Source organism: Lissotriton helveticus, chromosome 1_1 (genome assembly GCF_964261635.1).
Source record: "Lissotriton helveticus chromosome 1_1, aLisHel1.1, whole genome shotgun sequence".
In the NCBI taxonomy this organism is placed as follows: Eukaryota; Metazoa; Chordata; class Amphibia; order Caudata; family Salamandridae; genus Lissotriton; species Lissotriton helveticus.
Genome location: NC_136057.1, coordinates 1,748,196,713 through 1,748,340,891, shown reverse-complemented (window position 1 = coordinate 1,748,340,891; position 144,179 = coordinate 1,748,196,713). Strand labels below are relative to the sequence as shown.

Genomic DNA, 144,179 nt, shown 5'->3' with positions numbered 1-144,179 from the left:
GTGGCGCTTGGCTGGACGGTGTGCGTGGAGTGGTACTTGGCTGTCTGTGCACGGAGTGGTGCTTGGCTGGTGTTGTGTTTGTGGAGTGGCGCTTGGCTGGTGGTGTGCGTGGAGTGATGCTTGGCTGGTGGTGTGTGTGGAGTGGTACTTGGCTGTCGGTGTGCGCTGAGTGGTGTTTGGCTGGCGGTGTGCATGGTCTGGTGCTTGGATGGTGGTGTGGGTGGACTGGCGCTCGGCAGGCGGTGTGTGAGTAGTTACTTTTTGTTGGTCACTACACACACTGCTAGTTGAGTGACACTCCACACAGTCCATCATTTTGTGTAGTTGCAGTGTCAGAAATGTGGGCGTGTGAAAGTGATGGGCCCTTGTATGGCGCTATTTGCTGGTGTGAGTGTTGAAATGTGATGGGTCCGCGGCTGGCGGTGTGAATGTTTTGTATGTGTCACGCGTACGAAAGGTGTATGAATGGCTTGTAAAGAGGTTGGTGCCTTGACGTGGCTTTACAGCTCACGAGCTGTGAGTCAGTGGTTCAGTTTATCATACTTTCAATTATACACAGTGTATTTCATTTTTGTGAAATTACTTGCGTATACAATTGTATGTACTGAATCATCACTCACCCTCGTGCCAAATCCAACCAGTATGTGTGTGTGCTTGCGGATTAGATGGGTGTGCAGTAATAATTGTTTTTTTTCTCTTTCTGCAGTAGGGTTTACCTTGTCCCTTATTGTGATTGTTGTTATGTGTTGCTTTTCCATTCGGATGGTGTCAATGGTCTGGTTTGTATCAGGTATGAAAGGTGCGTGAATGGCCTGTAAAACGGTTGGTGCCTTGTTGTGGCTTTACAGCTCACGAGTTGCGAGTCACTGGTTCAGGTTTTATGCATTTATTTATTGACAGAGCATTTCATTTTTTTGAAATATCTTGTTAATAAAATTTTATGTACTGAACCATCACTCGCCCTCGTGCCAAATCCAACCTGTATGTGTGTGTCTTTGAGGAATAGATAGCCGTGCTTAAATGTTTTACTCGGGAGAACAAGGGGAACGCTGGGTGGTAGGACATTTTTGCCGGCACGGCGATCCCACGCCAAAAAGTTTTGAAAAGTGCAATTTTTACCTAATTTTAAGGTTTGCAAAGAGTTCTGGGTAGGAACATTGGGGGACCCACGCATGCCATACCTCCCTGGACTCTCCCGGGTGTCTAGTTTTCAGAACTGTTTGGGTTTGCTACTTTGCAAAGAATACCACCGAGCCCCGGGCCACAAACTCAGGTGCCCCCCCCCAAAAATCAAAGTTATATTGCTTCAGGGTATTTTGAATTCACCACCGTACGATTTGGACCTTTTCCTGTTGCAGCCACTATGGCTACCCACGCAAGTGAGGTACCGTTTTTATCGGGAGACCTGGGGGCACGCTGGGTGGGAGGTAATTTGTGTGAGCCCAGTGATGCCACGCTTTCCCACACTAAAACGTGTGAAAAAATTGATTTTTGCCAGCTAAAAACGAGGTTTGCAAGGGATTCTGGGTAAAGGAACCTTGGAGGATCCACGCAAGCCATACCTCCTTGGAAGCCCCGGGTGTCTACTTTTCAGAAATGTGTGGGTTTGGTAGGTTTCCATAGATGGCTGTCTCGCACGGGGCCAGAAACCCAGATAACCCCTCTTGCAAAATCTGGTGAATTTGACAATGGTGACAATGTCAAGTCCACTAGCTTTTGCAAGAGGGGTTACCTAGGGGAACGCTGGGTGGGTGGAATTTTGTGGATCTACGCAGATTCCAGAACTTTCCACCACAGAAATGTGACGGAAATGTGTTTTTTTGGTCAAATTTTTCGGTTTGTAAGGGATTCTGGGTAACAGAACCTGGTGGGAGGCAGTCGAGTCACCCCATCCTGAATTCCCCTGGGCGTCTAGTTTTCAAAAATGTATCGGTTTGCTAGGTTTCCTTAGGTGCTGGCAGAGCTACGGCGCAAAAACAAAAGGTAGTCTTTTTGGCCAAAACGTGCTAGATTTCACTGGGAAATTGAGGTGCAGCCATGTTGCGTATTGCGCTATTTCATGTCGCAGCCACTATGCCTACCCATGCAAGTGAGGTACCATTTTTTTCGGGAGACCTGGGGGAACGCTGGGTGGGTGAAAATTTGTTGATCCACGCAGATTCCAGAACTTTCCACCACAGAAATGTGAAGAAAATGTGTTTTTTTTGTCAAATTTTTAGGTTTGCAAGGGATTCTGGGTAACAAAACCTGGGGGTAGGCAGGCCAGTCACCCCATCCTGAATTTCCCTGGGTGTCTAGTTTTCAAAAATGTATAGGTTTGCTAGGTTTCCCTAGGTGCTGGCAGAGCTACGGCGCAAAAACAAAAGGTAGTCTTTTTGTCCAAAACGTGCTAAATTTCACTGGGAAATTGAGGTGCGACCATGCTGCGTTTTGCGCTGTTTCATGTCTCAGCCACTATGCCTACCCACGCAAGTGAGGTACCATTTTTTTGGGAGACCTGGGGGCACGCTGGGTGGGTGGAAATTTGTTGATCCACGCAGATTCCAGAACTTTCCACCACAGAAATGTGAGGAAAATGTGTTTTTTTGGTCAAATTTTTATGTTTGCAAGGGATTCTGAGTAACAAAACCTGGGGCTAGGCAGACGAGTTACCCCATCCTGAATTCCCCTGGGTGTCTAGTTTTCAAAAATGTATAGGTTTGCTAGGTTTCCCTAGGTGCTGGCAGAGCTACGGCGCAAAAACAAAAGGTCATCTTTTTGTCCAAAACGTGCTAAATTTCACTGGGAAATTGAGGTGCGACTATGCTGCGTTTTGCGCTATTTCATGCGCAGCCACTATGCCTACCCACGCAAGTGAGGTACCATTTTTTTCGGGAGACCTGGGGGCACGCTGGGTGGGTGGAAATTTGTTGATCCACGCAGATTCCAGAACTTTCCACCACAGAAATGTGAGGAAAATGTGTTTTTTTTGTCAAATTTTTATGTTTGCAAGGGATTCTGGGTAACAAAACCTGGGGGTAGGCAGACGAGTCACCCCATCCTGAATTCCCCTGGGTGTCTAGTTTTCAAAAATGTATAGGGTTGCTAGGTTTCCCTAGGTGCTGGCAGAGCTACGGCGCAAAAACAAAAGGTAGTCTTTTTGTCCAAAACGTGCTAAATTTCACTGGGAAATTGAGGTGCGACCATGCTGCGTTTTGCGCTGTTTCATGTCGCAGCCACTATGCCTACCCACGCAAGTGAGGTACCATTTTTTTCGGGAGACCTGGGGGCACGCTGGGTGGGTGGAAATTTGTTGATCCACGCAGATTCCAGAACTTTCCACCACAGAAATGTGAGGAAAATGTGTTTTTTTGGTCAAATTTTTATGTTTGCAAGGGATTCTGGGTAACAAAACCTGGGGGTAGGCAGACGAGTCACCCCATCCTGAATTCCCCTGGGTGTCTAATTTTCAAACATTTATAGGTTTGCTAGGCTTCCCTAGGTGCTGGCAGAGCTACGGCGCAAAAACAAAAGGTAGTCTTTTTGTCCAAAACGTGCTAAATTTCACTGGGAAATTGAGGTGCGACCATGCTGCGTTTTGCGCTGTTTCATATCGCAGCCACTATGCCTACCCACGCAAGTGAGGTACCATTTTTTTCGGGAGACCTGGGGGCATGCTGGGTGGGTAGAAATTTGTTGATCCACGCAGATTCCAGAACTTTCCACCACAGAAATGTGATGAAAATGTGTTTTTTTTGTCAAATCTTTAGGTTTGCAAGGGATTCTGGGTAACAAAACCTGGGGGTAGGTAGACGAGTCACCCCATCCTGAATTCCCCTGGGTGTCTAGTTTTTAAACATGTATAGGTTTGCTAGGTTTCCCTAGGTGCTGACAGAGCTACGGCGCAAAAACAAAAGGTAGTCTTTTTGTCCAAAACGTGCTAAATTTCACTGGGAAATTGAGGTGCGACCATGTTGCGTTTTGCGCTGTTTCGTGTCGCAGCCACTATGCCTACCCACGCAAGTGAGGTACCGTTTTTATTGGGAGACCTGGGGGAACGATGGGTGGGTGGAAATTTGTTGATCCACGCAGATTCAAGAACTTTCCACCACAGAAATGTGAGGAAAATGTGTTTTTTTTGTCAAATTCTTAGCTTTGCAAGGGATTCTGGGTAACAAAACCTGGTGAAAGGCAGTCGAGTCACCCCATCCTGAATTCCCCTGGGTGTCTACTTTTCAAAAATATATAGGTTTGCTAGGTTTCCCTAGGTGCCGGCTGAGCTAGGGCTCAAAAACAAAAGGTAGTCTCTTTGTCCAAAGAGCGCAAGATTTCACTGGGAAATTGAGGTGCGACCACGTTGCATTTTGTGCCGTTTCCTGTCGTAGGCACAAGGCCGACCCACACAAGTGAGGTACCGTTTTTATTGGGAGACCTGGGGGAACGCTGGGTATGTGGAAATTTGTTGATCCACGCAGATTCCAGAACTTTCCACCACAGAAATGTGAGGAAAATGTGTTTTTTTTGTCAAAATCTTAGCTTTGCAAGGAATTCTGGGTAACAAAACCTGGTGGTAGGCAGTCGAGTCTCCCCTGGGTGTCTACTTTTCAAAAATGTATAGGTTTGCTAGGTTTCCCTAGGTGCCGGCAGAGCAAGGGTGCAAAAACTACAGGTAGGCACTTTGCCAAAAAAGGGTCAATTTGTAACTGCAAAATGTAGGTGTGACCACGTTGCATTTTGCGCCGTTTCCTGTCGCAGGCACAAGGCCGACCCACACAAGTGAGGTACCGTTTTTATCGGGACACTTGGGGTAATTCAGATTTGTAAATCAACTGTTATTACCAATTGAGCTTTCATGCATTTCTCCCTTTCAATAAAAAACATTGTGTAAAAAAAAATCTTTTTGAAAAATGACCAATAATTCTCATGCTAGTATGAGTATTCCCAATTTTGAAAATGTGCAATTATATACTGTTTCTGAACTCTATAATTTGTACCCAATTCAGAAATACATAGGTGTCTTTCATACAGATTATTGCATGTATACATTTTCCAAGACAAAGTGCTCTATACCCAGTAAATGAAAAAATACCATTGCAAGTTGCTGCTCAGTTTTTGGATCTGGGTTTGTCGGGTTCTTGGTGAAACTACAAGTCCTATATATCCCCACAACCAGGAAAGTCTAACTGATGTAACGGTATATTGCTTTCCAAGAGCTGTCAAAATTAGAAAAAGTTATAGGTGAAAACGTTGAGACAAAAGGCTGTTTTTTTCAACAAATTTTCAATTATTCCAATATCTAACTGTTAGTTTCTATAACGAAACCTTCATGGATTTAGACAAATGACCCCTTTCTGAATTCAGAATTGTGTCTACTTTTCGGAAATGTACAGCTTTCCAGGATCCATTATTGCTTTCAAACTCATTTCTACCATTAACTGGAAGGAGGTGGAAAGCTCTAAAAATAGCAAAAATAGGCTATGTCCCAGAAAAATGCCAAAACTGAGTGAAAAATGTCGGTTCTCTGACAAAAGACTGTCATTCCCTAAAAGCTGAGAAAATGGAGATTTCAGCCCCACAAACCCTTTTTTGATACCATTTTCAGGGAAAAACCCAGAGGCTTTCATTTGCAGCCCGTTTTTCCCATTTTTCTGAAAAAAACAAAAAAATCACTATATTTTGGTTAATTTCTGGGACCCCTCCAAGGGAATTCACAAACCCTGGGCGCCTTTAGAATCCACATGATGTTGGAAGAAAAGGACGCAAATTTGACATGGATACCTTATGTGGTCAAAAAGTTACAAGGGCCTAAGCGCGCACTACTCCAAAACGCAAGAAAAAGCCTTAGCACAGGAGGGGAAAAGGCCTAGCAGCGAAGGGGTTAAACCTGATTTCAAAACAATTAATTGGACTCAAAAACACACAGAAATTTTACGTTCAGTGCAAACAGACATGTTAGCAACAACACATTTACAAACACGCGTAAACGAACGCAATCTAGTGATCCGAATCATTCCAGGAAGATACAGATTCACGTACTTAACCTTTAATGAGGGACAAAAGTACCTATTGGTTATAAATCACACTAGTACACACAAGCAGAAATAAAATTCAACTTCTACAGAAAAAAATTCTGACAGTCGTTCAAACTGTAGTAGCAAAATAGAGAGCCCTCGCACAGGGTAAGCGCATAATGGTCGTTACTCCTGTACCTGCATTAGAGGTGGTGACAAAAGCAAGCATCCCAAATGCAAAGGCTCTACATCCGAGATGGATACAATGGGTTAATTATCTTGCTGCAACAGACGTGTAATACGTTTTTGACCCCTATTTGAAAACACAAGAATTTCTACAATATGAACTAGAATGTCCTCTGCCTACTGAGATTCTGCCTCTAAACAGTACGGATGTATAATATATACAGCTGGATCAGCACAACCCGCTATTGGGGGTAAACAAGCTTATAGTGCTGCGTGCGCGATCGTTAAAGGTCGCTGCAGAGATGACAAATTCCGACCAATGGTCACTAAAACTCAATCTCTAGGAGATTGTACAGCTCAGCGAGCTGAACTGCAAGCATTCAAGAAAATACTGATCGCAAATTCCCCACACTTATAGTGTGGGATTCCTATTATTGCGTTCAGTCTTACAATGAATACTTGCAGAACTAGATTCAAAACGGTTTCAAAGATGCAAAAGATGGCACAATCAAGCATAAATTGCTTTGGGAACAAGTAGTTCAGGTACGACAAGAACTACAAAAAGCTCACGTGATCCATACACTGAGTCATCAACGTTATGGCGTTCACGTTGCAGGGAATTCATTGGCTGATGAAGCCGCGAAGCCAGTTGTGCAAACGGCTTCCGTAGCTGCAATCACTCATTCAAAAACAAAAATAGAAGGCGAAATAATGCAAGCTGTCAATGCATCAAGAAAAGACAGTGGTAAAACATTACCAAAAGGCTATCCAATCAAATACTCATACATAACTGATGCAAATAATGTTCCTTTTGCTCGAATCCCTGGAGTTGGGGATAGAGTAATTCCAAACATGGAACATAGATTAGGACTAATTTTAGCAGCACATGAAGGGCTCGCCTCTGCACACGCAGGTGTTTCCGCTACAGTATCGTTATTAAAACAGAGATACTGGTGGCCGCACTGGTAGCTTGTGTTTACCTGGACCACTGCGGTCCCTTACAGAGGGATGGTAACTATAAATATATCATGGTCGCAGTGGATTCATGCTCAAGATTCATTTGGATGTGGCCTCAGCGCTCGGCTGACGCTCGAACTGTTATAAAAGATTTGCAAGTCTTTATCGGCACATACGCAGTCAGCACGCTACATTCTGACCAGGGTCCTGCGTTTAGCTCAAAAGCTTACAAGGAGGCTATAGCCAATCAGGGCGTTGCATTGCGGTATTCTAGTCCATTCCATCCTGAGGGAAATTCGGTTGTGGAGAGAAAAAAACGGGACATAAAGCAATCTATAACAGCTAAGGTATTAGGCTTGGGTGACGCGTGGGTCAAACATCTAATAAATGTCCAACGTAGTCTTAACAATCTGCCAAGAAGTTCTCTAGGGGGAATCAATCCATATGAAATCCTTTTTGGAACTAGAATGATTGTCCAGGACCTTGATCGTCACACTTCAGTGGTAGAACAAAAACCTTTTGATATCAAAGACCGTTTAGCTGTTTTGCAGGATTTAAATGAAATAAGAAAAAGTCAAAGCAACGTATTCTTGAAGCCAACGACCACTGAAGGGGACCACCTGTCCCAGCAAGGCCTGCCTGGGTTCCAAAGATTGGGGATCTAGTCAGAGAAAAGATCGCGGACAAGAAGGAATTTGGGCCTTCTTACAGACAACCAGTACCTGTGCTAGCAATTCACGGATCTAGAACAGTGTTACTACCGCCCCTTGCTGGAGTAAAGGAGAACAGGTTTGTATCCATCGACCTGGTCAAACCACATCATGTGGCCAATCATAAGTAGTAGGCCAAGTGGACTTCAAAGATGTAGCAGACGCCCTAATCTGGCTACAAACCAAGAGGTTCAAACTGAGAGACTCATCACCTTTGAAGAATCTGCAGTGCGAAAAGGAGGACTATGCAACAAAGACATGGAACTTGTGCCTCTTGAGACCCAAATAACAGTTCGACAAGAAACGGCTGTCTACAATGAAATAACATCTGACTATACTAATATGACAAGTGATCAAGTGGTTCCAGCGATTTCATCGAATCCTGAAGCAATCCCTACAATTGACAGAACTGCCTCTGGCTATTTCATTAACTGTGATACGTTTGCCGAGGATCCTAGGGAACCTGAAATGATGCCAGATAAAAGAACTTTTAAAGAACAAGTAACAGAAATTTTTCATCAACTGGTAAAGACATATCTGGTTTCACCGAGGATTGAACTTTGGATTTTGTTGGGTGTACTTTTTCTTCTACTTTGGTTGACTCTGGTATTTACCTTGGGAATGCTGATCAATGGAAGATATAGTAACAAGCATTTGCAATGCAATAGGTCTCGCATTTACGTACGTTTGAGCTATTGGTATTGCAAATGAAAATTCCTTTTATTTTTGTTTTCGTTTTTAAAATATAGACAAAAGGCATTGTCATTTACAATGCCAATAGTTTAAACTTGCGTAAATGAGAGACCTATTGCATTGCAAATGCTTGTTTTTACTGTTTTGCTGACTTGGACTAGAACTGGAGGGGTAAAGTACCCTTCAGGTGGCAAACCTACAAACAGCCCGCTGCATATTGCCCAATTGTAACCCATGTTTTGCTGACAATCATTTTTAACAAATCTGTGAAAAAAATAGTATAGTCTTTTTTCCATATTCACATAATTTCTATCACGGATTTTGGTGTTTTAAAAAGGAGATGGGGGTCAAAATATGTATGTGCCCATTCCAGAACAAGGGCATACAAATGTATACCACAGATCTTGAGGGCAGCACACTCACAAAAACATGGCTTCTGCCTTAGCACGTGGCATCAAAGTATGCTGCAGCCGGCTCCCGTTGACGAGCATTAGCTCAGATTTTTTAGCTCTTGTACCACTCACCCCACTGGACACGTACGAGAATTTAAATAATCTACAATTTGAGTTTAAAAGTTCTAAAATATATTTTGGAGAATGCGGGCATAGATCCCACTACCTCTCGCATGCTAAGCGAGCGCTCTACCATCTGAGCTAATTCCCCGCCTAAATTCACTAGACACTAAGCCCCCTCTACTCACGTTCAACACAGGCATTCATTCCATATGTAATGGAGTTGGTGTTTTATTTAATCCTTTCGGTCTGCCCATTGAGATAACCAGCTCATCAGCAAACATGTTTTCTTACCTCAGTAGCCCAACAGAAAACTATGCTGACATTTATTCCAGTATAAAAATAAAATGTTAAAAACTGATCGGCATGAATTCTGACCCCTGTTATATGACAAAGAAGCATGCTGCCCCTCGATAGCTTGTTATAATGTAACAATGGATCTAATTGTATCTCACAAACTAACAAGTTCAATTCAACTCATCAAAACCTTAATCAGCGTCCTGCTGCTCGAAAGAAAGCGCCTACAGCGGATGCGCCTTAAGCAGACCACGTTTCATGGCTTCAGCCTCGTCAGTGAAGAGAAGTTTGCACTTTAACTTAGTTTCCCTGGTCTTTATCACCACCGTACGTTGTCGAATGAATGCTAGGAGAAGTAATAACTTCTGTTCCCAGATGAGGCATGTGTAAGTTAGCAATGGGGCGAGGGTGTGGCGTAACGGCCAGCGCTACCCCACTAGATGCTGGGTTCGAGTCTTGGCGTGAGCTCAACATGCTGGGATTCTGGGCAAATCACTCAATCTTCCGTGCCTACCAAAAATGAATGTGTCCTTGTGTAAGGTAACTGATGCTCATGTAAAGCGCTCCAATACCTTCGAGTCGCGCTATATCAAACTGCAAAAAACACAAGCAATGGTTGGGGTAAGGAAGAGAGGAGACTGGGTGGACACAGGAGAAGGTATTAATAGGGACAGGGGTGTAATACCTCACGACGGTAGGGGAAATAGAGATGGGTTCAATGGAGCACACTCTTGTGATAAGCCCGGTATTCACACTTTCCACTACAATGAGATTCGGCTCACGGGCCAAGGTCTCCAGCTCTTGCTGCAGCGGTGAAGGGGTGGTGGGTGGCGGCTGGGACCGCGGGGCTCCTTTACATTTTTGTGGTGTAAATGGAGTATGGCTGTAGTCTAATCTTCTGCTTACTGCACTCCCTGTTCTCTTGTCTGCCGATGCTGCTTCTGTGTGTCTAGCATGACAGAGTTGGTATTTTCACTGTAGTGATGGGATCGATGTGTTAATGAGTGTCAGTGCAGGTGCTTGCTTCTGCGTGATGGCTTTAGTGGGTGCTTGTGAGTGTGCGCACAGAAGTCGTTGTTTGAGCCTGTGTGATAGTGCCCATGTGTGAGCTGGCTACCTGGTGCTTGCTGTGCGTGCACTTTAGTGCTAATGTGCGAGTACATAGGAGCGATGTGTGAACTAAATACACAACGGCGACGGTGTGAGCGCGTCCACTGGAGCGATGGGGGGAGTGAAGTATGGGTGCGCGTGCGATTAGGAGAGGTGTGAGTGTATGCTTGGTACGTAGAGTGGTGGAGGGCGTAGCAGATCATTAAGATGATGGAAACGCTTACGGGGGGTTCACTGAACAGCTGATATAAGTGCTGTATATCGTTAGCGCGTGCTTGTGTCTAGTGATGAGGCAAATGCCGGCTGTTCTAGCGCCAACTCTGTATAGTGGAAAGAGATGGGCTGAGTGCTAGTGAGGTTAAGAGTGCAACCTGGCCATTACAGTAAGTAACCTATGTGCCCCAGGGGCTTGCGGTCTACTCAGCAGCTACGAGCGGGGGGAGGATCTTGCACCCCCTAAACAGAGATAGGAAGGGGTTAAGGGAGAACCTGTCCTGCATGTGTGAGCTGGCTTCCTGGTGCTTGCTGTGCGTGCACTTTAGTTCTAATGTGTGAGTACATAGGAGCGATGAGTGAACTAAATACACAACGGCGACGGTGTGAGCTCATCCACTGGAGCGAATGGGGGCAGTGAAGTACGGGTGCGTGTGTGATTAGGAGAGGTGTGAGTAAATGCTTGCTGTGTAGAGTGGTAGAGTGCGTAGCAGATCATTAAGATGATGGAAACGCTTACGGTGTGTTCACTGAACAGCTGATTTAAGTACTGTATATTGTTAGCGCATGCTTGTGCCTAGTGTCGTAGAAAGGTTGTGTTTGCGGGGAGAGAGAGGGGAGGTGCTGGTGTGGGAGGGGGGAGGTGCTGGTGTAAGAGAGGGGAGGTGCTGGTGTGGGAGGGGGGAGGTGCTGGTGTAGGAGGAGGAGTGCTGCTAGGGCAAGGCTGTGTTTGCGGGGAGGTGTGGGTGTGGGAGGGGGGAGGTGCTGGTGTGGGAGGGGGGAGGTGTTGGTGTGGGAGGAGTGCTGCTAGGGCAAGGCTGTGTTTGCGGGGAGAGAGAGGGGAGGTGCTGGTGTGGGAGGAGTGCTGCTACGGCCTGGGGGAAGCTGGCTGGGGAGGGGGAGGAGAAATGCTAGTTTATGGCCCAAAAGCGCGTGCCTGTGGCCACGTGAACTTCATGAAAACGCCAGCAAAAGCTGGTGGTTTCATGAGGATTTTGAGCACTTGAATTCTCGTTCCTCAATGCGCTTGCGCGCATTTAAGGTCACGAGACCTAAAAAGGACACAGCAAGTAAGAACATCAACTTACTCCTCAAGCCACACAAATCATCTCATCGTGAACAAAGAGACTTGTCATCAGTGAACATCAGGCCCTTCCTATACCTGGTGGTATATCTTGGGACAGAACTGATTATGACATCTTTGGTCCTGCAGAGCTGTTGAAGATTCTACACCAATTCAAGGTTTCCTTGAGTGACTTTTTTCATCCAGCACCTTTTCTGTTGATTGGGACTTTGAGACTATTAATAATATGATGTCAGACTTAGAAATGTCTGCAAAATGTACAAATCATGAATACTTAGAAGGTTCATCAGATTATGAACAAATGTACTGTTATAAATCACTATGGTCATCATTTCTTGCATAAATCTGCAAACCCTAGAAATGTACTGAAATGTAACCAATGGGAACATTGTCCTATGCCACCGAAGGGTAGCTCAAAAACATTTTATTACAAATGTCCATACTGTTCAAGTTTTTTTTTTTTTTTTGAAATGTCAAAGTTTTAAAGAGACAAGCAGTTAAAAACCGAGTTAACAGTGGAAGCAATGCAGGTAATTAACAAGCATTTGCAATGCAATAGGTCGCGCATTTACGCGAGTTTGATCTATTGACATTGCAAATTACAATGCCTTTTATTTATTTATATTTCTTTTTATTGAAGAAACAAAAAGGAAAAACAATAACAGGTGGCTTACATCGTGGAATGAAGGATCAACAATATACATACAGGGGATATAGACGGTGAATCGTCAATAAACTCTGCTCACGCGTTACATCTCGTATGTGGCCGCACTACAATCAGGATAGTCAAACAAACGCCCACCGCCAACCCCACCGCCCCAGGAAAACAGGTTAAACATTGAGTAACAGCCTAAAGTAGTAGGGAGGGGGAGGGGTGCAGCAATAAGAAGGTTACGATGGTACAGCCACATACCGAACACAGTGATAAATTACGCAACAGTTGGCTAATTCACGCAAGTGATATCTCTACCAGAACCCGTCTACCTCATAACACAAATCCGCTACTCAATAAGACCACCTATATCAGGATTTTGAAGGATTTCAAACATAAAAACTACAAATACTAACTAAACAAACACCCCTCCCCCCACCCTGCACCCCAGCATATGGCTTGCGCCCTATCCCCAACTAGCTGCGTGCCTGTCGCCGTGTCTACCTAGGTACTAAATATAGTAAAACTTGGAGGAGGACATCTCAATACGGGCCCCCGGTCCCTCCCCCCCCACCAGAACGAAGAATCCCCATAATAAACACACAACTCCATTGAGAAGCTAATTTCAAACAAAACAGGGGAAACAGCATCCACCACTCTACCTCCCGTAAATACAAAAGTAACGAATCCCACTTCAGAAAACCCATGGTGCCAAACCCCAACAATCAGTCTCATCCTTGACCCTTCCGATCAGTCGTACGAGCCCCTTCCAGACAGGCTTTCGCCTCCGCAGGAAAGTCAGAATGTGTAAACAGTTCAATAAAGTTCCGTATGAGGCGAGGCAAAGTTGTAAAGTCCCTGGGAACCCTATCGGCATCAACGATGACCCTGATCGACATGAGCTCACAACGTCGTTGTCTCTGTGATGCTAGTGAAAGCGACGAAGAGGCAATAAACACAGAATCGTTCCATAGATAGTTCCCATCAAGAGTGTCCGGAAGGGGAGCAACAATTAAACCACACTCAGTAGACGATGATGGTGGGCTTGACAATCCGTAGAGCACGTAGAGTACACGGTTGTCGGCCATCACATTGCCATGAAGCTCCGACACCTCTCGTGGCACAGGGCCCACTGCCATTACAGGGACCGCCGTGGGTCGTATAGGCTGGTCAGGATTTTGAAACGGCGCAGGGTCCGTTCCCACTTGTCCAAGTCCGTGTGCAACCACAATCATTTTCCGGACAATGGACTCCACATGGGAATGTAGTGCCCTGATAGCTGCCATTACAGATCGTATCGACGGTTCAGACTCAGTCCGTCCCACCAAATCTTGTTCCGAGACACCCATGTTGGCGTCCCCCCAAGGCCCGGCCTACCCCGGGGGAATCGGCAGATTTTGGGACGGACTGTGACGGAGGGAGACCGAGGACTGACCAAGGTCGCGATTCAGGCTCCGGTACCACAAGCGTAGATCCCAACCCGGCGAACACCGGCGGAGGCAAACCGGGTCTCCAGGCCAGGGACCCACACCCACAGCGCACTGTCGTGCCTCGTCAACCCTCCATCGATTGTAGGCTAGAGCAACAACCGCCGTCAAAATCGGGCTTAAAAAGTTTTTCACGTCCAAGGACCGGACCCTGATAATCACCCACAGCCGATGTTATTCAACTGGAACCCGGCTGGGCCAGTACTCGAGTCCCCGGCTCACAAGCTGGTGCAGGCCCCAAACTAAAACTCGACGTAACTTCGTCCACAAAGCTGGGAAAAATCCCGGGATCGCACCAAAATACAACGTAGCAGTTCACACACCCCGAGGCAGGGTGGGAATTCAGGATCTGTAACAGGATTATCCGGCGGGGGACAGAGGTCGGCGGAACTGGGAGCCTAAGCGGCCATCTTGGTTGCGAGCTTAGCTCCTCTACTTTTCAGGTTTTAATGTTTCAAATCCAGAAACATTTTACTTTAAAAATGTAAATAAGACAGGTATGACAAGTATGCTGACTAATACTAAGCAAATTTATTCTGCGGCCTTTTATGCTCAGCTGTCTACTTTAAGTTTTGACTTTTGGAAGGACAACATTGAGACAAAAACTGTCCGCGGCACCAAAGACTGGCAGGTGCAGGGATTAGAAGCTTTATTTAGAGCCTGTATTATTCCAGAACAAATAATGTTTTTGAATGACACTGTTCAACAGACATCTTGTTTTGGATTAGCTAAGATAACAGATTTAAACAAACCGTCCATACTTACACCTACACCAGATAGTAATAACACCACAGAAGGGGTGGTCGACGTACATACTATTTTGCTTCGCAACAGAACAGATCCTGATTGGAAAAAAATGGTTAATCTGGCCCACAGACACAAACAACTGTCAAGATAGATTCCTGAATAAGACACAAGGGTTCACATACACTAGGGCAGATCCAAGATATGTCCAGAGACAACATCCAGGGATAGTAACATCATACAGTGTGGGAAAACTATGCCTTGAGTGGCTACAAAAATCTACACTAAAGGAAGTAAAACAACACTTATCTTTACTTAAAGATGGCGTTGATCTGAGGGACTTCTTACAAGGTCCTACTAAACCGCGTCATAAACGTTTTATATACGCCGGTATGTATGCTCTTTATAATGAAGCGTGGAAGATTACGCAAGCAGAATGAATACGAGAAATTGATCTTATTAATTTAGAGAAATCTCTCTCTGTAGTTGACAATGGGTTAACGATTCTGTCATCCATAATATATTCTTTGGATAGCATAGTAACCCCTGCCAAAGACATAATGGAACAGGACTTGGTCATGTTACAACATGGTCAGTCACAATTGCGTTCTATAATGCTGTTGTGCTGGACGTTACAAAACCTTAGTTCAGGCTATGTGCCTTGGCGTCTAATCAACACCACGTCATTGTTTTTTTAATGTAACCTTACAGATAAACAAATCACACTGGCACAGAGGGGAGCAGACTATACGGTGCTGAGCATTGAAAAACTGGAAAGATTGCCATTAACTGTTTCTGAGAAACCAGCAACAGAATGGATAATACACGGTACAATCACTCTGCCTGTTACAATTTTCCATTTTCAGTATTGTTTAAAAAATATACCAGCAGGCATATATAAAAGGTTGGGTAAAGAATACAACAAGACATCCTGGGATTTACCTTATACACACAGATGTTAGAGTGGGGGAAAAGAAGTGTTTCTTAATGGTACAAATTGCGAAAATTCACTAAGCGGTTCACTTCTATGTCAGGGTATTAATTTACACGGGCCTGCGATGGTTCTTCGAACAACTTATCCTGCCACCTGCAAGGTTCTCCGGCTGCAGTGATTGATCCAATTTTTAGGCAGCTTTGTAATGGAAGTTACATTATGTTGAATGATCACAGCTGCTGTGGCATGCTGCCAGGAACCCCCTAATTCGTAACTGTGTCAGCCAGGGTCACTTGCTGTATGCAAGTATTGTTTCCGAAAACCAAGACAGACTGGGAGTCGCCATTATGGCCTTCACTGAACATCTCTTCTATACAAATTGAGACTTTAAGCAGAATGAAAGCCATTGTTTTAAAACAACTGTGCCACTGACCTCGGCCAAAGAGACGTATGATCTGCAAGTCGTAAGGTCTTCTGCAGAGATACACACCCTATTAACTACAAACTGCCCTGTACATATCTCAGAAATGTTAGGTCGCATCGTAAACATGTCTGATACGAGTGGTATTGTACATGTATTTAAGACAATTTTTTGGGACTATTAGCACCCTTTGAAGCAGTCCTAGGCATATTTACAAACTTCGTGCACTCTGTGCTTGGTGGACTGCCTCTCGTTTTGGGACTCGTAGCAGGGATACTATTTTTGCTCCTTCTGCTCCGATATGACAAGCCAACTCACCATCGACACCCAGATCACCTTGGAGAACATTCTCCTGGCAATGAAGTGTAGTGAGCGCATTATACAAATACTGGGATTGACTCGTTTAAGAGATTTGAATACCACATGGTTTCTATCATTCCGACCAATCTGGCAAGATTGCATCTTACCTGTTCTAGGATGCCTGCTATGTGGAGAAGAATGCGTGCTAGACATCGTCTGACACTCCCATCAGTCCTGCCAACGGAAGTTGATACTTTGCTTGAACCAGTAACGGCTCATGCACTGTGTTGTCCCCAGCGGCTACCAATTCTGATGACGGCATTCGTTGAGATCTCACAGACGCAAAATGCAGACGGTGAGATACGTGGAGCAAAAGACGCACAGGTACCATCTACTTCGAACATTGCTAATGTGACTGGCGCTGACAGCCATGCTTCTCATCTATGTGCGGTTATTGTGCTTAACTAGGTAGTCCAACTTTCACCTACAATAGTAGACGAATTCTTCACAAACTTAGAAGATTTGATGTTTTCTCCAAATAATGACACTCACTTTTAAAGTTAGCACACAGTGTTCTGAGAGACTCTGAATTCAACCTTCATTTTTCAAAACAAGATTCCAACTTTGGAACTCTATTTTTTCTATGATCAGACTTTTATCCAAATTTGTACTTTTTTTTGGCACAAAATAATCTGCTTAAAGTAGAACTATTCATAGAGAGCTAGATTTCTTTGAAAACTTCCAAGAGACAATATTTGACCTTGCCCACACTCAAACAATCTATATATTCTGCTATGGTCTCGACCTTTATCTTCTGTATTTTAGAGCCATTTCATAAATGTATTTTCATGATTCATTCGGATAGCATTTTTAAATGTTATCCATATGCTTTGAATGAAACATTGCTTTTAAATGCGTACAGCACAAATGCTCTTTTCGTGTACAACCGATTCCAATGCATTTTTATGTTTTTGGGTGGGGTTTTAACACATCATGTTTAGATATGTTTTATGTGTTTTAAACTTAGTAATGTCGTACATAATAAAGTGGAGTGGGTGTTGTGTGGCGTTTTAGGCTCCTAGTGAATTTTCCCGATTCATGCCCTTATAGGTACAATTCACATTGCCCTAATATAGGCATAGAAATCAAGCCCTTATTTAGACATAGCCCATGCAGACCAAATACAGGCATGGCTACTTCCACCCGTACCAAACGTCACAATGATTTCTTGGAAAATCGGCTTAAGCAGTTAGGGAACTTCCCCTTGCTTGAATATTGATTTATCCAAGAACTCATGTACTTTGCAAAGAACGACTATTCCCTAGGGGTTCTTTCCAGACGTTATTATGCCCAACTTTACGTCAAACTATGGCATTCCTAGACATCTTCAAGGTATAAATATACCTTCACCGGTGGTTCGGAGCAGTTCGGCTACCTAGTTGCCCGACGCAGCTTGCTACAGCAAGTGCCGAAGGAAGCCGACCCTCCAGCTGACGCACTAATCAAGAGGCTGCCTTTCTCTCGCCGAGAATCCAGCTCCAGTGTTTCCAAGCTCCCCTTGCGGGGTGTTGGGAAATCGAGTCCCGAGACAGAGATACCAGACCTCCCTCATTCTAACTAAGGTACGGAGTTGATTAGAACCTAGAGAAATCTTGGATAGGTTCTTGGCAAAGAAAACTAAACCTATGCTACACAATACTTACTTCTTCCCGCGTACTAGACTGAGGTTAGGTACATTGGGGTAGGCATATTTAGAAGCAACAGTTGAGTATTTTTAGTCATTGTTATTTATGTATGTATTTTTATATGGCTTAAGAAACCATACAATGCTCTTACAGTATTATTTTATAATATTATTCTCGCTGTACGCATTATACTTTGCAGTCTGCATTACGATTGTAGCAGTTCACTTTTCTTGCATGAGAAAGAAGACTGTTCAATAAACCTTTTATTGAAAAAGCCAGTCTCTCTATTTCTCTGCAACTCTGTAGAAACGAAGCATGCACGATTGACTGAGTGAAATACTTATCTATTGTTTACGCGACTCTAGAGATACATTTCTTATTCTTGGGGAAAAAAGTTGTCATGTTTATGCAATTGTCAGAAACGAATCCCTTCTTGTGAATTCGAGAAAGTTTCTAGTGACCTCTGAGCTAGCTGGCACTCACTATTAAGTTTAATATATTCGATAGAGATCTAGCCGACCTCAGTCCTACGTCTAATCTATAGGATATATTATTCCAATGCGCAGAGCCTATTGGGAATATAAGAACTACACTACAGTATGTTCATTGGGATGATAAAAGAAACCCTACCACATAGGTACAAATCTAACAACAGTCCAATCTTCTAGTATCTCTACACATAGGCTTGATCCCAAAACTGCCGGAATCTTTAGCAGCCAGAAATGATTATCCCCATTTAAAGAATTTAGTCCAGAAGGCCCGGAAAGACATTATGAGTTGGTGATCTGCACCTTTTTCACAGGATGGTGACCATGAATGGCCCCCCTCGAAACCTAGGAAAAGCAAAAGACAGAAGAGAGTAGAGAAAAATGCACCCTGACAAGTGTTTCTTTCAATACTGATGATTATATTTGGGACACAGATAGATATTTCAGGTCTGGCCAGTGCGAGTATTCCACCTTTAAAGAAGCATGGAACATTGCCACCGAACAATTCAATCCTGTAAAAGTAGGTCCTCAATTTTTCCTGAATGAAGGTTTGCTACATCGTAAGGGTGGGAAAGCGGATCCTCCCCAGCTATTGGTACCAACTCCTTTCTGAGAAAAAAGGTGTTATTCTTGGCCCACAATCACCTACTAGAGGGCCACTATAGTACAGGGAAAACAGAAAAATCTATATTAGAGCAATTCTATTAGCCCGGGATCTACCAGCAGGTAAAGAGATACTGTAGGAAGGTCCTAACTGCCAGACAAACAGTATCAGCCTGTCAAAGTTCCCTTAATGTATTTACCTCTAATCGAGGAACCCTTCACCTGGGTGGGTATGGATATCATATGGCACCTTCTTCCCTCCCGTAGGGGGTGTTGCTGCATGCTGGTCCTTGTAGATTATGCCATGGGATTTCCAGAGGCTGTGGCCTTTAGCATCCTGATACACCCAACGTAGCCAAAGCAATGATTAACATATTCACAAGAGTGGGATTTCCCAAATAAATTTTGATGGACCAAGGGACTCCCTTTGTTTCCAAGCTTATGCGACTGGTATGTCTGCATTTGGGGAGTAAGCAAATCTGGACCGCACCTTACCACCCGCAAAGTGGTGGCGTGGTAGAAAGGTAGAATGCCACCCTAAAAACTGCAAGGCAGGAAATGCTTGACCTAGAGACGCGAAGTGGGAAGATATATTACCCCTTGCCTTATTCCCTATCTGATACATGGTACAAAGAAGCATAGGGTATTCCCCCTTTGAAATTCTTTACGGAACACAACCCAGTTTCCTCTTAGACAAGGCGAGGGAATGATGGGAACAGGAAAAGGATGGAGCCAAACATTGGTTGGAGTATGTGACAAATCTAAATACCCATCTAGGGCAGAACAGGGAGATAGTTAAAAACAATCTGGAACAGGCACTGATGATACAGAAAATCCAGTACGATAAAAAGACGAAAGAGGGGTCCTTCCAAATAGGAGACTATGTACTCTTAATGATGGCTTCATCAGACCATAAACTCCTAGGGCAGTGGCAGGGACCCTATCTAGTACTAGAGAAGGTCACACCAGTTACCTACCGTATTGAATTGGGCTTAAACAAAAAGACAAATCAGATATACCATAACAATATCCTAAAGAAATGGGAAGGCCCGGTGCCTGTCCTAGTGGGAACCCCTAGAGAGGAGACTCATCTGTGCCTACAAAGTATATATCCTGATCTCTCAGACACCTTAAAACAGGGATTGATACAAAATCTCCACTCCTGTCAGGAGGTGTTCTCTCTTTTACCAGGTAGAACCAGTTTGATCGAACATCCCATCAATACTATATTAGGACAGAAAGTATGAATGCAACCTTACTTTATACCTGAAGCCAGGAGAGACATTATAGCCAAAGCAGTGAACCAAATGCTGCAAATGGGCATTATTGAGCCATCTTGCAGTGAATGGTACTCCCCGATCGTGTTGGTGCCAAAACCAGACGGCTCCGTCTGGTTATGTATCAATTTCCAGGAGGTTAACAAAATATCACCAGTTTAATGCTTACCACCTCCTTGAGTGGATGAAATGGCGGAAAAATTAGGCGAGGCCCAGTTTATTAGTACCCTCGATCTATGCAAGGGGTACTGACAGGTACCACTCCAAGAACAAGACAGGGAGAAAAATGGCCTTCTCAACCCAGAGAGAATTATATCAGTTTATAGTCCTACTTTTTGGGCTGCATGTGGCACCAGCTACTTTCTAGCGCATGATGAACACAATACACCAAACCCATGAAAAGTATGCAGTGGCGTATATAGATGACATCATCATCTTTAGCTCCTCATGTACAAAACATTAACAACATTAACAAGTAGTCATACAGGCCTTATGCGAATGTGGACTGAAGAGACATTTAGCGCCACGACAAGTGAAATACTTAGGATTCCTCTTGGGAGAAGGGTACATCAGACCCCAAGTTGGGAAAGTGGCCGCTATTTCCAGAGTACCTGTACCTAAAACAAGAAAAGAGCTCAGGGCCTTCTTAGGACTCCTTGGTTATTACTGATGTTTTATACCTCGGTTTTCTCAGAAGAGGTGCTACAAAACATTACCCCAGAAATCCTAAAAGTCTTTTATCAATTAAAAGAGTCCCAGATCTCTGAGCCTGTTCTAAACAGCCCTGATTACACAAAGCACTTCATTATTCAGACGGATGCATCATGTAGGGCTAGGGGCCATTCTATCAAAGATGGACAATGAGGGTGCAGAACAACCCATTGTGTTCATTAGCAGGAAGCTATTCCCATGAAAGAATAATTATGCAGTTGTTGAAAAGGAGTCCCTAGCCATCAAATGGGCTATCAACTCCCTTCGTTATTATCTGGAAAGGAGGGAATTTGCCCTTTTTACTGATTACACCTCTTAGTGTGAATGGCCTGTAACAAGGGCAACAGTGAACGCATGCTAAGGTGGTTTCTGGCTTTGCAACGTTTTCTGTTTCGGACCCTGCACCGCAAAGGTATAGAACAAGCAAATGCGGATTATCTGTCTAGGTATCCCCAAAACAGTATTCTTACTGGTAAGAATGTAAGGGAAGAGGGATGTGAGGATTCCCGGGGACGGCCCTGGCACTTACTTGATATCCACTCCTGTGACCGCCATCCCAGACGATGATACACCTATAAAAAGGGGGTAATGCAAACCCAGAAGAACAAACCACCTATGAAACTACAGAGTCCTGATTCTATAAACAGGAAGGTAGAACAACAACGGAAGAAGACCAATCCCTGATTCCGGTGGGAGGATAAAAGGACCCATCAGCAGAGTGGAAGGGTGCGCACCAGTAACCGAGATGCCAGAAGAGGAGAGAAGCCTGTCTTGCTTGGAGGAGAGTGGTGAGACTGAGGATGCCAGTGAGGATGCCATGGGTCAGGAGGACAGTGCGGAGGTCTGGAGTGAGGGGTGGTGGTTACCCTTGGAGGACGCTGGTAGTCTACCACAACTCAGGAGAGTTTCGGCATAGCGGGTGAGCCCTGGTAATGGGGGTCGGGTGATTTTAGAGTGGGTGAAGGAAGGAGATTACCCGGGGAGGTCCGGGCACCTATTTGGGGATTGTAGTTTTGTTGGTGGGTTGTTGATTTCTGTCAAAACACTATTTACACGAGAAACTCTTCTCTGCCTACTTTTGGGTTTTTTCTCTACGCCCAACCCTCATGGCACGATGGGAGGGCTTTCGGTACAATAACATGTGAACCACTTCCTAAACAAAGTAAGAGTGCAGCCACAACAAGGGGGATATCAAACCTTTTTAGTAAAGGAAAAAACATAGGCATACAACTCCTGGAAAATTGGACTTTGTTGTGTTTTTTTGTCTCACCATAACCCCCCTTTGTTTGTTTTATAAAATGGACCATCCTCAACCAGGGAGAGAATGAAAGTGACCTACTGTCAGGGGAAGTCATCCCTGCGTATGCAGGTGTACGTATTATAAAATTGGGATATACTCTTTGCACTTTTTATGATACATGTGTGCACACTGGAGCACGGTGATTGGGCAAATTAGTATAGTCAATGAAAGAGCAGAAGTACCTGCCCCTAAAGATTGTCAAACCAACTACGCCCACTCCAGCCATCTCCAGTGCGTTATGCAGGTTCAAAGATGCTAAGAAGGCCTTCGGTTCTTTACCCATATGATCAGGCCCCCAGAGAATAGCTCATCATTACCTTGCTCAGGGAAATCCAGTTTGGCCGTAAAATACCCTGCTAAGCACAGATAGATTGGGTACCCCTCACCTGTAACTAAACCCATAAGGGAGTCAATAAAACTGATCAAATCCAGGACTATGGGATCAGGGCTGTTCAAAAAGTAATTACTGTAGAAATTAACAAAATGCAAGATCGGGTTTCCTTTGTAAAGCGCAACCTGAAAATTACCACCTACACTGTCTATCAATACGGCACTACCTCCAAGGGAAAGATTTATCCAGATGGTTAACCCCCCAGATGTTCGCCCTACACAGGAATGAATAGCTTGTGTATTAAAGCACGAATACCCATCGAGCATAATGGGGTCACAGGTTTCCTGGATCATAATGATATCATAGCGCACGTACTAGGTATTGCCATTCAGGAAGGAGCATTTTAGATTGTAGTCCTGCAACATTCCAGCTCATTACTTTTATTATATTTGTCTTCCCTCAGGGGTAGACCTTACCCTGGGTAGCTGGCAGTTACCTGTTGTTCCAACCATACCGCAGTGGGTGGTGGTTCTACCCCCCACTCCCCAATATAGGGGTTACTTCTGCATTTTGAGCAGGTGCCAGTTCAGTGATGTATAGTCAGTCACATGACTTAAGGTCCCTCAGGGGCTCAAACCTGTTACCCAAGGGCAGCAATGGCGTTGCCCATGTGATCTTTGGAGGGCACCCCTTGTGTAATGGTCTACCTTGAGCCGGGATCCAAGGGAACTGGCACAAGATCACTGGTCTATAAAAATACCCCAGTGGACAGGCCTGGATACTGTTCATTCTGACCATATTAGGTGGACCCAAGGTGGACAGGAGGCGTGCAACAATAGTAGAGCTCTTAAAGTTAACTATCACCTAGTCCCCTGGCCACCTCTTAGTATCCAGACCAAGCCAGTCAACCATTCTAGCCATGATGATTGAACTACAGATATCCATTCCAATGCTCAAGTTTGCCCAAAACCAATGGGCTACCTTGTTCTTCAACTCCCCAAAGGTTTCTAGACGCGACTCCGTACACAAAGGTACGTTCCCAAGAACTATTACGTAAAGGGTTGACTCAGGGAGAAGGTTGATTACCTTGCTTGCCTGTGTAATTGAGAGTTGTGACACTGTGACAGGAAGTTTTGAAATTGGAGCATCCAAGTTCGCCCCTGATGTTGGAATTACGTATGGAACAGTACTGGGCTACTTGGAAGACAACATAGGTAGATCTGTGCCAATCATACATACGGCAGACCATTCTGCTTGACTCATGCAGAGCTCACGGAGGGATGGGCACATCTTCTCTGGACTGAGGAGATCACCTAGAGCAGGAGTCTTCAAACTTGGGGTCGGACCTGCCTAGGGGGGCCTCAAGAGATCCCAGGGGGATGCCGTGCTCTGGCCAAAAGAACCCTTATGTTGATAAGATAACAGTGCTTTGCTTTCAGCAGAAAGAAAATTAATGGGCCATCACAAACATATTTTGTCATTTATATCTTGGCTGGGAGAAGGTGTCAAAAGGGAAGGGACTGGGAGGAGGTGTCAAAGTGAAGGGATTTCAAATATTCTTCAATACCAGAACCTAACTGCAATGTTTAAATAAGTCTAGACATATTTGAAAACATTGCCAGTTTAATAAAATAATTGTGGGAAAAAAATTCAGAGTCGGCCCCTGTGATTTTTTTTCCCTATTGGGGGGCACAGCATTAAAACGTTTGAAGACTACTGACCTAGATGAAGTGGCGGGCAGAGGCTGCTGGTCTCTTGTGGAGCAGCTTCAACATATCAACCTTTTGGAGCTGTTCACAGTAAGTCTGACCATCAAGGCATTTCTGCCTTCCTTCAAGGGCACCTCAGTGCATGTCCTGACATACAACACAAGAATCCTGTGGTACTGCAACAGGCAGGCTGGCTGGGGATCTGTGTCATCTTTCTAGAGGACAGGGGGGCTGTGGTGGATGATGAGGTCCACACATGATATCCTGACAGTCAGTCACCTTGTGGGTTCCATTTATATCAGGGTAGCCAATCTCAGCAGGTATTGTCTTGCTGATCACAAGTGGCATCTACTTCCGGAGATATGAATCAGGATGTTTTCATGCCATGGGGCGTGCCATCAGTAGATCTGTTTGCTACTGCCGAGAATGCTCAATGCCCAGCTTTTTGTGCTGTGGTGTTCCCCCTTGAGGTTTTCTGGGAGACACGTTTTGCTTTCGGCAGAACTCCGATCTCTTTTACACATTTCTACTGTGCTGTTAATCACATAGGTCCTGAAGAAGGCCAGGAGGGACTGAGTGCAGCTCATCTTGGTAGCTCTGGAAGAGGCTAGGAGGATTGATTTTGGGACAGTAATGTCATCTGCATAGTAAAAAAAACATGTAACCTTGTCCTAGGTAACTGACTGCAAGTGCAACTGGTATGCTGACTTGTTGGATCCTGGCACCACACTACATGTGCATAGAGGCCCAGGCCAGTCACTGGTTAATGTGAGGTCTATAACCTTTTCTGTGATCTGGATGGATGCACAAAGCACACCCTCAAAGCGGGCATAAGCTTACTGTTTATGCATGCACATGCTGAGTCACATAAAGCAGTGATGGCTGCATACTTAGCTTATATGAACCAATTGTATGATAAGACCTTTTATCTGTGTCCAGGAGGGTGTAGTCTGCTGATCTCACTCATGCAGAGGACAGTGAGCCAAAGATCCTTGCGCAGACATTTCAAAGTCTCTGTGTGTGCTGAAATTCCGAAAACTGGAACCTGTAGGATCCATTTTGGCTGACCTCTGGTTTAGCAAGGTACACGATGGAGGATGGATACAGCTTTCACAGTCAGTGGAAGTATATTTACATCATTCCTGTGGCTTGAGGGTGGAAACCTAGAAACTGAAGTGAAGGAGGAACTATATATATGCCTATCCTTTGAAATTCAATCACGGTCGTGTTATCAAAGGGTTGCTGGTTGGTTTATCCTAAGCACTGTGATTCGGTAGATTGTAGGAATGAGGGTGGGGCTGCAGTTTCTATTGTATATGGTGAGGAAGTTTCTAAGCAGGGCCTGCTCTTTTGTCCGTACCAAGCTCTTCATGACCAAAGGTAATGCTCCACAGAGTACTCAAACAACTGCTGTGTGGACAGGGATGGTGTCTGCATGACAGCCAGTCTCCTACAGGTGAGGGAACATCATAGTCCTTTTACAGACAGGGAATGTAGATCCACTGTCTGAAGTTTCAGAACCGGTTTGGGGTGGTCCTCTTTAAAATTTTATTTTATGGCTGTTTCTCAGACATAGCCTTTGTGCAAAGTGATGGGTCACACAGCAGGTGGCAATGATGCAGGATTCAAAACAGCAATATCTAAAACAATGGCATGAAGAAGTATGAGATCTCTGCACCTGGCTATTATCAGTCAGTCAAAAAATACTTTATTTCGGCTGTACAGCCATAAAAGCACAATGCGTATTACAATCCATGAAATAAATAAAACATTACACATATTGGGGAATCGAAAATGAGTGTTCAAGACAGCAATACATGAATAAAGGAAGTATAATACAACTTTACCATAGTATTAAATGTCACTACATAAATACCCAACCCCCGAAAAGTTGGCATAAAGTACAATCAATGAAGACCTGGTCTCCTACTTTAGATTTTTAAAACTTTTAAGACCAATATCCATACATTTTACATTATGTATTTTTCCTTTTTTTTAAAATAACTTAAACTAAAAAACATTAAAACCGTAATGCCTAAACAGACAAAAAAAAAGGAAACAAAAGATATCATCACTATTCTCTAGGTGAAAGCAAGGGATAGTAAGATTAATTAGAGGGCGCCAGCAGACTATTGCCCAACTCTTTCCTTTTTAGGACTCCTCTATGAATATGCCACATTGCAAACAGAAATTTCGAGGTAGCGACTACAAATAACGGAAGTGTTTCATATTTGAGTAGCCTAAAAACCTCAACATAATTTCTAAGCCCCAGATTTCAACATAGTTGTAGAACCCACTTAGATCTAGACCTATGATATGCAGGACAGAAAAGCATTACATGGAGTTCTGTTTCTTCAGAGGCGGAGCAGCCAGGACAAGCTGCTTTGGCTGCACCCTTCCATTTATTCGTAAAAGCACGGAGCGGAAGCGAACTGTGCCTAAATTGTAGAAAAAGTTTTTTTGCCATGAACAGTTGAATACTGTCCAAGGTCAGTTCTAATTTATACTGCTGCTTGGCATCAAGAAACCTTGAGGTTCAGCTAAAGCAATGAATAGAGAGCAACAGGGTAGGATATATGACTTGGGCGACAAGGTTGGTAAACTGATTGCGTGGCTTGACAAGAAAGAGAGAGTGAATCGTGTCGTCCCTGTGATTGAAAGGCCGGATGGTGAGTGTGTTACTGACCCAGCTGGTATTGTTGAGTGCTTTGTTGACCATTTCCGAACCGTATACGCCTTGGTTAGTGATAAGGACGAGGAGGATTTCCAATTGTTGTTGCGAGACATAGCATTACCTCGCCTTTCTGATGATGATAGAGACCTACTGGATGCACCTTTTACTATAGATGAAGTCGCTGTTGCCATACGCTCACTTCGTTCTGGCAAGGCAATGGGTCCTAATGGTCTGCCCATAGAACTATATAAGCTACGACCCGACAAAATGCGCCCTACTTGAGGAGTATGTTACTTGAGGATTCTGGTTCCCTCCCCGTTGATCAGCGACTAGCTACCATCGTTGTAATCCACAAGGAGGGTAAGCCGCGCGATCGCTGCGCCTCGTATCGGCCCATTTCGTTACTGAATGCCGAACCCAAAATACTGGCAAAATTGCTAGCTAATCGGTTGATTACGGTGATTAGTGACTTGATCCATCCGGATCAATCCGGCTTCATTCCACATCGGAATACCGCCCTTAATCTTCGGAGACTTCACGGGGTTCTCGCGAGAGCTGGGACTCTTACGGAGCCGGCCATTTTAGCCTCCTTGGACGCACTATGGCTTTTGACACTATAGAATGGCCCTATCTTTGGGCGGCTCTCTCCAAATTCGGGTTTGGTTCGACATTCATCGCCTGGGTGAAGCTTCTTTATGAAAAGCCCCTTGCCCAGGTGGTTGTTAACGGTAAGGTCTCCGGTGTCTTCACACTTGGGCGTGGCACCCGGCAGGGTTGCCCGCTGTCCCCGTTGCTTTTTGCCCTTGCTTTGGAGCCGCTGGCGGAGTGGCTCTGCTGGGAGCCCTCAATGAAAGGCATTAGGTGGACTCCCGACTTCGAGGACCGAATCTCGCTATATGCTGATGACATCCGCTTATATCTTACATCCCCCCGGAAATCCCTTAATGTGCTTTTTGATGTTCTGACCTCCTTCGGTAAGAACTCGGGTCTCATTATCAACTGGACTAAATCGTGGGTTTACGTTCTGTCCTGTGAGCTTCCTCCACTGCCTCGCAGATTCCCGATTCAAATTGCTGACTCTGGCTTTAAATACTTGGGGATTTATGTTTCCTTGGATCCCGCAGTTCGCTATGAACGCAATTTGCTACCCCCTCTTCACCGGCTCAAGCTTGACATTACACGATGGCGGCAGTTGCCTTTGTCGCCACTGGGTCGCGCAGCTCTTTTCAAAATGATGTCGCTGCCCAGATTTTTGTATGCACTCCCCAAAAATTTTGACCCCATTTCATCCGGTTATTTTTGTGAAGTGGAGCACCTGCAGAGGCGGCTGCTCTGGGACGGGCGTGCGCGAATTGCTCTGTCTAAGCTCACGCTTCCGTGGTACGATGGAGGCATTGCCCTCCCAGATATCAAGCGCTACTATTGGGCTTCTCAATTAAGTGCTGTTAACCACGCAACTTACGCTCCTGGTCCTACCCCGGCCTTCGCCATGGACAAGCACCTCTTGCCCGGTGGGAATTTTAATAGAGCGCTATATTCCAAGGGGCTTCATAGGACGTTGACCGGGCCCACGAAAATCGCTGTAAGAGTGTGGCACGATGTGAATGCGGCCTTGGGATGGTGTGATAGGCTGACGCGCGCCACTCCATTGTATGCTTCCGAAGGTTTGGGCAATTTGTGGCGGATGAAAGGCTTTGATAAATGGGACATGATTGGTCTAAGTAAGGTAGGTGACCTCTGTACTAAAGGAAATGTAAAGACCTTTGAGGTGCTCAAGACGGAATATGAGCTTGGAGACAGGGAATTCTTTAGATACGCTCCGGTACGTCATGCTCTGCTGTCAATCTTTGCCGTGGGAACTGCTATTCCCGAATCCTCGCCTCTCGAAGACCGTATCCTGGACGGCTATGTCCCTGATAGTACAATTTCACTGATTTATAAAAAACTGATCAACACCAGAATTGACTTGCTTGCGCACCTCAGGGCTTTATGGATTGCCGACGGATTGGAACTGGACGACGAGGACTGGCAGTCTGCTTTGTCCTCGCCTAAAGAGGTTGCCATTCCTGCCCGCCTTAGGTTTATCCAACTGAAGATCCTTCATCGTGTGTATGTCACTGGTCCGAGTCTGGTTTGAATGGGCTATTCTTTGGATGGGCTGTGTAAGCGTGGCTGCGGCGTGATTGGCACCTTCCTTCACATTTTGTGGGAATGTCCCGAAGTGGCTGGTTTCTGGTCCCGAGTGCATGCGATTATGGAAAATGTCACGGGGGTTCCACTTCTACCCGAGGCCCGGCGCTGTCTCTTGAATGTGTGGGAACCTAATGATTATAATGCTTCTCAGATCTGCTAGGCGACCCACGGCAACATGATTGCTAAGAGGGATATTGCACAGCTATGGGGCTCCCACAGACCGCCCACTGTACTGGCGTGGAAGGAGAATATGGACTGGTGCATGTTTAGGGAAAAGACAGTATATTTGTCTCGGGGCAGACCCAGAAAGTGGAGCAGAATTTGGTCGCAGTGGAATGCTTATCGTGGAAATATATGTACTCCCCCACATGATTCTACCTCTGCTGTCCCCTTGTCCCCCTAATTGGCATTCCCAATGTTTTGTATTGACTGTATATATTGCATTGTTTCCTTGCTGCCCCCCCCTCTTCCCAATTGCATTTAACTATACTGTACGTTTTGTATTGTTCGGAGATGCTCCCACATGGACTCAGGATCACCATCATTGTACTTTTGCCTTGTGCCTTATGTCTTGTTGTTTGTTGTTGATTTCAATAAAAAAAAAATTTAAAAAAAAAAAAAAAAAAAGAAACCTTGAGGTCAAGCAGCATGTGTTCGTACTCCTGGTCAGTATAGCAAATTTATATGCTTTAAAAGCAAGGACAAGGGACTTTTTAGAAATACTATAACAGGTCTCTTCCGGTGTTGTCCACATACTTGCCCACCCCAAAGACAGGCAGACACTCCTAACATAAAACAGCCATGGAAGGTTGGTGCCCCCAATATGGACATAACATCCCTCATTTCCTCCCTGTAATTAACCAACTCAGGCATACTCCAATTACGACGCCAGAAGAGATGGGGACGTGAGGCAATTAAGTCAACAATAGGGCCGATACCCAAATACATCCTAAGTGGGGTTAGGGGCGTGCTTTTTGGAAGGCCCAACAACTGCCTGATGAATATATTCTCGGTCACCATTAGGATCTGAGACGGACAGTGACCCCAAAGTTCAGCTCCATATAAGGAGGCTCCCCTCGCTTGGGTTTTATACATTTCAGCCGGGGGACCAACCACCTTTTGGAAGCAATTTTTATGAACTTTCAAAATACCTCGCGTTGACTGTGTGAGTTTCAAGTTGGCCTTCGTTATTTGGGTCCCCCAGTCCATCTTATCATTCAATGTGATGCCCAGATAATCGAAAATGGGCACTCTCTCTAGGGACCTACCGTCCATTTGGGGATGTGGACAATTAGTGGTTTTAGCATGGAAGACCATAGGGTCCATTAGGATGACGGGCGGACTTTGCCCGCCCGTCATCCTATCGTAAATCGGGACCGCCCGCCATAAGGGCGGGGGTCCCGGGGGTGCCATTAGGATGTGCCCGCCACAGTGGCGGGCACATCCTGTATTTTCAGCATTGTGGCGGGCGGTGCTCCCTGCAAAGCCCGCCACAATGCTGAAAATGCACTTGCACATTGTCATTTGCAAAGCGGCAGGCACCGCGCGGTGCCTGCTGCTTTGCAAATGACAATGAAGGAGGGTACCACAGGTACCCCCCATGTGCACCCCCCACCTGTACTTCACTCTGGGGGCCCCCAGAGTGAAGACCGCATGCCTTTCCGTGGCGGCAGCGCCGCCGCGGAAAGGCACTGCACATCTCACATCATAATATGTTTGGCGGTGTCTATTAGACATTTGCAAAGCGGCAGGCACCGCGCGGTGCCTGCTGCTTTGCAAATGACAATGAAGGAGGGTACCACAGGTACCCCCCATGTGCACCCCCCACCTGTACTTCACTCTGGGGGCCCGCATGGGGCCCCCGGAGTGAAGACCGAATGCCTTTCCGTGGCGGCAGCGCCGCCGCGGAAAGGCACTGCACATCTCACATCATAATATGTCTATTAGACACCGCCACCATATGATTCCTTTTCCGCCCCGGCCGCAAGGCGACCGGGGCGGAAAAGTGGCGGGCGGTGTTTCCCTCCGTTGCGGTCCCCCCCGCCATTGTAATGTGGCGGGGGGGGGAAAGGGTGGCGGGCGGGCATTTATGTCGGGCGGATCGCCACCGCCACCATGGCAGTGGCGATCCGCCCGACATTGTAATGGACCCCCATGTATTTAGTTTTTTGGACGTTTATCACCAAATTCCTATTCCTGCAGAATAAACTAAACTCATCCAATACACGCTGCATACTCATTGGTGATTTTGATAGGAGCAGCATGTCGTCAGCGAACATTAAGGCTGGTATTTTCCTATTTGCCAACCTTGGTGAAATGATATACTTCACAGCTAATAAGGTTTCTATTAAGCCATTTAAAAAGAGGGTAAAGAGAGTTGGCGCTAACCCACACCCCTGTCTCACCCCTTTCATCAAACGAAAGGGGGCAGTCAATTCTCCTTTCTTGCCATATCTTACACTTGCGTAAATACCTTCATGTAAACGCTTCAAAAGCTGACGAAGGTAGACCAGCACCCCCATATCGTCAAGGAGTCCCCATAACTGATCACGATGGACCATATCAAAGGCGGACTTAAGGTCCACAAAGGTTAGATAAAGGCTACCCCCATCCAAAGTTACTGTTTTCCAATAGATTAATTGCAATCTAAAAATTTGATCTATGGTCGAGTTTTTAGACCTAAATCCTGCTTGTAGAGGAGTTAGGACATTCCTCTCGTCCATCCATGATTGCAATCGCCCCAGGAGAACACGAGCAAGTATCTTTTGGGTGACATCGATAAGGCTGATAGGCCGATAATTTGCCGGATTTAATGGGGAGCCTTTTTTAAAAATTTGAATAATTTCCGCGCCAGCCCAGGTCGAAAGGAGATCCATACCTTGGATAATGGCGTTAAATAGAATCTGCAGGTAGGGTGCCCACACTGTCAGTTCGGTTCTATATAGTCACCAAGAATTCTATCCAGTCCCGGTGCCTTATTGGGGAGTACTTTGCTAAATGCCAGAGTAACTTCCAGCAGTGAGCAAGGTGGTGGATCCGTGTCTAAGGGTATTTAATTAACATCAACTATCCCGTGCACCATAGTATCATCTAGAGAGCTGGAATATAAAACTTTAAAATACTATCTCCAGGCATCTTCCCCTAGATTGGGACTAACAGCCAAATTACTATCAGGATGACCCGTCTTCACTAAACTCCAAAAACCTCTCATGTCTTTACTGTCCAAGGCTTTTTTAGTTGCTTCCCATTTTTCATTCTCCCAGGCTACCTTAGTTGCCGCTATGGTATTTTTATAGTGAGACCTAGCTGCTCTGGTACATATGACATCCTTATTTTTAACACCATGTACCAGTGCACTTTTGGCTTCCCTGCACGCCTTATTAAACGATGGGTGTTTCGGTTTGGAGTCGGACTTGTTGGTATTCTCATGATTATAAAAAAAACTCTACCAACTTTAAAGACATATCCCGGTGGTTCGTGTTTAACAACAGCAAAGATTCATGGCTTTGATGGTTATCAAACACACGGAAAGCAGTCTCTAGGAAGGGTATAGTCTGTGTTTACAGAAAAGCCATTTTCTCATTTGATACAGCTAGAGTCCCCCACCAAACTCTTCTTCCCCTACTGCTACAATTAGATTTGGGGGAGGTTGTGTTGGTAGACCCTGATAAAACTTAAGTTGGGGATAAACTATCTCAAGTACCAATGGATTGTGGTCACTTTCCCATCGAGATTGGAGCACAAAATCCGAAATTCTAAACCAATTCTCTAAGTTTACCAGAATATAATCAATTGTGGTGGCCTGTCCGAATTGAATAAAAGTCAGGTTTCCCGGGCTATCTGAAGGGAATCGACCGTTACAAGCTCTAAGCGAATGGGTGAGTGTAAGTGAGGTCATCTGAAGGACAGGGGGGACCACCTCCTGGTAGGGTATATATTACAATCCGAAATTGACCAAACAGAATCTTCCTCGCTTGTAATTTTAGAGCTAAGACCATTGAGGGGTTCATAGTGACAGTTGAACCCCCCCCCCCCCCCCCCAACAATTACATGGGCAGACTCTGGTAGAGTAGGAAGGAAAGAAGCCAAAACATCTAGGGTCTGTGAAGTTTGCCCCAACTTCACTGGGCGGGAATATACATTTATAACAACCATCTTAAATGTATCACCAAATCACCAAATAAGAGGAGAATACCCAGTATGTCCAGAGATCCAGTCTCTAGCACTTTGATTGTACAACCCAAATGGGTAGCAACCCAAGTGCAGAGCCCCCCCACCCCCCCCCCCGAAGGTCTTCCCCTGGGCCCCTGCACTGCTGGAATTGAATATGCTGCATATCCTGATCTAAACAATGGTACAGTGGACCACGTCTCTTGAAAGAGACAAAACTTGTGTGTGTCAATGTATGCACCCCAGTCAGGATGATCCAGCTTGGAGGCAAGACCTGCAATATTCCATCACAGGACCCTTGTATTGTACGAGTATTTTGTTTTATCAGTCTGAATGTAAGACATTCCCACCTCCTGCTGGGATAATTGACAAGATAACCCCTCCCCATTTTGTATATTTCCCGGAGAATCCCCCAGTATTATTAATTGGGAGCCCAATCCACCCGGGGCTGCTATAACCTCAAGGTTATTCCCTGGCAAGATGGTCCCCAAACTCAGGTCTATCACAATTTTGTATCACAGGTGGCAGGATAGCTAAACGTGCGGGTGGCTCAACTGAGGGATCCAGTCAATCAACGAGATCTAAGCTACTATATCTATTGCTAACCGGGATATTAAAGGACAGGATTATTTCTGTAATCCTACCCATATTTAGCGAGTTACCAATCTGGGCTCTCATTTCCCATTTTTTGTATACACCTCCCATTCTTTCTATCAAATGAGTAGGAGGATAGAAATAACCTAGGGAAAGCGTCTGTATGCCAATGGTCTCCCTTGAATGGCCCCAGTTCAAGATGTATTGGACCACCCTTTAGCGAAAAGAATTTTACTCTGAATTAAAGGTGGAAGTGGTCTATGTTTATTTCGCCAAAAAATGATTTTATTTTTTAATTCAGGTTAGGACTCCCCTCTACCTGTTTCCAGCTCTGGAACTCCAGTTAAGATAACGGTATAGGGAGTCGAGGCCGGGGGTAGATCTATACATGGGAGAACAGATTTAATAAGGCCTCTATTAGGACGGCCATCGTTCCCATGATCTCCCCTACTATTGCTAGGAGAATTGTGTTCGACTTGCGGATCCAGGGTTGTTAGCTGTTTCTTTGGGGCATGGCCTTCAACCCCCTCCTTTGATGCACCCAGATGTACCCCACCCGGGGCTGAAGTTTGATAAGTTGGGGGGATGGGACCTATTGAAGGATTAGGACCTGATGAGGCTATTTGAGCAAATGTAGCCACATGGTTACTTTGGGAGGTGGAGGCTTATTCCAAAGGATTAAGTTTAACCAGATTATTAGATTTATAAAGATTTCCAATTTACTCCCCCATGAATCAACCAATAATGTGAGCTTTTCTTAATGATTCTTAACAACTTCTAACTCACTGTGTATATAGGTTTAAATATACATTTTAAGTTCTTTTATCAGATTTGAGGCCCATAACGGAGGTTCCAAGACTGCTGGGCTATTTTCGCCTACTATATTGCCCTCTGACTGTACATTTGACGCTGGTCTAAAGGAGGAGTTCGCTTGCTTTCCCCCCTTATAGGCTTTTTGTTTTCTTTGGCTTCCTTTCCTGGTTGTTCCCCCCCCGTATCAGATTTGTTAACAATTACAGGGGTTACTTTTCCTGGGGAAGCATTAAGTCCGGAGTAATCGACAGATTAACTGTCTGAGAAGGGTCTGAGACTCCTGTTTCCAGGACCATAAGCGAATACGGGATTATTGGTGTTAAACTCTCTCATTAGAGACAGCCCCTATAGCCTGTCGTAGCGTTTTATCAATAGCAGTCGGTTTCAGTGTCGCCGTACTCACAGCTTTCTGTCGGGTGTTAGGCCTTGTAAGCGGAGGGGGACTCTCCCCCATACTTGCGTAGCAACTTAGGTTCCTCAATGGACAGAAGTAATTATTGGTCTACTTAGTACAACAAGCACTCTCCCTACAAAGCCTCATATGCTATAATCCCAAATCTTTGCACTTCCAATACCCCTCAGGCAGCAAAAAAAACGTCAGAGATTAACCAATACTCAGGCAATCACATCAGGACTCGGGAAGCATAACATATCAGGGTGGTGGCCCAGTCCAGTCTCGTTCAGTCTTGGACGGGCTCAGACGGGCCCGCCGTTGGCCCGGAGCGCCGCACACATCCCACGCCGCGGGGGTCGAGGCAGCGCTTAATAGTGCGACCACCACGCCTCCCCCAGCAGCAGCTGGAACCAATGCCCTAATTAGGGGCCGGTGCACCCTGGGACAGCAAGTCGCACCAGGGCGTGTTGATCAGGAGCTGGAAGCCGTGGTAATTCAAAGTGCAGCCCAGAACGCCGCAGCCACGGAAAACAAACAAAGTCACCAGCAAGAATGGCAGAGTAGATCTCCCCTAAAGCATCCCGCGCCGCGGGGGTTGAGGCAGCGCTTATAGCGCGATCACCACGCCTCCCCAAGCAGCAGCTGGAACCAATGCCCTAATTAGGGGCCGGTGCACCCTGGGACAGCGAGTCCCACCAGGGCGTGCGGATCAGAAACTGGAAGCCACGGTAATTCAAAGTGCAGCCCAGAACGTTGCAGCCACGGAAAACAAACAAAGTCACCAGCAAGAATGGCAGAGTAGAGCTCCCCTAATGCGTTATCGGTTATCCTGAAGCAATATTCAGGGACAAACAAAGGGGCATGCCCTGCCAGGAAACTTCCTCACCTTCAACAACAGAAACTGAAATATATATATATATACATTCCACGTGCCTGACCCCAACATGGCCGCCGCTCCCATGTACCGCAATATCCACTGTCTTCCATTTCATTGAAATTGAAGAGATTTGCATTCCGATGTGGGCAGACAAATGAGGCCGGACAATGAAGCTGATATTAACCTCCGGTGGTCCCGTGGGGCGCTCTCACTCTTTCTACGCCCTGCTTGAGTGCATTGGAGGCGAAAGGTGGGCTTGGAGACTACAGTCCATTATAATTTACAGACTCTGAACCAGTACCCCTGTCCGTCCTGGTGATGTCCACTGGGCGGTACTGACACCACCTAATTGCTCGCTAAAGTCTCCTCTCTGGATTGGCACCCATTTTGATTCCTCCAGTTGTTTCTGTTTGTGTGCTTCTGTCTGTGCGTATGATAGTGTGTGCATGTATTTGAGCGTCTTTGTATTAGTACATGGGATTGTATGTGTGCTTGTGCGTGTGGATGTTTCTGTATGCGTACTTGTATGCGCCCTCTGTTCACTTATGAGAGTGTGTGTGCACATTTGTGTGTGCTTGTGCATGTCTGTGCGTGTGATGGTGTATGTGATTGTTTTTTGCGTGTACGTCCTTGGGAATTTTTGTTCTGGGAGCATGTGATTGTTTGCGTGCCTGTGTTTTTGATAGTTTCCATATGTGTGCTTGTGTTTGTGTGCCTGTCTGCGTGTATGAGAGTGTGAGCACATTTGTATGTGCTTGTCTGTGCATGTGACGATGTTTGCATGCGCATGTATTTGGGTGTTTTTGTATTTCAGCATGGGATTTTATGTGTGCTTGTGTTCTTGGATTTTTCTGTCTATTTGCTTGTGTGTGTGCATCAGTGCGCATATGAGAGTCTTTGCTCACATTTGTGTGTGCTTTTTTATGTTTGTGCGTGTGATGGCGTGTGCACGCTGGACTTGTTATTCTCTGGCGGCCGCTGTCCTGGATATTGACTCTAACTGCCAGATACCTGACCTTAGGATGGCCACCAGTGAACCAGTGTACAGTACAGTCCCCTGCCTGACTCAACATGGCTTCCATAATGGCCCCCTACATGTTGTTTTTCTTCCCCGGGACAACAATTGGACATTGACCAGACCTTGAACCTATCCCCTAACCTGCCTTCACTTCAGGACTTGGAACCTGGGCAACTTACCCCAGACTGTGGAGACCTAGCGATTTGGCTGATTCCCGGTGGAGCTACCATATAGCTAAAGAGGAGATGGGTTGTGGACTCCCCCAGCCCCCCCTGCCTCCTCCTACCCAGCTTGACCTTGGGGCAGTTTTTCCCCTCGTCTCTATGTTATATCTTCCTCCTACCCCTTTACCCTATCCCCTTAGTCTTCCTTGCTCCAGTCACCTGTCCCCTATGTTCTTTAAATGGTTTTCTTGATACTTACGTAACTTTTAACTGATGTAAATTGCAACATTATTGTTCCTCATGTAGGGCACTCTAATTCCCTCCGGTCTAGCCAGAGCTATATATTAACTCATTAATTAAATTTGTTCCCATTTCGTACTCTTTCTCTCTTTGTCTACCTCCCTAGCTCCTATCCCCTCTCCCCTGAATCTCTCATCTTGCTTGCTAGTCTGCCTAGCCCCCTGTCCTTTGTGCCCTTTGACTAAGCACTCCTTCTCCCCTTGTTGGGGTAAGGTCCAATATTTATACTCTGGAGTCTCAGCAAACCTGCTGAGAGAGTCCACTGCGCCAAGGGAGCCACTCACAGATGAGGTATGGTATGGCACCCCTTGCCAAAGCACTCCCTCTCCCTTTTTGGGGAAGGATCCAGAATGTTGGACTTGGAGTCTCAGAGACCCCTCTGAGAGAGTCCACTGCATAAAGGGAGCCTCCCACAACTGAGATAGGGAAGTGTTACCACTTCCCCTGGGATCACAGCTTACTGGACTTTGGACGTTGCTTTGACTTCTACCGGTTTGTGTTCCCCGTCGCTCCTCCCCTCCTCTTCCCATGCGGTGTCCTTCACCCTCCCCTCCTCTTTCCCGCCTTCTTTACCTGTCTTCTTTCCCAGCTCCTTCCCCGTCCCCTGTATCTTTCCCTCTGCCTGCTTTTCCCCTTACGTATTTGTGCTAATTGTTTATCTCGACCATGCAAGTAACTATGTTGCCATGCTCTAATAACTGTGTAACCTTTGTAACGATGTAACCTGTAACTATGTTCTGATGCTCATGTAAAGCGCTCTGATACCTCCGGGTCTAGCCAGTGCTATATAAAACCTTTTAAATAAATAATAAATAAATCACTTATCAGCAGCCCTCTGAAAACAAGGACCTCATTGAATTTCTTAAGGTAGCCTATCTCCAGCCATGCAAATCTCAGTGTCTTGGTCTGAGCCCGCCAGCCACAGGAATACAGTCAATCCACTTCCACTGTCTGCGGAAGCAGTATTAACCCTCCATCTTGTGCCATACTAAATCAAGGGACACCCAAAATGGATCCCACTGGTCACAGTGGTCCAATGTTCACCACACAAAGTGGGATATTTACAAGAAAATGGAGCACAGCGGTGCGACAAGCAATTTTGCTGTGCCAAGCTGCAATATTTTCCAAGTGCAAGAATGTGCCATATTTACAACAATACAATGCATTCCTGTACTCGCATGTGCGCAAAAAAGCCGGCTAGTGCCAGAGCAGGCACCCTTGCCCAATGGGGCATGGGTGCCTGCATTGCTGGGATCCCTTCCTGCACAAACACAATCATCAGTGGCATTTTGCTACTTCTATGTGTGCTACAATAAAAGTATTTCTCCTTGTTGCGCCCCTCTTAATCCTCCCCTGGGGAGGCATACATTTTTGGTGCTGCCTCAGATTTACAGATCCTTGTAAATGTGGAGCAGTGCCAAAAAACAATAGGTGCTACGTGGGAAAGCACACAGCATCACCCACTAAACGCCCCTTTGCCGTAGAAAACTGCATTGATGAGGGCCATAATTGCAAGGTTGCGTTAAGTCATGCAAAGTGGTTTAGGGCTGCCTTGTAAATATGGAGCAGGGCACAGCGCCACCGGAGTATTGCAAAACGTGACGCTCCGGTGGTGCAATGCCCTTGTAAATATGCCCCAAAGTGTCCTACTACCATACATGAGCTACACACTCAACATGAACACAGAATGTCATTGCAAGGATCTAGGTATCACATAAGAGTGGTACTTAAACAAAGAGGGTCAGAGCACCACAGTCTCCATGACACAGAGAAAAAGGTTTGTTAACACTAATGATTCACAAACATTTTGCACCCTGCTGAAACTGCTTTATGAGATTTACCCAATGCATGGACAGCAATCCTATGTCCTCTATGAGGGCACGTTTTGGACATACTTTCAGGTCACAGAATAGGTTTTGAACCTAACATTACCAAAGATAACCCAGGGCTCTGCATACATGCTAAATTTACCTGATGGCTGGGTCAAATAGAAAGTCAGGATATCAGTTTCACATGTGGCTGGGTGCTCCGAGCAGGGGTACACACCTGTTTACCATGTAGGGCGCATTTCCGTCCCCAAAAACTTCTAACTGATTTTCTTTCAGATATTTCATTTGATGAAATAAGAGTTTGAGCCCTGGTTAGAGGTGCTTCTATTGCTCCTCAGCACAATTTCCTTTTCAAAGATTTAAACACTGATGCAGCCCAAACTCCACTGCCTTCTACATGCCATTGCGAGAACCTTCTTGGTCCTGAACCTGAAAAAAAGATGCATCATGTATTTATTGTGAAAAAATGCTCTTGCTCTTTTAAGCCTCATCATTCTAAGCCTGCAAAATACTTGAAAGGATCATCTTTTTAGCAGCTATCTAGAAGGCAACAAACTTCGGAGTACTTCGGTAAAAATTCATAGGAACAGTTTACCTGGCAAATTCACTTGTAATCAGAAGCAAAGTTCTCCAGGAAAGAATCCTCATTTCTGACTATGCCAGGCTTCCAGCAGAAGTTGGCTCCATGTTTCCACTAAGCAGATGCATTCAACACTTCTGGAAGAAGTGGATCTACTTCAGACGCCTGGGTGATGAAGGCTGTATAAAGAGGCGACTATATTGAGTTTTCCTCCCCATTTCCAGATTTGGGAACCATATCTACACCGTGGCCGAAATGTTACATCAAGAAAGAGGCCATTCAAAAGGGTTTATCTGTTCCGGTTGAGAAACAAACAGTGATTCAATTTTTTTGTTGGGAGAGGGTTAAAAGATTTTATTCACATATCTTCCTTGTTCCAAACTAACAGGAGTAATTTGTGCTGTCATAAATCTAAAAAAACAAATCTATTAATGGATAAAGAACATTCCCTTAAAAATGAAGAAGTCACAAAGGATCATTCCTATGGTCTCAGCAGGTCACTCCCCAGCAACAATAGACATGATGGACACATATTTTTATATTCCCTAGACAGGCCTCTACTTTTGGCATACAAAGAGTCTTGTCATCTCGACAAATCTCAGACTCCGGAGACAAAAGGACCCTGGTGCTAACTGCAGGTGGCATATCTGTCAGGAAGCAGGCATGGAGTGGGGCTTCTTTTTAGGTTTGATTCCCGAGCAGAGTGGGTTGAGGGTCCATTGTTCACAGGGGAGTGACAGGCTTGGAAAGATTGTGCTAAAGTACAGTGACCGAGCTCGCATGAGATAGTGTGTGCTGCAGCAGGATGTCACTGCCTTACCCAGTTATATAATATACTATTTTTCACTTACTGCTGGCATGAGCACGGGCAGTGCTGTGACAAAGAGTAGTCCCAGTGCACTGGAACTGCAGTTAAGTCAGTAGGCTACAGCAGCAGGACACTGTGATGCATTAGAACAGTCCCCATCACATGAAGCAGTGCCACAGACAGGGTGTGGGCAAACTATGAATGCCTTTCCAGTGGTAGACCCTGTCAACCCTCATATTTAAGCCTACAGTAGACTTGCATTTGACTTTAGAGCTGTCTCAAAATACAGCTCTGACAACTACTGGGCAAAGATTAACCATACAGGCCTGACAACTACTGGGCAGAGACTGACCATCATTTCTGAGCTTCCTTCCCCTGTCACCAGCAGAATCGTAGACATCGGATTTCCGCATGCATTTATCAGGAGGCGGGGAATTAGGGCTGAAATTGGTAGCCGTACACTTAAATCGGGAGGCCTGGCGTGTATGTACTAGTCAGTTCAGCACAGAGATTCAATTCACCCCCCCATCTACTGCCATCCCCGTTACATCCATAGAACATATGTATGACTGCAGTAACCAACTTAGTTTTCCTACCAGCGAAATGCATTTCGAACCGACCAGTTTAACTTGCATTTTTTTTAATATATGTGTGCTGTATATTTAAATAAAAAGCCAACTACGTTGTTAGACTACTTTGTTCTTTGCAGCCACTTCTCTCACCTGACCCCATACACATTGACGCAACACCTATTGTTGCAACAGTCTCAACTACCAAACTTTTTCAAGTTGTATGCAGCAGGAGCTTTGCTCGAGGGCATTAGATGTAGAGATCTATTCTATTATCCCTTTTGACAAATAAAATGACGTCAATGAAGTGATAATACAGAATAGCCGAAGCTGCTGATTTTGGAACTGTTGAACCAGGTGCGAGTCTCAGCGTCAGCCCAACATCCTGTTATTCTCAGCAAATCGTTTAATTTCCCCGTGCTTTACATGAGCACACATTCATTTTTGGTAGGCACGGGGAGATTAAGTGATTTGCCCAGAATCACAGGATGTTAAGTCGACGCCGAGACTCGAGCCTGGTTCCGTGGCTCCAAATTAGGCAGCTTTAGCCGTAAGGCTGCATCCTCTCTCCAATGCCCTCGGCCAAGTTTGCCTATATTACATTTTTTTTTAAAGTCCCCAATCTTTTCAAACCCATTTCACCAACCCACAAAAATCTGAACCGTTGCAGTGACCATAGGAGTACAGCTCGTCTGCTCCCAAAAATAGCCAACCACGTCGAACAAGGGGATTTTGAAGTAAGAACTACGAAACTCTATGGTCAGAGACTCATTACGCCTGCGCCGAGTCCAAGCACAGCGAGGCTTGTGATTGGAGGATGAGGAATACGGCTCTTCCGAGGCCGCCTTACTACTGGTTGCGCTTTTGAACGTGGTAGAAGCGCGAGCGGGCCGGGAAGCCGGAAGCCAGAAGCCAGAAGCCAGAAGCCAGAAGCCAGAAGCCAGAAGCCACTGTTTTGATCTCGCGCTCTGGGTGCGTCATTGGGCTCTCCTGCCCCAAGGGTCCTAGTTAGCGGCTCAATACAAGTACCATGGAGACCTAAATAAAGGATACACACGGCGAGAACTAGCCAGGGGTCCTACTTACCCCCCACGATTCTAAGCTTTTGAAGCTGTTGCTGCAGCTTTCTGCCAGGTGAGAGAGCGTTGTATGTAACAAAGCAAACCCGACCCTCTACATCTCACAGTGAAAGCACTTTTTTGACACAATCGGGACACATTTAGTTTGCGATGTGCACGTTGGTGGAGGGGTTGTTTGTATCCTTGAATGAGGGGAAGCCGATGTATTCTTGTCGCTGTGTTTTGGGGTAATCTGAGTTAGAAACGGTGCTGGCAGTGGGGATTATTTAGAAAGCTATAGAATAGGGTTCAAAGAGAGGAGCATGATATTCAACACTTTTTTTTAAAACACTGCCGCAAAAAACATTAGAAACGAGGACATGTGTGGCATTAAATCTGGTATGTCTTACTTAATTGCTTACAAACTGGCCACACTTTATATATTGCCCAGTTTAAGGCATCTTCTGCAGAGAATTTTGTGTGCTCAGCAATTTTAAGGGGATGATAAAGTAGGATCTCTATGGAGGCAGGGCTTTTAAAAGGGATGACAAAAGTGGATGGGGTTCCAAATGGGATTTGGCCTATTTAATTAGACTGGCTTAAACTTGTATTCTAAATTTCTGTGATTCCCACAGTGTGCCAATGGACTGGAATTTGGTTCCTCTGAGCTTTCTGTTATTCTATACTGATATATAACACAATAACTGACAGGAAAACAGCCAGTTATATATTGAATTTGTCAATGGTTGTTAGCTGTTTTAAGATGAATGAGTAACCACCATGATTTGTTGCAAATAATTAACATTGAAAATGTTTAAATTCTGAAATCCTAAGACTGAATTAAAACATTACTGAGGTCTGTGGTAGGGGCAGCGGTCTTCAGTATCTCAATCACTCCCTTTATGTTCAATTTATGTAGCCATGTTTTCCCTTTTTTAGGTCGAGCCTAGGTGCATTCGCTGTCTCTCAAGACATGCTGTAATTTCTCTATGTTCTTTCAGCAGGCTCATTTCTTTTGATTGGTTCCTTCCTCTGTCTTTCGAAGTTCCTTTGGTAGATAGCTTGTTTGTCCAGCCTTTTGGCTATTTTGTTCCCGAACTGAAGACTGACCCTGTTACATAGATCAGTTTACTTCTGGCCATTTATGCTAGTTCGGGCACACTACTTTTTTTCCCTTGCCTCTGCTCCTGTTTTAAAATGGTTGTTTTTATTAGCTTTCAAAATGCCATCACCCACTTACCTTTCCTTGCCTCAGCATCACTCACTTGTGACAGCTGTTCCAGTGAAATTGATATCTGCTGTTTCAATAACTTGCGCGATCGCTTTATCATCCCTTTAAAAAACAGGATTACAAAAGTAAAAAGTGCTAAACAGGAGATATCCAAGAGCGAGTCGGGACAAGCCAGAAAGTTGTTGTTTCGCACAGAGAAAATTCTGATACAAGTTATGCAGGGTAGTGATATTTATTTTTAATGTTTATGACTCGCTTCAAGGATTCGGAGTCAAGCCGTAAGCGAGGAGTAACAGCCAAAACATGTTACGCCCCCTTTACAAGGCCATCCATTCTGGGGCTTCTTCCTCAGGGCTGTACGCATCAACATTACAGTGGACCAAATGACCCACAAAAAACAAACAATAAACAGACCATACAAAGAAAGCAAAAAACGTGCAGTGTGCGGGGTGCAGAGTGGTCCACAAACACATGTTATTATTATTTTAATTTTATAGAGCGCGTAGTCACCCGTAGGTATCCCAGCGCTAGGATCAGTACACCTGGCGGGTCAGCGGGGGAGGGGAGGAAAGTTTAAGGGAAGAAGTGAGTTTTCAGTAGCTTCCTGAACAACATTTATAAAATTATATGGCTTAAACAATCATTTGAGAACAATCAAGAAACAGATATGCAATGCTCAAAGGACAACGAATGAGGAATACACCGAGTGAGGAAAAGGAGAGGGTAGGGTAGGTAATGGTGGAGCCAAGACATTGCAAAGATATCGACAGACACAGATGTAGAGTTACGGTAAAATTGGTCATTTGCAGTCATATTAAAGATTTGTATGTATTGTATTTGTAGTATAACGAAAAACAATTAAGTATAATATGGAAATATGGCATTGATATACAATCGTAGCCATAAAGAAATATGCAAATAATTTATATAGATTTTGATAGTCAGAAGGTGCACACAAAGTGTTATTTGAATGTTACGATAAAAGAAGAGTGGCAGGGAAGAACACGGGAGGGGAGGTCAATACAAGAAACGAAAAAGGAGAAGTCAAAAGAGGGGTGATGGACGTCATAGGTTGGTGTAGAGAGCACACAGTGTATATATATATATATATATATATATATATATATATATATAAGAAAACCTTTGTGGGAGACATAATTTGTTTCAAAATAAGCCATTAGTCAAGACACATGTTCGGACAGTTAATATAAACAATTGTTGGTATGTAGGTAGTCAAAAATATCTTTACATGGAAAGGGGGATAATCGGGTCCCATGTTCAAGTTCCAAGAGCAAAGAGGCACTGGGGTTAATTTAAGAATTGACGCTCAAAATAATAATGGAACAGTGAACCATTGTGAGCTGTTAAACCAGTCTAGGTCTATTGGTCCTGTGAACTTGGCGGGCACGCAAATCGTACGTTTCTAAGGCTATGTGTGGTGCCCTGACGAGAGTTTTCTAAGGAAAAAACAGGAGGGTGTGTGTATTTAATGTGGGCGGGTTGTGCTGTATTATTTTGCGATGGTAGGATAAGTGCCTTGGAAAGGTTTGCATGCGTTTTAATTATGCGCTCGTAATCTAACTCTAAGCTTTGTCATGCTTACTGTAAAATATTCTGAACAGAACTGGCGTAGACCTGGGGAATCCGCTCAATATATGTTTTCTTTGTGGGGGGGGGCCAGGTAAAGGTCAGCAAAGGCTGTGGCATCAGAAACTGGGTCGGGACACGTAGTACTCGGTTGTTACACCGGGTCCATTGTCCTGACACTCTCTTGGAACTCTCTTTTGGCTAGGGGGTGAGAGGTCTCCCCCTGTCTAGGACAAGCACCCTCTCCAGATTTTGCTCAACTAAATACGGCCAGTAAGGGTTTGGGACCGAATACTCCTACCCACTAAACAGGAGATTTGACTGTAGATGCCACTGGTACAACTCCAGCCACCCACATAATATTTCAAGTTTGCGTGAATCAGGAAAAAATCACCACAGAATGTAACGGGAATGCAAATCTGTGATGCTCCGGAGGAAATCAGCAACATGACTAGCATTGCCTCTTTAACTGGTCCCTGAAACCGAACCTAGCAGGAAGCTGTGAAGTTTTCTTGGGGCGAGGTCTCATTTCTTTCAGTGAATGTATGTAGGGGGAGGAGTAAGAGCAGACCCTTTGAAAGAGTTTTCTACTCAGCCCAAGATTTTCCCTTAACGCCACCCCTTCCCATCAGTGCTGTAACTGCTCACGACCCTCAGTCTCTAGTTTTCTGCACCACATGGGAAATGTTTGCTGGTTGTGGTGCGCTTTCCTCCCCTTCTTGCTGTTGCTAACTTCAAATTCCTTTGTTCTGGCCTGGGTGAAATTCCGATCGCACTAATCCAAACAAGCCTTTAGGTGTTGTCACAGGCATCTTATTATCAAAAGACAAGGGCTCCTGTGGACACTTAATGAAGTAATCTCAATGTATATGAGCACAATGGCAATATGTTGGGTTATAGTGATATTGGAGAGAGAAGGAAGCAAATACACCTCTGATTTGTTTTTGAATCAAAAATATTTATATAATCCTTGAAATGAAATACTGTTACAAGGTAATACATTTGAACATATTTCCTTTGTGCAGAAAGCTGCTTTGGCATGGAATGCTCTTCCCATGGCGCTGCGTGGCATCCAAGACCCTGCAACTTTTTTTTTTTTTTTGCAGAGTTTTATATAGCGCGAACTAGACCCGAACCGAATCAGGTATCAGAGCGCTTTACATAGCACCAGTTATGTTACATGAGGACACACTTTCATTTTGGGCACGTGGAGATTAATAGCACCAGTTACGTTACATGAGGACACACTTTCATTTTGGGCACGGGGAGATTAAGTGATTTGCCCAGAATCACAGGAGGTTTTTGGCGTCGTTACCGAGACTCGAACCCAGATCCCCAGGTCCGAGGTCGAGCGCCTTAGCCGTTAGGCCAACCCCTCTCCCCTTTAAAAAAAAAAAAGCTAAAGACCTTTCTCTTCTAATAGTCCTGGTTTATGTCTCCTTGAGTTTCCGCGCACAATATAAATTCATTTAACATAACATAACAGGTCTAAGTGAAAGGTGTACCAGTGAAAAACGGAACCTAGAAAATTAGTGACATATGTGAAATATATACACAGTTTCCAATACTTCATATAAAACAACCATTTACATATGTACAGTATACAGTGCTAGATACAGTGATCAGTGCTGGTGAACAATGGTTCGTTTATGCAACTTGTCGACGGCGTTTCGACCCTGTGTGCAGTGTAGGGTCTCTTCAGGACCCATGAGAAGATGAGGGATAATGTCAGTGTGTGGCTCATTTTAAGCAACTGGTATTATGTGGTGGAACTAAGGTTTCGTTTGTATAGTACCTGAAGGGTAATGGACCGGCTCGTGTGGAGGGTGTGGCCACGTGCAAAGGATAAGAAAGGGATACTCACATGGGAGCTACACATGTGAGAAAAACAAGTAATTACCATTCAAAAAGTGGGGGTTGGAGGCATGACATTGTATTGCAACTTGGAACAGACCTGGAACTTACCCTAAGTGTGAGGTGGGTGGTGAGCAGGCTATTACATGAATGCGCACAATGTAAGGATCCACTTGTGTGGAAGATGGCACAATCAAAGCGCTGTCAAGACTGGTCTGTAGAGAGGGGGAGGGAGCATGTGCATTGCAAATGCTTTTTTTTTTAAATTCCAGCCCTGCACACCTTATGTTTCACTGCTCAGAAGAGGCGGCATGCGATACAAGGGGTCGTCGTGTATGTAAATTTTCTTTTACAATAAGGCGCTAACATGGCGCCCTTGTGCCTTTCTGTTATTGTACACAAGCCCACACAGTCAACAATGGCGCCCGCACCTCAAAAACCCTCATCCCCAACCAGTCCCAAGGCACCGCACTTTAACATGAGCGCCAGGCGCCCACTTTTATTATTGGAGTACCCACGCCCAACATGTCCAACCTGTGTCCCACTGCGGAAGCTGAGGATGGGGGCAGGGTAGGGCTTGGCTACCTCCTGGCAGGCGGCGGGCGCAGTAGCAGGTCCTCGGAGTCCCGAACCTCAGCTGCAGGCAGCACCATGGTGGAGAGCGCCGGCCTCGAGAATCACCGCATCAAAAGTTTCAAGAATAAGGGTGCGATGTGGACACGGTGAAGTTACCGTAGATCTGCGAATCCGCCCATTGACGATTGGATAAAATCTTGGATTCTGCCAATCCTGGTGAAGTGGGTAGATGTAGAGAAGTATGTTTTAGTTGTGCTATCTATTTATTTTCAAATGCTGCTGAATTTGAGCCTAATATTTGCACTTGCACAAGAATGACAGTGTTTTCATTTGAATGATTTTTAAAAAATCACTATTGAGGCGCATTTTCTTAAGTAGTGCGGTACGTAGCCGTAACAACACAAGCACCACTGCCAGGCACCAGGAACAGTGAGATACAGTCACTTGAATCCCTTTGGGTGTATGGTGAGCTTTTTTGGGATTCTGCATGCCCCGTGAGAACCTAATGACAAGGCATAATTCGGCACATCCTTCTGAACAAAGGCCGAAATGGGCACATCAGCAGTTGAGAAGGCGCTGGCTGGAGGGACACCATGTCCCAAGTGCAGGAGAGTAGGAGGCACAATGCTGTGGCAGCATGTAGACGTTTGTGACTGCTCTGTAGGAACAGGAATCCGCAGAGCTTGTGCTGGGCATAACTGCACCAGTCCCCTCACCTTGTCTATAGTTCCCTGTGGGTGTATTTAAAATCTTTGTTTCAGTTCAGCCCACCTCCTTGAATCTAAGGCTTAAATCTCAATGCTCAGATCTAGAGAAGGTTCACTTAGTTGCAGTCACTTCATGCATGTATTTAACCAGTTAGTCTCATCAGCAACCAAACAATGTACCTTTCGTTTGGCTCTCGTTATTCTCCTACCCACTCTCACTTTAAAAAATAATTTGCCATCTGATGCTGCAATTGGACACTGTTTCACGTGGTGGGATTAAAGTGTTAAGATAACCAGTATCCAGCATGTGCCAGCCCACAACAGCACACATGGGTTTGCCTTATTTTGTCTTTTCTGTTGACAAGCAAGGATAGAAATCTGCTTTATCATCTTTAATAGCATGTTAACCTGATGCCCTCACCTTGCGTCTTTATTTGGTTAGTTGTGTCTCTCTTCTACAAAAACTATTTTCAATTTTATGGTACATCACTTTCTGATAACTTAATTGTGTGGCATAGACACTTGCAGAACTGCACGCATTTGCTTGCATTTGTGTGGCAACACAATGCTTTTTTCAGAAAGAGAGATATCTGTATATATTTTACTGTTTGATCTTTTGCTCTCACTTCATCCGGTGGCCAGTTTCTACTAGCTTTCTCATATGGCATTTGTTTCTAGAGCTATGAATTCACCCTCTATCATTGTTGCCATCCTTTAAGGAAATCAGTGTCCATCAGGGCACCACATATATCCAAATCACAACATATAATTCAACATCATATCACAAAATTCCAAAGCACACCACATAATTAATCTCTACTTCATAATACTCTACAGCACAAAATACAATTCCACATAATTACATACCAAAACGCGCAATACCACTCAACATAATTCCACTACACCCAATACCACATATTTACTATCCACATAATTACACAGCACACGATGCCACAATTTCACTACACAAATTCACTCCACACAATTCCACAACTAATCCAATGCAGCCCACATAACTCCACTATACACCGCATACATACAGTCCATAACACACGAATAAAGGACATTGCCGTTTACAATGCCAATAGCTCTGACCCAAACAAAAGCGAGACCTATTGCATTTCCAATGCTTGTTATACCCAGTGACCGGCACTGAGAGAACTCGCACTACCTTCAGCCTCAATACCAGAACTCTTAATTGTGGTCTGTGATAATAAACACCTGGAGATTACTCCGTTCAGAGTATACACTATACAAGAGTTATGTGCTACGCAAAAAAAATATATGCAAAAACAACAATCTGTTAAGAGTTAACACTCTTAAGGTATGCAAGATTAAGTTACACATGTAAAGCATAAACAAGATAAATTGCTATAATGGATTACCTTAACATGTCGTAAATTCATTGTTCAGAAATCGTTCGGTGTTTATGCCTCTAAAGTTCAGGACCCGAATATAGGGACCCGTTTCAATGGCCATTTGCAATTACTGCCAGATCAGAGACCCAGAGGGACCCAGTCCACTTAAAGCCCTTCATGGCGGTTAACATACTTGCTGAAGAAATGTTTTGTTTAGTCATAGTTTTGACTTCTCATAAAGTAGCATAGAGGGTACTAGTGTCTTCTGCAAAGCACAACAGATTATATGCAGATCACAAATTCGTTTTTTTAGGTCTCACGCTTGCGGTGCACTGCACAGCGCGAGGCATTTTGTAGGTGAAAAACGGGGAATGTGAGCTGACCTAGAAATCGCACACGCTCGTGCGTTTCCTTACCAAAAGTAAAGAAAACCAAGTGGCGCGCGCGTCACGCCTGTGTCTGGGCACCATCATTGCTCCTCCCACGGCCTATTGGTGTCTATTACACGCAATAAAGCGCGTAATAGACACCAATAGGCTGTGGGAGGAGCAATGATGGTGCCCAGACACAGGCGTCACGCGCGCGCCACTTGGTTTTCTTTACTTTTGGTATAAGCACGGCACCCGCGCTTTATTTTTGATGTTAGAAGTAAAGCACGGGTGCCGCGATTATACCAAAAGGAATAGAAAAAACCATCTATTTCTTTACTTTTGGTATAATCACGGCACCCGCGCTTTACTTTTAATGTTATAATTAAAGAGCGAGTGCCGCGATTATACCTAAAGGAATAGAAAAAAACATCGATTTCTTTACCTTTGGTAAAATCGCGGCACCCGCGCTTTACTTTTAATGTTAAAAGTAAAGCGCGGGTGCAGCGATTATACCAAAGGTGAAGAAATTGATTTTGTTTTCTACTTCTTTACTTGTGGTATAATAGCGGCACCCGCGCTTTACTCATAGCTGCCAAGGGTTTAGATTGCCATGTGTGACATTTTCATAATTTCTGTGTAATTTTGAGTGACATTTCAACTTTTACGAGTGACACTTTCTCTTGAGCAAAAATCAAGCAATGACGACTATGGTAACACAAATATCAGAAATGACACCCCTTTGAACATGGAGAAATGATAAGTTAACTGCTGCAAAGCTTAAGAATAATTGTTAGACGGCTTCCATTTATCAGACTAGCCAAAATGGCACAAAATAGATTAAGCAGTCTGGAAGAAGTGTATAATTTAATTATAATCAGCGGAGTGCCTCGCAGACTCCCTCGACTACCGCTGGTTTTCCGTCGGCAGCTAAAATAAAGCTGGAGTCTCCCACCTCAGACTGGACTATTGGCATGTTTGAGGTGGCACACACCTTTTCAAATAGTAATTTATCGGTCTAAAAAATAAAAATTGGGGGGCGTGGCCAAGATGGCGGCGGAGTAGGACGCGTTTTTGGTCCCTCTGGCGCCAAGCATATACTAGCCTTGTACAGCGGGTCCTTGCGGTGCCCATCCACGGCAGGAATTCGCATTGGCGTGGTCCGGGAGGCCGGGGTGTGCTGCCCGGTGTTTTTCTGCCCTCCATCGGCCGATTTGACGGTGTACCGAGGCCTTGCTGGGTGGCGAGGCGGGAGAAGCCGGGCGCTACACTTCCAGCGCCGCTGAGGGGGGGTGGGCTGTCTGAGCCCTCTGCTGGTGTGGCGGAGGCGGTGCCCTCGATACCGGACGAGCACCACATAGCCCACGGACTCTGACACCCAAGACGGGCTCCTGGGAGAGAAAGCCTTGATCTCCGCAGCTGAGGCGGACCGGCAGCGTTGGGGCTTGGAGGCGCTGCGAGGCAGAGGAGGAGATCTGTAGCGCCTGCCCCGATCGACCCCTCCGGCGCTGTGGCCTGGGCTGTGTACCCGGAGAGGCCCGAGTTGACTGCGGCGCGACGCTGTGGGCCGCAGTGCTGCCTTCGAGACGGAGGGCAGGAGGAGAGTACCCTGCGGCCTGCCGTCAAGCACGGCCGTGGGCCTGGAGAGGAGGCCGCTGCGACTGGAGCGAGAGGCCTGCATTGAGTAGCGGCGAACACTGGCCCTTCCTCCGGGGGCGGTGGTGGCGAGAACGATCCCCGCCTGGTGGGTGAGCCCCTACGTGCAGCGCTGCACACCAGCGGTCTGTGGTACAGGTGAGAGGCGGCGGCTCAGCGCCGGTGGTGCTGCGAGTTCTCGGCCCGTATATCGGCGGGCGGTGGGGTCGGGAGGAGGGTCCGGAAGAGCCTGAGCGACCTGGGCTGTTGAGAGGGGGGGCCCTACCAGCACTGTGCAGCGGCGGACTTTGAGGGGCTAATAGGAGTGATCTAGCTGCGCCCCTATCTACTACTCCGGCTTGTGTTCCGACCTACCTGCCTCCTGGGCTGCAACTGAGAGAACGCTTCTGGCCTTGGTGGGGCTGGTCCCTCTCGACCTGCTCTGGGAGGCGCTGGGGTGGCCTGCTTTTTGGGGGGCCTGAGCGGGGCCTCTGCGTGTAGTATTTCACTTACATGAGCTGGCCATCACTGCTACGCACGAGTCTGGCTGGGCCTGGGCGCTTTGGTGTGACGGCGGTTCGCCCCGTTGTCCCTGCTTTCCGGTGTGGGGGCCGGGGGGCGATTTCTTTGACTGGGGCTCCGCAGTAGGGACAGAGGTGGCCATATACACGCAGTGTTCGAGGTGCACCAGAGTAGGGTGCAATCTGCTGAGGTTAGCCCGCTCGACAGCGCTGAAAGGCAGCAAGGACATTGAGACTGACGCGAGTGGCGGGTTCAGTGGCGAATCCCCAGCGACGACAAAATGGCGGCGACTCGGCCCAAAAAGGACAAATTACCGAAGGACAGTAGCCTGAAGCCGGCTCAGCAGTCCGCCTCGCCGGCAGCTAACTCCTCTTCACGCCAGTCAGACCACGATGCTCCTGTGACCAAGGCGTTCATGCTTGAACTATTCGCCGCCATCAAGGAGGATATCACTGAACTGCGCACGCAACTGGCCTCAGATATGAGAGAACTGCGACGCGATGTGGATAATGTGGGGGAGCGGGTTGCTGCACTAGAGGACCATGACCTAGGGACGGCTGAAGATATCCACCGGCTGCAGCAAGACGTGATCCGTCTCACTGAACAGAATCTGGACCTGCAGGCCCACTCCGAAGACCTTGAAAACAGGTCTCGGCGGAATAATATATGCTTTAGAGCGGTGCCATGGAAAGGTGAAGGTGTAAACCTGCGAGAGTATGTGGAGACCCTCTTTAAGCATATTCTGAACGAGGACAGCTTGCAGGAGATTAAAATGGATCGGGAGCATCGTGTGGGTTTACCAAGGGGAGCCAAGGCCCCCCCTCCGGACATCCTCGTCTGTGTACATGACTTTCAACTTGAGAGGATCTTGAAGTGGGCGCGCGACATGGCCCCTCTTCACTTTCGTGATCACCACCCGGTGTTGTTTCAGGACCTGGCGGCTTCAACACTCATCAAGCGGCGAGACTTTAAGCTTATCACTGCCTATTTGAGGGAGTTGGGGGTCCCCTACTCGTGGGGACACCCGTTTAGGCTTATATTTAAATGGAAATCTAAGTTGGTCCAGGTTCGATCACTGGAGGCGGCACGCTCAATCCTGGGTATGGAGAGACCAACTACCCCGTCTAAACCTAGTAGCTCACCTGAGCGACGTCGTAGGCGCTCCGCAGAATGGCAGAAGGTAGGCAAGCAGGCGCCAACTCTGAAGCCGGACAGGTCATTAAGCTTGAAGGAGAGGGGAGATGCGGTGGCCTTGGTGACAGGTGCCCCCGGAGATGCCTAGGGCTTCACGCCTACTATGTGGACTTTAAAGGATCTGCTTGGCGCCAGAGGGCCCGGATGGGCACCTCTTGAGGTGCCTACAAATGTCCGTGCTGGAGGGAATGTCCTGTATCAGGAAATGGGAATGGTTTGGTTGGCTGCCATGTTCCCTTTCCATTAGGGCCTATTCAACGGACTGTTGCTTATTCCTCTTTCTTGTTTGGTTCTGTGCTGATTTAATTGGGTTTCTTTCGTGTGGGGTGTGTGGGTGGGGGGGATATGCGTGTGGGGGACGAAAGGGGGGGTGCCGCATCAGCTACCAGTTGATGTAGTAGAGATCGATTGGGTTTGATCCTCCTATGTGACTTTGGAGGGCGGGGAGTTGCCTTGCAGGACAAGCTGGTGGTGTTTGCTATGGTCGGTGTGGGACAGTGTGATTTTGTGTTCTTGTGGGACGGGCGGTGGCGGTGCATGCCGCTTAGCTGTGTTTCTTTCAAGACTGCGCTGACTAGGGAATTGAGTGGTGAGCCTGAATGTTCGTGGCCTCAATAGCCCTGTGAAGCGTGCTGCGATACTGTCCCTTTTAGAGAACTCGGATGGTGATGTGTGTCTGTTGCAAGAAACTCACCTGCTTGCCAAGGATATTAGGCGTATGCAAGACCAGCGTTTCCCTGTGCAGTACTGGTCCTCTGGTCCGAACAAGAATAATGGAGTGGCACTACTGTTTAGTAGTCGTATGCGTGGTAAAGTGCTCTCCCAGATGGTAGACTTTAGGGGTAGGTTCTTGGCCGTGCGGGTTCAATGGGGAGCGACGCCCTTCACGGTGGGGTCCATATATGCTCTGAATGCTCAGCAGGAACCCTTCCTTCGCGCTGCTCTTGCTCAGGTCTTGGCGTCCCCGGATGCGCTGATCTTAGTTGGAGGAGATTTTAACCTTGTGATGGAGGGAGGGATAAATAGATCGGGACAGCGCTCGCAGCAAACGGGGGCATGGTCGCAGGAGGGGAGGCAGTGGCTGGCTGAGGGGGGACTAAATGATGTGTGGCGCGTCCAACATCCCCAGGAGCGCGATTTCACTTATTATTCAGCAGCGCACAAACCATATGCACGCCTTGACCACTTTTTGGCCACGTCCGCCTTTTTGCCTCATCTGTCCATGCAGACATTGCGCCTCGCTCCCTCTCTGACCATGCGCTCATATCGGTGAAGGTCTCACTATACACCATCAGACCTCCGTCGGCTGGGTGGCGACTTCGAGACTCGATGCTGCACTCTGAGGACGTGGTAAATAAGATACGGGACTGAGGGGGGACTACATGATGTGTGGCGCGTCCAACATCCCCAGGAGCGCGATTTCACTTATTATTCAGCAGCGCACAAACCATATGCACGCCTTGACCACTCTCTGGCCACGTCCGCCTTTTTGCCTCATCTGTCCAATGCAGACATTACGCCTCGCTCCCTCTCTGACCATGCGCTCATATCGGTGAAGGTCTCACTATACACCATCAGACCTCCGTCGGCTGGGTGGCGACTTCGAGACTCGATGCTGCACTCTGAGGACGTGGTAAATAAGATACAGGACACTATCACGCACTATTTTGTTGAAAATCCGGTAGGGGACACGTCCTTAGCATCAACCTGGGAGGCACTGAAGTTAATGGTTAGGGGGGGATTTCATTGCACTGGCGGCCACTTATGCTAAGTTGCGTAGAGAAAAGCGTGTGGAGCTAGAGGAGGATGTTCGAGGCCTGGAAGCTATCCACAAGAGGACGGGAGCCCCAAGGGTGTGGAGGAAACTGGAAACGAAGAGGCGCATGCTTAAACATCTCGACCTCGACAAGGCGGCATATGCGTTGCTGCGTTTGCGCCACAAGTTTTACATTTGTGGGGATAAGGAGGGTAGGATGCTGGCGCACAGGCTGCGGGCGCGGTTGCATGCCATATCTGAAATTAAAGACAGTGGTGCAACAACCCGCAACACCGAAGCGGCCATCCTTGATACCTTTCACCACTTTTATCAATCTCTGTACACAAGGGAGGGGTCCACGCGGGAGACCATAGCGGAATATTTGGAGTCTTCTCACATTACTCCCTTCCTTCCTGAATCGGCTGAGATGCTGGGCTCGGCGATCCGTATTGAGGAGGTTATCTCAGCCATTTCTCCACTCAAGCTAGCTAAATCTCCCGGGCCGGATGGGTACTCTGCTATATACTTGTCCAGGGATGGCCAACGCGACTGATTTTTTCCTCAAGACCCAGGCAGAGGCGCACTCGCTGATGCTGACTTCAAGGACCACAACGCTTTGGGGCTACACGCTGGTAGGATAAGTAGTGAGCGACCCCTTGGACTTACTCTGCTATATACTATAAAACATTTTGCAGGGAGCTGGCCCCCTTTTTGACCCGTCTTTTTAATTCCTTTCTCAACACCGGGGTGGTCACCCACTCCATGGCTGAGGCCGCCATAACGTTGATCCTCAAGCCTGGGAAGGAGCCGTCGGAATGTGGCTCGTATAGGCTGATATCGCTCCTCAACATTGATGCAAAGCTGTTTGCAGGGATACTGGCGGTGAGGCTTAGCCCCTTAATGGATGGGGTGATCGAACCCGACCAGGCTTTTCTGCTGTCCATCGACGCGGAGAAAGCTTTCGACCGAGTGGACTGGGACTATATGTTTGATGTATTGAAGGCATTTGGCGTGGGAGACAACTTTTTACGCTGGATCCGGTGCCTGTATGCGGAACCTAGGGCGGTGGTGAGAGTCAACGGCTGTAAATCTGCCCCCTTCTCCATCACTAGGGGGACGCGGCAGGGGTGTCCGCTCTCACTGCTGCTTTTGCGCTCTACATGGAGCCCTTTGCCCAGCGAGTGAGAGCCCACGCGCATATATCAGGTATTCGCTTTGGGGCTGACACCCATAAAGTCAGTCTGTATGCAGATGACGTCATCCTGGCACAGACCGATCCCCACACGTCCCTGCGGTACTTGTCCACTGAGCTACGTGCCTTTCATGCGGCGGCGGGGTTCAAAGTCAACTTTACTAAGTCGCAAATCCTCAATATCTCCATCCCGGCCTCTGAGGTAGTAGACCTGCAACACGATTTTGCCTTTCAGTGGGTGCATTCAGCTATCACGTATCTGGGTATCCGCTTAGCTCCAACGCTGCCTGCAACTCTTACACAGAACTACTCGGTGCTGGTGGAGCAAGTTGCTAAGTCCCTGGCTGAGTGGTCACGTCTTAAATTGTCTTGGTTTGGCAGACTTGCAGCGATAAAAATGACAGTGCTCCCCCGTGTACACTACCTTTTTCAGATGATGCCCCTCGCGCCACCGCCTGGGCATGCTTAGGCGATTGCAAACTCTTCTGAATAAATTCCTGTGGGATAACAAGAGGCCTCGCTTTGCATTCGCGACTGCCACCTCCCCGAAGGCTTCTGGTGGCCTGGTTTTCCCCCTGCTATCCGCTTACTTCCAGGCAACCTGTCTTAGATACGTGGTGGAATGGAACAGGCCCATGTCCAGTAAGCATTGGTTATTCATGGACCAGACGGTGGCTGGCTGTAACCTCTGGAGAGAACTCTGGCTCCCGCGTAAAAGTAGGACGTGGGGGACTTTATTCTTCGCCGGTTACGTCCCCGACGCTCAAAGCGTGGGATCAGCTAGCGCTCCGTAAGGGCTGGACCACTTTTCCCTCCCCGATGACGCCATTTGTGGATAACCCTGACTTCCCTCCGGGATGCTCGTCGCCAATATTCCATCGTTGGCGGGAGAAGGGGTGCAAGAGGGTGGGTATGCTTTTTGACCGGGAGGGCCTGATCCCCTTTGCGACTCTGAGAGCGGATTACTTCCCTCTGGGCCCAGAGAATGAGTTCTATCACGCACAGGTGGCACACTGGGTAACTCACCGGATCATGTGGCCCTTATGTCTAGGCCGCTCACGACCTTCGAGCGATGGCTAGTCTGTAAAAAAAGATGACCGCAGCCTTATCTCCGAACTCTACGCGATGATCGTACGCTGTCCCAGAAAGCACCGCACGAAAGCACGGGTCCGATGGGAAACGGAATTGGGAAGGCCCCTAACGGTCAAAGAATGGGAGCATGTGTTCTATCGCGCACACCACACGACCTCTAACACCACTGGGACGGAGTCTGCCTATAAAGCAGTCAGCTACTGGTACTATACCCCGGCGCACGTGCAGGCTTGGGACAAGGCGAAGTCGGGCCTCTGCTGGAGGGGGTGTGGGATGACCGGGACCTTGATTCATCTACTGTGGCGCTGCCCGAAACTGGAGCGCTATTGGGCAACGGTTCTTGACGAACTGGATGCTGCTTTTCAGATTACATTGCCCAGATTGCCCGAGCATGTTTTACTGGGACTCCCCCATCCTAAATTCTTCCCCTTGCGGTCCCTGAGAGGTAAGCAGATCGCTTTGGCCCTACTAGCTGCGCGACAAGTTCTTCTGGCACAATGGGGCTCCCCAGCGCTTCCTGGCCCACGCAATTGGTTCCAGCGGCTCTGGCACACTCTTGCTATGGAACGCCTGTCATTGGGGGTGGACGGAAAGGGCACAGATTATGCAGCTCTCTGGGAGCCGTTTATACAGCTTCTGTCTAAGGAGCTGCGGGAAGTGACGTGTCCGAAATACCTGCAAATATTACAACTTATACCTTTAGAGCCTGTTGAGGCCTCGGCCAGCGCCTGAGGTGTGTGGTGGTGGCACTCCCGTGGGAAGAGACTGGAACTTGGGAGACTGCTGTTATGTGGATGAGCTGATGCGGATAGGTGGGTGGAGGGATTCGGGGGTCGGGAGGTAGGTGGGTGGGGGCTTTTGTTTTGATGTTCTTTCACTTTTTTCTTATAAAAGCGGTCAATATGCTTCCGGTACGGTGGTGGTACCTCCTCACCTACGCGGGGTCGACCTCAGGGGTGTAGACCTGAACGCTGTGTATAAACATTGTGTGCATCCGCCCTGCCGGCGAATCGATGTAGGCAACTGGGCTGTGTTCTATGACTTGCCACCGCACAATAAAATTGTTTGATTCTAAAAAATAAAAATTGCTTCAAGCCTGCCTAGCTGTGACCTAAATGAGGGCCTCCCGCTCGCAGCTTTCCAATGCAGCCACCCCCGCTGCTGGCCCTGCCCAACACCTAGGCCTGGCCTGATAGCTCCACTGTCCCACAATGGTACCTTCCTATTTATTGGGCCGAGTCACCCAACTGCGCGCCTGACTGTCTCAGTCCCGCTGGACACACACACAGATCAGGACACCAAGGCCTTGGAGCACAGCGGCACTAGAGTTAGTCTAGTCAGTGCACTGCCTGCCCCGCCCGGACCGTGCACAGCTTTTTGTGCTTCTCTCGAGGCCGCCCAGTATAGAGAGGAACGGCGAGCCCTGGTACAAGGGGGCAAGACTGCTGTTGCTGCTTCCAATGCAGACAGCTACTCTGTCTCACCAGGGAACCAGTGACCGGGACGATTGGAGTAACTTAGCTGGGGATGAAATAGTGTATCACCGGAAGCCCCAAAACCAGAGCAGCTGCGTAACTACACTTTAAATTACATGGAGGGGTCTCCTTGACTCCTGCACCCCCTGCCCACCCCGTAAAAGTGCCAGTACCTTAAAGGGTTTGTCGCAGATCGTTGAGCCGCCACATAGCTCACAGGGCTCTTCTGAGTTGTAAATTCCTACTGCGAAAATAAAAAATAAATCGGCCGATTCTCCGATAACAGTGCTGCACTGCTGTCAGTCTTACTCGGCGCAGAACATATAGACGCCAGCTCAGCTACGGTTCCCGCTGTGCTGGCTGCGAATGTGGCCCCTCGCAGGATCTAGTTAGACTGTGTTGATTGGCCTAATTAAGCTCTGGCTGAGACTCGGTCTCCATGAGGATGATGTCCATAATTTTGCCGCGCCTTGTGGTATTTGAAACAATGTAGCCATCCCTGATCGCTAGTGCGAGCTGCTTGTGCCAGCCCCAAGCATGCCACAGCACAACACACGCTGCCTTCTAATACCAAATAGTTTGCGGTACTTAAGCAGCGCTCTGGCTGCTTGAAAGCTGAGGAGGCGCAATAATGCGTGACAATACATTTCAGTGCGGTGATGCTGACCATCACACTGAAATGCATTAGTCTAACGCATGATGCGGGATGCTTGGCAGGGCTGAACATCACTGCTGAGGGTGTCACGCGCCTGACGTGCAATTGGAATATATGCTTGGGCCTCAAACCAAACTAGCAAAAACACTGCAGGGTCTGCACCACCCGACTAGATTTGAACCCGTGGCAGTCATGTACTCACCTTGTGTGCTTCCTCCCCACTTCCCTCCGTCATGTGCTCACCCTGTGTGCTTCCTCCCCGCTTCCCTCCGTCATGTGCTCACCCTGTGTGCTTCCTCCCCACTTCCCTCCGTCATGTGCTCCCTCCCACTTCCCTCCGTCATGTGCTCACCCTGTGTGGTTCCTCCCCACTTCCCTCGGTCATGTGCTCACCCTGTGTGCTTCCTCCCCACTTCCCTCCATGATGTGGTCACCCTTGTGTACTCCTCCCCCACTTCCCTCCGTGATGTGCTCACCCATGTGTATTCCTCCCCAATTCCCTCCATGATGTGCTCACCCTGTGTGCTTCCTACCCACTTCCCTCCGTAATGTGCTCACCCATGTGTGCTTTCTCCCCACTTCCCTCGTCATGTGCTCACCCATGTGTGCTTCCTCCCCACTTCCCTCCATGATGTGCTCACCCATGCGTACTCCTCCCCACTTCCCTCCGTGATGTGCTCACCCTTGTGGGCTTCCTCCCCACTTCTCTCCATGATGTGCTCACCCATGTGTACTCCTCCCCACTTCCCTCCATGATGTGCTCACCCATGTGTACTCCTCCCCACTTCCCTCCGTAATGTGCTCACCCTGTGTGCTTCCTCCCACTTTCCTCTGTCATGTGCTTACCCATGTGTGCTTCCTCCCCACTTCCCTCCGTCATGTGCTTACCCATGAGTGCTTCCTCCCCACTTCCCTCTATCATGTGCTCACCCTATGTGCTTCCTCTCCACTTCCCTCCGTCATATGCTTCCCACTCCGTGATGTGCTCACCCATGTGTACTCCTCCCCACTTCACTCTCCACTTCCCTCCATGATGTACTCACCCATATGTACTCACCCCACTTCCCTCCATGATGTGCTCACCCTTGTGTGCTTCCTCCCCACTTCCCTCCGTGATGCGCTCACCTTACACAACTATTACCATACACAATATGTATCACCTTCATATTCCTAAAAATATTTGCATACCTCTTACATTATTCAAATTTGCAAATAACTACATTTTAGTCCAAATATTTATCTGCATAATCTGCTCTGCTCTCTCGCATTATTAAACTTTGAGCTATTGGTGTTGCATTATTTACCAATGCATATTCTCAATGCGAGACCTATTGCATTGCAAATGCTTTTTATTGTTAGAAATTGGATTTTTGGCAGGCTTGAGCATGTGTCAAAGCCAGGCAGAAACCACCACTCTAGTCAGAATAATAAGGGAGTTGCACTCCTAAAATAACCCCTCCTCACCCCCTTGTTAGCTTTGCACGAGCAGTCAGGCTTATCTTAGAGGCAGCGTGTAAAGGATTTGCACATAACCAACAGTAATACAGCGTAAGCACTACAAAAGGACACCACCCCAGTTTAGAAAAATATCCAATATTTTTATATTCTTAAAACAAGACCAAAAACGATAGCAATCCACAATCCATGACTTAAAAATCCATAGTTATCAAATAAGCTTTAAAACGGTTCCTGATGCCGATAGCTTCGTCCGGGGCTATCACGGCGTCGTGAGCAAACAAATCCAAACAGTTCTGGCTGACCGTAGCGTCGCGGGCCAGCTACGGTGTCGGGAAGACCCGCAAACAGTACCTTTTAGAAATGTAGAGCGTCATCGAACTATCGTTGCGCTTCTGAAAACACGGCGTCCGCAGGCATCGGTTCCGAAGGTCGTTGGGGCCCTCTAATTCACACGCGTTGCAGGTCGATCTCCTCTCTGTTGGAGTCAGCAGGGCTGGCGTCTGCCGGCGTCAGGAGCTGTGGTGCAGCGGTGCGGTGCTCTCAGGTCGCGGTGTGAGCAGCGGCTCGGTGGCGGCGGAGAGAGCAGGGTGACGGTGTGAGATGAAGGCGGTGCTCGTCACGGTGCTAGCAGGTCACGGTGCAAGCAGCATCATCGTTGTTGCTGAAGTGCTATCGTCGGCTGACGAACTGAATTCGATGGCACCAGCGTCAGTAGGCCAAGGCTGCGGTGTTGGATGAGGGCGGTGCGTTGTGTAACTTTACGAGCGGTGCCCTTGAACCACTGTGCAAGCAGCGGCGTTGATTCCGGCGTGGAGCGATGTCATCAGGGATACCACGGCTCGGTGGTGGCGTCAGATGGCATCCTCAGTGAAACCAGGGTCGCGTTGTGGCGTGCCAAGGCGTCGTCGTGAAGCGAGGTGGTGCGGATTGCAGTGCCCACAGGTCGCGATGCGAGCAATGGCTCGGTGGCAGCGTCAGATGGCATCGTCGGTGACACCAGGGTCGCGTTGCGGCGGTGCCGTCAGGACACGGAGTCAGCAGCCGTGTCGTAGCGTGGCTTTTTCTTTGTTGCAGCGTAAAACACACAGTCCCCAGTGCTGCGGTCAGAAGAGCTTGAAGTCTTTGTTGTTCCTGAGGCTTCGTGAACAGGGGGCAAGCGCTACCTCAAACCCTTGGAGCAACTCAAAAAGCATATTGCAGAAAGTTCAGTCCTTTCACTGCCCAAGACAGAAGCAGCCACTGCAGGCCAACACAGCAAAGGACACAGCAAGGTGGTAAGTCCTCTTCAGTTTCTCCAGCTCTTCTTCCTTGTCCTAAAGAGTTCTAAAGTTCAGGGGTCTGGGCCCCAATATTTCTATCCCAAAATCCTTTGTTCCTCTAGGCAGAGGGTGTCTGTGCCCAGCCAGAACCAGTTCTGCCTTCTCTGGTATGAGTTCCCAGCAGGGGGTGGAGCCGGCATTGTCAGAGGCAGACCAGGCCCTTTGAGGTGCAAGGAAATCTCCTCCCTCTTCCCCCATCGCAGCCCAGGTCTATTCAGCCCTTTCCTGACCTACCTAGACTATCGGGAGCCACCCTTGCATCCTAGCCATCTGTCGTCCAAAAACCCGGACAAGAAATCCACATTCCAGCAGAGGCACACAGGGTGACTGAGCAAGAAAATACTTATTTCCTAAAAGTGGTATTTTCAAACACAGAATGTAAAAATCACCTTTACTAAAAGATGCATCGTTAGGTTCTGAGTTTAGGCATACAAAATGTTATTTTCCCACCTAGTTCCCAGGGCCAGTTATGTTTATAAGATGTTACAAACAAACTTCCAATTCTGTCCTTTGGGGAATAGGTAGCCTTGCAATAGAGATAGAACTCGGGAGGCAATTGCAAACACAGAAGTTTATTTGAGCGCCGGCACTTTTTGGCTTGGCAGATTTTGGTTTGAGCGCACTTGATTATAGTTCATGAACCTTTTGAAAGCAAGTCTGGGCACACTGGCAGTTGAAACACGCTTACAGTGAAAGAAGATTAGCCCCTGAAGAAGGAACTAACAATAGTTCCGAAATGCATTGGGCGCCAATACTTGAACATCAAATGAATTTGTAAAAATGAATGTTATCATTTATCGTGTATAGATACATGAATGTATTGACGTGTTGTTGATGCAATTCACAATGATAAATAATAGTGAAAGCGTTCAATGAGAATATAATTTGGAAAATGGGAAAATAAATTCAGAGAAAATTGTTAAGATTGTGATTTTTAAGTTGTGGTGTTAGTACACCAGGTGAAGTGTGCGCAACTAATTCAAGCCTTGGTGCTTGTGGTAACTAGGTTTCACACACACACAACAGGGCATGTCCTACCTTTCACATACACTGCATCCTGCCCACAGGGGTACTTTGAGCCTACCTTAGGGGTGCCTGACATGTAAGAAAAGGAGAGATTAGGGACTGGCCAGTGTGTGCACTGGCCAAGTTGACATGACAGTTACAAACTGCGCGCACACTCTGTAATGGCAGGTCTGAGTTACCCTTTTAGGGCTACTCCCCTGGGTGACACAATCAGTGCTGCAGGCCCGCTAGTAGCATTTGATTTACAGGCCCTGGCACACTCAGTGCTCTTTACTAGGGACTAACAAGTAAATCCAATATCCAATCATGGAAACACCAATCCATAACACAATTTACACGGAGAGCATATGCACTTTAGCACTGATTAGCAGTGGTAAAGTGCCCAGAGTCCTAAAACCTACACAAACAGATCATGAAAAAATAGGAGCCAGAAGCAAAAGGTTTGGGGATAACCCTGCAAAAAGGCCCATTTCCAACATTTATGTAGATGCTGCTTTTGTCAGTAGATCCTTTTGTCCCTTGTATTTCATAAGTTACAATCCTTTTAACAGTAAAGTGGGCTATGAACCGGCATGAAGAAGCTGCATGCAAACTGCAAGGTATAGGTTTAGAACCTTATTCTTGTTTTTATCCCTCTATCTTTCAGTATTCTAAGGTTGCTTAAAAAGGGGAGGTTCTTTTGGTCGTAATAAAGTTTTATTAGTACAAACCTCCCCAACCATTGCGTTACGTTTTAAATCCTGACTTTGTGTTTCTCCACCCCCAAGCACCCTTAACATATAAAGGACGATGTGTGACTCCTACAACTTTTAATCCTCATTGTTTGAGATAAGATTTCCTGTACTTTGATTTATACACTTGTATCATTCATTGTCTCTGCATAATATGCATGTGAGATGTAAAGTGCTCTGACACCCTCCATTGGAATGAGTAGCTCCATGAAAAAATAGAAAAGTGCAATTTAAGTCATTATTAGTGTAATTACTCTTACAGGTATATCAAACGTCTTTACTTTTTATTCACTCATCTTACATACAAGGGTTGAACAAAGTCCAAACCTGCCTCTAAATCAAAGTTTCTCTTAGGCATTTGTAAAGTGATAACACAGAGTAGAGTGCCTTTGTTTTGCTTCATTGCATTGGCATGCACGTGTTAGACTCTAGAGAGCTCCCAGCCAGGATGAAGCTCCAACTAAAGGAGGGCTGAAGGCACTTTAAGTGAGGACTTTAAGTTGGGCCCAGCTGGAAGTGATAATAAGACACTTCTCCTTGCACCCTGAAGCTTGCTGCTCTGAATGAAAAGCAGACAATGTGCAAACTCAGCTGATCCTATTCAATTACAGCGGGATAAATTCAGCATATTTCAGTGGGGCCATCCAGATCCAGCTCAATTATAACTGAACGCTGGATCACTCTCCCTTCCTGCATTGTTTAGAAATCAAAAAACAAGAAAGCCATAGATGTGGAACCACTGTCAGCTTTGGATTCTCTCTCCCACCCCCTATTTGGACTTTGGACTGTAATGACATAAGTCACTGACATTAGACTATAATAGCTAGACCTCATGAGACATTGTTGTATATATTTAACTCTCATAAGTGACAGCGAAAGGTCCACTCCACCAACCTATTCGCTAGTGTCCAGGAGACTGGAGACCCACTCCCTCCCCCAACTCCACCCCAAGTCTCCCTTTTTCGAATGTTACAATATTATACAGTCATTATAGTGGTAGTTGAACAGGGAAAACTGGCATTCAGGGCAAAGCTAAGGCTCTCCTAGCATCCTTCTTAGCTGACAGAGAGCAGTCTGTGAAAATGGGGAGTTATTTCTCTCCTGATTTCACCTTGCCTTGTGGAGTTCCTCAGGGCTCCTCGCTAAGTCCGACACTTTTTAACATCTACGTGTCGGACTTGGCGAGGGTGATCAAGTCATTTGGCATTGGATTAACTTCATATGCCGATGACACCCAGCTAGTCCTGGCGATCAACAAAAATGGAGTAGCTGTGGCAGCTAATTTCCAGGAGGGCATGAGAGCTATCAGTACTTGGATGGATCAGAATTGTTTAAAGCTAAATTCTGACAAGACGGAGGTCATGGTATTTGGTGAGCTGACCCCGTCTTGGTCCCCAGTCTGGTGGCCTTCGGAGCTAGGAGCCCCACCCTTACCTGTAGCAAAAGTCAGAAATCTGGGAGTTCTATTTGACAATAGGCTAGCTTTTGTCAATCACGCTAATGCAGTGGTCTCAGCGTCCTTCTAAGAGACAAATCAAAATTTAAATTACGTAAAACCATGCTAGGGGGTCTTCATCAGGACGGGGGGAAGGAGAACGGGGCAATCAATCTGTATGGGGAAAAATTGAATCACCTAAATTAAGTCGCACCCGTATGACCTGTGCCACTATCTCAAATTAGATGGTTTTTCGTGTAAACCCGATACTAGTTTTTGCTCTGCAATGTATTCCGTTTTGTATATTAAGGTGTTTCCCTCCCTTCCTTAAAATGTTTTTAGAATTCTTTGGGATCCTTGGTGATCCATATTATTCAATTTTTCCCCATACAGATTGATTGCCCCGTTCTCCTTCCCCCCCGTCCTGATGAAGACCCCCTAGCAAGGTTTTAAGCACGCCTGCACCTACCTGGGTTGAAACGTCGACATTTTTCTTCTGTGTTCAGCCTCTTTTTTGAAATATAATTTGTGATTTTATGTTGAGGCATGATTACGTAATTTAAATTTTGATTTGTCTCTTTTCAGTATCTCTACTGCATTTGGGTATTAATGACCAATGTATATAATTTCCATACCTTCACTATCCCACCACTACCCTTCCTTGAACCCATCCCCCTGGGGCATTATATGCTTTTGACTGTGCATGGATTTAAAAAAAAAAGATTTTGTATACTACACATTGTGATTATAAACAATGCTGTTATAAGTATTTCTTGTATGAGCCTTTAATCTTGCAATTATTGATTGTTCATTTGGGACCACTTTGTTAGTACCGCATATCCGCCCAGGTCCCAGTGATTTTTTGTGTTAACCCGTGTTTCTACAGCGCTGCAGTGATGTAAGTCTTTGCTACTGGTCAAATCCACACAGCAGCGGAGTCGTGTCAGTTCTGCTAGGGCTTGCACCATGCAGTAGAGGATATGCATTGGTTCCGCTTGATCCACAAAGTCTGGCAAAGCACCTTAGGCTTCAGGGTCCAGGACTGGGATGGCACCACTTGGCTGGGAAGACTCGCAGATGGCTGAGTCCAGGTGCAGACGCAAGGTGGTTAAAAGCCTGTTATTTCACTGTGGCTTTAGATCAGTATCAGTAGGTCAGCCAACTAGCCCTTGGAGTCACTTCTGGGGTCAAGAGGTGCAGGTCTAGTCCTCCTCACCGATGCAAGAGGGCAGCAAGACCGCACAACAGGCCAGTAGTTCTTTCCGAGCAGCAGTCCTTGTCGCAGCACTGCTGTCCTTCTTACTGCCAGAGTATCCACCGTTCCAGAAGTTTACTGAAGCAGTGATATCTGAGGTCCTCTTGTATATTCAAGTGTGTCCTTGAAGTGTGGATACGCTTTTAGAGACATGCCTTTGAAGTGCACAGATGCCCTGCCTTCCTGGCCCTGACTCAGGCTACCAGCAGGCCTTTGCGTGAAGAGAGGACAGGGCCTATTCAGGTGCAAGTAAGGCTGGGCCCTGCTCCTCCCTCTCATCCTAACAGTCACATTTAAGCTTCCATTGTGTTTGCCTAGCAGGAATACAGAAAGCCCAACTGCCAACTACACCCAGTCATGTGACCAGAGACGGGCAGTGAGCACCAAATGGCTATGGCAAGAAAATGCCAGCATTCTAAAAGGGACTTTTTCAGGATTGTAATGTACAATACGACTTCACAGAAAGTTAGGGTTTTAAATTGGAGTTCCAGAGACATGAACATGAACCAGTTATGTCTTCCAGTTTGGAAATTACACTTCTAAAGTGTAATAAGGCAACTCCAAAACTATCATATTGGAGAAATTGGTCTTGCAGTAGTGAAAATTAATTTAAGAGTTTTTCAGTACCAGGACATGTAAAACTTAGAAGTACATGTCCAACTTTTTAAAGTATAATCTACACTGCCCTTGGGGCTGTCTAGTGTCTCCCTTAGGGGTGACTTAATATCAGTTCAAAAGGAAGGTTTGGATCTGGCAAAAAAAGGTTTTATTTTGGCAGGTCGAAATGGCAGTTTAAACTGCACACACAGGCTCAGAAATGCCTGACTCCTTAAGTGGGTAATACAATCGGTGCTGCAGGCCCACTAGTAGCATTTAATTGACAGTCCCTGGGTACCTGTAGGGCACTTTTCTAGATACTTTATAAGTAAATGAAATATGCTAATTGGGCAAAAGCAAATTGTTGGACTTGGCCCTTTTCTCCCAAACATTTTTCGCTTTTTGCCCCCTTAATTTGAAATGTCTCCCCCATGGTAATAAACCTGTATAGGCCATGTGTGGTGTGAGACACCTTGTTAATATGTAAAGCCGTGCAATGGTGTGAGCACTTGTAAATTTCCCCCATTGTAAAATGTACCCTGGTGAAATGCTGTGTTTTTTAAAATGGATGCCATGGCCATGGGTTTTGCCACCTGACTGCCGTAGGTCAGCGGTCTAGTTATTATTACCCAGCCACCCCTAGCTTTTGGAGGGAAAGCCTGGCACCCAGGGTACTCAACCCCTCCCCTTGAGCCAGTTTAGGCCAGCTTTGCCAACATTCTAGAAGGTTCTGGCACTGCCTGGGAGGAGGTTATAAGTAAGGGGGATGTGCCACCAGAGAGACACACAGAGCTGGGACAGGAACGTGAGGGAACCTGCTGCGAGGTGTTACCGCCACATGGGCCTGTGAGCTGGGCCCTGCACGCCTCAAACCCCCCCCCCTCTGCTGTCCCCCGGGCCCCTGACGAAGGAGGCCCCCCCCCCTGGGCCCTGACACTGTGGGGGCCCGTGAACCACGCCAGCGCTGCGCGAAAGAAGCGCCCAGGAGGTGAGGAGTGTGCCCCTGAGGCTGATGGTTGGGACTGTCTGTACCCCTAAGCGCTATAAACCTAAAGCGCTGTGCTGATCCCAGGGTTGCTGTCTTTCCTCAGATATTTGGCCCCTGGACTGCCTACCAAGCGTTGTGGGAAGAGAAGCGCTGGGGCTGTGTGGCCTGAAGGAACTGGGAGGGGAATAGCGCCACGGGAGCCTACCCCTTGTTTTGGCACGCTTGCCGTAATATAAATAATTAAATAAAAGGGAGCCTACCCCTTATTGCGGCCGTCCTCACCACCGCAGCCTGGGGAGTGTTGGCGCTGTCTTGCGCCGGTTGTACATAGCCAGAAATCACCGCAGCGGCCTGGTGCGATGTCAAGGAGACCCCCGCTGTTGTGGGCATCGGTGTGGCGGCCCCCGGTGCCAGGAGAGGGCCGCCGGAGTGAAGTGAGGGCCGCGCTAGGCCCTGAAGCCGGGGAAGCCAGCCTCGACCCGCCCACGTGACGGGGGCTCCCGGCCGCGTCATTGGCCGCGCCCTTGCCGCGCAGCCATTGGCCCTCGCGGCCGCACGCCTGAAAGGCCGCGCACGGATTGGCGGCCCAGCTGGGCAGCAGGAAGAGGCCCGGAAAGCCCGCGGAAGCTGCCGCAAAGCCCCGGGGTTCCCGTGAGGCAGAGGGAACCTGGGCGAAGCCGGCGGAGGTGTCGAGTGGCTGCGGGGCTCCCGTGGTGAAGAGGAGCCACGATTGTGCTGCCAGGGCCCGGGTGAAGCTGAAGCCGGCCGGAGGACTGCCCCGCCTGTCTGTGCTCCCGCGAGGAGGAGCAGCACCCGAGGAAGCCCCGGGTCCCCGTGGGAGAGAGAGGGACACGTTTGAGGAGCTAAGCTGTGTGCGGGGCTCCTGCGAGAGAGAGGGAAGCCCCGCTGTGCCACCGATACGGAGTGAGAGGGAGGAGGCATCGAGGCACGTGTCGGGGCCTGCCTCTCCCACCACCTTACGTGAAAGACCCTGAGGACCCCGCCGAAGGGGGTCAGAGCTCACAGGAGAAGACCGCGTGGAGCCTCCTGACCGGCCCCCTCGACAAAGGGGCCAGCAGTGTGGTGAGAGCCCGGAGCCAGGACATCCCAAGGGGCCCGATGAGTGGGGGCTCGGCTGCGTGGTGGTTGGGGGCTGGAGTCGGGGCACAGGGTCGGTGCCCGCCCCCCTTTCCTTGGGAGACTGTTGTTGGGCCCTGGTGGCCCTCGCAAGGCGACTGAACTGGGCCAGAGGCCGCCGCTCAAGTACTGAGCAACCATCTGTTGTGGGTCTACTGCTCCTCTAGAGGAGTGCTATTCACATGATGAGAGATTTGGGTTTACCCTAAGGAAAGATTTATTCCGGCACAGTGACCGGGTTATAGGAAATGGTTTATTATCCCTGCCCATGATTGGAGGTGTCCGGCCTGGGGTTCCCATGTTACCTTTGATGCCTAGCGTGTATGCCTAGGTTTTATTGAATACAAGGTGCCTACTTACCTGATGAGATGGTTATCTCCCCGGCCTTAGGTTGTGTTGCCGATGGCTAATGTTGCAGATGCTAAGGTATATGGATGTTTTCCCCCGAAGGGTTGATGATATGCTAGTCCGGGCCCAGTGTTATGCACCATATGTTGTTGATTCTCCTAAGGTGCTTAGGTGAAAGGAGTTCCTGCCCGACGTGTTATTCCAGGCCCATTGTTAGGCTCCATGCTAATGGGGAAGCCTTGATGTTTTTATTACAGGTGTCCCGCCTCAGGATTGAGACCGATCCCTAATGTTGATGCCCTCTTGCTTTCATGCAGGTCCCGGGCCGAGTAGTTATCCAGTACCGGTTGATTCCTGATATGCTGTTGAGGCCCTGTGTTCAATGAGTCTGTGCCTAAAGTTGGATACCCACAGGTTTAGGCATTACAAGTTCTGCCTAGTGTTTTATTCCCACAGGTGGATGGTGGAGTAAACCTTGATGTGCCTTCTATGACCGGTGTTTCTGCTTGATGTTAATGCTGGGTGATTCCTATTCTTTTTTCAGGAGACGCCAATGCCAGCTATATTGGGTTCTTACTCCTAACGTGTGATTTTATGCTTAATGGGCTTCCACACCAAGTGTCTTCTTCCCTCATATTGATGCCACTGACGTTACATGCCAAGTGCTAACCTTTTAATATTCAGCTGGACAATATGGACTTATTTACCGTTTCAGCCTTGTTCCCAATTACCTTGTAAATAATCGCCCCCCCCCCCCCCCCCCCACTCCCCCCTGGGTATATACTGCCCTGGCGCTCGCTGGCGCCTTGTTGTGATTACGGCCTATGTTATGTTTACCTTCGCAGGTTGGAGTCAATAGAGAACTTATTAATTTTCCAACTCAAGCTGGTGTTGTGCCTCTTTTGTGGTGTGCCTGGTGTGTCGTCTGTGGGTACTGCGTGAGTGCTTCACATGTCCTCCGAAGTTTGGCCTGCCCGCTTGGTTCAGTGCTACCCCCCTGGAGATTTGGTAACCCCATTTCTTACACAAATGTTATCATGTTTTAAGCTGAGAGCTCAAGCATGTTAGCACCGATTAGCAGTGGTAAAATGCGCAGGGTCCTAAGGCTGGCAAAAACCCAATGTCTGAAGGGGACAAGTTAGAGGGAAACTACGCCATGAATGTTGGGTAACACTTAACAATCCAGCTGTGAGACCCAGCTAATTGATTGTATACTAAATTTGTTTTTTCATAAATCCCTGAAATTCAGTGTGTTGCGTTGTTTATAAATTATTCTCATTATTCCAGTAACTCTGTCTCTCTATTTTTGGCTAACATTCTCTGTTGCTGTTCACACTTGCCCATCATATGTTCTGTATAGAATTCCTCATTCTACCATATGAGGTGCACTCTTCACAAGATTCTTGCTTATTAAAGCTCACGGTTAAACGCCAATCAAAATTAAGACCGTTTTTTTACACTCAATTTTTCTAAAACAAAACATATTTGCAAAGAAATAAATAGGATGGACTAGGGTTCTGATTGTTCTTGCATGCAAAGAAAAAACTTCCTTGTTTTTCAGAAATTGCGATGACACTTGGTAAAAATATTGTGTGCCGTTTACTAGTGCAGATTACTGAACGTCAACAGTCTGACCAGTCAGGGGCTGCCAGTTAGCAGAAGAGTGTGAATCAAACGCATGTATCATACAGAACAGACTGTCCTGTGTCAGTACAAGCTACAAATGCCACATTGCCGTAAATAACTGCCACCCATGTATCCTGCAGGGGCTCGCCCATGTCCATATGGCAGTCACCGGTCTGGCTTTTTCCTGCCCGCAGAAACACGGGCAGTAACCAAAAGTACCTTTCTGGCAAGCCTTGCACCAGCTGCAAGACATGAATAGACGGAGGGAAGCTGTTACCATGTCCGACCATCGCTCCTTCTGGCTGTCCGGAACAGCCCTGCACTTCTCCTAAAATCCAAAACAAGGGACTGTGACCAGGACTGATTTGCCAGGCCCATCGCTTTTAACCGAGGTGGGCCTCCTGCTATGCTCTGGGCTTCTCATAAATGGTCAATAGCTGTCTGTCAAAGGGCAACTTGGACAAAGCCCTATGCAGAATCAGAAGTCAATTAACTCTTCTAAATTCTGTGTGGCACACTAGAATTGGCTGAGATGGCTCAAATCCTGGGGCGCCTTACACATTAACTGTACTTCCCACTCCCAGCTGATTCATCAAATGTTTATTCATTCATGGGATTGGTTGACATTCGACTCTGATAAAAGTGTGGGAAATGATATCTGTTAAAAGATCAGTAACTGAGAGCAGGCTTAGTAAATGGAGCGTCAGTGTAAGTAGCGGGTAGAAGACCACCTTAGAGGGTATTAAAGGAAGTCTAAGCATGAAAAAGATTTAAGTTCAGAGCCGTTGCTCATTTGAACATACTCTGTAAAATATGGGACTTGTATTTCATTAGCTGAAGCTGTTGGAATGCCCAAACAGATTATTGCACACTTGTGCCTATATGGGTCAGTGGTGCTTGGATGTGAACCTCCCATCTCCTTCCTTGAAAACAAGAGCGCTCAATGGGAAAATGTACATCTACCTTGTGCCTGGAGGTGGAATTGGCGTTCAGTCTTTAGGAGAGAAGTTGGGACAACCACCACCACTGGTAACTTTCACACATTATTCCAATCCCCACGGCAAGCTTGGTTATCGGCTCTTGCTTCTAAGGGACCCAACCCAATACACTTCATGTGGGAGTAGCTAGAATTTGAGTCTGCAGTTATTGGTTATTTGCCTGACTGAGTCTGCAGTTCATACTCTGGACATTATCTCCTCTTGTATCCAAAGAACAATGATTTGCGAATGGTGGTCTTTTCCCAAAGAAAAAACGCTTGAGTGTAGCTCAGTTTTGCAAACAACGTGGACTAAATCTGCATGTTTTTTTCTGCAGTGCTGAGATGAGTGTACAAAGGAACAATAACAGGAGTAAGGTCTGTTAACCCAGCTGAGACCTGGCTCAATTTATATAAAAAACAATGTCTCAACTGGACAATATGTAAAAACAAGACCAGTTTAGAGTAGTGATGTCAATCGCAATTAGGGAGTGGAAAAAAGGAGAGGAAGACCACCACGTTGGTAAGGTAAGTGAAAATAAACTATAATTTCATGAGCAGTTAGGAAGCACTACAGTACATAAATACATAATGACAATAACACACAGGGTAAGCAATGGGCGTGTAAGTGAGAGAGTGGGGCGGCGCAGTGACAGAGGTTTGAAGCACAGCGTGAATGGCGAAAAAATTACAATAAAGTAAGTCGTCAAAGTTGCACGTTATATACAGTGTTTTTGGTATTCGGGTAAATAGATTGACCACAACAGCGCCTGGGTTCTAGGCTGAGTAGTCGACGGCGTTTCAACCTGAATTATTGCAGGTCATCATCAGGACAATGGCCATACAGTTTGGGGTAGTGCTTAAAAGAGGAATGATCCCAATATGACTCGTACAGGCGAAAAGGCTATAATTCTAAAAACCTCCCTGTCAATAAGTTGCTCTCAGTTGCTCTGCTGTTGTTTATCCTAATCATTTCCTAATACTGTTCTTTCATTTTTGCTTTTGAGGGGAACTGATCGCCCATTGGATTCTCCCATAGTTGCTGCATTTCAATGTTGGAAAATGTACCCTTGATGCCATGGAGCCATCCGATATTGCATGATCGGCCGGCCTCAATGACCTCCCTGAACGTCAGCGTAATTGGCCTGCTCAGGGGTGAACCATATTCTGCACCAACATGAAATAGAGCAACATTTTTCTATGTCTTCCAAAGATTTTCGAACTAGATTGTTGAGCAAAGGTTTGAGAGGTGCTTTGTTGGAGGCTTGTAATTAATCGAAATAACTTATTCTCTGTTGAGACGAGGGGCCAAATTCTCAAAGCCCCAGAGTTCTGACCCATATAAAAATGAACTCACTACTTTGGTATCATGGATCTGCAGTACCGGACTGATCATCTTTGTCAGTGAGGTTTTGCGTTCTTTTGCCCTTTGCACCTGCAAGCTGACGGTGATTTGAGGCCAAAATTTCGATTTGGGGCCTCTAACTCAATTTTGCTTATGACTCCTAGATAACTAAATATGTCTGTCTGTTTTCAAGGACTCACCTTCGAGTTTAATAGTGTCCCTGATTGATCGATGCTGATTAAAAGCCATACGTTTTGTTTTAGCAGTATTGATTACTAGCCCTCGTGTGCAGCAGAAGTCCTCGAATCAAGAAACTGCATGTTGCAAACCCAGACACTCATTTAAAAAAAAAAAAGGGAAAATAATTATGAGAGCCATGACACACCCCTGGCGTACCCTCTTTGACACTGTGAATCTATCAGTGACATTACCATGGGCGCCCTGATGGACTTGTGCAAAGCTGTCCTGAATCTGCAAAGTTGTCCTGAATCTGGATGATTAAAGACAACGGATCCGTGGACATTCTCAGATCCTGTAGTACTATCCATAGCTTTTTGCGTGAAACTAAGTCAAAAGCTGACTTAAGGTCTGGTCAACAAAGGCAACATACATGCTGCCCTTTCCTATTACAACTGTCCGCCAGTATATTAGCAAGAAATTGAATAATTGTTCAATGGTGCTAACGTGATTTCAAACCGGTCTGTAGAGGAGACAGAATTTCATTGGCAGTTATCCATTCCTGTACCTCTGCCAGTACTAGAAGAGCCACCACCTTTTGGATTGAATCTATTAGGCTTCTTGGCCTGTAGTTTCCTGGCGAGGATCGATTACCTTTTTTGAAGATGGGGATTATCTCAGCACCCCATCCCACCAGGAATCTGGTATGGGGCACCACGGCCTATAGCATTAGCTAATAATACATACCTTACAAGGTGGGTCTTACCCCCCCCCCCCCCCCCCCTAATTTACGGTCCTGCCATCGATTTTCATCCCAATCTTTTTTGGGCTCTGTGTTGGGCAGACTTATGATTTCCTCGCTTGTTGGATACAAATTGGGTTTTTAGTTTTATAACCTCTACAAGGAGCTTCTGTGCTTTTCTGCATTCTTTATTGTACCAGTGCTGCTGTAGCATGGGAGGGTTCCCTTTAAGGATAAAAAGGTCTGAGGACATAGCTTCTTAATTTGTTAAATAGTTTATTATGGACACCTGTTGTGGCTTCATATGTCGCTGTATTTGGCAGGTACACCTTTAGCTCCACTGACGCGAATTACGTCTCTACTTATGGAGGACAATATTTTGGGCTTTTCTACAACCTTAGTCCACTTGACACGTCTCGTGTCATTAGAAATCAGCAAGTCTCTGGTTGAAGTCAAAGTAGGAGGGGTTGTTCCCTTACTGGTTTTTAAATATTCAATTGCAAAACTTAGTGGGTTGTGGTCACTTTCTACTCTCTCAATTATTACTATATTGATGAGAGCAGACCACGGTTTCAAATCGATTAAAAGATGGTCAATACGACTAGCATGATGACCATTAATATAGGTTGTGGACACCTGCCTATCAGTTTGGATTGGATCTCCCATTGGCTGCCCCTCTCCAGGCAAAAAGCTTTGAGTTGTAGGGCTGCTTCTGTCCATCTTTTGATGGCTGCTAGTTCTAAGCTCGGGTTATACCAAAGCGCATCTTCCTGTTCATTTAGATTGTAGTTATCTGAGTCAAGAGGCTCGAAGGTTGTTAAAATCCCCGGCTATTACTAAAGATGTATCCAGAGAATTTCCTAATAGAGCGATAGCCATTATAGGTCTGGAAGTCTGTCCAACTCTTAATCCTCTTGCATATACATTGTAGATGTCTGTTAACACGTGGGCTGATCTGCAGACGAATGGCGAGAATTTCGATGACTTTGTGGGAAGAACCTATATCTTATAACCTATGACTTGCCTTATTCAAATTGTTAACCCTCCCGATGGCCCCCCCATCATACCACGGGCCGCCGGAGTGTAATAGTTCAGATACCCTAGGTGAAATAATGGATCTGTGGACCAGGTTTCTTGAAATAGGCAGATATCGTACTATTCAATGAAGCTGTGCCAATTTGAAGAAACACCCTTTGATCTAAGGCCGGAAATGTTCCAATACAAAAAAGATATGTGGGATACTGCAGGGGGCTGAAGTAAAGATGTTGGTTCGTGGATTCACAGGTAGAGAGGGTTTCTAAAAGAATGCATGATAATGGTTGATGATTGGTGACCCTTCCAGAGCATTCAGAGGTCATGACCTGATAGTACTCTTGCGAAGGTTTCCATAAAAGTCAATCTAATTCTTGTGACGGAGGTGCCCCGGTGGGTAGATAGGGTAAGTTATGCAGGCCAGACTGGGTTGACACTTCTGGGAGCCTGTATTTAAATTGAATGCTTATGTTGACTAGATGGAGGGCAACAAAACACAATAGATTATCAACTAGATCACTGTGGGAGAGTGTCACTTCAATACTATCCAAGTGAATGCCCTGATGAGTATATCTTTTTGCCCTAATTATGTCCTCCCTTATAATCGACCAATAGCCCCTCACATGTCGAATCCATTTTTTTTAATCAATGAGCCTTCATCTTTAGTTAGGCTAGGTGATGGTTTCAGTACGTTTATCAGATGCACTGTGCATGGTTGGTCTAAGACCCACGCAGTCTCTAGAGAGATTAGTTTTGGCCAAGTCGAGTAAGGGGGTGACCTTAATAGGAGCCCAGGAGCATAAAAGGAATTAACAGACCGAGTTTGTCCTGGAAATGTCCGTACTGGCTTGTTGGAATGCACGGCTAAATATCAATATGGGTGTTTATGTATGGGGAAGGAATCTGCATTGTGCCTTCAGGAGCTGCCCAAGGGAACCCTCTCTATACCCATCGACCTGTCTTTCATGGCACACCTAACTTCACTCAAGGAATGTACAATCTTTCAACTGATTCTTAATATGTAATGCATCGAGTAGTACATTGTTGAGGATGTCTGATAGGCTACTAACCATTGCTCTGAGGGCACTAACTTCCTGATTAAAATCCCTAATCCGTTTTTTGAGAAGCCTCTTCCAGGCGCGGACGGCCCGGGATTTTCTTGATAGTGCAGGTGTCAAAACTTAGTCTCCAGTGGTTGTGAACCTACGGCAAATGCAAGATGCTAACACCCGAGGGCACATGTTTAGCTTTGCACATGATTGTGGACATCAACACTTTGGTCCATCATCAGTAGATATACTTTTATTTCTGCGTGCCCGTGATTGACTTTCAAATCACATGTCTAAATCACACTTCCCTAATTTCAATGTAAAGACTTTATTTGGGTGTGTGTTTACAAACCAAATCAAGCAATGCAAATCCTTTGTTTAAGCGCATGTTGTAATTCACAGGCATTCATAATTAAAAGTAAAATGCACCGGCAAATCAAAGTTAAATACTTTAAGAATACCGCATTTATGGTTTATTTTGATTTGCCAGTGCAACATTACTTTCAATTCTTACTGCATCTGATTTAATTGCAAAACAAAGGCTTAAACAAAGGCTTTTAATTGCATGATTTCTTTGTAAATACATGCCTAAATAAACTCTTTCCATTGCAGTGATAGTAGTGTGATTTAAGCATGTGTGTTTGGGTGCAATCGCAATTAAAAATGTTTCACCAGCAAATCAGGGTACAAATAAACAATGATTTGCAAGTGCAACATTACTTTTAATTCTGATTTACTTAAAATATGTGTTTATAAAAGGCTTTACATCAGTTTTGCGTTTCAGGTTCGGACATGCACTCACATAAAGTTACTATGAAATACACAGAAGTGCGTGTTTATATTTATATTTCACCTTGACGTATTATTCTATTTCACCATGACGTATTATTCTATCATGCTTGTGCGCTTGATTTTTCAAGTGTCACATCCATCAAATTAAAGGCTGACCATCACATGGGAACAACAGTGACTGTTCTATGTAATATTAATAATATATATTCCCTTTATGTACCTTTTTATTAATCTCTTTCGTGTGATGGAACAAGAAATAAATAGTGGAAACAAACATTTTCAGTAGGAACATATACATGTACCATGCATGCAGGGAGACCACAGTAACAAAAAACAATTGCTTATTGTTAGACCTGGCATTCTTGGGGTAGTTTCCCCAGTCTTTTTGCCTCTACATCCTGTATTTTCGACTGTTATGATGGACTTCATTTTTGCTGGTTTAGATACTCTGAGTAACTTTACCACTGCTGATCAGTGCTAAAGTGCAAGTATCCCTGTGTAAATTGTATTTCTGATTGGTTATCCAGGATTAGCATATTTGATTTACGGATAAGTCCCTAGTAAAGTGCACTTGGTGTGCCCAGGGCCTGTAATTCAAATGCTACTAATGGGTCTACAGCACTGGTTGTGCCACCCACAAGATTTGCCCTGTTAACGTGTCTCAGGCCTGCCATTGCAGTGTCTGAGAGAGCAGTTTTAAAATACCATGTCGACCTGGCAAGTACACACACTTGCCAGGCCCTAACCTTTCCTTTTGCTACATATAAAGCCCCCCTAATGTAGGCTGAAGGTATCCCCATCAGCAGGGTGCAGTGTATTTGAAAGGTAGGACATGTACTGATGTGTTTTACATGTCCTGATAGTGAAATACTGCCAATTTCGATTTTCACTATTGTAAGGACTAGCTCTCCCATAGGTTATCATTGGGGCTGCCTTGTAACATTTTACAAGTGTAACTTTCAATTGGGAAGAGATGGAAATTTAGAGTTTGGGCTCCCTGAGCTCCGAATTAAAAAATACATCTTTTAGTGAGGCTGGTTTTTCAATTGTGTGTTTGAAAACGGCACTTTTAGAAAGTGGGCATTTTCTTGTTTAACCATTCTGTGCCTCTGCCTGCCTATGAAATCAACGGCTGGGTTGTCTGACCTTTGAGCTCTTGTGCATTCACTCTAGGCAGTCACACACAGGGAACTGAGGTGTGCCTTGCATATCCAGATGGCCCATCACCAAGCTGATGGAAAGGCTAGAGTGGTGATGCCTGAATAGGGCTGCACCTCTCCTCTCTGTGCTGTCTCCACCCCCCTGTAGTGTGTGAAGCCAGGTCAGAGCAAGGCAAGATCTGTGATCTACAAAGACTATCCTTTGAAGTATGCCTAAATCAAAGGCCAACAGATGTATAAGTATTGGACCTAAAACCCCAGACTTTTAGAACACTTCTGGATCAGGAGGACCCTGCCAAGAATAAGAGCTGTCAGGAGTACTGCCCCTCAGCTCTGTGTTGCTTTGCTGGATTGGCCAGCAGTTGCTGCTTTCATATTGGGCAGTGAAAAGGACTGGATTTTTACTTTGCTGTATTCTGATTGAGAAGACTCTCCAAGGGCTTGAGGTAGAGCTTGCCTCCTGTTAAGAAGTCTCAGGGATACAAAGACTTCACCTACAGCATCCTTGAACTCCACTGCTGGGAGTTCTTGCGTGCCTTGTTGTGCATATTCCGGTTCTGGGCCCTTGGAGAGTGTTCCTGCTGCAAAAAGCATCAAGAAGACATCAAAAGCGACGCATCGCCCTTCCAGCGCCTGGTTTTTCGATGCAGAAATGTCCATGCACCACCGCTGTGCAGCCGAAGAAATCGATGCACACACCTGTCAGCGGCCGGAGAAACTGCCACAGCTTGAGTTCAGTACACCTTTTCTCCGAGGTTTGAGACCCCCGCACTGAGTCGAACGCAGGCCCTGCTGTGCGGCTGAAAGAATAGTCACATCGTGGGACCAGGGCTGAAGAATTCACTGCAGCACCTGTTTCTCTGACTCATCACCGCAGACCAGAACCATCTTAGATTTTGATGCATCGCCCGCACGTGGACTCCGGGACCGACCCATCTTTGTGTTTTTTACGCTTCCCTCTTCTGCTGCTGTCTTTGACTTGTGGATTTTTGACACATTTGAGGTACATTGTGTAAAATCAAAGCATCCATAGAATTCTTTGGACCGAATTGCTTGAAACCTTGTAAGTCATTTTGCGTTTTGTATGTTGTATTTTTTTTATTTTTGTTTTGTTTAGATAAAGATTGTTTTTTTTTCAACTGATGAGGTGTCCATTTGTAATGTTTTTACTGTGTATCTGTGTGTGTTATGTACAAATACTTTACACATTGCCTCTGAGATCAGCCTGACTGTTTGTGCCAAGCTGCCCAAGGGGCTAAGCAGGGGTTATCTGAGTGTGTAACTCCTGTATCCTGACTAGGAGGAAGAGACCCTACTTGGACAAGGTGTATACCACTGCCAAGTAGAGACCCCCATTTCTAACACTATTCTAGATGTAGCTTTATCTCCCCCCTTGGTGGTAAAGTCTACCAACATGCTTAGGTCCACAAAAACCTCAAACTCCAATCCCCACAAGTAGCGATGAAAATGATTAATGCCCCACCAACACGCCAAAGATTTATGCTCCACCAAATATGAAGATTCGACAGCTCTGAGACTACAACTAGCAAAAGCCACATCTTCCTCTTTATTATTCCTTCTTTTTAACAACACTGCACTTAAACGGTACTGATTTGCACCCTTCACTACAATACAATATCTGGTATCAAAAGGCTTAAGGGATATAGCCCTGGCAGTGCAATTTTTAATTGTACTGTACTCCAGCATACATTGTTCACGGCAAACTAATTTTACCCCCTTTTTGAGTAAACCTCGCATTAAATGAGTTTTTCCACTCACGCGGAAATGGACCTGGAACAAAATTCCATTACTCATGAATGACCGGAACTGATCCTTATTCGCCAGAACTGGTGCATCCACAATAACCATCAGCAAGTTCTTTTTCGGTTCAACACAGCGTTCAGACAGTTTGTGACCCAAATATTTTACACTTGACACTACAAATTCACACACTTCTTCACCTTGTACGTAATGTCCTTCTCCTAAAATATTTTCTATCATAAAAACCTCTGCCTTCAGCATAAATTAATCATCTTGAAAACAAATCACTCCTCCTACGTCGCTTAACATCATATTCATCAATTGCAGAACACCGCAGAAGACGAAGTTAAGAACAATAGGCATTCTTTTGTAACAAAAAGCTCCTTCAGAAGTAACAAAAGATATGGAGTATCATCATGTAAAACAAGCTGACACCATATTTTGAATTCGGATTCTTCTGAAGTTACTAGTTAACATATGCTGCCCAACTCTTTCATTAGGATCTAGAGTAGTTTTCTTAGGAGTGGAAGGAGCTTGTCTGTCTTGAGAGCATCCCTAGAGAGAGCTTTGATGTAAGATGATGGTAAGGCATCATCTTTTCAAGAAGTGGCTTTAAGGAGTTGAGTATGTCAGCCAGATTGAGGCGATGTAGGGCTTTGAAGGGTGGCCTTTGTGGAGTTCTGCAGGAAAGGGGGGGGGGGGGTGTGTAAAAATTTTTTTTTTTAAATGATCCAGGCTTGGTATCACAGTCGGATCTTCTGGCTTTTTTTTTTTTTTAAAGTAAAGAAGAGGTTAACGGCATAGCCCATTTGTGTACAGTGAGCGGATCCAGCAGGATGCCTGATTCAGTGCTTGATTGTCTTGAACAGCATTTAGCTTCGGTTGGTGGTATCATTGATGGTATAGTACTGTGCTTTGGTTGATATGATGAGCTGTCCGTGTGTTGCACGGAGGGACTTCAGTATGCTACAGACTATTGAAGGCTCTAGCGTGGTACTGGAAAATAAAATGTATAACGGAGGCAGCATGTTAGGATTTATTTTAGAGCAGACAAAAGTAAATTGGCAAAGAGTAACAGAAAATTAAGGAGCCCTTACAAATATACAACTGTGTATTTAGTTCTTTGGAACTGCAGTAGTAAAATTGACATTGTGGCTTGGATTTCTAAAGTATATAGTGGAGGATTATTGTTTGGAAACTACTGAAGAATGGTTGTCTCCCTGAGAAAGTTGAAGGCTAGCCGATGAAATTGTTTCTAGAGGACTGGTTGTGTAAAGTGGATGCTCGAAAGGCCGCTCCGATTTCTTCTCGGTTGAGTGAGCACACAGGATGCCTGAGCACCCCCAGGGCCCACCTTGCCTACTCGGCCATTACTGACGCACATTTTTAACTGCAGGGACTGCAACATGCTTCTGAGGCAGGCTGAGTAGTCCTTTTGATGTGGAAATTAGCAAGGTGCTTCTATTACCTGATTACACAGGCAGTCAGACAAAAATGTAACTCTTTCAAGAGGTTAGCATATGGCTCGGTACATTCAGCCTCCGAAACATGTTTCTATTTCTGGCTTGATTAAAAATGTTGGATGGCATAAAGTTGCATTGAGCCTATGGATGCATGGGAAGGGCCAGATCAGTGGGTAGCGAACACCGAAAGAATAGACTTTGTGCTTTCAGACTGTGCACACAACAGCCCCCTCCCCATTCTTTATAGCGAAAGGCCCCAACAGTACAGGAACTAAGAACTAGCTTTTTTACTTTTATTTATTTTTTGATTAAATCGGTTTATTGGTATTTGTAAATGCAAAAACACATTAGGCACATCTGTACAGTCAAAGTACTTCTTCCATTTTGCATAGGTGGCAATACATCAACAGTACGATTCATCAAGAGCGCTATGCCAGTACAGGCTAATAGTTCGTGGACAGGATACAAGCGCCCAAGTGTGCCTTCTCGTTGATAAACAGGAGTTAATTCGCTCCATCCCTCTACAAGGAACTAGCTTATTTACTTTAATTTGTTTGGACTTAGGCATTTTACCATTGCCGTGGGGAAAGATTGTTGGAAGGAAGTCTTCTAAATCTGGTTTTAAAACACAAAAATAGTTGAAAACATATCAGTGAATTGATCAAACAGTATATCCTGAGCCCATTTCACCATCAATCAAAGTCCTTAACAAATCAAACACAAAAGGATCTTCTTTTTCTTCTTTTATTTCACAACACTTCTCCAAAGCAAAAGGTTCTAGCCGCCAACACGTGTTTAGTCTTTGAGTGGTGTAAGCCACAGACTACCTCAGGGCTAATAATATAGAAACTTTTTATATGACCAGCAACCTCCAAAGAGTAGCAATTAAATAGATTGCAAATTTCCAATAGTTTGTCAATATCTTATATCGCGACGGCAGTTGTGTAGGCTCTCCAAAAGTTGTCTTCTATTTTATTGAAGTTCATCAGTAACCCCATATAAACAGCATGGCACGATGCAGAGTTGCAGCGAAGTGGCATCTAGTCAATTGCATTTAAATTACCAGAATGATCTAGTTGGATGTACAACGAAAGGTCTGTGTGGAATGTGCAAGAACCTACTGAGCCTGTCTAGAATACTTTGACAGACAATAGTGGTTCAATCCACATATTTCGTGGGGGGAAAGAACTAGATGATGCTAGACAGGAAACAATAGAATGATATCCTCAGAAGAACGAACTACTTTGTGATTCCCTTGGGAAGAAGGGAGGCTATACTGAAATACTTTACAAGAATGGGAGCCATGCGCCACCCGAAGGTTCGGGAGACCTGCAAGTGGTGTAGAGAAACGGGTAACATGATGCACATTCTCTGGTCCTGCCCCAGGTTCAGCCTTTTTGGTAGACTGTGTTGAAAACTTCTGAAGAGATCACAGGGTCCTTATTGGAAGAGTGACTGGAAGTGATAATTCCTAGTAGACCATCAATACAATTGCATCCAAGCCGTACAACTGAATGCAAGGCGGGAATTTCCATGACCTATGGAGAAAGATTAACCAAATGTATAAGGAGGATTCCTATATGATCACTCATGACCTGCATACCAGGCTCAATATGTTCTTTTGCACAACACAGGTGTGTAACATTGCATGCATAGACTACCTAAGGAAAACTAGCTCTCCTCATTATCCTTTATAAAACGGCCTTGGACTGGAGCAGACATAATGCATGCATCCCCATTTGTCACAGATCGCTGCAAATACATAAAGCTGCATTCAAGGGGATGCTAAGGGAACCCATTCTTGCATACTCCACAGATGGTGAGAAACTGATGGAAGCGGAGCATGTGGACTATTGGGCATTTAAGGTTGTGATTAGAGTGATTTGCATAAGCACTGGATGTATTTTTTGCATGATTTTACACAGAACTAGAGGCATTAGAGCTTGTGATGCATCAAGAGGAACAGGTGATATTGGCCCCACATGAAGTGGACATCTAGATGACGAACGGAAAAGGCACACTTCTCTCTTAGAGAGGCTGAAGTATTCAGTCACTAAGAATGTGACCCGGCAACATACTGAAGGTGACACGACTGGCCAACAATTGACGAGACTGGTTGGATCCGGTGCATACCATTTCACTGTTCCTCTTCTGTGCTTGTCAATGGAGCTTCGGTATGCTCTCAGGCAGAAATTCATACTAACTCTGCCAGTTATGCTGCATTGGCAACCCCACAAAACGTACTGTGAATTGCTACAGGATAATATTCGAAAAACACCTTACCCCAAGGTATAAGGTAGTCACTCGAAGCATCCAGAACTCCTTTATGGCTCCCCTTAACACTAGTAAGGTCCGCATTGGGCAAAGCATTGGGAAACAATGCATTTGTTACAGAATTTCACTGAACTTGCATGGACACTAGCACAGAGGATATTCAATATGTACATGTTGGGTAAGCTTTTAGGTACAAGATTGAGTAATATCCTGCCTACTCTTGTTCACTCAGATCAAAGCTGGTTTATGCCAGCTACATGCACTTCCACCAACATCCGCAGATTATTTCAAATTTTGGATGAGACATTTTATCCTTACTCCATCTAGGGAAGGCTTTCGACACGCTTGGGTGTGATTTTTGTGACCCCGGTGCTCATTGCATGGGATGTGATGGTAACCTTCCTTCTTGGATTCAGCTATTTTATAATGAGCCCTCGGTGATAATTCATACGGTTGCATGAACAATTGCAGGAATACAAATTTTAGGAGATCGATTGTTAAAAATAATTGGCTTCACAGATATTCACTATAACCAAAACACATAGTTGGGTCAATTTGAAACTTGCTGCACTGGTGAGAGCGGTGCCACTAATTTGATGGCGTGAAACCTATTCTCCATCTATCCATAAAGTACTTCAAGCATTCTTAAAGGTGGGTGGTGCAAAGAAACTGGTCACTCAATTTTATAAATCCGCAAGGGCAATCAATGTTCACGGTTGAACTGAGTCTGCTGAAAACACAATGGGAGGTAGACCTGGAAGGCAGTTATCAGAGTGGGATAGGAAAATATTATTGAAACTCAGCTAAGGTCTCCGGGTGCTAACATTTAATTGCTAACATTAATTTATTTGCACCAGACATATGACACCCCAACGACTGCACAGGATGTACCTGGACATCTTGGGCGCTTGCTCCAGATGTGGGCATGAAGAGGTATTTTATTACTCAAAGTTTGGGATTAGCCTTCCCTCAAATCCTATTGGAATAGTGATTGACAAACTAGCCGCTCAAACATAACCTGTGCCACAGAGACCTATTTATGAGGATTATGCCACGACCCAAGAGTGATGTCAGCAAGAAGGTTCATAGTCTTGGCACTGCTGTTTTGCTGAGTGATTTTATTACAGTGAACTGGTGTTCCTCTAGAGCCCCAAAAGGTTTGTCTGGTAAAAGGATTGATAACATGTTCAACAGCTGAAATATGAGTTTGCAGTAATGTATAGGGAAGGCAGAGGTGCAACAAAAGTTTTGAAGTGGTGGAATGACTCGCGAATCAAATATCATCCTGAATATCCATGTTTCACAATTTGAAGTGATTTATTAATTATCCATATATTGGTAGACCATATAACTACATTCTCCTAAACGTACCTAAACATATTGATATTGTTGGGGACCCATAATACATGAATTGTACGCCCCAGATTGTTATCCTTGAGTTTGCTCTCCTCTTCACCAGCAAACGCTGGGGATTTACCCAGTAAAGCGTAAACACCAGCATGACGCAGCTTTTAAAAAATATTTACCTGTTCTATATGTAATGCTATGGACTTGCTGGCATAAGTGATGCAGTAACAGCCAGAAAGATGCAATTGTAGGTAAACTTTTGTTCTTTTTACTTAACCATTAAGGGCTGAGAGATCCGTGATTAAATCTATTTGGACAATGAAAGAATCCTTCGTTAGGTTATTTATCTGTGTAAAACCAGTAAAGATGTTTTTAAAAAAAAGAGCAGATCCATACATATTTACAAATGGTAATCGTTTCTCTTTTCTTCCCAGTTCTCATTTGGGGAATTATTTTGAAAGAAAACATGTTTGCTGAACAGATGAAAGAAATGCTGGAGGTCGGCCATGAGGTCACCAAGATGCTCAACGTTGAAAATAATACTATAAAGAGAACCTTTGATATGCAGGCTATGACCTTGGACAAGCTATTGGAGACTGAAGCATCCGCAGCCGATATTGTGAAAGGTACCTAGTGTTTGCTCTTCATTTATGCCTTCTGAGGAACATGGACCATTGTGGAGGGCGAATTTGGGGCATTAGGCTTAACATGGGCCATTGTGTATGGTGAATTTGGGGCATTGGGCATAACTTGGGCCATTGTGTATGGTGAATTTGGGGCATTAGGCATTTTTCTGTTTGTCCAGCTTCAATGATAGGGATGAGTGTTTCCTATGACCTCTTTACCAATACTTCCAAAAAATGGATGTTATTTTGGTGTCTGATCAAGCAGCTACCACAGTTTTCCAAAGCAGTTGGATATGATATCCTCACTGGTGAAGGAATAACCTCGTCCACTAGTATAGGCACCACATTCTGGAGTAGTCGAATCAGATGGGCATCTTCACTGGTGAAGGGTTAACCTCTTGCACCAGTATATCCACCATATCATGGAGCAGTCCGCCGAAGGAAAGTGATGGCTTGCTGCCGTCCATAGATCACTTAGATCAGGGGTTGATGTGTTGAGCCTTCTGGGTCCTCAGGAAATCTGCTACAGGAGCTACCAAGGGGCTTCTCTTGTGGTGTCATTCCTGCCACACCCCTTATTTGTCTGATTCTGATTCTCTGTAGCTAGTTGAAGAGTTGAAAGCCAGCATCTTTAGTGTTGTCCAGAGCGTAGCGAATGCTGGGTGCTAAAATGACCTGTTTCCCAGGTTATGCTGGGAAACGCGCATAATTACCCTCTCCATGCATTGCACATAGACCTCTGGCATGTCTATTCTGTAGAACTAGAAAACATCAGTTAAGCGAGACGAACTTCCCAGTAACAGAACTTGAATCGTTCAATAAAAACAAAATGTGTAGTGCTGCATTGGAATCTTCGTGTGGATTGCTCGATTGCTACCCCTCTTCCTTATTTTATTTATAAAGTTTTATATAGCTCAAGCTTGATCCCGAAGGATATCGGAGCGCTTTACAATTTTAGGCAGAGGCAAAGGTAACAAATCACATGAGGTGAAAATTACAAGTGAACAAATTACAAAAGCAAACGTTAAGTTACATGAGGCAATAGCATGAATATAATGCACCCTTACAAAATTTAAGAGCTATGAGAGCTCTATCAAGCTAATATCATGGGATAAGAGTAAGAGGGATATATTTAACAGATACAACAATTAGTACAATTTAACAGATAGCCTCTTTGCTGTCTACAGAGCGTCAACCCTCTTGATTTTCAAGTTGCTATCTTACATGCCTTTTGTTTCAGACTTGTTAAGTTTGGAGGAGGACGCTGCCCAAAAACTACTGGACACTGTTGACGAGAAGGGGCGGTGCATGGCGCAGATACGCAAAATCGAAGAAGAATTGAAAAGGGCAGGAGAGCAGAATACCAATCTTCAGACCGAAATTAAATATCCTTTGCAAAGCACAGGCGCATAGTGTGAAAAGTACTGTGACCTGATACATTTTCTATCTCTGAAGTGTTTTTCTTTTATTGTAGCGTCACGTGTGGATAAGGTCTCACTTTCTTGCATAGGAACTGTTAAGTACTGTTTTCAATGCACATTGTCGATCAAAGAAGCCTCTTGCATCCTGACTGATTTGCCCAGGGATGGCATAGCACTGCTCTCCCAAGAAAGCAGAAGTGTTTTTTTTTTTCTTGCGTGGGTGCAAATCGTTGTGTATATTTAAAAGCAGCAATAACTGAATTTCTTTTTTTCTGTTAATTATTAAAAGGAAATGGATCATTATCAACAGTAGCCTTTAAATAGCAGAAATTAAATAACGCCACTTTATGATGGGTGGCAGTGTCTTTGCTTTCACTTAGTACATTGCTGTGGCAGTTGGAAATTGATTCAGTTTTCTCCTCCTGCGATTTGGATCTCTGAACGCTGTCCTGTCCTCATCGCTAGTTTTCCCAACAGGAAAGTTGTTTACGGTTTTATGCTTTGTTTGAACTGCACTTGACATTTTTAGGCATTGAGGTAGTTCTGCAGTCCATGTATCAACATTTAGCTCTATTTTTAGTTTTTTGTCTTTCTAACTGTAGAAAGGTGTACAAATTCTGAAGGCCAGCATGCAGTAACTCTTTGTAAATGCCCTTCTCATTCACATGGGAGGAAAAACTGATTAAAACCGTATCCGCTTGTGTATTGTCTGACTAACTCGCATATAGTACATGAATTTCTTTTCTGCCAGAGAAGTAAAAAAAAAAAAAACTCGCATATAGTACATGAATTTCTTTTCTGCCAGAGAAGTAAAAAAAAAAAAAAAAAAACCTTGATAGACATTAGACACAAAGTGGGTATGCTACACCAGAGCCCCACATGGGGCCCTAGCTCAGTAATTTTCGTGGGAGAGGTAATCTTGCCACCTCAGAACATGCCTTCTGTAATGGTTATTGGAGAAATGGAGCTTCCCACAACTGTTTTTTCAACATTGATTAGCTTGTGATCGAGTGTTAAGATTGTGAATGCCTCCAGATGAGATCCTGCTACTTGCTTGGTGTCGATTTGCCCTTTGACTTCAAGGACTTTCTTGACATTATATTAATTGTTGTTCACTTGCATTGATGTTCAAGGATTTGCTATTACTCCAAACTTTAGTTGGAACTAGAGGATGAAGAGTATATTATTCCGCTTGATGCGATTCCCTACCTCATGCGTGTTGTGTACACAGACCAAACACCAAGGCATGAACTAAACTCCCCAAAACACCTGAATAATCTCATCGAGGCTCAGCTAAAGAAAGGCAACTCACTCTCTGATATAGGAGCAGTTTCGCTAAGAACCCTAGAGATGACACTGAAGAAGCATTCAGATTTGCTCCATCACGTCCACGACTTCCAGACATAGACATATATTTAGACCTCGTAAAATGAAACCTTGTTTTCCACGTCAAAATCTGCTTAATGTGGTATACCCCACTGACGTTATGACCTCATTCCATGCGAGTCTCGCCAGATTGAGTTTTCAGGGTCTACATCTCCGATCAAATATCTGTTATTTTAAAACTCTTCAGCACTGAGCACAATGGAAACCATTGTACTTGTTAAATTTACTAAAACTGCCAATAAAAATTGACCAGACTCCAGCAACAATATAAGTGGTAACTCGATGACTGATTTTAAAAAGTAAAAACCTAAAGAACAGGACCTGCTTATCTACTTCAGATTCCCTTAATGCCTCTACAGTAATTGAAAGTACCCCTCCTCTGCTTATTTGTCTGTTGCCCCCAGATCCCCCATGCTTTACAACCACTCTGATGATTGGCTTGACTGTATCACACTCCTGGTAGGCATGTTTATTTGCTTTTTGTTTTATTGAGAATCCATGAGGCATAATGAGAAAACAATGTACATGATTTAAATGAAAGTGACAAAATGCAATATAAACAATCCGCCTAAATTAACAAAACAGAGGTAATACACAGATCGATTATCGGCTTACATAGCTTATTATCTAATTGAATTGATTCTTTTAAATAATCAAATAGTTAATGTTATTAATATGAATATTATAAATACTAAGCCGGGTGCCACAAACAAAAAGGAGATCAAAAAAGAGTATGACATAAGAACATTACCATAGCCATAGTCCTGAGGACCCAATGAGCTTACTACAATCTGCTAGCCCGCCAGGCAGCCACTGGTGCCCAAATCTTCATCCCCACTTCTCTTAATTTTTTACCCTTGAGTTCATACAGAGCCGCCTCAACATTATGTATTCCTAATAGTCTGGATATCTACATTTGGAAGGTTGGGGCCTCAGTGTCTTTCCAGGCTGCTGAAATTAATATTCTAAGTACAGCTGTAGAGATAAATACTAAAGCTTCAGTCTCAATATTTAATTTCAATTTGCTTTCACATCCTATGATCATGAGTGTTGGAGACAAAGTTATCTTCGCATCCAGCAACCCCGCCCAGAATGCTTCAATCTCTGTTTTAATTGATCCAAGTTTCTCGCACTGATAAAACATATGGATAATATCAGCCAGACCTTTACAGCATCTGGGACAGTTGCTGTTCTCCCTCTTTCCCCAATCGTAAACCTTGGAGGGGGTATAATACAAGTTAAATAATGTTTTGAAGTGCTGAGCTCTTAAATTGGAGGAGCGTAGGAATCTTCCATCCATTATAAGTGCTATGTCCAAGTCAATGTCCGGATCCTCCAATTTTGAATCCCAGGCTGCCTCAGTTTAGCCCATATCGTCCTGGGATTCCTCCACAAACAGCCTGTACACTCCGTTGATTCTAGGTTCACCCCCCCTTCAGATAATCCAGTATGTTACACCCCTCCCTTAAGATGATACGAGGCCTTGTTGATCTGATTGTACTGACCACCTGAGCATATTTGTAATCTTGGCTACCCTGGAGGGAGTGCCTTTGTCTCAGGTCTTCCAGAGTTCTACACTCATCCCTGACCATAACTTGCCCCAGTGTCAGAATACCCTGTCGCTCCCAGTGTCTCCAAGACCCATCATTACTTAGGTTAGGAAAGAGGCCGAGTTCCAAAGTGGGGTGTGGTGATTATATTTAGAGATTGCTAGTGCTTTCTGAGCTGCTACCCAGACCCCCCATATCCCTTCAAGTGTCTTGTATCTCGATTTATTGTAATAGCTTCTTTCTGTTCCCTGTAATAATACCCCGGTAGCCTCACTGCCAAGCAACAATTCAAAAATATATGGGATGACATCTTGTCTACTCGGGGAGTTTACGCTATTTCCCGCGGGATCGAATAATATAGCCATCTGCGTAAGAAGACAAGACCAGTGATAATATCTGAGGTTTGGCAGTCCCAAGCCCCCCCTTTCCTGAGGCAAAGACATATATTTCATGGATCTTCTAATCTTTCCATATTGCCACAAGAAATTCATAAAGATGGATTCTATTTCTTTAATAATTTTCTCCTCTATTTTAAAGGGGATCGACCGGAATTTATATAATACCTTGGGGAATATAGTCATTTTGATGACATTGGCACGACCTATTATTGAAAGTTGTAATGTAGCCATTCTTTTCAGATTCTCCCTCATAGATTTCATAAGAGGGATGAAATTATCTCTGATTATCAACTCCGGCTGTGTGTTGATCGTTATCCCCAGATAAACCATAGAATCAACGAATCTGGAGTCTGATTTAATTCTATTCTTGGAGCAGAGCACCTGCGTCTTACCCACATTTAAGTAATACCCTGATTGTCCACCAAATTTGCTCGTAGTGTCCACCACTTCACGCATAGCCACGTCAGGATCGGTGGTAATGACAGCCAAGTCATCGGCATATGCCAAGATTTTTGTTTGAAATCCCTTCGTAACTACCGGTTTGATTGCTGTGTTATTAATTATTTGGCGTATTAGAGGATCAATATAAAGTGCGAATAAAATGGTTGAGCACGGGCATCCCTGCCTTGTCCCCCTCGTAATAAAGATTTTATCCGAGCTCTCACCCATCATTTGAATTTTCGCAACTGGGGTGATATACATTGCCTGAATAGCCTTCGGAAACCTTAGTCCAAACCCCCTTTCAGCGAGCACCCTCCACAGAAAATCCCATCTGACGCGATCAAAAGCTTTCTCCGCGTCTAGGAGGATCATTGCGACCCCCCCCTCCCCGGCAGCATGGATATCAAACAACGTGATAGCTCGTCTGATATGATCAGTGGTTCCCCTACCGGGAATAAAACCATGCTGCCAGGGAGAGACCAGGGTCCCAATGATCCGTCCCAAGCGGGTTGCCAAGATCTTAGCGTATAATTTATTGTCCGCATTTATTAAGGATATGGGTCTATATGAACCCGGATTTTCCGTGGGCTTGCCCTTTTTGTGAAACACCACTATATTGGTGCTCATCCATGACTCTGGGAATTAAGCCTGTATTTATAATCCCGTTGAAAAGGTCTAACAGAAGTGTAGATGTTTCTTCAAATAAGCATTTATAGAGTTTAATTGGTAGACCATCTGGGCCCGCAGCCTTCCCTGCTGCTAGATCTTGTAGGGCCTCCGAGAATTCATCCATGGTGATGGATTGTTCTAGAATTTCTCTATCACCCTGAGCCACTTTGGTTCCCAATCCTGTCCACTCGATCATTGGTTCCTCAGTAACCGGATCTTCCTGATACAGTGTTTGATAGTATCTTTTGAAGACGTTTATGATTTCCTTTGGCTCCTCGTAGCTCCTACCCTGCTCTTCTATGTGTGTAATAATATTTTTCGAAGCAACTTGTCTAATACGTAGTGCCAATGCTTTCCCGGCTTGTTCCCCCGTCTCATACATATTCCTTCTTTGTGCTTGATATTCAGCGGCTGCTTTTTTAGCTAATTGCTTTTGTATCTTGGCTTTAATAGTACTCACTCTTTCTAAACTTTCAGTTCCCTGCCTTCCCTGGGATATATCTTTCCTGTGCTGTTCCTCAGCCACTGATAATGTATTCATTAATTGCTCTCTCTCTAAGTTAAGTCTTTTCCAATTTCGAGAAGTGTAGCTGCTGGTTTCTCCCCTTAAGGCAGCTTTATAACTGTCCCAAACAGAGTTTTGCGATGCGCTATATCTATTTGCATCGAAAAAGGCCTGTGACCAATTCTTCATATGCGTTATATAGGTACTATCTATTAAAAGCTTCCATCGAAAGTCCATGGTCTCATTGGTTTAGCTGGTCTGTTGAGAACTATTGTTAATAACAATGGATTATGGTCTGATATTATCATGGGCAATTTGCTGATTTCTACTGTGCTAATCTCTGTGGTGGAGATCATAAAATAGTCTAGCTTGGAATATTTCTTAAATGGGTGCGAAAAATATGTGAAGCCTGAATTCCCTGATTCAATACTACCCCAGACATCCCTCAAACCGTGTGAATCCATCATTGAACGTATTGCCCGATACACCCGGGGTTTACGCCCGGTATATCCGGTTCCCCCTTCGAAATCTGCAGAGATATTAAAATCCCCACAGACCACTATGGGTGCTGGCCAACTTGCTAACTCCTTCTCCATACGGTCGAAAGTATCAGGGTCGTCGCTATTAGCCCCATAGATGCAGCAGATAGTAATGCCCAGATTCATTTCGCATAATGCCCACCGCCCCATGGTATCAGCCTTAAATCGTTTAGCTCCCCCCAGGCCCACCTTGCCAATGATAGCCACCCCCCTAATAGTAGATGTTTGGGAGGAACAAGAAAGCGTCTCGAATCCCTTTAGGTTTAACCAGTGCATTTTCCCCCATGGCAAATGGGTCTCCTGCATACACATAATATCCGTTTGTGTAAATTTGACAAATTCCTCCAGTCTTCCCCTTTTTTCCAATTGTTTAGGCTCCCTGTATTCATAGAGCAGATCCTAAGCTTTGACATACTTCTGCCTTAAATCCTTCCTTCTATTCAGCCGTCCGTTTAGCATACTGAAAACACGCTTGCCTACATACCTTGTTACAGCTTTAAATTTCAACCTGATTATAATTACAATAGTGTCATGTATTCTCTTTTTTAGGTTTACACCCCCCCAGCACCAACTCATCCCTCCCTCCCCCACCCCTTCCACCACCCAGTCCCTCCCGCCCCCTCCAACCACCCATTGAGGCATCCTGGGTCCAACCGGATCCAGGTGTGGGCGTCTATGTGGTCCGTACACCAAAGATCACTCTCAGGGCCTCTGGCCCCGCCATTAGAGAATGAGAAAAGAGCACAAAAGCCAAAAAAGAAAAACAGGGAAAAACAAATTAGAGAAATAAGAGCATAAGCCCGTATCAAAGCACTACTTGTTTTAAGAATCTCCGGCAACTAAATTTGTCCCCAATAGAATGAATATTTTTTTGTTCCTGATGTTTATCAGTTATCCTTCCTTGCAGTGTCCGATATTTCTTGCAGGTATCCTTCCGCTTGAATTTCACTATTGAAAAAGCGCGTAGTTCCTTTGAAAATTACTTTCAGACGGGAAGGGTTTTGTAGGTAAACAGTAGCACCGGCTTTTTCAAAAGGGGTGAAGAGCTGCCGTATTCTCCATCTTCTTTCGACTGTTGGATGTGCATAATCTGGTCTTACAAAAAAGAAAACTCCATTATATTCCCGCTTACTGGTAGGCCGCGCAAGGTCGTAAATGACTTCACGTAAAAGAAGGTTACCAAAATGCACCAACATTGCCCTTGGGTATTTAGTGGAGTTCTCAGTGTGTTTACGTTGTGTAAGGGGAAAGCGATGGGCCCGCTGGATTTCTTTGTCCATATCCCAGGATTGTAATTCCGGGAAAGTTTTTTTCAGAAGGTTACTTATATATCCCCTAGGATCGTTGCTCTCCACGGCTTCCGGGATACCCAGAAAGCGAAGGTTGTTTCTTCTAGAGTGGTTCTCCTGATCTTCAACCTTGAACATTAAGTCTCTAATGATCCCTTCTTGAGTTTTTTCTTGCTTTTGAAGGCAGGCAACATCTTTCTCTAAATACTCAGTACGAGTTTCCAGAGATGCCATCCTTTCCGATATCTCGGTGCAAGTACTGCCTACTTTGTTGACCACCCCTTCTAACTTCTGGATAGCGACATGATTCCTTTCACTGTCTTTCTTTGTCTTTATGGAAATCTCTGATAGTGGTCAAGATATCTTTTAAAGAAGGCTCAACCACTTTCCCTTTTCTTGCAGCCAATCCATGTTGTAATTGGTTGTCGCTCCCATTTGAGTCCTCTTCCATGTGCTGAGCCGGTACAGCTTCATCAGAATTATTGGATTTGTTCCTACTCTTGCTGGCTTGACCAGTGAAACTTCCTTGGTCTGAGCTTTCTTCAAAGTTTGACTTTTTGAGCCTTTGGTTCCTTGTTCTCCTTTTCTCGAATTTCTTTCCCCTCGGGGTATAGCCTTGATCTGAAGCGCTTGATTTCTTGGCGTCTAAGGAGTCTGTGCCTTCGGGTGTTAAACCTCGATCTGGATTAATATTATCATCGCTAATCTCACTTGTTGTAGATAAACCAGTCTCGCATATATCTGCATTCGATTCCTCAGATGGATTTTCCACTTCAGATTGTATCAATTTCGCCATAGAGGGATTACATAAGGAGCTGGGAGTCTCATTGTAGCCAGGTTGCGTTAAAAAAGACTTTGCTGATGTTTCGGGGTCTGGTTCCAGATGCATCATCGTATTCTCTTCATTCTTAGATGCTTCAGCCATTACTGGATGTTTTGAGACTTTTTTCCCCCCTTCCTTGGGTATAGGGCTAAAGATACTGGATATACTAGGCTGGAGTGTACTAGCTTGTATGGTAACTTTAGCATTTGCTTTTAGATTCTTAATAGTTTGAAGTCGCTTGGCTTTTTTTGCCATTAACTCCACATCATCATTTACTTCAATGCATTTCTCCTTCTCTTTATCCTTTCGTTGAACTTTCTCTTTTTCACCTAGGCATTTTTCATTTTTTCATTTTTTCATTTTCCATTTCCATTTCCATCTCTTTGTCTTTGTTTTTGTCTTTATCTCGGTCTTTATCTTGGTCTTTTTCTTTTTCTGAACCTTTCCCTTTTGATTTATCTTTGTCTCTATCTTTCTCTCTCCCTTTTCCTTCTTCTCGTAATTTATTTTTAATTTCCTTTGCCTTGGCTCCCCTAGTTTCTGGTCCCTTTGTCTCTGGTCGTTTATCTGTGTATTTATCCATCGGTTTGTCCGCAACACTTTCAATTTCAGGTGTGTGAGCACCCCCCTCTATGCTCTTAGAGGGTATCATTGAGTTGCCTAAATCCCTTGATAGTTCTAGTATATTCTCCACTTTTTTTTCCAGGTTAATCTCACTGCTTTATTGACCCAGTTTGCTCCTTCTGCACACTCGACACTGACACTGAAACTCCAGCTCCATGGACCGAGTCTTCCATGACTAATCTTCTATTAAATGTTTTGCCTGGGCCAAAGATTTCAATATGAAGCGGTGAGCTACTGAGTGGAGAGGCTGTGATAACAGTTTCCCCTTGAACTTTGCTGTTTAGCGCTTTCCGCACATCTCGTCCTCCTTTATGCAGCTTCACATGGACAAGAATCCGTGCCCTTGATTGTGCTTTGTATTCCCGGGGTAAGTTGTATGTGCAGTTTATCTCGCCTGCATATATGATGCAATGAGCCCCAAACTCAATTTAAATTGCCGCTTTCACCAATTGATACCTAGTAGGACCAGAGGTAGACTGTATGTTTCCATTTGTGGATTGGGTTTTCGATTTCTGCTTCAGCTGTCCAAGCGAGTTTTTGTTCTTTGCTGATCGCACTCTCATTGCAGGCAGCTGGGAAAGTATTACATTTCAACTAGTCACCTCGGCCGCAATACCTGTTGTACCGAATCTTTCAGACTGTCAAATTGTCCACCCTATTCAATTCATTTCTATTTAATTCAATTCGGGCTAATTTCAACTCCCGTTTATCCTAGCCAATAGAAACCTTGTGTGCGAAATGCTGTGGGACAAGGCACTGCAGCTGAGCAGCTGACGAGTACACAAATTGTTTTTTTTTTTCTGTCCTCGCGTATTTTTTCCTTCAAACTCGCCAATTTCCGCCAGACGAGTGATGACCGTCCCCCCCCCCCACCCCCCACGCCAGCCGACAGAAAGGAGAGAGCTCAGGGCTTTGCGCCGGATAGACCGGCAGTGAGGAGCGAAGGTCGCTTCTCCCGCTGATGCTCCATACACAACTACAGCCGGTTTGACATTTTTGACAGGGTGCTGTAGATGCAGAATACAATGCTCGGCTCTTGAAACTTCTCGTGTCTATAATATCTGTAATGCCGCTACTGCCAGTACTACCAGCGAAGTTACGGGGTTAAGAGATAGGATAATTCAGATGCCGAAAAAAAACAAAAAAAAACGTCAGAGGCAGCGGCATTCAATAACAGTTGGTAGGCGTTGGTAATGTTAGTGTTAATGAGAGCGTGGCCCCCGTTTTCTCGAAAGAACACCTTCACCAGATATCCTCGAGCTTGTGTGGAACTTATGACACAGTGTCACAATTGAGGTCGGAGACCAGGAGAGCCTTGACAATGGGAGCTACGAGTGCCCCTCCACACCTCCTCACCTCGAGTCTCCGTCCACTTGAACCCTGCCTCCGTTGCGAGACACCAATCTGCGCTTGTAGCTTGCAGCTCACCTCCCAAGGTAAACTTTCTGCGGGTCTGCTCAAGTATGCCGATACAAAGTTCCTGCAGGACTCCGTCACTCCACCCTTCCGTCGCAGAACACAGCACCGGGATGCACTTATCGTCCGGTACAGGTCCAGGAGAGCCGCTAACCTGGAGCTTTTTTTAGGTTTTGCCTGGCGAAAAGATGCGCTCTGCGCATCTTTTTCGCGCAGGCGAAAACCTGATGAGAACTGTAGTGGGGTTTGGGTCGGCCCTCGTCATTTATTGGCTGGCTCCATAAATGGAGCCTAGCCATTGGACGAGGGGCCTGTCCGTCAATGCCGGACCAGATTCGGGGGCGTTCCCGCGATTCTTTGGCTTTTGCCGACGTCACGCGACGTCAGCCGAAAGCCGGGAACGCCCCCGAATCGACTTGCAGGTAAGCGATGGTGTGTTTTGTAATTAAGAAATAACTGTGTTCAGCCTATATTGTTTATATTGTAATGTATTTATTCAAATTGCTGCAAAGGATGACTCGGCCCTTCTCTTGGTGAGGTAGACGGCTGGAGCTGCATTAACTTGGGTAATGGTAACCCCTGTTGTTAAAAATTGTACTAACCTACTAATTGTTAATCTTGGGTTCCGCGGTAGTGTGCTACTCGTGCAAAAAAGTGCTTTAATGCTTCAACAGGGGTCGTAAGCGCTATATAAAAACATTTGCAGTTTACAATTCTTAAGAAAAAGCACAGGGCCGGTTTGGAGTGCTACATAAAAACGCGGTCATTAAAAGGTTAAATCTTTCATCGTGCACTGTTCTAAAGTGAGCCCTGAAAATTAAAAGCAATGACGTGGGAAAAGAGGGGTGTGTGGGAATGTTGTAAAGCAATTAAGTTAAGCCGAAATCCGCTGCCTCCGCTGCCGAGGTTTGTGTAAAGTGAGGGATTACGGGGGACGCGGGAGGCAAAATGTGAGCTTTACGGACACCGTCCCAGAGGCATCAAGTAATGCTGGAAGTCACTTCGGCGGGTGTCTAGACAGTCCGTGATAGTGGTGACTTGTAGCTGCCCGTGTTGAGTGAGGGGAGTTAAAGTGCTGAAGCACGTTGTGCACACAGTGCAGCACGTGTGCAGTAGGGGTGAGGTGACTGCAGAACTGAGGGTGATGACTTTGGTTGGGACTCCGGATTCGTCAGTGGTGATGTGAAATGAATTCCTGTGACGAGGGTGTGGTTGCGCTGCGGTACGCTGATGAACGGGAGGTGTGTGGAAGGGCCCGTTGCCTGTGACGGGTCCCAAGGGGTGCGTGCCTACTAATGGTCGAGCTGCCTCTGCAGAAGCAGGACCCAGGGGCTGCTTACCTTGGGGCTCAGGGGTGTCTCCTTGACAGCAGGGGCCTCGCGCACCGGAGTTTCCATAACACATGCGCACCGAGGCAGCCTTATCGCCGAGAGAAGGGAAGGGTCTGTTCACTGCGGGAAGCCTGGGTCCCGCCGACACCCCAGCAGGCAGTGGGGGATTGTCAACACCACGGTGGGCGGGCTGCACTGGCCCAGGCAGAGGGGGGACCCTGTGATGGGTAAAGGTGCTTGTAGCAGCGCCATGTCGCTGAGGGGCGTCAGTTGCTTTGGAGCACACAAGACCACAATTCCCAGAATGCACTGGTTTTTATGTAAGCCTAGGACTGGAAACAAGATGTCATGTCAACACCCACCAGAACCTCTACAGAAAACATTTAGCTGCCAAGTTCTAAACAGCAAGCCCGGCCGGGGAGACGCTATGCCCCCTCTGCTCGGCTCCTCGCTGTGGCTGAGATGCATTAACCATTAACCCCTCTTTGTCGCACTTGCGTTTTTGCTGACTTTAGTAGGGGCTGGGGCACTTTCGCGACTTATTGTGAGAGGTGGGTGGTCCCACTCATAACGATGCAGCTACGTTTTAAGGCGCTGCTAATTTAATCTGGAACACAAAAATGCTTATTTGTGATTCAGTGGCAACCCTTCGTGCTTTTAAAGGCCATGTGTACATTGAACCCCGCTCCCCCGCTTCACCCCACAAGGATTGGTATAGTCCACTTGCCATTCCCATGCCGCTCTGCGCCTGGAGCCCTCGCCGGGCGGCGGTGTTGTTGTGTCTGGGGAAAGGGTCCGAGTGCGCTGCCCTGTGGTTTATTCTCAGCGTGGACAGGGAAGCCCCCCCCCCCTGCGCTTGTTTTTGCTGTGGGAAAGCGAGTCTTCATTACCTCCTTGCCCAGGCGCCAATGCTTATTGTGTCCAGCCAGCCTCTTTCCGTGTTTTACTTCTTCACAGAACAGCAGTTTGTGGCCGCTTGATGCCACATTCGGGACCTTGCATCAGAATCCAGAGCTAGGCTTTAGGGCACCCGAGGCAGGCGCGGCACTGGAATCCCCAACACTTTACATCCTAAAGCTGCCAAGTTTTATTCAGTGACGTTCAACTACCAAATGCGGGACACATTTCTGTGAGTAAAACCGAGCGACCATTAGCATGGAAAGAGATATATATATCGGAAAATGTACCCTTTTGAGCAATGAAAAGCTCCACCTTCCAGTTTTAGTAACTAATAGACACCGTTCTGCTTAAACAGGATCAAAGCAAGCTTCCCTCACGGCATGTTACTGACATACCATACATGCGTCATTGGTGAGCACAGCATACACATACACGCACCGTTCCACTCAAAAATCCCCAAACTTTTCACCGTGTGATTCCTTCGCAGTACCAGTGTATACTTTACTCACACGCTGCACAGACCGTAGCTGTGAAAGCTTCCCTGGCATGCGTCCTTCCAACACGTCACATGTGGTATGGGAAGAGAGACGGACGTGAAGGATGGAGGGGGTGGTAAACAAACTGCACCCATGTCCTGCGCTCATTGTTCTAGTTTTGCGTTGCCATCAGTTTCGCTTTTCATTCATCCTGGCACTCGGGAGAGTGGCATTGTGGTTTCACTCTAGCCTGTTTTTGCCAAAAAGGGCACTCTGAGATCTTTTATAAGTTAGATGTCTTTGTCAGCAGATCTTGGGTTTTCTAGACGAAAGCATGCATTTCCAAAGGCCCCTCATACCAGTGTCCAGACTTGGAGGTAAATAACTATATGAATATTAGAAACCATGTTACATGTAAATAATGCATTCATTCCAAACATACTCAGTGTGTGTGTGCCACTCCCCGCATTCTACCCAAGAGGCGCACTGAGTGAGTGTGGACATGTTGTAATGAGGCTGGTGCCGAATGCAGCGCACTGCTCCGAGCTCTGCCACAGGAGCCTTCACCTGTGTCAAAAATAGGAACACAAGTGATTCCTGTGTCTTTTACCCTGTGCATGGTTGTGTCTGACTGGGGCAGAAAATACGCCACCCCATTTGCTGATCGCGGCAGTTTTTAACTTGTGAAGGGCAGCTGTGTGGATGTTTTGCAATGGATGGGAGACTGCATGCATGTGTACTCGCTGCGGGCAATGTTTGTGGAAAAAGTTGTCAAATTAACAGTAAAGCCAGGCTCGCCAGGCCATAAAAAAGGCCCACAAACAGCCAAACAACCAGCTCACACACTGACTTGTCGGACCAGTTCTTCTGCACTGCCAGTTTGCCCTGTAGGTCAGCTGGACCCAGGCCCCAAGGATGCAAGCAAGTCTAACAGGAATGATTTGGCGACACCAATTCCCAGAACTTGCGCTACAGTCTACACATTTTTACAAGCGGAGCAATCTCTCCCTCATCCAGTGGTGGGTGTAATCAAGGTATTCAGCAGAACCCGCCTCTCTGTTCTTCAAGTAGATGTGCTTGGGTGTCATCAGACATTTGCAAGTGCATCTGATGTTGTTCTGATATTTGAGCCTGGGGTGGGTGTAGCCATTGAAGGGCAGAGGTGAGAGGGAAGGCACCTGTTGTACTCCCTGTGAAACTCTGAGAACATATTTCTGTTGATCTAATTCAAGATTTCTGGCTGCAGTTGAGGAGGAAGTGTTGAATCTACTCATAGGCCATATGTAGCTCCCCTCCCCAGACCTAAAGCCTCTTTAGCAGAATGGCGTGGCCTACTGCATAGGTTGCTGAGAATCCTTGAGATGGTGGCCTGGCATTAATGGCGGGTGGTTAGATGATAATGTACTTGCTAAAAAGATTCAGTGCCTCTGTCTTGTCGGAAGCCCAACTGGAGGATTTGCACAATTTGATTTCTTTTCACTCATTTTAGCAGCTGTGTGTTTTCTCTTCATGTACCCCTGTTAAGAATTGTGTCTGCCTATGCAGGCTGGAGATGAGTGAGGGGGGCACAAATTTAAGAATGATTGTGGCAGGGCATCAAAAGGAAATGCTGCTCAGGGTGCCAATTGTGTCAGACGTCTAGACTAAAAATATTGTGACTGCTTCATGCACGCTGAATCTGGGATGTGTGCCCGTCAGATCGACAGCAGCTCTGTCTGTTGCTAGTGTTACATTATCATATGTTCAGGGATTGGTCGTGGTGCCCAGATGGTGACCTTTGTTTGATAATGTCATTAAAAAACTCAACGTTCACTCACTGTTGGTGTCTTGTATTGCGGTATTATTGCGTTACTTATGTCCCTTAAGTGTGTGTTTGTGTGTGTATACATACACCGTATGTATTGTAATCTATGTGGTTTGATAGCTCAATCGGTCGCTCATTCAGCGCTGCATTTTAGCCCCGGTCATGGCGCTCGAGAGTGGACATTGCCATTGATTGGCCGCCGCCCGTGGGATGCAGTGGTTCAGATGCGTTTCGGGCCCCAGAGGGGGGAAGGGAGGGAGACCTTGTTTTGGAGTTGAGGTTTGCTTTGTTTTTTCTCGGATGCGGTGACAGAACTCCTCTTCTGTTTGCCATAGTCTCACGGTCATGATGACAAAGGTGACACGGCGCAGGGCTGGGCTTGCCAACCCGACACACAATATAATCCGTTAGGGCCTTCAGAAAGATGTTCAATGTATTTTATTGTGACGAAAATCCAAGAACAGAAGTGAAATATTAACATATTTTTGTGACATTTGTAATAAAGCTTGAAACATTTAGAGAACATATTTGATCCAGTTGTTGAATGGTTGCACAGATTGATGCTGTGGTGGCGCCGAGTGATGCTGTGGTAACGCATAGTGAGGTTGTGGTGCCCCTGAGTCATGCTGTGGTGGTGCTGAGTGATGCTGTGAATTGTTTCCCCTCGTTTTTGTGTCCTTCTGCCCTCTGTCTGCCTGGTGTTTTGTGCCGTTCCTCCACCTGAACTGAGCCCTTTAAAATAAGGCCATGCTCCAAAAAGTACCGCAGCCCCCTGCCCTGAACCATAAAAAACTGCCCCCTACCTCCGTGAAGTACTCTGACTCTGCTCCCTACCCTCCCTTGGCGCCTAAAACTGTCCCCTGCCATGCACCCTACAACGCCTCGACTTAGTAAACTGTCCCTTCTCTGTGTGCTTCGAGGCCGTAAAATGTAAGCCTAGGCACAAATGGATGGTTGGATTTGTGGGGTAAAGTTTTATTTAATGTGATTTTATGTAGCGCAAACTTTACCCGAAGGTGTCACAGCGCTTTACATAAGAACCAGTTGCCAAACCTAAGGACTTTGATTTACATGCGTTAAGTAAAAGATACAAACAGGAAAACAATTGAAATGTACTAGATGTAGTCACACAAAGAACAGACTGTTGATTCTCGTTATATTTCTATATACATATGGAAGGGATATGAATAGATGTACTGCAAGAGTCACATAGGAATGTTAGAGTAGAAAGGTCTACTGCATATACTAGTGAATACAGTCATCTCTATATACAGAAAAAATGAGTTATATTTAGAGGGGTCGGAGTGGGACGCAGTGGGTGGATGGATGCATGATGGATGGATGTATGCATGATGCATGGATGTATGGGTGGATGCATGGATGGGTTGTTGGTTGGATGGGTTGGTGGATTGCATAAATTGTTGAGGGATTGGCTGTATATATGCATCTATCCATCCACCCATCCATGCATCTATCCATACACCCAACCATACACCCATCCATGCATGCACCCATGCATGCACCAACTCATCCATGCAACATTACAACAAGAGCCCGCAGCTCTCCTTCGTCTCTCCTCGCCCCCCCTTCCCTGAGCCCGCAGCTCTCCTTTGTCTCTCCTCGCCCCCCTTCCCCGTGCCCTGCCATTGTAAATGACAATGCCATTTATTTATGTTAAAAAAACATAAATAAAAAAAATGTCAAGAGCAATGCCAATAGCTCTAACTTTAACAAAGGCAAAACCATTGCATTGTAAATGCTTGTTCTCACTTCCCTCCCAGGACACCAGGACCTCGTCACATCGCTCCGCGGAAGGCTCACCACGCTGCCGCCTTGACCAGGTAAAAATATGACCAGCTTCTTTATTTCACTTTTCTTTAATCTCCTTAACTCAGCTCGGCTCTAGTCTCAGTTTAGCTTAGCAGAGCCATAGTGAAACCACGGCAAAACACAGTACATGTTTAAATTCTAAGGCAGAGCACAGAGACCCGTGAGAGTGATACAGCAGCGTCCTCTCAATCAGGCGCCATCTTGCCTCGGATGGGTTTTCTCTGTGTAGTTTCTGTAACGCCAGAGCATTAGACAGGCATGTTTATTTGCTATGTGAGCTCAATCATAGATTTGGAGATCTACCCGGAGATAACATGAAGAATCTCAAGAAATAGTTAATGAAGACATATGGGTATCTAACCAAGTGAATGTGGGATGTGTTGTGGTTGTTTCAGAATTGGCTTCTCCTAGTTCTTGCCATTTCTTGCTATTCATGCTTCCTCTTGGTTGAAAATAACTAGTTTGAGATTTGAGACACATCTAGGCTATGTATCTGCTTTGTTCAGGAAGTTCTCTGTTTGGTTTTCAAGCTGATTGTAGAATTTGCCACAAAGAAGCTGGAGTGGCTACGAAAAAGGCTTGGGAAAAGGAGACTGTCACGAATCTCTTTGCAAGTTGGCAGACATGCAATGTTCAGTTTATCTAGCATTTTTAAGGCCTGGAACACTTTTTTTTTTTTTTTTTCTTCTTCTTTTTTTTAGAAGGAAGTTTCTTTCTGTAAAAGTGTTTAAGACCGCACATTGGTGGATGCATCCAATGTTCACAAATTAATTGAAGATTCTTCCTTTGATGGAGAACATGGATTACGAGTAAATAGCTTTTCTCTCATTCTCTTTTAAATCTTTTTTTATTTCATTTTAATCAAGGTTGCAAATCATTGCGTGGGTTAACTGACTATATAAAGTCAGACACTTTTCAAACACACTGGCCCAGCATCCATTTGCAGTACTGGGTAAGTATGGGTGGTTTGAGAATAATGCAGGGCATTTTTAGCTGTAGCATATCCCCTCTCCTCACTCCCTCCTCCAATCACTAACCTCAGTGACCTCCAACTTTGTTGAGGAGTACCTCTCCCTCCAATGACTTCATCCCAATACTAGATACTTCTTTAATTGTCTCGAGATCCCCCCCCCCCCCCCCCCACCCACCCCCCTTCCTTAGGGTACCCGCGGGCAAGCCTTCTCAATTCTGGGCAGGCCCAACCTTATTGCTGTGTTTGACGTGAGAGGTGGCTTGTGAATGGTGCACACGTGTCTGATATTAGACAAGGCAGAAGTTGTTGGATCCAAGAACCATTCATGGTAGATGCAGCGTGTGTTCCAGCTTCTCTGATAAATGTTGTGGGTGAAGTCTGTTTTCACAAGTCGCCATATTTTATGTGTTGTGGTTCTTGCTATCTGTTTGTGTGCGATTTCCAACAAATCAGTAATGGACTGGTTTTGTTGTGGATCCAGACTTGTGGAATTATCCTCACCGTAACTCTTCTTCTATGCGATGTGAATGCACAATCTAGTGCGGAGTGCAATATTGAACACCTTGTGACAAGGTGCCAGTTACAATCCTCTTGTTCTACAGCATAACCTATGCAAGTTTCGATGGGTTTCCTTATTTAGCTCACGCAGCTTTATGACCTCTTGTGCTCTCGGTAGAAAAGGGTTCAGTTACTTTCGGATGCCTGACTTGTTTCAGGAGTAGTTCATACAGCCTCCACGCCTCCTGGTTTTGAATGTTTTTTGTTTGTTAGGATGTTCTGCACAATGCAGAGCAGCGAGGCCGCATTATGCTGTATCCCTCGAACTCCATTCAACAGGACTTGTTGGGTGCACTCATCACTGTTGTACTTAATGGGCTTGTCAATTTGCTTTTTTTTCTGACTACTCCATTTCAGAATACATTTTGATGTACCGGCTTTTAATCTGCCCTTGGAATGTTTTGTCCAGAATTGCAAGAATCCGTAATGTGAGGGAAGTATTTCTATTAACCAAATGATGGAAATGCAAAACAGAATGTCTGCATCCTCTGTATAATCCCAAATAAAATTTTTCCTTACATCGTTTGAATTACATTTTTGACAAAAGAGCTGGAAGAACTTAAGGAAATGGAAACCGAAATGCAACTGATGCAGCAAGAAGTGAATGAGGACACCACTGAAGTGATTCCCTCTGCACGGTCAGTCCTGAAGGGTGACTTTGCCTTTCTCGAGCCTTAGTGCTCATTTTTAGTGGGTGCAGTGTGCTCGGGTACTGTATATAATTACAGTGGAATTAGCAATGATTTTTTTCTTTATCGGATAATGTCTTAAGAATTTGTTGCCCCGTTTGCCTATTTGAGAGAGCGAGTTACTGTAGAATTTCAGTGACTGGTGTAATATTTTTGCAGTTGAGGACCGTGTCAAACTTTTTTCCAAAGACTGCCTGCTTGAACCCGGATACAGCCTAGATGGAGTATAGTTTATTCAGTCAAGGAAAGAGAGGGTGGGTATTTGTTTATCTTTAAAGAGATGTATCTGAAAGAGACACGTTAGTATTAGATTCCTGTAATCGTGGGCTGTCGGCGGACTGGAAAAGCAGGCGAGGAGGCCGGATATAGTGGGCAATAGTGGTCTTTTATTGTACTCTTAACAGTCTTAATACACGAGATGGAACACTATGGGCTGTGAAGTCTTCTCCGGTCGCCTCTTGAAGGAAAAGGGGTTCCAGCGGTGTCCTGTGTCTTGGGTGTAGACTTCCGTCGTTCACTGGGAAGGCTCCTCGGAGGGCAGTAAGAGAATAGAAAAGGAGCCGTTAGTACACCGGACTAGAGGCCTGAAACCGCATACCGTAACCCGGAGTATAAAGGTAGAAAGGATCGTGAGGAAGGGGGGGGGGAAAGGGGGCGTAGGAAGCGGTAAAGAGGAAGGGTGCTCGGAAGGGTTTCGTGAAGGGGGAGGGTATAAGTTCTCTGTACAGTGCTCAGTGTTTGTGCGCTATATACAAGGTGGGTTTTCTCTTAAAGTGGACGTGTCTATGGGAGAGGGAATATTTACAGGGGGGAGGACTTGCTATATACACAGTGCACCTAACTTGCTAAAGGAAGAAAGCTGGTACTCACGCGCTCCGCCGTAACTCTCCTCCGAGTTACGGCCGCTCTTCAGCCACCTCCGTGGGACTCCACCAGTCTTCCGACCACTCCTCAGCTTCTCCACTCCCGTCTTCTCCTTCCGCCTCCACGCCAGCCGAAATCTCCTGCCACGATACTCCGACGCCGGTTGTGTCTCGTCTTCCGTCTTTTCTGTGTCCGGTCGGCAGCCGGGAGGTGGGACTTCCGGGGTCGGGGAAAGGTCCTTCCGGTCCGTGTTCTTCTCTGATTGGGTCCTGACCCGGAGAGGGAGGCGGGTGTTCCGTTGTCAGGGACGCGGTGATGGTTGTTTCGGTTTGTTGGTCGGGCGGAGGGCGGCACTTCCTCACCGCATCCTGGAAGGGAGAGCAGAGGAGGGGTGATGTTCGTGCTGGGGTAAGTAGGGGGCTCGCGGCCCGCGGGGAAACGTCACATTCCCTTCCCCTAGCTGTCCTTCTAGTACGGGGGGTGGACAAAGGGTGGCGTGAGAGGAAGTCCGCATTGCCCTGGTCTACCCCTTTCCGATGTACCGTTGTGAAACGGTAAGGCTGGAGCGACAGAAACCAACGGAGGACCCGGTCATTGTGTCCTTTGTTCCGAGCCATCCACTCCAGGGGTGCATGATCAGTATAAATGGTAAATTCCCGACCCTCCAAGTAACAACGGAGACTCTCTACCGCCCACTTGATAGCCAAGGCTTCCTTCTCCACCACGGCATAGTTCTTTTCTCGAGGGAATAGTTTCCTACTGAGGTATAGGATGGGTTTTTCGTTCCCGAAGGGGTCTGTTTGGGATAGCACCGCCCCTAGTCCTTGTTCAGAGGCATCAGTCTGGAGCAAGAAGTGTTGGGAGTAATCAGGACTCACCAACACAGGACTTGATGTCAGGGCGTTTTTCAAGTCATTAAAGGCATGCCACATTAAAGGCGATGGAGTCCGGAGTACGGACTCTGTTTTAGTGGTTTTTTTCAACAGGTCGGTGAGAGGCGCTGCTCTTTGTGAGAAGTTCGGTACGAACCGTCGATAATAACCCAAGAAGCCTAAAAACGCCCGAAGATCTCTTTTTGTCCGAGGAAAAGGGAGGGATTGGATGGCTTCGGTCTTGTTTTTCTGGGGTCTGATCAAACCCTCCCCCAGGAGATATCCTAGATACTTGACCGTCTGGGCTGCTAGGGTGGTTTTTGCAGGGTTTATCGTGAAACCATAAGACCCTAGTGAAGCGACGACCTTGGAAAGGTGATCCAGGTGTTGTGTCCAGTCGTCACTGTAAATGACAATATCATCCAGATAAGCGCCCGCATACAAGGTGTGTGGTCGCAGGATGTGGTTCATTGCCCGTTGGAATGTCGCGGGTGCGCCATGTAGGCCGAAAGGGAGTACCAAGAACTGGTACAATCCTTCGGGGGTGGAAAACACCGTCTTCTTTCTGTCCTCCTCCCTGAGGGGGATTTGCCAGTACCCCTTGCAGAGGTCTAGCGTGGAGATATATCTGGCCTTCCCTATGCGTTCGACCATCTCGTCGACGCGGGGTAAGGGATACGTGTCGAAGGAGGATATCTTGTTGACTTCACGGAAGTCGATACAAAACCTGACGGACCCGTCAGGTTTGGGTACAAGGACGATTGGGGAGTTCCAATCGCTCACTGAGGGTTCTATTATGCCCATCTCCAGCATTTTTTCGGTTTCCCTTTTTATGATCGCTCGGCGGGCTTCGGGGACTCCATAGGGTCGTTGCTGGACCACCTTCCCAGGTACCGTTTGTATGGCGTGTTCTGTGATGGTGGTATGGCCGGGGGCGGAGGAAAACACCTGTCGTAATGGATACAGGACTTCCTGGAGGTCATGTCTCTGCGACATGGGTAAGTCGGGATCGATGCAGGGGGTAAAGGAGAGGGGGCCACCAGGAAGAGAGGTAGACAGGACGGGACGAGGGCCCTCCCATTTCTTTAGAAGGTTCACGTGGTATATTTGTGTGGTACCACGTGTGGGGTCCAGCTCTATCTCGTAAGTGACAGGGGTCACCTGGCGAAGGATGGCGTATGGACCCTGCCACTGCCCGAGAAGCTTTTGGTCCGAGGAAGGCATCATCAGTAGAACCCAATCCCCTATGGCAAAGACCCTCGGTTTCGTACCCTTGTCGTACTGTCCCTTCTGTTTGTCTTGGGCGTTTTCTAAGTTTTGGCGGACGATGTCCCGTAGGACGGACAAGTGTGTTTTGAGGTTGTCCGCATATTCGGGGAGGGGACGGGTACGGTCGGGTTCTGCCTCCCATGCTTCTTGAGCCATGTCCAAGAAGGTACGCGGGGGTCGGCCATACAGCAATTCGTAGGGTGAGTAACCTGTGCTGCTCTGGGGGGCACAACGTATAGCGAACAACGCCAGGGGTAGCATATCCTCCCACTTTTTTGCTTCCAACCCCAGCAGTTTTTTTAAGGTCTGTTTCAGCGTGGCGTTGTATCTCTCAACCAGCCCATCGGTTTGCGGATGGTAGGCTGAGGTCCTGATCTGTTTAATCCCTAGTTGGGAGCAGACTTGCCTCATCAGAGCCGAGACAAAGGGTGTGCCCTGATCGGTCAGGATCTCCCGGGGAAACCCTACCCTAGAAAACACTGAAACGAGGGCCTTGGCGATGTTCTGTGTTGTGGGTTGGCGGAGGGGTAGGGCTTCAGGGAAGCGTGTGGCATAGTCCACGATGACTAGGGCATAACGGCAGCCGCTTCGGGAAGGCAACAGGGGCCCTATAATGTCCATCCCTACTCTACTGAACGGGACATCAATAACTGGAAGGGGCCTTAGGGGTGCCCTGGGGGGTCGATACCTGCTGTTTTTTTGGCATACTGGGCACTCCCTACAATACGTCTTGACGTTTTGGTAAACCCCGGGCCAATAAAACTTGTCTAGGATCATTTGACTGGTTTTTTCGTCGCTGAAATGACCCCCCAGGAGGTGGCTATGGGCAAGGTACAGGACTTTTTCTCGAAAGGGACCCGGGATCAGGAGTTGGGGGTTTTTGTTGGGGCCCTCCCTTGCGGTACAACAACCCCTGTTTCTTGAAGAAGTGGGGACCTACGGTCAGGGGATCCTCGTTGTCTAATGCTTTGTCCCACGCCTCCTGTAGAACAGGGTCTTCTCTCTGTGCTGCCCTGAAGTCCCTGTCGGTCTGCCAGGGATGGTCGTCTGGGACCACCGGGAAGACGCCGATGTGCCCTCTCTTTTCCTTCTTCTTCTGTGCTTTTGTTTTCGGGGTTCTGGGTTCCTTCGTGAAGGCGGACACGCCCTGAGGAAATGGTGCTTCTTCCCACCATTGGGGTCAGGGAATCGGTTGTGTCCTGTAGAAGACTAGGCAGGCCGGAATAGTCACTTCCAAGGATGGCCTGTTCTGGTAGGGCTGGTACTAGGCCTACTGTGAGGGTGGTTCCGGGATCCTTAGGGTGACTGACATGTACTTGGGTGGTGGGATATCGTTTCGTATCGCCATGGACACATTGAATGGCGACCATACCAGACGGAGGACTCACAGGGTGGTGCATGTCCTGAGGTCTGAGCACGCTCTGTCGACAGCCCGTGTCTGCCAGAACCATGAGTGTTTGTCCATCAATGTTTACCGGACAATGGAATGGGGGAGGTGTCGCACCAGGTGTCGAGCATACATAGTTGCGGGCGAGGCCGACCTCCATCGGCTCTTCCTTGTGGGGGCACACTCGAGCAATGTGACCGAAGCCCCCACAGCTGTAACATTGGGGACCTGGGTTGGGAGGTCGCGGCAACAGAGGGGCGGGATACATGGGGAGCGGCTCCGGTCTTCGTGGTAGTGGTGGGCGTGGCGGCCGGACGGCCGCTGAGGGATGTGCTTTATGTGAGTGGTCCTCTCTTCCACGTTGCACCTCCTGGGCGCGACTATAGGCACTTGCGATTTCCACAGCGGCCTCAAGAGTAAGACGAGCATGTTGTCGTACCCATCGCTGAGTGGCGGGGTACAAAGACGTTAAGAACTGTTCGAGGTATATCTTCTCGAGGATCTCCTCCTTAGTGGAGGCTTCGGGTCTCAGCCAGCGATTGGTCAGGTCTTTGATCTGAAACGACAGGGCTCTGGGGGTCTCTTGGGGTCCTTCTTTGGCCTGGCGGAGTCGTACTCGATAGGTTTCGTCGTCTATGCCCAGCCGCTCAAGTATACACTTCTTGATGTCGGCGTATGGAGTGTTGCCCTGTATGTTCGCTTGTTGATAAGCTGATTGTAGGTCGCCGGTCAGCAAGGGACCTAGATAATGGCCCCACCGGTCGACGGGCCATGTGGCGGCCTGTGCTAGCCGTTCGAAGTTTGTAAAGAAGAAGTCCGGGTCCTCCCCGGGCACGTACTTCTGGAGGACCACGGACGGTAGGGAGGTCAGGGGCCTCTGATGACCCAGTACATCGGTCAATTTGCCCATGGCTTGCTCGTGCGTGTCCCCCTGTCCCTTCAACACATCGTTGAGGATGACCCCTGTCATCCTCAGCGGTCTTCAGGAACTGTTCCATCATTTTACCCATTTGTTCCTGGGTTTCGGCCATCTTCTTTATCACGGCCTCCATACCTCCAGGTGATCCCACTTCTGACACCAGATGTAATCGTGGGCTGTCGGCGGACTGGAAAAGCAGGCGAGGAGGCCGGATATAGTGGGCAATAGTGGTCTTTTATTGTACTCTTAACAGTCTTAATACACGAGATGGAACACTGTGGGCTGTGAAGTCTTCTCCGGTCGCCTCTTGAAGGAAAAGGGGTTCCAGCGGTGTCCTGTGTCTTGGGTGTAGACTTCCGTCGTTCACTGGGAAGGCTCCTCGGGGGCAGTAAGAGAATAGAAAAGGAGCCGTTAGTACACCGGACTAGAGGCCTGATACCGCATACCGTAACCCGGAGTATAAAGGTAGAAAGGATCGTGAGGAAGGGGGGGGGGGAAAGGGGGTGTAGGAAGCGGTAAAGAGGAAGGGTGCTCGGAAGGGTTTCGTGAAGGGGGAGGGTATAAGTTCTCTGTACAGTGCTCAGTGTTTGTGCGCTATATACAAGGTGGGTTTTCTCTTAAAGTGGACGTGTCTATGGGAGAGGGAATATTTACAGGGGGGAGGACTTGCTATATACACAGTGCACCTAACTTGCTAAAGGAAGAAAGCTGGTACTCACGCGCTCCGCCGTAACTCTCCTCCGAGTTACGGCCGCTCTTCAGCCACCTCCGTGGGACTCCACCAGTCTTCCGACCACTCCTCAGCTTCTCCACTCCCGTCTTCTCCTTCCGCCTCCACGCCAGCCGAAATCTCCTGCCACGATACTCCGACGCCGGTTGTGTCTCGTCTTCCGTCTTTTCTGTGTCCGGTCGGCAGCCGGGAGGTGGGACTTCCGGGGTCGGGGAAAGGTCCTTCCGGTTCGTGTTCTTCTCTGATTGGGCCGGTCCGTGTTCTTCTCTGATTGGGTCCTGACCCGGAGAGGGAGGCGGGTGTTCCGTTGTCAGGGACGCGGTGTCCGTGTTCTTCTCTGATTGGGCCGGTCCATGTTCTTCTCTGATTGGGTCCTGACCCGGAGAGGGAGGCGGGTGTTCCGTTGTCAGGGACGCGGTGATGGTTGTTTCGGTTTGTTGGTCGGGCGGAGGGCGGCACTTCCTCACCGCGTCCTGGAAGGGAGAGCAGAGGAGGGGTGATGTTCGTGCTGGGGTAAGTAGGGGGCTCGCGGCCCGCGGGGAAACGTCACAATTCCTTACCTTAGAATATCCCCAGGCGTCAGACTGGATCCGGAAATTTTTGCGTAGCATTACCCTTGCGCGTCGGTAGGCGTCGTCTGCGGCTCCGCGTCCGTCGTGGGCGCCGTGATGACGTCGTCGGAGTACTTAGACGCCGCCTCCGCGTGCTGACGTCAGTTCTTCTTTTTCCCGCGCCAGCAAGCGCAGATCTGGAAAAAGCAGTAACCCTAGTCAATTTTGACTAAACTTTTTTTGATCCTTTTTGATTACTATTTCGAAGTCTCTCGACTCCGAAAAGGTGCCGATAGGGATGCCCGGCTTCAAACCTTGTGACGATTGCGACCAGCTGATGTCGGTCACGGATCCTCACCGCGTCTGTTTGTCGTGTTTGGGCGTCGACCACGACAACAAGGCCTCCTCCGACTGCCAGGCGGGAGCGGTCCCGTAGGCGCCTCGAACTCCGGCAGTCGGCCCCGCGCCGTGAGAGGTCCCGATCCCATGGGAGGTCGAGGGACAGGTCGCGGGCCCGGAGCCACCACAGCTCCGAGAGTAGGCCGCACTCCTCCGGGTCGAAGTCGTCGTCAGGTAAGAGGCACAAGAAGTCCAAGCGACTCCCCCCCGACGCTCGCGCGATGCGGCCGGGGGTTCGGGTGACACCGCCCACGCGGCTCCGTCGGAGTCGCGGGCGCCGCGTCCAGCCCCATACCCTACGGTCCCTGGGCTCAACGCGTCGCCGGAGGAGGTCGAGCGCTTCCTCATGGCCATGAGGAAACTCTCTCCTCCGACGGGCTCCGCGGCGCCTCCGGGCCCAGCGGACCCGTCTGGGAGCCCTAGCGGGTCGGCGGCTCCGGCCCCGACGCCGTCGGGTGCTCCGGCCCCGACGCCGTCGGGTGCTTCGGCCCCGACGCCGCCGATGCCTTCGGGCCCGGCGCCGCAGGTCACTGTTATCCCGACGCCGCCGGCGCCTTCGGGCCCGGCGCCGAGGGGTCCAGTTGTTCCGACGCCGCCGGCGCCGCAGGACGCCGCTGGTCCTCCTTCGGGATCTGGTTCGTCGCCGGTGGATCTGACGACCTCCCCGGCGTCCGACCCTCAGGTGTCGCCTCTGGTGCCGTCCTCGGGCGGCGCCGACCCCGGTCCTCCTTCCGTTCCTGTTCAGCCGTCGGGACGGCCCCGTTGGGCGCCACTCCAGACGCCGTTGGGTGATTTTCACTTTTATGAACAGGCCCCATTGGTTGAGGACCCTGAATTTCAGGAGATGGGTGAAGGAGAGGACTGGGAGGGGTCTGAGGACCCTCTGACCAGAGAGTGTCAGTCTCGTGAGGACTGGACAGAAGACCTTGGGGAGGCCAGTGGCCTGGACACCTCTCCAGACACTAGGTTTGTCTCCCCTCCTACCGTGGCTTCGGAGGAGGGGGCAACATATGGTGTGGTGCTGATGAGGGCTGCCAAGGCGTTGGGCCTTGAGCTCCCCGTCGCGGCCGTGAGGACTAACCTCCTCACTGAGGTCCTTAAACCGCAGTCAAGCTCGGCCGAGCCTCTGCTGCCTTTTAATGAGGCCTTGACCGACGTTCTGCTGGGCACTTGGTCCAAGCCCGCTACGGGTTCGCCCGTAGATAGGAACGTGGCCAGACGCCACCGCCCGGCCCCGGGCGACCCATGTTTTCTGTCCTCCCACCCTACCCCCGAGAGCCTGGGCATCCAGGCCTCCAATTCCCAGACCGCATTCCCGCCCGCACCCCCGGACCGGGAATCCAAGAGGTATGACCAGTATGGGAAGAAGATCTTCTCCTCTATTAGCCTCGGCCTGCGGTCTTCTAACACTGCCTGCCTCTTGGGACGTTACACCCACTCTGTGTGGGATAAGGTCGCGGAAGTGCTGCCAGAGTGTCCGTTGGAGGTACGGGCCAAACTCGGCCAAGCCCTTGTGGAGGGCCGGGATGCAGCCAAATATTCCATCCGGTGTGGACTGGATACCACTGACTCGCTGGGTAGAGCGATGGCAACGACGGTGGCGGTCAGACGCCACGCCTGGCTGAGGTCTGCCAACTTCTCGGCAGATGTCCAGAGCACGCTTATGGACATGCCGTTCGATGGCCGTCGCCTCTTTGGCGACAAGGCAGACCATGCGCTTGAGCGTTTTAAGGACTCCAGGGCTACGGCCAAGTCCTTAGGCCTCTCGGGCCAGCGCCGGCAATCGGCTGCCTATCGCTCCTTTCGTGGCCACGGAAGGGGTGCGCCCACACGTGCCGCCAGCCACGCACCGCAGGGCAATACCCAACGCGGTGGCGGCCGTGGGAACCGCCGTCCTGGTGGTCGGGGGCAGCGGCGAGGTCAGTCCACACCTTCCCCCGCAGCATCCGCCTCTAAACCCTCCTAGTCCGTGCTTTCAGGCCCATGTGACGCCAGTGGGAGGCAGGGTTCGCAATCACCACTTTCACTGGCGCACTGTCACGTCGGACAGGTGGGTGCTGCAAATCGTCCGAAGGGGCTACTCCCTCCCCTTCGAGGCGACTCCTCCAGCCATGCCACCGCAGAACCACCGTGTATCGGGGGATCACTTGCAACTTCTGCGGGAGGAAGTTACGGCCCTCTTGGCCAAGGGGGCCATCGAGCGCGTTCCTGGGCCAGAAGTAGGGTGTGGTTGCTACTCCCACTACTTTCTGGTACCCAAGAAGGGCAAAGGGGGCCTACGCCCTATCTTGGACCTACGGGACGTCAACGGCTTCCTCCGGAAGGAGAAGTTCAAGATGCTGACACTGGCTCAGGTCCTGGCTGCCCTGGACCCAGGAGACTGGATGGTAGCGTTGGACTTGCAGGACGCTTATTTTCATATCCCCGTCCTGCCTGCCCACCGGCGCTACCTGCGGTTCATGGTGGGCCACGAGCACTTTCAGTTTACCGTGCTCCCCTTCGGCCTTACAAGCGCCCCACGGGTGTTCACAAAGGTGATGGCGGTGGTCGCAGCTCATCTGCGCAGGTTAGGGGTTTCAGTCTTCCCCTACCTCGACGACTGGTTGTTGAAGGCGGGCTCGCCCCAGACAGTCGTCCGCCACCTCCAGACGACGGCAGACCTCCTGCACCAGCTGGGGTTCTCCATCAATGTGCCGAAGTCACACCTGTGTCCCTCTCAGAAGCTCCTCTTCATCGGTGCGGTTCTGGACTCGGCAAGGTTTCGGGTTTATCCGCCCGAACAGCGGGTCCGGGATATTCAGGCTTTGATTCCCATCTTTCAGCTGTTATCCCGGGTTTCGGTCAGGTTGACGCTGCGGCTTCTGGGGCTGATGGCCTCCTGCATCCTACTGGTGCATCACGCCAGGTGGCGGATGCGGGCTCTGCAGTGGGACCTGAAGTTTCAGTGGGCCCAGCATCAGGGCAACCTATCCGACCACGTCCTGATCTCGGAGGGCACTGCGAGACAGCTGCAGTGGTGGCTTACGGACCGCGATTGGGTCAGCGGCAGATCCCTTCCCCAACCGGAACACGTAGTTGTGACGGACGCGTCCCTCCAGGGTTGGGGAGGCCACATGGGAGAGGCGGAGATCAGAGGCCTCTGGTCTCCGGCGGAGACCCGGCTCCACATCAACCTGTTGGAGCTCAGGGCGATTCGTCTAGCGCTGAAGGCATTCCTCCCCTCTGTCCGGGGGAGTGTAGTGCAGGTGTTCACGGACAACACCACCGCCATGTGGTACTGCAACAAACAAGGCGGGGTGGGGTCGTGGATCCTTTGTCAAGAGGCTCTTCGCCTTTGGCAATGGCTGGAACGCCAGGGCGTGACCCTGGTGGCTCAACACCTGGCAGGTTCTCTGAACGCCAGGGCGGACGAGCTCAGCCGTCGGTGCATGATGGATCACGAATGGCGTCTGAACTCGGACGTGGCGCAAGGCCTCTTTCAGCAATGGGGAGAGCCTTGGTTAGATCTATTCGCCACCGAAGAGAACGCGCAATGTCATCAGTTCTGCGCGTTGGAATTTCCAAGGCGGCACTCGCTCGGAGACGCTTTTCGTCGCGAGTGGAGTTGCGGTCTGTTGTACGCCTTTCCGCCTATACCACTTCTGCCCAGAGTGCTGAAGAAGATCAAGCGCGACCGGGCCCAAGTCATCCTTGTGGCTCCGGACTGGGCACGAAGGTACTGGTATCCAGAGCTACTCAGTATGTCAGTCGATCCCCCGGTTCGTCTGCCTCTTCAGGAGGACCTTCTGTCGCAGCAGCAGGGGACGGTCCTCCACCCGAACCTGTCCAGTCTCCACCTCCATGCTTGGAGATTGAGCGGCGACAGTTGAGGCCATTTGACTTGCCTCCTGAAGTCTGTAACATCATTCTGGCAGCCAGGCATCCCTCCACAAAGTCGGTATACGCCTGCAGGTGGAACAGATTTGTGGCATGGTGCACAGCAAAGGCTGTGGATCCACTTTCTGCCCCTCTTTCTGAGGTTCTTCTCTTCCTTCTTTCTCTTGCCCAGCAGGGCTCTGCTCTGGGCACTATCAAGGGCTACCTTTCTGCCCTTTCAGCCTTTCTCAGGCTACCTGATCAGCCTTCTTTGTTCAAGTCCCCTATTGTTAACAGATTTCTTAAGGGCATCACTCACACGTTTCCTCCTGTTCCGTTTGTGATGCCTCAGTGGGACTTGAACCTGGTTTTAACATTCCTGATGTGCGCTCCCTTTGAGCCACTTCACAACTGTCCTCTTCGCCTTCTGACGTTGAAGACTGCTTTCCTGGTTGCCATCACCTCTGCCAGGAGAGTGAGTGAGCTCCAGGCTCTTTCTTGTACTCCACCTTTCCTTTCTGTCCATCCGGACAAAGTGGTGCTTCGTACCAAACCTTCTTTCCTGCCCAAGGTTGTCACGGCCTTTCACATCGGGCAGTCTATCACCTTGCCAACCTTCTTCCCGCCACCGTCTGGACCCAAAACGTGCGCTCTCATTCTATTTGGATCGCACACGCCAGTTCCGGGTGGATGACCAACTCTTTGTTGGTTACGTGGGCGCTAAGAAGGGGAAAGCGGTGCACAAGAGGACCATCTCCCGGTGGATCATCCTGTGTATCCAGGCTTGCTACTCCTTGGCTAGGAAGGAGCCCCCGGTTGGACTGTGGGCTCATTCTACCCGAGCGACGGCGACCACCACTGCCCTGGGCAGAGGTGTGCCCTTACAAGACATCTGTCAGGCAGCTACGTGGGCATCGCTGCACATGTTTGCGAGACACTACTGCCTGGACAGCCAAGTCCGGAGGGATGGCTTCTTTGGCCGTTCCGTCCTCCAGTACTTTCTGGTGTGATTATTGGTTCGCAGACCCACCACCGAGGTTGGTATTGCTGGGGTATCTATTCTAAGGTAAGGAATCTAATACTAACGTGTCTCTTTCAGATGCACAAGTTACTACTTGTGTAACGATATATCTGTAAGAGACATTAGTTAGTATTAGATTCCTTACCGACCCACCCATCCTCCCCGTTCTGCGAACCAATATCTAGGGTTAGGGTTGTCCCCTTCAGGGCCCTAGTTTCAATGGCACCAGTGTTGGTTTTTAACATGGCTCTGCGTTTCTGGCGCGGAAAAGCTGTGTCCAAGAACTGACGTCAGCACGCGGAGGCGGCGTCTAAGTACTCCGACGAAGTCATCACGGCGCCGACGACGGACGCGGAGCCGCAGACGACGCCTACCGACGCGCAAGGGTACTGCTACGCAAAAATTTCCGGATCCAGTCTGACGCCTGGGGATATTCTAAGGTAAGGAATCTAATACTAACTAATGTCTCTTACAGATATATCGTTACACAAGTAGTAACTTGTGCATTAACATCTAGTTGTGTACAACATGAACACACAATACTATTCAGAAGTTAGTTAAAAAAAATAAACCGATTGGCACTAGTCCCACGTGTTGAGTAAATTAATACTGTTACCAAACCCTCAAAATCTCCTCTTAGCCTGGGTGGAATTTGTTTCAATATATATGTGCTATTGCTTACTTTTCATTGTGAGGTCATGCTGGGGTGGAATGACAGATGTATGAGGGTTTATTTATTCAAAGTTTTATATAGCGCGAACAGGATCCTTACAGATATCAGAGCGCTTCACAAAGACAGGGTAGGGGCAGTAGAGATAATGGGAACAGTATAATAGTCAATAACATGGTAATAACATGGATAATAAAAACATACATAAAACCAATCCATATACAATCAATTAAGGAAGTAATATAGGACAGCACAAGTCATTGATCCCACTACAGAGGTGTTTAGGAGGATCAGTAAACCAACGTGTATCCGGTCTTGGTCGGTAGTAAGAGAGTAGCGTAGTAATGCCCCCAACAAGTAGCGTATAGTGCCAAGGGATAGGGTGAGCAGTGACATGAACCAATGCAGAGTCTCTGAACCAACCTCTATAACGATCAGGAGATCTTGGCCAGAAGGATTGTTTTCACCTCTTTCTTGAAGAGTGCAGTGGAGGAGATCAGCCTTGTTTCAGGCGGGAGCGCATTCCAGATCCTGGGTGCCATTCCTGAGAAGGAGCGCTTGTAAGTTTTCACTTTCCGGAATCTACGAGGTTTCAGGAGTAGATTTTTTGTACTCCTATTGGATCTCGAACCTCCTGATATAGACAGCTTTTGGGCGAGGTAGTTGGGTGCCTTGTGGTGTACGGCCGCGTGTGTCATCACTGCAATTTTTAGCTGTATTCTGGCTTCAAAAGGCAGCCATTTTAGAGACTTTAAGTCTGGGGATATGTGCGAATGCTTTCTAGATCCAGTAATGAGTCTCGCGGCAGCGTTCAGGGAGGCTCTTAAAGGTGCTGTTGTGGATAGCGGGAGACCGCTGAGGGCCGCAATTCCATAGTCTATTCGAGGGATGACTAAAGCCTGTACAGCCGTTTGGAAGTCTTTGGCCGGGAGGAAAGGTTTAATTTTCCTCAGCGTGTTAATTTGGAAATTAGCTGCTTTTGTGGCATTGCTGACGTGCTGCTGCATGTTGAGCCTTGCGTCGAGTGTGATGCCTAGGGATTTCGCCGAGTCCACGATGGTAGGTTGGACATTGAGTGCTGTTAGGTTGTTGAGCCAGGTCTGGGTGGTGGAGATTTTCGCCGGAGGTGAGATGAGTAGGAACTCAGTTTTCAGGGCATTTAGTTTGAGGTGATTAACGGCCAGCCAGGATTGGGTGTTGATAAGCGTGGAGTTCAGATGTTTGATATCTTCCGGGGATTGTAACTTTAGATAGAGTTGTGTGTCATCAGCGTACATATGAAATTGAACATTGGATGCTTGAAGCAAGGTGGCGAGCGGTTCCATAACGAGGTTGAACAGTGTGGGGGAGAGGGAGGATCCTTGTGGGACACCTAGATCTGCAGGCACAGGTGTAGATAGCACATTGTCGATCTTGAACCTCTGAGACCGGTTGTGAAGGAAGGACGAAAACCACTTGAGAACAGTTCCCGATAGCCCCATTCTAGTACTTAGCAGCTCCAGCAAATTCTCATGCTTGACCGTGTCAAATGCTGAGGAGAGGTCAAGAAGGATGAGGAGGCAGGACTCATTGCGGTCCAGAATTTGGAGGGCATCATCAGTTATGTGTGTCATTGCTGTTTCCGTGCTATGTTTCGCTCTGAAGCCTGATTGATGAGGGTTGAGGAGGTCAAATTGATCAATGTGTTTTGTTAGTTGGAGTTGGACACATTTCTCCAGCAGTTTGGCCAGGGTGGGGATATTGGTGATGGGCCGATAGTTGTTTAGGTCAGCCGGATCAGCTGTAGGTTTCTTGAGTATAGGCGTGACTTGCCCCACCTTAAGGGAGTCTGGAATGTGGCCTTGTTGCAGAGAGCTGTTGATGATCTTGGTCCAGAGAGGGAGGAGCAAGGGGATAAAGTCTTTTACAGCATTAGCAGGTAGAGGGTCTGAGAGGTGATTAGAGGGCTTCAAGGTGTAGAGCAGTTTGTGAATTGCTTCTTCCGAGTAGGTATCGAAGTGCTGCCAGGAGGCCTTGTTTTTAGGTTGAGTGTCTGCCATTCTGGTGTGGTTGGGGTATCTGCTTACATCCAAGATGAGGTCATTTCTTATGTTGTCAGTCTTTAGTTTAAAGAAAGCAGAGAAGGCTTCACAGTGTGGGGTGTCATTTGTTGTGCTGTTTGATTGAGTGGGTTGTGCCTTTGTTTGAGTCTTGATAAGCTCGAACAGCTTTCTTGGCCTATTCTTCGCTTGGTCCAACTGGCGGCTGAAGAAATCCGACTTTGTGCGCTTTATTTTCCTAAAGTAGGCATTTCTCTTGTTCTTAAGCTTTCTGAGATGCAGTGCTGAGGGATCCGATCTCCAGGTGCGCTCTGCCATTCGCATATTACGCCTTTCGTCATTGAGACTATCATCATACCAGGGGTTAGACATTTTGGTGGAGACTCTCTTCAGTTGCAGAGGGGCGACTTCATTGACTATTGTATTCATAGAGTCAAGGTAGTGGTCAGTCAGTGATTGAACATCTGAGGCCCCTGAAGGGGGAAGGAGGAGGTTGCCGATGTGGGGAGGTAGGGTAGAGGGGTTGAGATTCTTCAAATCCCTTTTCCATGTTTTGGTTTTGATTGGTTGAGTAGGGTTAGGTTTAACTTTTTCGTTGATAAAGAAGGTGATAATGTGGTGATCTGACCAATCGCAGGGTAGAATCGCCTCTAGTTGAATAGCGTTCTCTTTAGCAATGATGAGATCGAGTATCGCGCCTTTATCGTGTGTTGGTTTATCGCATAGTTGGGTGAGGTCGAGCGCATTGAGGAAAGTTTTTAGACTATTCACCACGGTATCTTTCTGATCGTTCCAGTGGAGATTGAAGTCACCCAGGTAGACTTGAGTGGTCTGCCGACCGGCATTGGAGGTGATCAGGTCCATGAATTGTTGGATGAATATGAGATTGTCACCAGGCGGGTGATAGATGAGATGTAAGGTACAGACTTGTTTGCCCTCACTGGTGATGTCGAGGCAGAGTAGTTCACAGGAGGAAAGGGGGGGGGAGGTGACTTGAGTAACGGAGAGATTGCTCCTAAAAATGCATGCAATTCCCCCGCCCATCTTGCTAGGAGACCTGTCCAGCCTAATGATGTGATAGTTGGGGGGGACTAGTATGTCCATAATCGGGGTAGAGGCTTCAGTGAGCCACGTTTCTGTTAGAATGGCTAAGTCCAGATCCCTTTCTGAGACGAGATCCGCGATGTCGGAGGAATGTCTCTGGGCCGATCTGCAGTTTAATAGGATGCATTTGAGTTTGGGAGAGAGAGGGGTGGACGAGCTTTCTAGTGTGAGGGGAACTTTTCTGAGGTTGTTAGGGACGGAGCCTCTGTTGTTGAGTGTTGGGAGCCTTAGAGGGTTTGTAAGAATTGTGGGTATGGGGATGTGTGAGTTGGAAAAGTCTTTTACCGGACCTGGGCCATAAGAGCGCAGGAGAGAGCATAGGTCGCGGTCCGACAAGGGGTTGAGAACACGACGGGGGCGGTGGGAATTATTGCGAACGGGGATAGTAGTCCATTGATGGTGTCGTCGAGGGCGAGGGTATGTAGGGAGGGTGCGTCGTTTGTAGGGTAGTGGGATGGTGGGAGGTAGACTGGGCTGTGAGGAGAGAAGGTCTTTGATTGTGTGGATGTCTTTTTTGATTTGTAAGATTTCCTCTTTGACTTGTTGGAGGGTGGATAAAGTCAGGTCAGGAGGGACATTGGGGAGGGCGTTGGTGGAGAGAGCCGTTGGTGAGTGGTTGAGTAGTGTGCAGGGGAGCAGGCAGGGTATCAGGGGGGGGGGTATACTAGCGTTGTTGCGGGGTTCCGCGGTGCTACTGAGTGGGATGGTATTCACGGTGTGACCGTGTTTGTGGGCGAGGGGTGTGGGTGATGTAGGTGAGACAGGCGGTGGGTGGGAATCATAGGTAGTGACTTCAGTGGGAGACGGTGCCGGTGAGTAGAAGAGTGAGTGAAGGCTGAGGACAGTGGGGGAGACCGGAGGGTAGTGAGGGCTGAGAATAGGAGGTGGGAGAGCAGGGGATGCTAAGGTAAGGGAGGAGGTATGTTCAGTATCTTTTGTTGGGAGGGAGATAGAGTTGTGAGTGGGAGTGGGGAGGGAGCAGGGCAGGGAGAGGTGTCTGCCGCGGGGGGGATGGGTGGATAAACTCCGAGTGATGGTGTGTGCAGATGTAGGCGTGTTGTGAGTGGGAGTTGTTGTGTCAGGTGTGAGAGACTCGTGGGTGGGAGTAGGGAGGGAGATGGGGAGGGGGAGGTGTTTGTCATGGGGGGGATGGAAGGGGGGGGTGGATAAACTTTGGGCGGTGGCTTGTTCAGATGGTGGTGTGTTGTGGGCGGGGGATGTTCTGTCCGGGGGGGGAGGGATGGAGGGGGAATGGGTGGGGATAAGAAGGGTCATGTTAGAGGGGCTGCTAGTATGTGCGGTGGCGTTATTTGTGACTGTCCAAGGGGAGTGGTGGGCGTTAGCAGCAGGTGGGCCATTTACTGGGGTGTTAGGGGTAGAGGTGTAGTAGGTGGTGGCTGCGACGTCAGGGGTGGGAGTGCTGGCGGAGTTCTGAGTGGGGGTCCGCAGCTTGGAGAGGTGCTCTTTGAACTTGGGGAACAGGTTGTCTAGTAGTTCCAGATTCTTGTCCGTGGATTGGATTAAGACAATCCCGGTATTGTATATAGTAATGGTAGACCTGCCAGGGAAGAGGTGGGAAGGTGTGATGGTGAGAGTTAGGCCATGAGCTGTTTTCCTGGTGGTGGAGACTGTGAGTAGGGATAGGAAAGTTTTTCTCCATTGGGCTCTGCGTGAGGTGTGGAAGATAATGTCAGTGTTCAGGGCTCCATTGCCCGGTGAGAAGTAAGTGTCGGCAAAGGGTGTTTCAGGGTGCGCCCTCAAGAAGTTGTGTTTAAAACGTTTAGTGGCATTTTTGGAGAGCGGAGTGGAGGGGTAGTTAATTCTAAACGTGTGCTTGCCGTTAAGCTCCATATTAGAGAGGTTGTGGTGTTAGGAGTAGGAGATGGGACGATAGTACAAGCTGTCAGCCGCTAGTTACAGGGCCAAGGAAGACACTAGTGAGTGTCGCTAGTGATAGCCTATAATATAAACAATATATTGGAATAAAAATAAAATACCTATGCAGGTAGTAAAATACCTGAATCGAAAGTGACAGTAGTGAGTAGTCAAAAATATGTGAGGTACATGTGTCAGTAACAAAATACAATTGCAAACAAAAGTCAAATGCAGAAAAGGTATTCACATTCTGTGCATTACAAATGTTACTATTATACTATTATCCTTTCATATAGAAGTCTGATTCATGACCCACTCTGTCCTGGCACTTCAGTCTTCCTGCGGTGAGCCAGACATGTGACTGACGGTCCAGCATTGTGTATCTTTCAGCCATTTGGTATGACATGACGGATCCAGATCGAGCCTTTCAGATGCTAATCTGTCATTCGAATGTCCTTACCTGATCATGCTGGTCTTCAAGAGGTGATCCTGGCGAGTGACTGACAATTGCTTAGTCCTACCACTGATAATACTGACATGAGATAACCTCTTCTGCCAGTCTGCGTGTGTTTCAGAGTTGGTTCTTAAAGGTCATCACAATAATGTCAAGTTGCCCCTAGTCTTTTTACACCTCGAGACATTTGGGGTCTTTTAGTCTACAGAACCATGCTTTATTTACTTGCAGTTTTGTTTTTTTCTCATTAGAATCGTGGGCCGCCAAGTCTCCTATATGTGATACATGGTTACTCAATCAAACTCCATTTTAGGTAGCCCTTCACTAATTTTCTGTCTCTTGAAATCTGGTGTGCTGCCAGGGTGACTACGGGAAGCAGCTATTTTGATTGTACTGCACCCATCTTGTAGAATCTTCATTGAAAGCCTACAGAGCATAATCAATAGCTTATTTCCCGGTCCATTATGAAGCCATTGGTAGGTAGCCCTTCATGCTCCTTAATTGGCAGAAAATTACAAACCTCAGGTTGTGAAAAGGGGGATAGAAGCTGGTAAATCCCGTATCTAAAAATTCCAATACTCAAGAAATGAACACCAATTCAGACTTCTGCAAAGGACACGAGACCAGCAAGATAAGTCCATTTTATTTGAACAGTTTTGTTTGATTTTTATTTATTTTTTATTTTTTTTCAATTCTATTTGCTTTTAGAGCAGCTTCAATCCAGGCTTTAGAAATTAATGATCGATGTGGATGTAATCATTGATCATTCAAAAATAGAGCATTGTCTTGGCTGCAGGAACATGTCCAAGAATGGCATTCCCTTTTGAGTAAGGCTCTTCCGATGACTAATCTAGGCGGTCCATTAACTGTAGTGCAAGACACACTCATTCCCCATCTTGGCAACGAACGCAGTGCTAGCAATGCTTGTCTACTGAGAAACTTAGTGTCAATAAAACAAAACCTTTGCAGAACCATGGCCATGGAAACTGGCCACCATTTTGCCACAAGTGCATCAATGACAACATTGGGATTTTCTTAGACGACCAGGATTCTATTTTTCGGAACATGGTATCTAGGAGGTGCCCTAAAAACTAGGATTTGATTGTCTTATGTCCTTTTATGAGCATTGTTCCATTTGATGGCTGCCCTGCTTCTATGCGATGTTCAGCTTCCAGGAGTAACAAATCCCCCTTCATGGCAGTTTGACAGTAGAAAGACTCCGAAGCAAATAAAATATTTTTTCTGCCTTAAAGGGACAAAAATATATTTCTGCAAAATTGAAAGAACTTACAATGACAGATAAGTGGGTTAGGTGCCTTCTGCCTAGACCGAAGTATAATCTGCTGGATATAAGTTTAAATCCTAATTGGTCCGATTTAACGGTTTCGACTAAATGAGAAATGAAGAAAGGCTACGATTAGTTGGATATTATTAAACCATTTTATTGTGAAGCACTCCAGTCGATAAACTTGTTTTGTGTGTCATTCAATCAAATCGGTGTAAATTTTTCTAGTGAGAAACATGCTACTGGTGAAACCTCTCACTGAGCATTCTGGAAAGAATACCAGAATAGCTTCCCGTAATTGTATTTTTGAAAGAACTGTAAACTGTATTAACAATGGTCTGTCCTTTAGATCTGATATAGGGATTGCAAGTTTATTCCCATATTTTAATAAAAACGTATTTTTACAACCACAACCGCTCAGAGGAAAGTAAATTTGTGTTCCCGTGTCATCAAGGCTTTTTTTCTTTTCCAGGTACTTAGCCCAGCTGTACCATAAGGTTACCAAGATAGACTGGGATTACAGTGCGGAGCCCACTCTGATTAAGGGCAGTATCCTTGAACTGGTCCATATTATTATTATTATTATTATTATTATTATTATTATTATTATTATTATTATTATTATTATTATTATATACATTTGCCACTGTTCTCTGTGGTACCAGTTACTGGTGTTGACCCATTGCATGTGATCTTTTTCCTTGCTGTTCATATCCTGCTTTCATTCGGTCACTCTGTTTTCTGACTTGCTCCTTGTTAACTTTCTTTCTTCTCCAGATCACTCTTAATTATCTTTCTACAAGTGTTGCTTGATCTTTGCTCAACCTTCAAAACCCTAGGTCATCCAAACCTACCTCCGTTGCATTGCTTTCTCCACATTCCTGTCTCTTCACTTTGGCTCTTTTTTGGTCTTTATTTATGTACTTTCAATGTACTTTTACCAGCCTCAATGCCCCTTTAGTCACGCCTGACTCTCTTTATTTTCGTCAGTCTTAATCTCAGTTCCTTGCAGTCGTATTCTATCCAATCTAGGGTACATGTAACATCTACAGTTTAGGGATTTGCATTACTGTGAACCGTAGACCTCTACTTGTCTTCAATCTCAGTGAATTGGGAAGCCAGTGAACTACCAACTGTAATCCTTCTTCCTGGGCAGGAATATCCAAAATATGTCCAACCGGGCAGGGTCTTTGTCATTTTTCCTTTGTTGCATTCTGTCTGATATTCTTAAACCATCGAATATCTCTACAGCTATATTGGGTCCTGGGCGTTCTTTTAATGTTTAAAACTCCATTTTAGAACGAACTTGGAGCAGAAAACCAGCCTGTAGGAAGCAAGCTTCTATGTTATGTTCCTCTTTTTATATTCTATACATAAATACAATTGAAGCAGACCATTACAAAATTTACATTAGACTGAAATTGCTAAAAGAAAATTTTACGAGCATTGTCGAAGCCAATAGGTTATGCCATTGAGACATAATAGCTCTGCTAATGATTTTTATCCATGCTGAACAGCATGGCTAAAGAATAAAGAATGAAAAAATAAATTGACTTGCCCGGCTGTGCCATTTTTGTAGATGCATTTGCACTTTTTTTCTGTTTACTTAAAGATCCTTTAATTGTATTTTCTTTAAATTTAAGTCTGGTGTGAAGTGAAGGATCACAGAAGTTTTGGGGGTCGGGGGCGCACAACTGGTGAGACCGCAATGTGGAGTGGATGGGGAGAAGCACACTGTTGAGAAAGCAACATCAGAATGTACATGATCCCCAGCGCAACATGGGGTGGCTAGAACCATATGGTTGACATTGAATAATACAGACTGCAGTGTGGGAGATCTACACTATGGAAACCACTGGCAGAAGCATGCGCTCTCATGGAGTGCTCAACCCCCCAAAAAAATAAGTTGTGCTTGAAAGGCAAGCAATGAAAGCAGAGAAGTTAGCCAAATCGGAAGTGTTATCGGAGAGGCAATGTTTCATAGGGAAATTAACGCAAAATTGATAAGTTGGGACATGAATAACAAGTAGGCAAATGTGACAGGAAAGCTAACCAGTGGTAAGCAATGGCCAACTCCAAGCTCCTGTATGCTCTTTTACTGCCACAGTATGTCTTGCAACAGACAATGCATGCGCTGTCTAGTAGGCAGGATCTAAAAACTACTGTATGTGCATCCACAGTATGCATTGGAGTCCCATCTCTAAGTAGAGAAAGGGCAATCTTACGAGTGTGGGAATGCCTTCTTAATAAGAGTCGATAGAATCCATGGGAATCTAGGATTTATACAAAATGGTCTCATCTAGGGCCATTTTTTTCTATTAATGACCCTTCTGCTGGGTTAGATTTTGGTCAGTTGGAGCATTTCTATTCAGGTATGCGACTCTTGTGGGCCCGTTCTTTTTATTTTCTAGCTCTGGGATTTTTGACAAATCCAACTTTCTTATACAACCTAACATCTAGGGAATTCTCTTAGGGTCCTGACCACAATTTTTGTGGATGGGAAATAATCACATTTTTCCTTGGAGTAATCCTCCTATGTGCCCCTAGGTAAACCAACTGTTCACATTACAGGACATTTTGGTGTGTGTGTTGTCATCAAACAATAAAGCAGGACAGAGAAAACATAATGTTAAAGCTGGATTGGTCAAGGAAGATGGTTCTCACCCTAAGGATGAGTGACAATATAGCTAAAATGATGGTTCTGAATGGAGCTTCTTGGTCAGCAGTGAAGGGGCATAACGAGAGAGCAAGACCTGGTTAGTGTAGAAAAAAGCTTCGTGGGTCTTTGAATAATGGTTGACTAAAAGGTACATATTCATTATGTGCATAGTGGATTCCAAGTATAATGAGCTGTCACAAAAGCATATAAATCTATAAAAGAAGCGGGTGTCTGAGGACTGCTTTGTGTGTAGTGGATTCCAAGAATAATGAGCTTTCACAAAAGCAATGAAATGTATAAAAGATAGTGTTGGAGAACCGCCTTCATAGGTTAGTAACTTGTATACAGAGGTATACAGTGGAAACACAAAAGAGCTCTTGGGGGTAATATGCATGCTTCTGGGAGAGGTTCCTTCTTCCAAGCGGGCTGAGATCCTATCACTATTCTTAAAAGAGAAATGCCGCTGGTGGAGTCCTCATGGCACCTTTTCATAAGCACCCTACAAAACATTTTCTTTCACATGGAGGATGGCATTGATCACTTCCTCTGTGTAGCGTGACCCTGGTCTACCACACTCTGTTGACCTCTACTTCATCAGTATCAAGTGATGGTTTGCTTCTCTCTTAATTTGAACTTCCTTGATGCTGAGGGGTGCTGATATTAGTGAAACTCTGCTCATTGGCCAAGGGAGCATCGAATTAAGTCTTAAGACCGATCATAGTTATGGGCCTGGCAGAGGCAGCAATAGTTCACAGTGGTAGATATTGTCACCATACAGGAAACTTTACATAAATGTTACTTTTGATCTAAATCTTTCAAGAAGATTGCAGAGCTCAGGGCTATGGGTGAATCCACAGGATTGTCATTTCTTGTCATACACTGTGTGCCTGAGGGTAAATTGTCATATTGGATGAAGATGTTATGGCTGGTAGGGGGAGGGTGGGCAGAATGTTTCTTCCAAGGCTAGGAGCAAGGCCTTTTCACACTGCTCGAAATATATTAAAGTTCTATATTTTTCTTTTGTAAAGGGTGAGTTGCTCTCGTTAACTGCCCCTATGTACAGCGTATCCAGTTAACACAACACCAATTTTCCTTCACACCATTTCTTCAGTACATTACGGCGGGGACATAGCGAAGCCCATCAACATAGATGGCACAAAGCACAGCAAGAGCTTCATCTGTGACTACCTGTGGAGCCTGCTTCCCACAGACTGGTAGTGACTTCAATCAGGAGAAACCTGACTGTCAATGCCTCACTATGACTTTCTCCCTTCAAATGCCAAATACAGCTCTACAGAATGGTCCAGAAGATGTTCTTCTAAGTTAATGTGTAAGAGGATTAGCAAACTCTCCCTGTGTTTTCGAGCATTCTCCGTGATTGTCACCTGAAGATGCTGGGCTCAGAGCACAAACATTGTTGGCGCTAAGGTTACGTATTCTAAAGAAAACATTGAAAACGCAGAGCTATAAATGCGACTTGGCAATTGAGTGCTGTTAAACCTTTCTTCATCAGAGAGAAGTGGGGCAAATATTGAAATGTCTGAAGACGTCAGTTCATGGGCATGTATGGCTGCATCTTTCCTGGACTACAGAACTGTAATGCGATCCCCAGTCTTGCTCCCTGTCCATCAAATATCTTTCATATTTTTATCTGTAGCTGTCAAAAATAATATATAGATTTTGAACATTTCTATTGAATTGGGCTGTTCAAGTTCATGAAGAGAACAAGCTGTCATTTTTCATAAACCGTTTTTGTTGCTGCCTTTTTCTTCTTGATTGAGTATGTACACTTGGCTGAAACAATGTAACTGCGGCTCTTTTGCTAGAACACCCATGTGTATATATATTCTCCTTGATTATGACACCACATATTAAAACTGAAAGAAGTAAAACATAGCTTTTGTATAAACAATAAATTATTCTAAACAGGTGTTCCCAATGTTCTCCTTGGCTTTTCGTGTCTGCTTCCCAGTTGATTTGCAAGGTGAACAGGAGTGAATTACTATGTGCTTCTAGTTGTATTTTTTTCGGTGAACGTGGGTTCAGATATTGAAGGGGGGGGGCGCATTTCCAAAATCATTACTATTCCTCACTCCCCACCTACCCTGATCCTTTAATCTGAAAGAAACCGGTTAGTATTCGATTCCTTACCTTAGAATATCCCCAGGCGTCAGACTGGATCCGGAAAATTTTGCGTAGCAGTACCCCTGCACGTCGGTAGGCGTCGTCTGCGGCTTCGCGTCAGTCGTCGGCGCCGAGATGAGGTCGTCGGAGTACTTAGACGCCGCCCTCGCACATTGACGTCAGTTCTTTTTTTTTTTTTTCGCGCCAGCAAGCGCAGTTCCGGAGAAAGTGGTACCCTTTAGTCACTTTTTGACTAAGCTTTTTCGATCCTTTTTGGATCCGTTTCGAGTCTACAACTCCATCGGTGCCAGTAGGGATGCCTGGGTTCAAGCCCTGTGCCGACTGCAACCGACTGATGTCGGTTACCGACCCCCCCACTGCCGGTGCCTACATTGCCTGGGGCCCGACCACGATGACAAGTCGTACCCCCACTGTCGGGCCTTGATGTCGAAGGCTCGGCGGGAGCTGTCCCGCAAGCGCCTCGAGCTCCGGCAGTCGGCCCCGCTCCGCCCGAGGTCCCGGTCCGGAAGGAGGTCGAGGGACCGGTCGCGGGGCCGGAGTCATCACAGCTCGGCGAGTCGACACCACTCGTCGGGCTCCAAGTCCTCAGGTAAGAGGCACAAGAAGTCAAAAAGGCGACATCGCTCTTCTGACTCCGCCCGACGCGGCCGGGGGTTCGGGTGACACCACCCACGCGGCTCCGCCGGAGCTGCAGGCGTCGCGACCTGCTCCATACCTGCCGGTCCCTGGGCAGAACACGACACCAGAGGAGATCGATGCCTTCCTCATGGCCATGAGGTCGCTCTCTCCTCCGTCGCGTTCCGCAGCGCCTTCGGGCCCAGCGGACCCGACTGGGAGCCCAAGCTGGCTGGGTACTTCGTCGCCGACTTCGGTCCCGACACAGCAAGGCCCCACTGGATCCGGGTCGCCGCTGGTCGACCTTACGACCCCGCCGGCGTCGACCCCTAGGGTGTCACCCCCAGCGCCATCCTCGGGCGACGCCGTCTCCGGTCCAACCCTCGATCCGGATCCGGCGTCGGAGCGGCGTCGCTCGACGCCGCATTTGGCACCGGCCGAAGAGCAATTCTTCGAGGATCTGGGTCCATCCTTTATCCCTGAATTTCAGGACATGGTCGACGAGGGAGACTGGGGGGTTCTGAGGACCCCCTGGCACGTGAGTGCCAGTCATATGAGGACTGGACACAGGAACTAGGGAAAGCCAGTGGCCAGGATAACTCCCCAGGCACTGGTTTTATCTCCCCTCCTACCGTGGCTACAGAGGAGGGGGCAGCTTATAGTGTTGTGCTGATGAGGGCAGCCAAGTCCTTGGCTCTTGAGCTCCCCGTCGCAACAGTGAGGTCCAACATCCTCACAGAGGTCCTTAAACCGCAGGTAAGCTCCCCAGAGCCTCTACTGCCGTTTGAGGCTCTCACAGACGTCCTGTTGGGCACTTGGTACAGGCCCACTACAGGCCCTCCTGTAGATAGGACGTCGCTAGGCGCCACCGCCCAGCTTCGGGTGACCCTAGTTTCTTGTCCACCCACCCCACCCCCGAGAGTCTGGTTATCCAGGCCTCTACCTCCCAATCCGCATTCCCCACTGCACCACCAGATCGGGAATCCAAGAAGAATGAACAGTTCAGAAAGAAGATGTTCTCCTCCCTTAGTTTGGGGTTGCTGTCAGTGAACACCGTGTGCCTCTTGGGCCGTTACACCCACTCTCTGTGGGATACGGTTGCGGCCGTGCTGCCTGAGTGCCCGGAGGGAGCCCGGGCGAAACTTGCTCAAGCCCTTGCGGAGGGAAGGGACGCAGCGCGGTACTCTATCAGATGTGGACTGGATACCACGGACTCGCTAGGAAGAGTGATTTCAACGTCTGTGGCGGTTCGCCGCCACGCCTGGCTGAGGCCTGCCAACTTTTCGGCCGATGTCCAAAATACCCTTATGGACATGCTGTTCGATGGCAGCCACCTCTTCAGTGGCAAGGCAGATCATGTTTTGGAACGCTTTAAGGACTCCAGGGCTACGGCCAAGTCCTTGGGCCTGTCGGCCCCGCGCCAGCAATCTTCTGCCCAGTGCTCCTTTCGTGGCCACGGAAGGGGTGCTCCCACATGTCCTGCCAGCCACGGGCTGCGGACTAACATTCAGCGCGGTGGCAAACATGGTTACCGTCGCGGCAGTAACGGGACAACGGCTTGGCCAGTCCACATCCACCCCCGCAGCATCCGCCTCAAAGCCTTCCTAGTCTGAGCTTTCAGGCCCATTTGACGCCGGTGGGGGCAGGGTTCGCCATCACCTCCTCCACTGGCGCTCCACATGGGACAGGTGGGTGCTGCAAATCGTCCGAAGGGGCTACTCCCTCCCCTTCAAGGCGACCCCTCCAGCCATGCCACCGCAGTACCACCGCGTGTCGGTTGAATCTCTTGCAACGTCTGCAGGAGGAAGTTACGGCCCTCTTGGCCAAGGGGGCCATCAAGCGCGTTCCTAGGCCAGAAGTAGGGTGTGGTTGTTACTCCCACTACTTTCTGGTTCCCAAGAAGGGCAGAGGGGGCCTACGCCCTATCTCGGACCTCCGGAACGTCAACGGCTTCCTCCGGAAGGAGAAGTTCAAGATGCTGACTTTGGCTCAGGTCTTAGCTGCCCTAGCTAGACCCAGGAGACTGGATGGTAGCGTTGGACTTGCAGGGCGCCTATTTCCACATCCCCGTCCTGCTGGCCCACCGGCGTTACCTGCGGTTCACGGTAGGCCACGAGCACTTTCAGTTTACCGTGCTCCCCTTCGGCCTTACCAACGCCCCACAGGTGTTCACGAAAGTGATGGCGGTGGTCGCAGCTCTTCTGCGCAGGTTAGGGGTTTCAGTCTTCCCCTACCTCGACGACTGGTTGTTGAAGGCGGGCTCGCCTCAGACAGTCGTCAGCCACCTCCAGACTACGGCTGACCTCCTGCACATGCTGGGGTTCTCCATCAATGTGTGAAGTCGCACCTGTGTCCCTCTCAGAAGCTCCTCTTCATCGGAGCGGTTCTAGACTCGGCGCAGTTTCAGGTTTATCCTCCCGAACAGCGGGTTCGGGATATTCAGGCTCTGATTCCGATCTATCAGCCGTTATCCCGAGTCTCGGTCAGGTTGATACTGCGGCTTCTGGGGCTGATGGCCTCCTGCATCCTTCTGGTGCATCACGCCCGGTGGCGGATGCGGGCTCTGCAGTGGGACCTGAAGTTTCAGAGGGCCCAGCATCAGGGCAACTTGTCCGACCATGTCGTGATCTCAGAGGGCACTGCAAGACAGTTGCAGTGGTGGCTCACGGACCGAGATTGGGTCAGTGGCAGATCCCTCTCCCTACTCCAACCGGAGCACGTAGTTGTGGCGGACGCGTCCCTCCAGAGCTGGAGGGGCCACATGGGAGAGGCGGAGATCAGAGGCCTCTGGTCTCCGGCGGAGTCCCGACTCCACATCAACCTTCTGGAGCTGTGGGCGATCCGGCTTGCACTGAAGTCATTCCTCCCCTCTGTCCGGTGGAGTGGAGTGCAGGTGTTCAAGGACAACACCACCGCCATGTGGTACTGCAACAAACAGGGCGGGGTGGGGTCGTGGACCCTTTGCCAGGAGGCTCTGTGCCTCTGGCAGTGGCTGGAACAGCAGGGCGTGACCCTGGTGGTTCAACACCTGGCCGGTTCCCTGAACGCCAGGGCGGACAAACTCATCCGTCGGTGCATGATGGATCACGAATAGCGCCTGAACTTGACGTGGCGCAAAGCCTCTTTCAGCAGTGGGGAGAGCCTTGGTTAGATCTATTTGCCACAGAAGAGAACGTGCAATGTCATCAGTTCTGCGCGTTGGAATTTCCAAGGCGGCACTCGCTCGGAGACTCTTATCGTCGCGAGTGGAGTTGCGGTCTGTTGTACGCCTTCCGCCTATACCACTTCTGCCCAGAGTGCTGAAGAAGATCAGGCGCGACCGGGTCCAAGTCATCCTTGGGCACGAAGATACTGGTATCCCGAGCTACTCAGCATGTCAGTCGATCCCCCTGATTCGTCTGCCTCTTCAGGAGGACCTTCTGTCGCAGCAGCAGGGGACGGTCCTCCACCCGAACCTGTCCAGTCTCCACTTACATGCGTGGAGATTGAGCGGCGGCAGTTGAGGCCATTTGACTTGCCTCCTGAAGTCTGTAATGTGATTCTGGCAGCCAGGCGTCCCTCCACATAATCAGTATACGCCTGCAGGTGGAACAAATTTGTGGCATGGTGCACAGCAAAGGCTGTGGATCCCCTTTCTGCCCCTCTTTCAGAGGTTCTCCTCTTTGTTCTTTCTCTTGCCCAGCAGGGTTCTGCTCTGGGCACTCTGAAGGGCTACCTCTCTGCCATTTCCGCCTTCTTAAGGCTCCCTGATCAGCCCTCTTTGTTCAAGTCCCCGGTTGTGAATAGGTTTTTGAAGGGCATCACCTTGTTCTGACTTATCTGATGTGTGCTCCCTTCGAGCCACTTCATAACTGTCCTCTTCGTCTCCTTACTCTTAAGACTGCATTCCTGGTTGCCATCACCTCTGCGAGGAAAGTGAGTGAGCTCCAGGCTCTTTCTTTCAACCTCCCTTCCTTTCTGTCCATCCGGACAAAGTGTGTTGCGGACGCGACCCTCTTTCCTTCCCAAGGTAGTCACAGCCTTCCACATCTGGCAGTCCATCACCTTGCCCACCTTCTTTCCGCCTCCGCATCCCTCGAAAGAGGAAGAGAGGCTCCACCGTCTGGACCCAAAACGTGCGCGCTCATATTATCTGGATCGCACGTGCCAGTTCCGGGTGGATGACCAACTCTTTGTTGGTTACGTGGGCGCTAAGAAGGGACGGGAGGTGCACAAACGGACCATTTCTCGATGGGTCATCTTGTGCATCAAGGCTTGTTACTCTCTGGCTAAAAAGGAGCCTCCTGTGGGGCTGCGTGCCCATTCCACTCGGGCCACGGCAGCTACTACTGCCCTGGGTCGGGGAGTCCCCTTGCAGGACATCTGTCAGGCAACTACGTGGGCCTCGCTGCACACGTTCGCAAGACACTACTGCCTGGACAGCCAAGTCCGGAGAGATGGCTTTTTTCAGCCGTTCCGTTCTCCAGGACTTTCTGGTGTGCTCATTGGTTCGCCGACCTACCACCGGGGTTGGTATTGCTGGGGTATCTATTCTAAGGGAAGGAATCTAATACTAACCTATTTCTTTCAGATACACAAGTTACTTACCTTGGGTAACGATATATCCGTAAGAAACAGTAGTTAGTATTAGATTACTTACCGCCCCACCCATCCTCCCCATTCTGCGATCCGATACCTAGGGTTAAGGTCATCCCGTTTCAGGGCCCTAGTTTTTATGGCACCAGTGTTGGTTTTTATCATGGCTCTGCATTTCTGGCACGGAAAAGCTGTGTATAAGAACTGACGTCAGCGCGTGAGTGCGGCGTCTAAGTAGTCCGGCGCCAACGACGGCGGATGTGGAGCCGCAGACGACTCCTACCGACGCGCAAGGATATTGCTATGTAAAAGTTTCCGGATCCAGTCTGACGCCTGAGGATATTCTAAGGTAAGGAATCTAATACTAGCTACTGTTTCTTATAGATATATCGTTACCGAAGGTAAGTAACTTGTGCATTAGGTCTTGCCTATCATACTGGTTTTAGCTGTTGGTGGAAGACTAGTGAACGAAGGCAAAAATGTACAGTGGGGTTAGAGCCTGCCCTTTGCTTACCATCGATTGGCTTTCTTGTCACACTGTTGCTTTCTTCTTATTCACTGGCTTTCATTCCTCTTCGGTTATCCATTCCTTGGAACATAGCGTGTTTGCCACCCTTTTGAGGACTGTCTGACTGGCTTCATTCAACTGCTCTCATTCTGTAAGTTTTTTTTTCTTTCAGCACTCAATGAGTGCACATGTTTTAGCGTACTTCCTTCTATACAACACCCCTCCCACCTCGCCATTGCTCCATCTCCCACCGTCCCTGACTATGCAGTACTTTCCAGACCCCTCCATGGCTTTTTTTTTTTACGTTTCATAAGCCCAGCCTCAACCGTTTCCTTTGCTCTTCTGACCCCCACTCACAGTTCCGTCCCAGCCACACCCTCCACGCTCATTCACAGCTTTCTTATGGCTACTTCTAACCACATATTCTACACCTTGTGAATAATCCCCAGAGTCAGAATGCATCAGGAAACTTTTAGAGCAGTTCTCCTGTCCGCCGCTGAATGGCTGTAACAAATGGAGTTATTAGTTGATGGGAGGTAAGTACCCGCCATATAATAACTCAGTCCATGTCAGGGTTAACCCTTAAAGTCACTTAATTAACCTGAGCTCAAACCCCTGGTGGCTATGGCATAAAGCAGAGCTGCTCAACTTAGAGGCAATGTGTAAAGTATTGAATCCGTGCTAAAACAGTAATAAAGTCGAAATGCAAAACAATAAAAATCCTAAAATTAACCGCTTCCATGCGGCACACATTATCCCTGCTAATTGCAATGGAGTTCGGGTTTAATATACTTACCAGATTTGTCCTGGTCAAATATGTTTCCTTCTGATTAGTTCTTTATGTTCCAATCCACCACATGAGTACACTTTTAAAGCCCTCACAACCTCAGGGAAGGCACTTGGAGACTTATAGGGTGGCAGACAGAAGCCAACAGGAAGATCCAGTTGCCACTGTTAAGGTGGGCAGTTGCAGGAACAATCCTCTTGTAGCTTCTCTGGCTTTAACAGGACATCAGGCTTATGACCCCCTTGAATCCGCTTTGTCGTAGGTAGAAGAGGCGGAGCAGGTCTAGTCTTCTAGGCTCTTCTCAGACCTCAAATAGCAAATTCAGTCCTCTTCTATTTGCCTCAGGTCAAGGAATGTTCTGCGGAGGGTATTGTGGGTGCCACATTTATGCCTGGCACATGCCTATGGTTGGGGGCATCTGCTGGCCATTTCCCAGCCAATTAGATAAAAGATCCCAGTGGTGACCCTGCCCACTTTTGCAGCAGTTGTTTTGGGTTTTAATGTAAACTATCTCACAGTCCCCCTCCGTAAATCCAACATGGCAGCACCTTTTTCTTCCTGGTCGGAGCATCCTCTGCCCACCCAGAGGTGTCAGCATGGAAATGGTCGCTCTAAATGAGTTCTGGGTCAGCTCCCCACCCCACAGGGATTGGTGCCTATCTGACTTAGAAAAACAATAGAGGGGCAGGCCCAGGTGGGAGCAGCTGGGTAGACCTCCTTTGAACTTAATCAAGTACCTGGGCACAACCCCAGGCCATCCTGCCTCGGGAAGGACAACATCTCCCCACACTCAGATGTGTATCCCTGTTCTGTGAGAAATCCACATCTCACTACTGCGGAGTAATCAGCTGACAGTTGGAATGCTTACAAAAAGACCTTGTACACTTTAGGAAGTAGAAAGCATTTTTTTCTAAAAATACCTTTTCCATAATAGTTAGACAAAAATTCTATTTAATGGTAGTCCAACTATTAAAGAGTCTTTGAAATATTTCTCTAGCTGTTTCCAACCCCAATTAGCATAATTAGGTGTAATAATGTAATCTAGTATTTCTCTATGGAAGCAGCCTGCCTTGCCAAATACCTTTTACTCTTTCCGTGCAAGGACACGCTCTCCCAGTCTATAATGGTAAGCTAGGGTTGGGTTTCCTGTGTCTCACTGGTGACGTTTAATTTATAGGCCCTGAATACACTTAGTAGCGTATACTTGGGACCTTTGGGTAAGTAAATGAGCTAATCGGGTGTGTACGACCTTCATGTTTAGAGGGGGAGCACATGCACTTTACCACTGGTTAGCAGGGGTAAGGTGTACATAGTTCAAGGCCAGAGAAAGCAGTCAAAGCAAAAATCTGGGAGGAATACCATGAAATAAATTGTAATTTCCAACACGGGTCTCCGCCAGCTAAAGGCGGGGACAACTACCCACCCTCAGGAGAGTGCTCACCGCTAAGGCAGAAAAACCTGGAAAGACTATCGGCATTGGTGTAGCTGGCTCGGTGGTGCTCCACCATGTAGTCCATACCCTGTAGGGAGAGAGACAACCTCAACAGTTTAGGTTTCTCTCACTGCATTTGATTCAGCCATCTGAAGGGTCTGTAGTCTGTCTCTCAGCCCTGAAATGTGTCTCAAACAGAGATGGTCTGTGTTTCTTCAGTGCCTAGACCACTGCAAATTCCTCCCTCTTAATTCACTACACCTTTGTTCCCCTGTAGCAACCGCCTGCTGATGAAGGCTACAAACTGTTCCAGGCTCCCATCATTCAGCTGCGAGAGAACAGCCCTGCCCTATGCCCTGAATCATCTGTCGGCATGAGGAACTCTTATGAGAAGTCAGACGCATTGAAAACTAGTGCTGAACGACTCCCTAGGTTAGTGTCGGATCACAATCCGTTGGTTTTAAGCTTGACATTTGTTAGAGAAAGGGATAGGACGCACAATCAATGGACGTTTGAACGGGGGCTGTTAAAGGAGGATGAGTATGTGAAAAGGATGCAGGAATGGATTACACACTGCTGAACCGCTTGTTTTGGACCCACCGGGAGTTCCTTCTTTGCACCAACTTCTTGCGGAACCCGCTCCGCGGGTCCCGCCGCGCCAGGAGTGCCGCCTGCAGTCTGAGCCAGCGGAATCTACGTGGGAGGCTGAACCTTCGGGGCTGCGAGCGTGCGTGTGTGCTCCACTGGGACTGCATATCCCAGGAGCGCCCGCCTGCCTGACTCGCCACACCTGGGCCGCTCTCCCCGACCCCTCCCACCACTTGACCGAGCCCTTAACCACAGAGCTCGCAGTACAGGCGAGCGGGACGCTCTGCTGAACCGCTTGTTTTGGACCCACCGGGAGTTCCTTCTTTGCACCAACTTCTTGCGGAACCCGCTCCGCGGGTCCCGCCGCGCCAGGAGTGCCGCCTGCAGTCTGAGCCAGCGGAATCTACGTGGGAGGCTGAACCTTCGGGGCTGCGAGCGTGCGTGTGTGCTCCACTGGGACTGCATATCCCAGGAGCGCCCGCCTGCCTGACTCGCCACACCTGGGCCGCTCTCCCCGACCCCTCCCACCACTTGACCTACGTAGTTGAACTCCATTTAAGGCACCTGGCACTCCCGCTGCGCGGGAGCGACCGGGAGAAGCCCGGGACAAGGGCGGGACCGTCCAAGGCCGTCACAGGCCGGAGCAGGCCGGGCTGGGCCTACCCTCTTGGTGTTCCATATTGTACAGGTACTTACAGGTTATATAATTTTGTTGCACCCGTTTTTGGTGGCATTACTGACTGACCCTCCTGGAGTTTAACCATGCCTTCACCAACAAAGGAGAGCACCCCTCAGAAGCCGGGTGGAGTGAAAAATGGGACTCTTGAAAATTACTTTACCCGGGCTGTGGGGGAGGTGGATAAAGAGGGAAATTTGTCAAGGCTAAGGGCGGAACGGAGACGATCAGTGGACAACTTGAAAAACACCCCCATGGGAGATCTATCCATTACTCTAAGGGAGGAGTCAACTCGTATTGAGGATGTTCCACTCTTGTTAAGGGAAGGGACGAACACCTCCCCAATTGAAATCACTAGCAGTGCTCCACCTATTAGTATTAGTCCCGTTAGGGGGGTTACAGTTTTAATGCCACAATCGCCCACAACCCGTAACGATAGACATTCCAAATTGAAAGCAGTCACCACACAAGCAATCCCAGGACCCCCCCCCAAAAAACGTAGGAGAAGGGCTAAGGGAGCACAGGGTGGCAGTAAACCCAAGACTCTACACTTAGACTTCGGGAAATCCTTAAAACATCAGGTACCCACAGTAAAACCATTGGTAGAGTCACATTCTAAATCCAATGCGCAGGAAGTTATAGCTCCCGCCTTGAGTATAGATGTAGGAGCTAGTAGTGATATAGTCCCCCTCTCTGTTGTACCACTGGGAAACTTGGAATTTCTCTTAAGGTCTCTGTTACTCCCGATCAGCGAAAGCGTAAAAAAGATCGAGATTAGATTAACCATACTGGAGGCCACATTGGGAAGCCTGAAAAACCGCAGTGGTCGACAGGATAGTGACTTAACAGCCATCACTAGCCCCGTAGCCTCGCAAGGGTTAAAACACAGGGTGGTTAATCCAACGCCAATTCCACCTCAGGACGCAAACGGGGTAGTCCCCCAAAAACCACTAAACCCAAACCCTGTAACCACCAATGCACTCCATGCCAACACACCTAAACCTCCCCCTGTATTAGTATCTCAGGCACACACGACAGAAAATAACATCCCGGACAATCAAAAAATGCCCCCGGTAAGACCTCGTCGTCCTAACCTACCACCTGAGACTAACGACTTTACAGTAGTTATGGCAGGGGTCCCTCAACTTGATGAAGGGGAAATAGAGGATTTTTGTACTTTAAAAACTAGGGTCATTAAGTGGTTAAACAGAAACAGACCTCTCCCGAGACATCTTAACAATGAGATTATAATGGTAAGAAGGGTCCCATGGGTGGGGAGAAGGCAGAAATCGATCACGGGGGACTGTATTTTGGTAAGCTTTAGGGACAAGGGCACGGTGTCGCACATTTGTCAAGGGGGAAACATATCAAGGGAATCTACCATCCATACCCTCCGTGTGTCTTTCTTCTTCCCAAGTACCCCAGGCCTACAACATCCACCCCAACGACATGATGGATGGGAGAGAGTGGGAAGAAGAGGGCGCCATCAGGCTTCTCATCCCTGGCCACTTTTGGGTAGAACGGCATCATTCCTCCCAACTTACAACCGGTTTAATTGCTTAAATAGTCTAGAGGGGGTGGATTGACAAATAGATAAGGCCCCTAAGGAGACCGCAGAAAAGGGCACCCAACCAGAAACATTAGTGGTGCAAAGACACTTGGCCCTGCAAACCCAACCAGGTAGGGCGGAGGATTCTATGTCTGTAATTAACGAAGAACTAATACATACTCAGACACCATCTGTAGCTCCATTAGGGGAGGTGGAACAGACTCCATGTCGGTTTCTTAGCTGGAACGTGGCAGGGACTAGAGCCAAAAGACTAGATCCCACATGGATAGACTTCATAGCCAGTAACCACGTAATTGCCCTACAAGAAACATGGGACACCGCACCAACTTTCTGGCTGGATGGGTTCACAAGTTTTACTATCCCAGCAACTCCAAGTAGTGCAGGAAGAGCCAAGGGTGGACTAGTGCTCCTCTTCTCGCTTAAACTGGCAGGGACGTTTAAACAATTAGAGTCTGGGTCCCCAAATATCTTAATGGTAGAATGGACTATCTCACCAGGGCGGGTCCTAGTGGTCTCAAATTTTTATAATTCCTGGGCTAGACTAACAGATACAGCCCATGTGGATTATCTGGAAAATGTTCTTATTGATTATAGTCACAAATCTTGCACTAATTTCGATTTTTTAATCCTAGGTGATTTTAACATCCAAAAATGTGTTTTAAAATGCAACTTAGGCAACTTAGATGGTCAAACTGAAAATGGCAATTTGCACTTTGCTCACACCAAAGCGGGGGAGGCGCTGGAATTTCTCCTTGCTAGCCTTAATATGTCTGAACCCCTTAGCACTGGTAGTGACGAATCGCCTCCCACTTACAAAGGGTCTGAAAGTGGGTCTGTGATAGATTTTATTTTCGTTTCTCAGGGCTTAACCTCTAAGATGGGGATTTACGAGGTAACTGCCTCTCCACATAGTGATCACAACCCAGTCTCTGTACAGGTTCATTGGAGTGACTTATGGAGCAAACACCTGGGTCTTCCCAGGGCTTGCACATCGACGGTGCCCAGTGACCAGGGCAGACGGCTCAAGTGGGGTAAGGTGGTTCAGGAAACCTTTATGGCTTCCCTGTGCCCAAAGATAGAGGAACCCATGCGTATTTGTTTAGACCAAAATGCCTCCAATGAAGAGATTGTTTCAGCTTTTAATTTAATCTGCTCACAAACGGCTGAAGAACTAACAGTTCCCAATTCCAATCTGCCACCCAAGCCATTTAAATGGTTTGACAGAAACTGCTCTAAAGCCCATAAAGAACTGAAAAATGCCCTTAAAATAAAGCCGAGGGATAAAACTTTAATTTCTAAATTAAGGCGAGAGTATAAACTGGTTGTTAAAAATAGAAAAAATATAATTAAAAAGAATGCCTGGAATGATTTGCTTGACGTGGATATACTACGGAATAGTAAAAGATTCTGGGACATCATAAACAACCAATTCTTCTCTGGGGAGATCAACACAATCTCCGACTGTATTATCAGTGATGAGAAATGGGTTGATCACTTTAAAAATATATATGGCGGTAATGACCCTGTGAATGGAAATGAGACAGGACTGACCAGGGGTTTAGTGGCAGTAGAATTTAACGAGGAGGAGGTATATAAAGCTATAATGGACTCCACGAAAAATAAGGCTCCGGGCCCGGATGGAGTCCCGGTAGACTTCTTCATATACGCCCCAACCACCTGGTCTAAAGTCCTTACAAACGTCTTCAGGGCAACAAATGATGGATGTTTTCCAGAAACCTGGAACACATCTGTCATAGTACCAATTTTTAAAAAAGGAGACAGGGAGAACCCGGGATGTTACCGCCCAATTTCTTTGATAGACTCTGCCTTTAAGATCCTGGGCAGAGTACTACTGACGAAGTTGAGAACAAACCTGGAGATTTGTGGGGATCTCGCAGAGATTCAATATGGCTTCAGGGAAAAACGGGGAACCTTAGAGCAATGCTCAAATTTACACCTTCTAATATCGAAGTACACGGTGGCTGGGGAGGGTTCATTATATTTGGCCTTTATGGACCTCTCCTCGGCCTTCGACTTGGTTAATAGGGCCAAGCTCTGGGCTATACTGCGCGAGCTTGGTATTGAGGACCCTTTGGTGGCCCTCATTGCAAGCCTGCACCAAGGACTTACTGCGAAGGTCCGGGTAACCAGGGAAGGGCGATGCTCTGACAGCTTTAGGTCAAATAAGGGTGTCCGTCAAGGCTGTATTTTAGCCCCACTTTTATTCACCATTTACATTAACGATCTAGGGAAGTCTTTGTTAGCAGGCAACGCCGATGTCCCGCGGGTAGGTGGGAAGCAGATTCCGGCCCTTTTATATGCGGACGACGCTGTTCTCATCGCCCGTACGGGCATTGGGCTACAGACCCTTTTGGAACTTTTTGGCTCCTTTATGGCCAAACTGGATCTAAAAATCAATGTGACTAAATCGCACACAATGATTGTGGGTCCACAAAAAAATAAATCACATACTAAAACCTTTTTTTGCAATGGCGAGGTTCTCTCCAGGGTCCCGGTTTTTCCTTACTTAGGGGTCCTGTTTGATGAGAAGGGCTCCTGGGCCCCGCAAATTAAGGCCAAACATATTTCTTTAGCCCGGTCCACAGCAGCTCTGTTGGATTTTACCAAAAGACTAGGGGCTAAACCAATGGATGCTGTGTTAAAAGTTTACAAAAGTAAATGCATTTCGATAGCCTCATACGGTGCAGCACTGTGGGGTTATACTAATCTGGATAGTATGCAGATAGTAGAGAATAAACTTATTAGACGAATTTTGTCGGTCCCAAACTCCACACCTACCTACTCCATACATGAGGAAGCTGGCCTACCCTATATTATAGATGGATTGAAAATGGCACCCTTACTTTTTTGGGCCAATACCTGGATAAATACTGAGTTGTCTTTAAACCACACAATTCTTAAAGACGTGACTGCAAGGGAGGGGGCAATGAAAATAGCCTGGCTAAGATACATAAAGTCATCATTCACTGCCCTCGGGAGACCTGATTTATATACAACTCCGTCAAAAATCAGGAAAGCGGACATTGCATGGATCAAGAAGGAATTCCAGGGGAGGACACGCTTAGAGAGAGAGGAGTCTGAAGTTAATAAACCGCTAGTAAGAGCACACCTGGTTTTGTCCTCTTCCCCCTCGATGGAACCTTACCTGCAATATGTCTCCAAACCCTTGCATAGATTTTTGTTAACTAGACTCAGAATGAATTTAATCCACTATTCACTAGGTATCTTCCCTGTGTGGGGTAAACCGGAACATGCACCACCCTGTGAGTGTGACCAGTTCTCTGATCAGGACACTCTCCATTTCCTGTTTTTCTGTGCATTTTACAATACTGAGAGGAGAAAATATCTAATTCCCCTCCTGAAAACACTGGGCTTTATACAAGTGA

The 144,179-nt window shown here is 47.1% G+C and overlaps 1 protein-coding gene across 1 annotated transcript; it reads left to right on the top strand.

Annotated features, from left to right (window-relative positions):
- Nucleotides 1-42,249: 42,249 nt before the first annotated feature.
- Nucleotides 42,250-129,810, top strand: SPC24 (SPC24 component of NDC80 kinetochore complex). Its single transcript, XM_078639996.1, has 6 exons — nucleotides 42,250-42,511; nucleotides 86,110-86,301; nucleotides 87,542-87,686; nucleotides 105,768-105,872; nucleotides 125,690-125,766; nucleotides 128,988-129,810. The coding sequence occupies exons 2-6, from the start codon at nucleotides 86,142-86,144 to the stop codon at nucleotides 129,092-129,094; spliced, it is 594 nt and encodes a 197-aa protein (XP_078496122.1). The 5' UTR covers nucleotides 42,250-42,511; nucleotides 86,110-86,141; the 3' UTR covers nucleotides 129,095-129,810.
- The last annotated feature ends 14,369 nt before the right edge of the window (nucleotides 129,811-144,179 follow it).

What these genes read in the sequence shown, in the direction of transcription:
- SPC24 (XM_078639996.1), top strand. Translation starts at nt 86,142, where the DNA reads ATGTTTGCTGAACAGATGAAAGAAATGCTGGAGGTCGGCCATGAGGTC. An exon ending in GAAGTGATTCCCTCTGCACG is followed by an intron (nt 105,873 to 125,689) that starts GTCAGTCCTGAA and finishes TTTCTTTTCCAG; the next exon opens with GTACTTAGCCCAGCTGTACC. An exon ending in GCCCACTCTGATTAAGGGCA is followed by an intron (nt 125,767 to 128,987) that starts GTATCCTTGAAC and finishes CCATTTCTTCAG; the next exon opens with TACATTACGGCGGGGACATA.